We start from the raw sequence: 126,797 nt of genomic DNA on the forward strand, positions 1-126,797 counted from the left end.
GGTTAGCATGGGGAGCTAGCTGCGTTATGCTGCGTTCACGATAACTCGGAACTCTGAGTGTCCTGGTTGAAAACTCCCGAGTTCCTTCTTTAAAGCCATAGATATAATATACTATTACTGACTATATGCTTCAAAGCGTTGGAGAATCACCGAGCCAGAGTAACTAAAAACATATTGAACCGGGACAAACTTTGAATTCAAAGTGCTTTACGTAGCTAAGGCATTAAAACAGTAACTTACACGGGCATAAAACAATTAAAACGAGCCTTTTAGTGTAGTTTGGCATTTAAAATACATTTTAATCGATGACAACTGATTCTTAGATAAGTCGGGGTAGATGTTTTTGTTTTCTCCGACTTTTCCGAGTGGCAGTTCCGACATGAGTTGGCGTTCAAAAGCACTTTTCCCAAGAAGGAGGTCGGAAAAATCCCTGAGTTCCGAGTTGACTCGAACGCAGCATTAGCACAGGGAGCTAGCTGCGTTAGCACGGGGGGGCTAGCTGCGTTAGCCCGGCTGATAACTCCTAACTTTAGCTTCGGCAGCTTTAAAAACGTTCACACAAAGTGACAGACAACGGCTGTGTTTATTAACGGGCCACCTCACCGTGTTGTGTTCGCCGTTATTACTAAAATATGAACTGTTAACGGCCAACGGTCACCTGAGAGAAGCATTAGCTCATTACCGTTGGGCTACTCAGGTTAGTTAGCTTGTTTTGCTAATTTTGTAAACGTTTGTTTTAGTTGTTGCGGGTTGTGTTGTTTTTTACATAACAACCCACCGTCGTGCTAACGGATATCTTAATCACATAAACTGTTGTTGTATTTCAATAATTGATTAAATTGATTTAAGGTGAGACACTACAGGTGATTGGGTAAGACAAAATAAACTGAAACTGATATAACCATGAAACTCATCAGGTTTATTGCACTTTTTGTAAAAAATGTACGTTTAGATACGTAAATGAGGCAATATCTGAATAAATATGCGCTGATTTGCATGCATTTCCAGAACATAGCCTAAATCTGGACACTGGATAAAGCCACTTAAACAATCTATGTTATTGTTCACATATTCAGAGTCAGTCTCTTTTTTATCACTCTGTAGATGAGAAAATACTGTCACCAGCCCTATAAAATCAAATGGCTCCATGTTTTTAGTAATAAAATGTTGTATAAATCAGGCTGTGAATGACATATCAACAATCCCCTCTGTAGAAGCATTCAGAATATAGAGAGGGATTAAACTGGAAGGTTTGGTGTCTGTAAGTGCTGCTGAAGTGGAGATTTCTAGCTCAAGAGTCTGAATATGAAAAACTCTTTCTGAGAAAACAACCTTATAGATTTGTATATGGAGCCCAGATCATTGTTCAGTAGAGAGAGAGAGCTTTACAACGATACCTGACATGACATGACATGGGTCAGGGCTAACTTGTGGTGAATTTAGGAGAAATCAACAGACGGAAGAGACAAAATGAAGTAAAATAAAAACTTTAACGTGGATTTTCTACCATTTCTTTTCCACTTTTCTGAAAGAAGACTTGCAAAAATAACCCCAAATCTCAAAAGTGACCAGTGCACGGGTAAAAACAGTTTTTGCCTGTAGTGTCTCGCCTCAAAAATCCTCTTTAAACAACATTAAAATGTGCCAGTTATATGAATGATGAACAGGTCAGCGCTGATTACAGTGTTAACACTCTGACTCTGTCTGTTATTGTGTTGGTGTTACCACCATAGATAAATATGGTGGCTTCATGATGTTTAAATAACTTCACACATTTCTGTAGTTGTGAAAGCAGAACTGGTGAAGTGTGATGAATCTGTTACCATAACACACTCGCCTCATATGTAATCTGGTTTTTTACACACTGAACATATTAAATCTTCTATCAGTGGAGGGATTTATTTATCAATAACTCGTCTCTCCCTCTATATAAACAGTTTACACCTTATCTGTTTCTCTTTTACTTGAAGTTTGTGAGATGGAAACTCTCCTGAGATAAGATCAGCAGCAGTTCTGCACCACATGCTGTGAATCTAGGGCAGATAGGGCAGTTGTGTTGTGTTTCTGTCCGGTAGTTGTCATTTTTGTCATGTTTTCTTGTGTTGTGTGTGTGTGTGTGTGTGTGTGTGTGTGTAGACAGAGTTAAAGAGACGTTGCTTCAGTTCTGAGTTGTTGTTTTGTCTTTTTCTCCCTAGGACACTTCCTGTAATTCTTGTGGTGTGGGGCCAGTTTTTCAGCCGTCGCTGTCGTCTTGTGTTATTTTCACTTGAATGTGGAATTGAAATGAAAACTAGTCGGTGAGTGTTGTTTTTTTTATTTTGTTTTATAAAGAACTGGTGACTATATGTAGAACTGAACTGTGATGATTAACTGGCCGACTTCCTCATTCCCTCATTCCCTCATAGCTCACATGGTTGTTGAGTGACAGCAGAGGAGGAGGAAGGAAGTAGGAAAGAAGTTGTTGTTGTTGTACACAGTGTTAGTTAAAGGGACAACCAGGAGTTTTGTTAAAGCAAAGTGTTTCCACATTACATTTATGAGCCTCCGCACCGTGAAATTCTTTGACCGGAGCAAGACAGACTCATGTTTTCATTCATCAAGAATTAAAGTCAGAGGTTGGAAGACGATCACATACCGTCGTAGTTCCCACCATAAACGGAGATTCATACGGCGGCGTTATTCTCATGACTCGCCACGAAACCGAAAGTAAAGAAACGCTGGTCGGCTCGCCCAGCATTTCCACCACCACTAATAATAACAAAATAACCATAGAGACAAAACCATAGATTTATCTAAAATGGACCATTAACAAGTGGTAACGGAGATTCATCCACATTAATATCAGACTTTTTTATTGTCGCAGAATTTTTCGTTCTGCCGGCAGAGAAACTCTGGGTTGTCCCTTTAACACACAGACCTGAGGAAGAAGAGGAGGAGGAGGAGGAGCGTCCAGTCTGTCTGCAGCCTTTTCCTTTGTGTTGGGGGTAGAGCTGCAACAACTAATCAATTAATCGAACAATAGTCGATTATTAAATTAATTGTCAACTATCTTGATGATCTAATAATCAGTTTGAGTCGTTTTTTAAAGAATAAAGCTCCAGATTCTCTGATTGCAGCTTCTTCAATGTGAATATTTCTGGTTTCTTTGTTCCTTTATGACAATAAACTGAGTCTCTCTTTGGTTTGTGGACAAAACAAGACATTTGAGGACGATGTCGTCTGGTGGTTTGAGAAACACTGACTGATGTTTTTAAACATTTTATTGACCAAATAACTAATAGATTAGTCGTTTAAATAATCGACAGACTAATCAATAATGAAGATAATCGTTAGTTGCAGCCCTAGTTGGGTGGTGGTGGTGGGGGGTACATCAGCTGATTCCTTCCTCCTCTTTAGGGCTGGGTAAAAAAATTGATTTAATCGATTTTATTTAAATTTTGTAATATCGATTCACAGGGCATGAGATCGATTTTTTCTTTCTAATTTCAAAATTGCCCTTTTGAGACTTGGGACAGTTTTATTTACAGTTCAAGTTTAAACTGTCAAATTTACAAGTTTGCACTTAAAAGCTGTTGTTTATGGTGTTTTGTAACAGAGTTGAGCCATTTTCATTTTTTTAAGAGGAGGTTGAATCGATTCTAATGAAATCGAATCGAATTGAATCGATTTAGGACCTTAGGAATCGAAATCGAATCGATTCAGGAAATTGGCCACAATACCCAGCCCTACTCTTCCTCCTCTTCCTCCTCTTCCTCCTCAGACTCAGAGTCACAGTGATGAAGCAGAACGACGCTGACACAAGCGTTTGTCCTGTAGTCGGTGTAATTACATTTAACTGCAGTGAATCAGTCATTTGATTTCAACACTGAGCGTCGACTTTAAAAGTTTCTTCTACTAACATTTATTTAAAATAAACTGTCTGTCATCTCTGAACCGGGAGGAGATGTTGTCTCCTCTTTTCAAGCTGCTTATTTTTAGAGTATTTGAAGTTATTTTGGAGCCGTGATGATGACACAGACGTTCTGCTCTCGGGGAATTTGACCCATTTTTAATATGAACTGATTTTTAGGTTTATTTAGTTTATTTGATCCAGGGAGTTTAAGTGTCGGAGTGAGGAAGTGATGCAGTGTGTTAAAAACTACTAGAGGGATGCACAACAACTTTAGGTTCAGATAATTACACGAAAAAATCTGATTAATGACACGTTTTAGAGTCAGTTCTAATCAGCCAACGCTCATTTTCACTCCCTTTTCCCCTTGAACCAATAACACATGTTGATTATTGAAGAAGAGTCATAACTGTTGTTGTTTTTGTTGTGATGTCAGTTATATTATTGTGTTAAGTCAGAGGCAGGGCGATAATGTCACATTCATCTTTACTTACTACATCTCGGCCTTTGTTAAAGGGACATTGTGTAACTTCTCCTGTTATCTATTCATGAAGATCGATTATTGGGTTTTTCAGACTGTGTTTTCATTAAGCGTTACACTGATATGATGCTGCATTCACCTGCAGTCGGGCAGACGGCCGTCGCTAACAAACCAGATGTCGTTTTAGTCACAGAAGTCCAGAGAAAGACGGTAAAACAATACCACATCGCCATGACAACATATTGTCACGTGTATTGTTTTGCCTCGTGCTGATGGACCACTTGTTTACATAGAGGCTTGTTTATGCCGTTACGTGCAGCGGCTGTCGTCCGTCTGCCGTCTGCCCAATTTCACCTGAATGCAACATGAAAAATATACAACCACAACGCTAGATGGAGGAATTCCTACACAATGTTCCTTTAACTTTAAAGGTGTAGTACAGAAATGGCCGTTTGTCCTGTTTGTCGCGCCGAGTTGTCACGAGCTGCAACACGAGTTTACCCGAGTAAGGAAAACAAATTTGATTGGTCGTTATCGAGCGGGCGGGCGTGTACAGGCTGACGTATAATCCGTGCGCCTGCATTATCCAATGTGGAAAAAAAATACACACTTTCATCCTGGATTTACTCAAAAATAGAATTTTGCACAAAGTTTGGCCTCCATCGTCTGATAGATGAGTTAATACACTAATTTTATGACCCAGAGTGAATTCAATTTTCTTTTCTGTACACCTTTAAAAATATTATCGGTTATCAGTGATAAGATAAGAGTTATTGTGTCTCCCATGATGAGGCCTCTGTGTGTGTTTATATCCACACACTTGTTGTTGTGTTATTGCACATGTATGTTGAGCCACATCCAGGTTTCTTCACTGTGCTGCTGCAGAAAGGCTGCTTCTCTGTGTGTGTCTGTGTCACACTGTTGTTCTCCTCTCCAGTCATGAGGGGACACACAACATTTATTTTTATTTATTTTATTTAAAGGTTTATTTGGAATGGGACCTCACATATTCATGAACATACAAAAAAAAACAATTAATTGCTGTAAATATGTCGGATTTAGCTGGAAGCTAATTTCCATCCGATAGATGTTAATACCCCCCCCCCCCGGTTTAAAGTTGACTCTCTGTTGTAGTTGTTGTTGTAGTTGTTGTAGCTGCAGGAGTCAGACTCACAGTCTCCTGCATCATGACTTTGCCTCCAGGAGGAGGAGGAGGAAAAACAACCAAATAAACTAGAAAATAACACAATCTGCAAAACATGAAACATTTTCCTTCCAGACAGAAGAAACTAAATCATTTATAGTTGATGATAATCACTCATTCATCTGTGTTGAGTCGATGACGCGATGCAACGCTGTGTGTTTGCTGTGGAACTGGACGGACACTTCTTCTCTTCTTAGACTCTTCACTCTGTTTACAGTTTTTCTCGATGGCTAAGACACATTTCTGAAAAGCTGCTCTCTCTCCTTTTCTCTAAACTGTGAACACAAACCCCCAATTTTCAAGCTACATTCACAAAACCTCAGACTCTTCTTGCAAAACCAAACTTTCACCTCAAAACAGTTCAATCTGGTGCCCAAAACTGAACTCTGTTGTCAAATCAAAATTAAAAACACTACTGAGCAGCCACTAAACACTACATAGACAAATAGAAAACACAAAGCTCAGCACATGAAGCTGTAGAAATGCATGTTTATTGTTCACTGTAGCTAAATGCATGTTGCAAAACAAAAAACCTGTGCATTTAGCCCATGTATGCAGTAAGCCTACGTAAAAATAAAGTACAAAAATATAGAAATGAGAAGTGCATTACTCAGCTGCAGCATCATTTATCTGTACCGGATCAGGCCACAGGACTTCATCCTGAACTAGCTCATATAGTATGTACTGTATATATGTTCCCTCACATCATTGGACACAAGTGTGATCAGTTTTGAGTTGTTGTGTTCAACCGGTGAAACTTGTGCTTTAGTTGTGTTTGACTTTTGCCACCTGTGCTCAGCATTATGCAACACAGGTGCATCACAATGAAAATGTGTTGATAAGTTGTTAAAGTCTAAACAGGTGAAAAGTGCTGATGGTTTTACCAAAAGAGACTGATTCAATCAGTGGGTTCAGGCATCTGAGCACTTGGTTCAGACAACAGGGTTTAGTGTTTTAGCAATTGAGAAAAACTGTAAAACCACACAGCTCGTTGGGGTTTCCACATTATCAGCTTTATATTTTATTTTAATTAACTTTTTATTCATTTTCTTTTAGTAACATACACATATCCGCCAGCTGGGCAACATAACATGAGGAGGGGAGGAGCAGAGTCAACATTAGCACATCATACATAAAAACATAAAGATGCTGCTGGGAAACAGGGGAAATGTTTCCTATTAAAGGGTTTGACCTTTATCTTCTCCTTCTATATGAAATCTGGTCTCACAGTCGACATTATCAGCTTTTTAAATCCAAATATAATGAGACAACAACGTACATAAATGATTATACAGCAGCAGGCCTTGTCCTTCAGATGTTTTTACACCAGTAGGAATTATAAAGACAGCAGCTGGTCAGTGTTTTCTCTCTGTTATATGAGGTTATATATGTAATACAAGGTGGTTTAATCTGATTTTGTACAGTTCCAGTTACCTGAAAGCCTCATGGCCACACATACAGCAGTTTATCAGCGGCTGTTTGACTATTTTCTTTGATTAATTGTTTTATTAATGAAACAGCAGGGTCCAAACCCCAAATATATTAAATTAATAAATGGTTTATGACAAAGAAATGTATGAAATCTCATTGTAGAAGCTGGAGTTGGAGATGGTTTGAGATTATTTTACAGAAACTAGATGAATTAATCAAAAAGTCTTAATGATGATTCATTTCAGCTTCATCATTATGTAGGATGTAGGTGTTATCTAATTTGTGAATTAATTCTTTGTAACAAGGGGTAGACGAGACAATCTAAGTTTGCTTCTTTCTGCCCCCTTTCATTCAAGAGTTACAGTATTGTCATTATTTTTTATGAGTTTTATTTTATTTTTAGTTTTTATGCTCGATAAATGAATGAAATATCTGAACTAAACTGTGAACCTGTAGGAGAAACAAAGGTCTTAGGGTCTGTTGAGATGATTTTATCAATCCTACCTAATAGTTTAATGAATAGTCAAACCCATATGATCATATAGGGATGTCAAACTCAATTTAGTTCAGGGGCCACAAACAGCACAATTTAATCTCAAGTGGGCCGGACCAGTAAAATAATAGCATAATAACCTTTAAAAATTGAAAATTTCCTCTGTTTTAGTATGTTTACAGTTACTGAACTATCCTTTTACAAAACATATTATGAACCACCTGAGATTTCTTGATAAAAATATGTGTAATTTCAAATTTTCACACTTGACAAACTCATCCTGAGGGCCAGATTGGACCGTCTGCAGGGCCGGTTCTGGCCCACGGGCCGCATGTTTGACACCCTTGGTATAAAGTATTTGCAGTGTTGCTGTCGATGTCGTTTCTCCTGTTTGACTCGGTGTGTTGTTGTTTTGTTTGTTAACCCTTGAAGCCGCCGAGCTTCGTTTCATGAGCGTAAACAAGAAACCTCCCAGAGTGTCGACGGCGTTCGACCTAGATTCAGTTCCTCAGGAGAGTTTTACAGCAGCAGATATGAGAGGATATCAGAGAGTTTATGATGTTCATGGATCATAACTGAGTCCTGCTCTTCTCTCTCTGTGTCTCTGCAGGAAGTGAAGGCGACTCGAGGCCTCGTGTTTTACATCCCATCATGGACAGTTTCTTCAAGGCAGCCGTGTGCGACCTGGACAAACTGCTGGACGACTTCGAGCTCAGTTCAGGTCAGAGCTCGGCCCCTAATCGATCACTCTGATTGGTTCTGTATTCATGGTTCATCTGGTTATTGATTAATTAATCTGTGATTCATGTGTCTGAGCTTTAACCTGTTCAAAACAATTCAAAAACAAAAACCTTTCTTGACCTGACACAACAATTATCAAAGTAGTTAGTAGTAATTTCTTTGTGTCAATGAACTAATCAAGGATAAGTTTGACTGATTGTTTCACCTCAGTTTGATAATTTCAGTCATTTAGTTTACATATGTTTTTTTGTCTCTAAATGTTCCACAAATGTTTATAAAAGGAAATGGAAATTTGGAGATTTTCTTGGTTGTTCAATAGTCGTCATTTAGGGCCATAATCACAGATAATATATATATATATATATAATTAACTAATCAACGATAAGTTTGACAGATTGTTTCACCTCAGTTTGATCATTTAGTTTGCATCAGTTTCTGTCCCTTTTATTTTTGCAAAGATGTTTTAAAGGGACAACGAGGAGTTTTGGAAGTGTTTTTCACTACACATACTGTACGTGGCCGTACGAGGCTGACAATTCAAATTCTGTAAGTCTCTCTGATATTTTGAGCGCATGGTGAGAAACAGAACAAGTTTGTCGGAAAAAATCATGTGTGTAGAGTGTAAATTGTGGCTGGGCCGAGTGTGGAAAGAGAAAACGTTTTTCTGGCATCTCTCCCACTCTAACCGATGATGTCACCCACTCTGACACGAACATTCTGTCCAATACACACCCATTATAATCTCATAATTTCTCCAAAAATGATCATGGTCATTGATCAGGGATTGATCAAAAACTATATGACCTATCAAAACGTGGAGTAATACGACAATACACAAGACTTGTGTCTACTGTTTAAAGTTTAAATGGAGTCTCTAGGTGAAAGTATGCCTGAGCATTAGACGTTTGTTAAACTCCAATGATTGGTCTTTTTCGCTCTTTTTTTTCCGCCCGTCCCATTGACTTACATGCAAAATTTTGAGCAGTTTTTCGCGACGTAATTCGTGAACTGTTGAGGAAAGTAATAGCATACCGATCCCGATCAAGACGCACATTTTGATATATAATTTGTAGCGACTAGTAGCGATCGAAAATCTCTCCCGGGCACTGGCCACTGGCCATTGCACCGGGCCCTAATAACTATAAAGACAAAACTATATATTCATCTAAATGGGCCCATTAACAAGTGGTAAAGTAGATTCATCCACATTGATATGAGACTGTTTTAGAACCAAATACAAACTTGTTGTCTCTTTAAGAAACTAAATCAAAATGTTGGAGTTGTTGTGTAATTTAAAAGTGAAAACACATCTGTCTGATCTGGATGACCTGTTGTTTCCATGGTTACAGAGGAACTGGACTCCTCGTCCGTCTTCCTGAAGCCGTCCGTCTTCCCCGTCTCGTCCCTGGACTCTCAGTCGTCCCCCGTCCCCCCGAGTCTCCCCGACCTCAACTCCCTCCACTACGGCTCCTCTGGCTCCACAGACAGAGACAGAGAGGTCAAAGGTCAGCAGCAGCAGCAGCCGCTCACCGGCGTCGACCTGCTCTCCTCCGTCGGCCGAGGCGGTGGCGCCGCGACTCGGAGCTCCGCCCCTCGCTGCCCCGACCGCGCTCTGAAGCCGCTCTGCGACCTGGTGAACGACACCGGCTCGGCCGCGCTGCTGCGGGCCGACGGCCACGACGCCTTCAGGGAGCTGGACGCCGTGGAGCAGCAGATGGAGCAGCAGATGGAGCAGCAGGTCAGTAAGACAGGGTTCTTACGGATCCGTAAAAAGTCTTAACTCATTGAGTGCCGCGCTCCTTTCCAAAGTTTTAGTCAAGTGTACCGGCAATTTAGACCATTTTTGACTTTTTATGTAGAGCCATAGTGTATTCTATATTATTGCCACCAACACATACTGTAGCTCAATTGAAAGGTGAAACTTTATCCTTCAAATGGCCACAAACCGTTTGTTTCTACGAGCCTCCGTTCCTGAGAAAAGTCAAGCTAAACATGGCTGGGTTTCACCAAAATCCCTCCTTTTTTTCTAGAAAAGGAGATAGAGCGTCTTTTATGAAAGCTGCTCTGTTTGTGTCTGTCGCTCTTCTGACACTCGCATTTCTGGATCAAAGGGCTCGTATAAGATAAATATACACAACAATTGTTGTTCTATTCACAAAACCACCATCGGGGGCGGGGGGGGCGCCACTAAACAACAATAACACAGACGCACCGTGCCGTGTCACAGCCTCTCGCCGCGGAACGTGAGGCTCTGCCGGCCACAGCGGCTCGGGAACACCGGTCCCGCCGGTGGTCGCGGTCCGTCTGTGGTACGGGTCGGTGGTGCCGGTCTGCTTTGGCCCAGAGACCATCAGATTTTACCGCGGGAGGACTTTGGGGAGGACACGGTGTTGCTCCAGATGAAGACCGGGCGGGACAGTGGGCTGAGAGCTTCCTGGTTCAGCTCCCAGCTGCTGCAGCCTCGCGGGTGAGAGCGGAGCAGCAGCGGAGCAGCTGCGCTGCATCTGCATGCAGAACTCCGTTTGCAGAAGCTGAGTTATGATAAAAACTTCCAGATCATGAGCTGTCATGTGACTTTGATCGTCATCTATTTCAGTTCTCCTCGTCGTAGAGTCCCCAAATTTACATATAATGTGTATTAAAGTGTCTATTTTCATAATTTAAAAAAAAAGCAAAAAACGAAAAATCTCGTTTTTGGCACTCAACGCATGGGAACGAAAAACGAGAAATTACGTGGTTGGCACTCAATGAGTTAAAAGGCATTGAATTCATTCATCTAAAAACAAGGCCTTAATTGGCATTAAAATGTCTTAAATCAATTTTTCAAAAGTCTTAAAAATGTTAAGTGGTATTTTATGGTTGTAATTAGTCTCAAATCTCAAAATAATTGGTAACATTTCGACATAGAGAAGTTAGTGGCGGCCGTCAACGCTAAATCTCTCACCGCCACCAGCTCCAGAGTCAGTGTTTTTTTTTTCAGACTTTTTATGCATTTATTTTGAAAGGACAGCTGGAAAGAGACACAATCCAATGTTCATGCAGCAGTCACTTTACCTTGGAAGTGGGTAAAATTGTCCCTAACCCTATGTAATTGATGTGGTGTTTTTTTTTTCTTTTTTTCTGCATTTGTGTTTATTATGAAGTCGGTCTTAAATTTCATTTCAAGTGGCTTTAAAAAAGTCTTAAATTTAACTTGGCTTAAGCTGTAGGAATCCTGGTAAGACCAATTATATTGTGTTTAATTCTAATAAAAATGCATCAGAAGCAGATCACTTAAACATCTTAAAATAAGTGATGAAGAATTACACGATCTCCTTATATGGCTATTCATGGGCGGAGATCTATGCTAATTGCTGATCACCGGGGGCGTGCTGTTAATTTACGATGGGTGGTCATTCATGATCTTTTAGTTTTAGTAGAGTGAGCTTTTATGTGCAAATCTACACACAGATTTACTAACGTTTCATGAATGAGACCCAATGTACGTGTTGTATGCGTGTGTGTGTGAATAAACAAAGCTTCACCATCAGCAGGAGGATCAGCAGGAGGAGGTGCAGCAGGAGGAGCAGAAGGAGGCGCTGCTGGTGGACTTCGACAGCCCCGTCCTCCTCACAGAGACCAGAGACCGGCTCAGTCTGGACTCTGGAGCTGCTGCGTTCTCGTCCTCGCTCAGTCTCAGTCTGCTGGACGTCATCCTGCCTGCTGCCGTGGAGACCGGCGCCCACGCTGCTGTTGCCCACGGCGACTCGCCGCCGCCGCCGAGGACCAACGAGCCGGTAGAGCAGAACGGTGTCGACCGGAGGGAGCCGGAGGAAACGGAGAGCAGAGAGGAGGCGCCAGACGCTCCAGGTTAAAAACATTTCTCTTTTCATGCGATTACAGCTGAGCTCTTTTTTAAAAACTTTAAAGGGATAGTTCACTCATTATCTCCTCCCCCTCATGTGGACTAAGGGCTGGGAGAAGTTTCAGAGTCCTCCGTGGCTTCTCTGAGTTACAGGGGGTCTCGGCGTAGCAGTGCATGTCCATATAACGGTTGCAAATGGATACCAACTGTCTTCGTAACAAAAAGACACACCAAAAAACATCCAAATACCTCCATGCTGCTCGTATGTAATGTCCCTCTGGTATTGAAGCCCCGACATGAGAAATTGTCCCGAAAAAAATTAAATAAGTCTGTATTTCAAGCTTGTTTGTAGCGGAACCTCCTCTTGCTGGTCCGTCCAAATTTGACGAACCAGGAAGAGGAGCTTCGAGAAGCTTGAAATATAGACTTATTTAATTTTTTTCGGGACAATTTCGCATTTCGGGGCTTCAATACAAGACGGACAGTAGGTCAACCTACAGACCCCGGATGTTGATAACAGCTAACCCCGGACTCAGAGGGGAATAGCACTAGCCTATCAGAACTAAATATTGGTGAAATGAAGGAGTTTCTCTGCAGATAATGTGTTATTTAGAGGCTGCATTCTGCTGCCCTGTAGACTCCATTATACGGATATACGCGCCTCTCGGCTGGAGCTCATTTCATCACAACCACTTGTAATGACACCACAGTTATCTGGGGGAGGAAATGATCGGATTTTATGATAGAAATAAGGTCCAGGTTGTAAAAAACGGTAATTATCCTTTAAATGTTTAGTCTTTATGTAAAGCACATTGAGTTGCCTTGGTATGAAATGCGCTGCTATATAAATATAAATAAAGATGCCTTGCTTTGCTTTGCCTTGCTCCTGCAGGAGTCGACCCCCCGCTGGGTTTGTCCTGTCTCCCCATCGCCGTGTCCATGTGTGGAGCTCTGGTCCAACCTCGGAGCTCAGAGGAGGAGGAGGAACTAGAACTAGGACTAAAACCAGAACCAGGACCAGATCAGAGCCAAGAGGCCGACGTGTGTGAGAGAACAGAGGCCGACTCGCTGTCAGCGCTGCAGCAGGAGAAGGAGGAGTCAGGGGAGCGGCCGACACCAGAGGGACAGAACCAGGTCTGTGCTCCTCCTCCTGCTCCTCCTGCTCCTCCTGCTCCTCCTCCTGCTCCTCCTGCTGCTCCTCCTGCAGACCGCAGCCCCGTGGATCGGGCAGCAGAGTTTGGGTTTGAGTATCTCCCGGAGAGCGACCAGGCGGAGCTGCTGGTGACGGACGAGGAGCTGGACGCGTTCCTGCAGGCGCACAGCAGCAGCAGCAGCAGCGAGGCCGAGCAGCTGCACCACGCCGTCTGCTCCTCCTCCTCCCCTCCCCCCTGCGCCTCCTCTCAGCCTCCTCCTTACAGAGAGCCGGCGGCGGCGCTGCTGGAGAACGGGCCGGTGGAGGAGGAGGAGGAGGAGGAGGAGGAGGAGCTGGGGGCGTCGGCTGCTCCAGAGAGCGACAGGACCATGTGTTTAACCGCCGCTGAGGAGGAGCAGCAGCAGGAGGAGGTGCAGGAGGAGCAGGAGGTGCAGCAGGAGAACCAGTCGACCGGCAGCAGCTCAGAGCAGCAGGTATCTAATATCTATTTATTCCTACAGGTTTTATTATAACACTGATTTTTAATAACTGGATGACTTACTTATTTATTATTATCTTGTGTGAGTATACATGCGTGTCATTGAGGTTGTCCTTTTTAGCTTGTTAAATGCTGCGTTCAAGACAACTCGGAGGTCGGAATTCCCAACTCGGAAATTTCCGACATCATGGCGTTCACGCTGCAGGAACTCTGAAGAAAAAAAAAAACCATGGCTACCTGAAGGAAGTTTGTCGTATTGTGTTTCATAGCTGAACAGTAAAAATCAATGCAGCAGTAAATGATGTTTATTGTGGAGGCAATAACACACAAAAATATGCATTAACAAGGTATCCGCGGAGTCTTGAAAAGTATTAAACGGTGATAAATCAATTGTGGGAAAATTAAGACCCGTAAAAAGTATTAAAAAGTCTTTTCACGACTTTATAAAGTCTTAAATTTTGAGGGTATTTTTTCTGAATTAGCTGTCCAAGAGTTTGAGTCCTAAAAAACATTGTGAAAGTGTGTGAATTTATTCATTTTATCAAAAAACAAAGATGAACCGGTACACAAAAAAGAAAAGAAGATTGTTGTTTTTGTTTTTTGAGAGTGGAGCAATTTTTTATTTTTATTTTTTGATAAACTTTGCCTTTGATTTCTTATCCCAGCCTATTTTGAATTCTGTTGTATCATAGTTGTCTAAAGTCTTTATCACAAACTAAAACTGTTACGTTAAAGCTTCAGTTGGTAACAATTATTCAGTCATATTTGCTGGAATTGTCACTATATTCTGATGGTCAGACATTAAATGAGTAATTTAGGACAAAATCCAACTCCTCTGGCTCCACCTACAGCCTGTAATCGTATTTGCCAAAATCCACCGCGCCCGACGATTCTCCACCAGTCAGGTAGAGGGAGCAGGAGGAGCAGCCAATCGCCGCTCCTACACGTCGTGCTATGGATACGGTACATCTTTTTTTTTTTTTTTTTTTTCTCTGTGGGTGCGTTCATGGCTACTTTGTGTGTGTCTGTGTGTGTGTGGGGCGCTTGGCAGAGGTTCATAAAGGGACCTGACGGAGTATTGTCTTGAAATTTCCGACCAAGTCGCGGAGTTTACTTTCACTTTCGTCAACTTACCAACTGGAGCTTTAAGTGTCACTGTTGTGATGTAAATGGTTACAGTTTGAAGTGGTGGTGAGTTGTTAAAGCAGATATCAGTGGAATGTTTTTGTTAATATAAGTCCTAAATAGTCCTATTTTCCGTCAGCAATCACTTACATGAAGTATTTCAGCCTAAACACGAGTCTCTCCGTCACTCTGCTCTGCTGTAACCCGAGGAGAAAATTTTCCTTGTGGGATACAAGTGTTATCCAATGAGGGGAGAGAACGGCATGAAGGGCTGTGTGTGCAGCCAAGGGATGCGCGTGAATGTGGTGACGTAGCACGAGGACCAATTGATGCCTGACAAGGGCGGGGGCTGCTAACTCATGGTGCGTTCAAGGAAACTCGTACTTTGTGTTTTTCCTTCCTGTGAAGTCATACCAGTTCGATCTGGTACGAGTTCACGGGTCGGAAGTTACGAGTGGCCGTTATAGGGAACTTTCACAGACAACAGGACGGTAAAAACACGAGCTACGGGTTACCTGGAACGCTACCAAGTCGTAGTTGTGACTTGAAGCTGTAACTTACGGTTTCAAAAGCCTGCCTTGAACACAGCATTAGCCGAAACGGCCGTGCCACTGATATCTGCTTTAAAAATATTGAGAAGGTATTGAAAAAATCTTAAAAAGGTTTTAGAATTAACTTCAAGATTCCTGTGTATATACCCTGATTAAAACCTCAACAAATAACTTCAAATGTCTAAATTCTAACTGTTTAAGACGAGGGCCGCCATGTTTTGATGTTGTCGTGACGTCAAGTCAGAAAGTCGGAGCTCTGATATGATACCCGAGTTTCCCACCTGTAATTTCCGAGTTCCAACGTCGTTCAATTCATTTTTTACAACTCAGAGCTCATTTTTTTCCAACTTCCGAGTTGTCTTGAACGCAGCATTAATCTGTTTTAGCCCTGGAATGGATGTGGCACCACAAATTTCTTTGCACTTGTCTGTTGCAATGACAATAAAGGCTATTTGATTTGATTGATTTGAGCAGCCGTCGTACGGGGGGGCCAGACCCAAACAGCTGCAGATGGCCAGACCTGCTCCAGCTGGGGAGGAGGAGGAGGGAGGAGTAGGAGCAGGAGGAGGAGCAGAGGAGGGGGCTGAAGACTCCAGTCCTCCTGCTCCCCAGAGCCTGACGGAGGAGCAGCAGGAGTTCAGCGGCGGCTACGAGGAGCTGTCAGAGCCTCCTCCTTACCCCGGGGAGGAGGAGTCGCCCACCGAAGGAGCCAGGACAGTGAGCTGGAGGAGGGAGGGAGGAGGAGCAGAGCAGGAGCAGGAGCAGCAGGAGGAGCTGGGGAGCAGGCAGCCGGCCTGGGTCCCAGACTGTGAAGCCCCCACCTGCATGAACTGCTGCCAGAGGTTCACCTTCACCAGGAGGAGGCACCACTGTCGAGCCTGTGGGAAGGTCAGTTCACTTCACACCAGCAGACAATGGGTTAACTCCCTTATTATCACTAGTAGGGGTATTTCAGTACTCTTTATTAACTATGATGTGTTTTCATTACTTTATTAGTCTGACAAACGACACAAAACCTCAACTTACTCAGTTTATTCACTTTTAGAATCATTTTTCTCTGTTACAAACTCCTGAATAACAAGAAAAATCGACATAAAATGAGATATACATAGATAAATCTGATATTATTACTAAAATAAGATGTGTGTTCAGAGTCTGATTTAACTCTCTAATTATAACTCGTATGATTATTTCATTATTTTTTATATACCATGATGTGTTAGCCTAAAGACATGTTTTTATTACTTAATTAGTCTGACAAACAACACAAAACCTCAACTTATTTACATTCAGAATCATTTTTTCTTTGTTACAAACTCCAGAGATAAAGATAGATAAATATAATATTATTACTAAAATAAAAGCACAGAAAAACAGAATAAAATAGAATAAGAATGAAGAAAAAGGGGACTGTGTTCAGTCTGATTTAATTATCTAGTTATAATTCTTATGATTATTTTATTATTTTTATTGACTATAATGTTTTTACAACCTGATGACATGTTTTTATTACTTCATGTTTCTGACAAACAACACAAAACCTCATCTTAGTCAGTTTGTTATTATAGAAGACAAAGGTGACGACCATGTTGACATTTCAGCTCCATGATCAGATTTATTGGTGATTCGTTTTTCTGTCAATTAACCAACTGGTTCTAGCTCTAAAACGCCAGTAACAAAAACAAACTTTAAGAGGTTAAATATCTTTATATGTTTCTTTGACGGCTGTAAATCACAGATTAGATTTACTGTACATACATTAATGTGTTTGAAGTTTCTCCTAAATGTGAATGAACTGAATCTTAAAGCAGATAACAGCGGCACGGCCGTTTCGGCTAATGCTGTGTTCAAGGCAGGCTTTTGAAACCGTAAGTTACAGCTTCAAGTCACAACTACGACTTGGTAGCGTTCCAGGTAACCCGTAGCTCGTGTTTTTTACCGTCCTGTTGTCTGTGAAAGTTCCCTATAACGGCCACTCGTAACTTCCGACCCGTGAACTCGTACCAGATCGAACTGGTATGACTTCACAGGAAGGAAAAACACAAAGTACGAGTTTCCTTGAACGCACCATGAGTTAGCAGCCCCCGCCCTTGTCAGGCATCAATTGGTCCTCGTGCTACGTCACCACATTCACGCGCATCCCTTGGCTGCACACACAGCCCTTCATGCCGTTCTCTCCCCTCATTGGATAACACTTGTATCCCACAAGGAAAATTTTCTCCTCGGGTTACAGCAGAGCAGAGTGACGGAGAGACTCGTGTTTAGGCTGAAATACTTCATGTAAGTGATTGCTGACGGAAAATAGGACTATTTAGGACTTATATTAACAAAAACATTCCACTGATATCTGCTTTAATAACAACATAAAACAGTGAAAATGACCAATAATCCAAAACCCTACAACCGCCTGGTTTCACCTCGTATTTGAGCATCTGTTAATAAGGATTATTTGACCTTTTGGTTGAAGAAAAAACACTTTATTGTTCAGTGTGAGTTGATGGAGGATGATCTAACCAGCGAACATCATGAGCTCGTTTTCCCTCCTCACTGTAAACACTACATCTGTATTAATGTCATCGTTGTGGTCGTGGTCGTCCTGCCTGAGGTGAAGCTTCTTCTCATGAACGGTCGCTGTGTTTTTCAGAGATGGTTAAGTAAAACAGATTATATCCCAGGACCAAATATAGCTGTGTGGATTCCTGTTCGTGGTAGGGAAGAGAGAGCGTGAGTCAGCAGCGCTTCTTCCTCCTGCAGCAGCTCCTCTAGTCTGTAGCTCTGCACTGAGCCGTGTGACCTAAAGCTGCGGCTTAGTCCTTTAAGGGCCAGTGATTAAAAGCAGCATTAGAGCAGAGGAGGACGCTGCAGGTAAATGGGTTATTGTTGTTCCCTGTGACAGCCACATGGAGAAGAAACACACTGAGACAGATGATGCTGTTTCCTCTCCTCCCTCAGGTCTACTGCGCCGTGTGCTGCAACAGGAAGTGTAAACTCAAGTACCTGGAGAAGGAGGCTCGGGTCTGCGTCGTCTGCTTCGACACCATTCACAGAGGTAAGGACCGAACTTTCACTTTCACTACATTTACATTTACATTTATACAGAGACACATGCAGAAGTTTAAAAGACGAAGATGAAACGATCTCCAAAAGACATAAAGTTACATTCCCTTTACATTCATTCCCTTTACATTTTAAACTATATAGTTTTAGTTTTATTTTCATCTTTTTTTTTTTTTTTTTCAAGCATGTGTTTATTAGTTTTGTTTGCAAATTACAGTAAATCAAACAGGACATTCTAACAAGCAAGAAACAAAGCAAACTTTTTCTCCCTATTTTCCCTCCCTTCCCTTCTTCCCCTCACTAAATAATTAAAACATTAAACCTACAAAAACAAGATGAAAATAAAGCAAAAAGGATGGAATAATAATAATAATAAATAAGTAAATAAATAAATAAAAATAGACAAATACTGATAACAGTTATATGATATTTTCATCTTTTACATTTTTATTTCATTTTATTAGTTTGTTCCAGTCTTGGGGTTTGAAAGGATGCAGGATGAGGGGAACTTATAACAAACAAAACACTAACATTAGATGAAATAGGCAAGGCAAGGCAAAGCAAGGCAATTTTATTAGTATAGCCCGTTTTTACAAACAGTTTGTCTCAAAGGGCTTTACATGGCATCATAACAACATCCTCTGTCCTTAGACCCTCACATCCACTGAGGAAAAACTCCATAGAAAACCCTTTTAACGGGGAAAAATTACCATAATAATGAACCAGCGAACCAGTTTACAGCAATATACAAATCAAAAATCCATAACAATTCCTTTTTATTACATGTTTTTATATTGTTTCCCAATTTTTTTTGCTTATACATCAATCAATCAAGACTTTATTATTAGACTCCACAATCCTCACTTTACTTTTCACTTTACTTTTCCACATCCTCTTGAACTGAAAAATACTTAGTTAAAATACTGTTAATAAGGAATTACATAACAGCCACCACAGAAACATTTGTTGTAACTTTGCAGTCTTTGCAATTCGGTGTTGAAATTAAACTAATAAATGCTTTGTTTCCCTTTTTCACTCTAAAACTGTAGAAAACTAAAATAATACACTGATATTGATTCAAATATTGAAATTAAAGAGTGTTTCATGTTTAACTTTATGTCTTTTGGAGATCTTTTCATCTTCCACTTGATGAACTGAAGAGACCAAATCCAAACACAGGTTCAGTTTTCTCAGAGTGAACATACCGGTACTTCACTCTCTGTTATTTTGCTTCGTGCCCAGATGTTTGTGTACCTGCCTCCTCTGTAAACACACACAGAGTTGACTCCTCCTCCTTGTTTGTCCTCATAAAAGGAGTTTACGGGCGAGTAAACAGGAGAAACAAACACAGAGGATCAGTCCGACAGGTTCAGTCGCTGTTTGGCTGGAGACACACTGACACACTGACAACAACATGTGCTACAGTCATAAACATCAACAACAGTGTGAAGCTGCACTGATCAATATTCACTTTGCTTTATGATGGATTCTCATTAACACTGGTCCAGTGGTGGTGATGTTCACACAACAACCAGCTACATCTCAATAGATTAGAATATCATGGAAAAATATGTAGTAATAGTATATAGATGGACAAACTTTTCAGAAGGACAACATTTCCATAAAAATGTTTTTTTAATTGGTCTTTTTGTAAAATTCACATTTTTTGAGATACTAAATTTTAGGTTTTCATTAAGCCATAATTATTTCAAATAAAAGAAATTGCATACATAGTTTCATTCTGTGTGTAATGGATCAATAAAATGTATTGGTTTCACTCATTCTGAATTGAATTACTGACAAACTGATAACGTTTTACATGATATTCAAATTTATTGAGATGCACCTGTACAACAGACACAGTAGTTCACCTACAAAGTTCAATCTCAGTCTCAATCACACAGGAAAATATAAAAGAAAACAAGCACAAGAACTGATATGGAGGAGCTGTAATCACATGAAGTTACGTGTGTGTGTTTATAAACATGTTAACGAGCTCCAGGTGGATTGTTTATGAACCTTAATGAGCTCTGGCCTGCGGCTCAGAGGTTACCACGGCAACTTGAGGTGGTTGCCATGACGATAGGGGCCTCCCAGGCTGAGACAGACAGAAACGTGGAGAAAAAGAGCGATTTTCTGCCTCTGCACTGATCTCACATTTGGGCTGATTCTGACAAAACGGTAACTCCTATCAGAACAAAACACAGACCGTGGTCATCGTAAGGACTTCCTGAACGATTTGGTGTGATTTTGGTGTTTCTACAGTAAATATTTTGGAGACACTTGCGAGTTTAAAACAGGGGTCCGTTCTGCTTCTCTCAGAAAATCTTTGTATTGGAGTCAATGAGGAGCAGAGACAGACGTGGCCGCACTCAGAGGCTGATAATTCAAATTCTGTAAGTCTCTCTGATATTTTGAGCACATGGTGAGAGACAGAACATGTTTGTCTACAACTGTGGAAAAAATCATGTGTGTAGAGTGTAAATTGTGTCCGGGAGGAGTGTGGAAAGAGAAAAGTTTCAGAAGATTTCAGACAATCTCATAATTTCTCCAAAAATGATCATGGTCATTGAACAGCGATTGATCACAAACTATATGACCTATCAAAACGTGGATTCATAAACCAATACACAAGACCTGTGTCTACTGTTTAAAGTTTAAATGGAGTCTCTAGGTGAAAGTATGCCTGAGCAGTAGACGTTTGAAAAACTCCAATGATTGGTCTTTTTCGCTCTTTTTTTTCCGCCCGTCCCATTGACTTACATGCAAAATTGTGTCGTGAAAATAAGTGGGAGGAGCCACAGATACAGGATCATGATTGGTTCAGACTCTCATCAGCTGTTCTCATTACCTCATTATATACAACTGATGATGGGATGTTTGTTGTTGTTATTGTTGGGTCTTCATGTCCCGTCTTCCATCTTGAGAATATGGTTTGTTGTCCAGGGCGTCTCCGTAGCAACAGTGAACAACAGTGCTGCTGTGACACATTTTACCTTTTTATCCAAAAGAACAGAAGCAGCTGGTGTGATTTGTGTTTTTGTGTTTTTCTCTCCGTTGGCCTGAGACCGAGCAGCTCCACTTCGCTTTAATGTTAATTAATTAAACTCCTTTTTTCTGATGCTTTTACTGGAACCAACTCTGAGAGCCGGCGATTAATCAATGTTTTCTTTAATGTGGCTTCAATCCTCAGAAGTGGCTGAGAGAAACTGGCTCCAGACGCTGTGATATAATTCACATCATTCACTCTGTCCTGTTCTGTTGCTGTGTTACAGACAGTTTTCATTTTTTATTCCTATAAAACTCAAAAGAAGGAGAGTATGTGGCTGTGCACACTTGGATCAGATGCAAGTTTCAGTGTCTTTAATAGACGTTTATCAGGGTTAGATTATAGATTCTCTCCTTTTTTACTTATTTGTGGTTTTCTGGCCCCTTGGCACACGCTGGTGTGGTAAAAACTAACTTCTCTGTTTCAGTTTTGCTTCTGTTTCTCTGACTGAAGACTGTAGTTATCATGTCAACCAGCTCTCGTCCAGAGGAAGTGTCTGCTCAGTCAGACGTCGTGTTGTTAAAACCTCCTCTGATACGAACGTCGTCTACACAGCCGTGACAAAACGTACAGACTTCTCCTGTTGTCATGATAAACGTCACACCAGCCACGTTTACACTTTTATAATCATTCTGATCAGATATTCCAACTTCATGTTTGTGTTTTAGCGGTTTATGATTTTTTTTGTGAAATGACAAGCTAGACTAAAACATGACTTTAAACGACTGCCTTCCACTGATTGGCCAGAGTGACGTCCGATACAAGAATAAAACCCGCTAATTAAAAACACAGCGGCAGCAACAACCACTGATCTTGTTCTGAGTAGGGCTGCCCCTTTGGTCGACCACAAAATCATTAGCCGACCAAGATTTCATCGGTCGATTGGTCGCAGGGAAAAAAACAACAACATTTGGAGCCGTGTCTTGTCAAAATGAAGTCAAAATCAATATGATTGCACTATTATGAAAGGCTATAGGGCTTTTAATTTGAAGGGCAAGATACAGGACGTCGTGACACGCACTCGCTGTAAGTTTTTTTTTTTGTTGTTGTTTTTTTTACACGGCACAGCAGGTCTCTCTTTTTCTTTCTTTTTTTTTGTCAAAAGCGACTTTTTCCGAGCCCCGGCCCCGTGTCAAAGCTCTCACCGGCGGTCAGTCACAACAGATCTATGATCCACGCCACTACCCTCCTCATCTACTGTGTTTATTGGTGATAAACGGGCATACTGCCTGTAATAACGGTGAAACCAGACCGGCTTGTTGAATCTCCGACCCAACACGGCCGGATTCACGTTCGGTCGATTAGTCGACTAATCGCCATAAATGACGACTAACTGGTCGACCAAGAAAATCTTTGGTGCCGTAAATCGCTTTGTCCGTGGTCCGACCCGACCGCTGACTCCTGGTTTCACTATGCCTCCTCCTTCTCTTTCTTTCTTTCTTTTCTTCTTTCTTTCTCTCTCTCAATTTCAATTTCAATTTCAATAACGGTTACACAATATTGCCAAAGCGTTACAACAACAATAGAACAAGAATACATCAATAAATAAATAAACCCTCTCTTTCTCTCTGCTCTTCTCTCTCTGTGAACGTCTCTTTACATTTTAAACTCTTTTCAGTTTTAAAAAGATCTGCAGACTGAGTCGTGTGTGTCTGTGTCTGTCTGTGTGTTTGTGTGTGTCTGTGTGTGTGTGTGTTGTGTTGTTTCTCCTTGTGAACGGCTCGGCGAGGCTCCTCTATAGTTAAAGTAAAGACTGCAGCGTGGTCACGGAGGGGGAGGGAGGGAGGGAGAGAGGGACGGATGGAGAGGGAGGAGAGGTACAGCAGGACACTGGCATTTGTCCTTGGTTGTTGTGTGTGTGTGTGTGTGTGTGTGTGTGTGTGTGTGTGTGTGTGTGTGTGTGTGTGTGTGTGTGTGTGTGTGTGTGTGTGTGTGTGTGTGTGTGTGTGTGTGTGTGTGCGTGCGATAGGGGAGCTGGCGAACGCAGCAGCAGCAGACATGTGATGCTCACACTCGCTCTAAATTAAGACAGAAGAGGAGGAAGAGGAAGGAGGTAGAGGAGATCCACTTCTCCTCTCTCCCTCCTTCTCTCTGCTCTCCTGCGCTGCACACACACACACAGACACACACACACACACACACACACACACACAGAGCAGGCTGAAGCTAACGGGCTAGCAGGCTAACAACAGACGGAGCGAGGTGAGCAGCGAGGATGATGATTGGATGGTTGAGAGGGACGAGGTAAGAGCTGAACCACTCGTCTATATCGGACTGATCATTCTGCTGTTGTTAAGGTTGTTGTGTTGTGGTTGTGTTGCGTCCTGCTGGTTTGTTGTTATGGTGTGTCTGTGTGTGTGTCTGTGTGTGTCTGTGTGTGTGTGTGTGTGTGTGTGTGTGTGTGTGTGTATTTATCTGAGACGTACGGTAGAAACCAGGTCACTGATGTATTATTCTGACTTTTTTGTACTTGAAGTGGTTTTGCCTCCAGCTGCGCTCGACTCTTTGTGCCGTGTCATCCCTTTCCTCCCAGAACAAGGTGAACCAGCTGTGTGTGTGACTGTGTGTGTGTGACTTAAAAACACACTTTTAGATCTAATTTTAAAGGGATAGTTCAACATTTTTGGCAAATTGTCCCATCGCCATAATCCCTATAGTCATAGCAGTAGGTTTGTTACCTTTAAAGCAGAAGTAAGGTGAATATTTGTGTTAATCTAAGTCTTAAATAGTTGTATCTTCCGACAGCAATCACTTCTATAGAGTGTTTGGTCTGAAACACGGGTCTGTCAGTCACTCTGCTCTGCTCTGAGCCCAGGAGAAAACTTTTCTCGTATCCTACAACCTTTATCCAATGAGGAGAGAGAACGGCATAAAGGGGCAGTCCTCTCTGTGTGTGCAGCCAAGGGATGCGCCTGAATGTGGTGACGTAGGGACGAGGACCAATAGATCCATGACGAGGGCGGGGGCTGCTAACTCCATCGGCTGACAAGACGTTATGGTGCGTTCAAGGAAACTCGTAACACGGTAAAACGACCGGATCGCTTACTTCTGCTTTAATTGTCGGTGCAAGCTGTTTTTAGAACGGCGGAGCAGAGCCGTGAGCTGCTCAGAGCTACGCTACGGAGGCTCATTATGGGATTTCTTGGTTTCAAACTCATCATCAAACTCATCAAATACACAATCCAACAACTCCACAACGCTCTGGTGGACAAGTTTTGTATAGTAGCTTGTATTCTGTGTATTTTACTACTTTTATGTTATGTGTAAGGACGACAGATGGAAATACGCTGGGAGCTAAATCTGGTGCAACCATCTTTTCATTTTTTTCCCCTTTAAATGATTAATGTAATTGCACATTGTCCCTTATTAAACTAATAAACTAAACTAAACTAAGTTGTGAGCTGCACATTCACCACGCTATGAGATAATAACACAACGTTACCACACAGAGTTGTTTTAGAAACTCTTATGTTCCCCCTAACCATGGAAGTGTTTGTCAGTATGTTTTATATCGTCATAGTCGTCTTTTTGTTGTCTACATTATTATGTTGTCTATATTATTATGTGTACTGTCACTGTACTGTTTTTATGTTATGGAACTCCGGACGGAAATTAGCATTGCTGCTATAATCCGGCACATTTACATGTTTTTATGTTCATTAATGTGCACTGTCCCATCCAAATAAACACATAAAGTAAATTCATGTAAAACCACTGATGGTCGTTGCCTTCAGGGACAGTTTTTCATCATCAGTCTCTGTATTTCCCTCTACAACAACTCTGTGTGGTAACGTTGTGTTATTATCTCATAGCGTGGTGAATGTGCAGCTCACAACTTGCGTTGTGGAGTTGTTGGATTGTGTATTTGATGAGTTTGATGAGTTTGAAACCAAGAAATCCCATAATGAGCCTCCGTAGCGTAGCTCTGAGCAGCTCACGGCTCTGCTCCGCCGTTCTAAAAACAGCTTGCACCGACAATTAAAGGTAACGAACCTACTGCTAAGACTATAGGGATTATGATAATGGGCCAATTTGACTAAATGTTGAACTATCCCTTTAACCCTTTTCTCCATGAACAGAGTGTGTGTGGTTTTCCTCCTTCTCTTCCTAGTGTAGTTGTAGTTGTAGTTGTAGTTGTTGTCGTCAGTAGCAACCGGATCAATAGCGTCTATGATGCTGAATCGATCCGATGCAGACGAGAGACGAGAGCTGCATCAGCGTTGATGTCAGTGACCGGAAGGAAAGAGAAGGAGAGAGACTTCCAGTCCGATCCAGCTCCTCTGGAATCATAAATATAACTCACACATCCACTGGTTATAGTGTTTAAAGGGACAACGAGGAGTTTCTATCTGGTTATAAAAAGTCTGATATTAATGTGGATGAATCTCCGTTACCACTTGTTAATGGTCCATTTTAGATAAATCTATGGTTTTGTCTCTATGGTTATTTTGTTATTATTAGTGGTGGTGGAAATGCTGGGCGAGCCGACCAGCGTTTCTTTACTTTCGGTTTCGTGGCGAGTCATGAGAATAACGCCGCCGTATGAATCTCCGTTTATGGTGGGAACTACGACGGTATGTGATCGTCTTCCAACCTCTGACTTTAATTCTTGATGAATGAAAACATGAGTCTGTCTTGCACCGGTCAAAGAATTTCACGGTGCGGAGGCTCATAAATGTAGTGTGGAAACACTTCGCTTTAACAAAACTCCTCGTTGTCCCTTTAAGGAGGAACTGCAGGATTTCCACCTTAAAACTCTGCTCCATTCGTCCCTTAGTGAAGCAGCTTCAGAGGAACAGAGTTCATCACTGGTTCCAGGGAAAATCAGCTCTGTGGCTAAAACATTAATAATAATCTTACTCTTCCTCCTTTTCCCCATCCTCTTCCTCCTCCAACTCCTCTTCCTCTTCCTCCTCCTCCCTCTCCTCCTCCTACTCCTTGTCCCCATCCTCTTCATCTTTCTACTCCTCCTCCTCCTCATCTTCTTCTTGTTCCTCTTCCCTCTCCTCCTCCTCCTCTTCCGTCTCCCCTTTCTACTCCTCTTCCCCCCTCCCACTACTACTCCTCTCTCTACTCATCACCCCCTCTCTCCTCCTCCCCTCCCCTCTCCTCCTCCCCTCCCCTCTCCTCCTCCTCTCCCCTCTCCTCCTCCTCCTCCTCCTCCTCCTCCCCTCCCCAGCTCCTTCCATCCAGCCTAAACAGAGTTAATTAGTCTAGTGAGTCTTGACTGATGCAGAGTGAAAACACCCGATCAGCTGTTTCCTGCTGATTAAACAGCTCAGACCTTCAACAACAAGAACAACAACAACAGACATTTAAACATTAAACACATGTTTGGAGAATAGAAGGAGGATATTATGGTCTGTAACTGTTCTGTAGCAGCATCTGTCCCACTGAGCTGCTGCAGGGAGCAACTTCCACCACTAGAGGGAAGGAAACGAGTTTTAACAGGAGCTCAGATCAGTTTATTAAGTTGTTAACTGTGTGTGTGTGTGTGTGTGTGTGTGTGTGTGTGTGTGTGTGTGTGTGTGTGTGTGTGTGTGTGTGTGTGTGTGTGTGTGTGTGTGTGTGTGTGTGTGTGTGTGTGTGTGTGTGTGTGTGTGTCTGTGTGTGTGTCTGTGTGTGTGTGTGTGTGTCTGTGTGTGTGTGTGTGTGTGTGTGTATTTCAGTGAAGTCACAACTAATCATCAATAGTTTATGATAATTAAAGTCTATTTCCTTAGATTCAGATGTTATAACAGCTGTGTGAACCCTCATTGAGCCTCCACATCGTCATCTGTAGCAGCAAAGGATGCTGGGAGTTGTAGTTTCACCCTGAGACATGATGTCATCAGACCGGGGGTTAACCCTAACCTTTCAGCCCCCCCCGCCCCCCCCCTAGACAACAGAGTCTAGACTGTGACCCCCCCTCCCTCCCTGGAGGTCACGTGACCACAGAGCAGCTGGGACCAGATGTTCTGGTGGAGAAACATCTGCAGATCTGTGGCTCTAAAACTAAAATAAATAATAACTGAGGGTCTTTGAACGTCTCCTGAGCTGCTGCCTCTTTCTTTCTGTCTGTCTGTCTTTCTTTCTTTCTTTCTTTCTTTCTTTCTTTCTTTCTTTCTTTCTTTTCTTTTTTTCTTTCTTTCTTTCTGTCTTTCTTTTTGTCTATTTCTTTCTGTCGTTCTTTCTTTTCTTTCTTTCTGTCTTTCTTTTTGTCTATTTCTTTCTGTCGTTCTTTCTTTTCTTTCTTTCTGTCTTTCTTTCTTTTCTCTCTTTCTGTCTTTCTTTCTTTCTTTCTTTGTTTTCTTTCTGTCTTTCTTTGTTTTCTTTCTTTCTGTCTTTCTTTTTGTCTTTCTATCTTTCTTTTTGTCTTGCCTTCTGTTTTCTTTCTTTCTTTCTCTCTTTGTTTTCTTTCTTTCTTTCTTTCTTTCTTTCTCTCTTTCTGTCTTTCATTCTTCCTTCTTTATTTGAATATGTGACAAACAAAGTAACAATGATAAACAAAAAAAGAAATAAAAGTGGTCATCTAACCACAAACAACATGGTATGTGTATATATATATCAGGGTTCTTACGGGTCCTTAAAAACTCTTAAAAGGCATTGAATTCATTCATCTAAAACCAAGGCCTTAATTGGCATTAAAATGTCTTCAATCAATTTTTCAAACGTCTTAAGTAAGTAAGTGGGATTTTATGGTTGTAATTAGTCTCATATCTCAAAATAATTGGTAACATTCTGACATAGAGAAGTTAGTGGCGGCCGTCAACGCTAAATCAGTCAGTGTTTTTTTTTTTTTCGGACTTTTTATGCATTTATTTTGAAAGGACAGCTGGAAAGAGACACAATCCAATGTTCATGTAGCAGTCACTTTACCTTGGAAGTGGGTCAAATTGTCCCTATAACTCTATGTAATTGATGTGGTGGTTTTTTTCCTTCTTTTTCTTTCTTCTTGTTTATTATGAAGTCAGTCTTAAATTTAATTTCAAGTGCCTTTAAAAAAGTCTTAAAAGTCTTAAATTTAACTTGGCTTAAGCTGTAGGAATCCTGATATATATTTCATATTCAAAAGGAGTGGGTAGAAGTATGAACTAAAACCGTCCTGAGCGACCAGCTGCCTCCTCCTCCTCCTCCTCCTCCTCCTCCTCCTCCTCCTCCTTCGAGCGCTGCCTGGGCCTGATGTTTGAGTGGATTAACGGTGGTGAACGCTCCTCCTGCTCCTCTAACGACCTAACGACCTGTATCTCCTTGTAGCCCAGGCCCTGGAGCGGATGATGAGTCCTACAGGTCCCAGTCCAAACCCCAACGTCCCGTCTGAGTACTGCAGCACCATCCCCCCCCTGCAGCAGGCTCGCGCTGCCGGCACTCTAAACTCACCTCCACCCACCGTCATGGTGCCCACGTCCGTTCTCAAACACCCAAACAACGACAGTATGGCCACTCTTACCTACTGAACAACACAGTCTCTACTACCTTGTTGTCTGTCCTCTCTGAGCTGCTGGACAAAGACGTTGTGTCCTCTGTCTCTCTCCTCTCTCTCTGTGTTCTTCTCTTCTCTCCTCTTCTCCTCTCTCAGGTTGTCCGCGCGGCGAGCAGCAGAAGCGCGTGTGGTTCGCCGACGGCATCCTCCCCAACGGAGAGGTGGCCGACACCACCAAGCTGTCGGTGCCGAGCCGCCGCAGCTCCCAGGAGTTCAGCAGCAGCAGCAGCAGCAGCAGCGGTGTCGGGCCGGACCAGAACACGGTGAGACACTGTCCTCGTTAAGCAGCTCGTTAAGCAGCTCGTTAAGCAGAGTTAAAGGACAAAGGACTGGGAAACTCAACCTTTATGAAAAAACAGAGTGGACACGCACATCACAACGCACAGTACTCGCAACTCTGCAGGACTACGAGTGTCAATTTATTGTAGTGACGTACGTTTGGAGCAGTGTAGCTCTTCGTCAGACAGTAGGATAGCTATCAGAGGCCATCTTATATATACTACTAGTCACATGACTTCATCAGGAGAAGATGGCATGCAGCTGTTACAGGTGTCAGAATTAACAGAAAAAACTGAAGACAGCCGTAATTCTATTACATTACGGCCTCTTGTGGCCTGAGGTAAAATACTTTTATATAGTGTTTTGATTGTGTGACACAATGTACATTTATTTATATGCACAGAGAATATCAAGGTCAGGGTATTGAGGCTGCTTGCTGTCTTCTGTTTTTTTCTGTTAAATCTGACACCTGTAACAGCTGCATGCTATCTTCTCCTGATGAAGTCATGTGACTAGTAGTATTTAAGATGGCCTCTGATAGCTATCCTACTGTCTGACGAAGAGCTACACTGCTCCAAACGTACGTCACTACAATAAATTGACACTCGTAGTCCTGCAGAGTTGCGAGTACTTCACTTTTTTCTATTAAACTCAACCTTTCTGTCTGTCTTTCTTTTTTCTGTCTTTCTTTCTGTCTGTCTTTCTTTTTTCTGTCTTTCTTTCTGTTTGTCTTTCTTTCTCTCTTTGTCTTTGTTTTTGTCTTTCTTTCTTTCTTTTTGTCTTTCTTTCTTTCTCTTTCTGTCTGTCTGTCTTTCCGTCCATCCATCTGTCTCTCTGTCTGTCTGTCTTTCTTTCTTTCTTTCTTTCTTTGAATACCCCCTAATTACAATACTGCCTTTTCTCTTTTCAGCTTCCTGGTTATTATCATAATTTATTATATTTCTTCTATTTCTATTTAGTTATAAGTTCATGTACATACTTATTATTATATTCAACATACACATAAATGCCTATGCCTGCTACATACTTTTATGCCATCAGAGACAACAACAACACTAAATTACCAAAGTAAGAAATAACTGAAAAAAATAAACAATAAGAAATTTAAAAAAAAAAAAATTGAAAATGACAAACAAGAAAAGAAAACATCTGGTGTTTGTCAGTCAACGATGCATTGTTGCATCTTCATCCATTTTATCCATCATAAATAGTCCATCTCACCTAAATCTATTAAATTGCACTACATTTCTTGTTTCTGTTTTTGTCTTATAATGGTGTCATGTTCATTGTCTTTCTTTGTAGTTTTTATGTTTCTGTTGGATACATGTGTTTGTTGTATGTGTTTTTTCCTCTGTTGTGAATTATGTTGTTATGTCCTTTGTGTTCATTTTAATGGCTTTTAACACCTTGCCAGGGGAGGGCTACAGTCGGAAACTAGCCGTTGGCTAACACTGGCACCTTTACATTTTATTATGTTCATTAATGTGCACTGTCCTCCTTAAATAAATAAATAAAATAAACCTGGGGCTCTAGTTTCTAATATTTTATCTAATACATTAAAAAGAAAATCTTCAGATTCATTGTTAGAAACTAGAGCTGCAGGTTGAATTTACCTGGAATAGTCCTTTAAGTAAAAAGTGTGATGACAACAGAGTAGACCCACGGTGACCCTCTCCCTCTCCCTCGGCTTCTTCCAGCTGGGCCCAGCGGGGTCGGAGCTCGGCGTGGGGGGAGGAGGAGCCTCTTCCCCCGAGGCCGGCGTGGAGCTGCAGCGCCCCCCGGTGTCCGGGCCGTGGGACTACGCCCTGCTGGCCGGACTGGGCTCGGCGGTGAAGAGACTTCCCAGTCTGCTGCCCGACAACGAGGACGAGCTGCCGCCGCTGCTCATCACCACCGGAGAGGACGACGGAGGAGCAGGTCAGAGTCCTGGCTGCTGTCCCATATATAAAACTTTATATTAAAATATAAGATGTTTTACAGTTTAATATGAAAGACACTAAACTGAAAACCTTCAACTTGTTCAGCATCAGAGGAGTTAAAGACCTGCAGCCCAGTCTGAATCTACAGCTGTGTCTGTTTATTCAGATCCACGTTAGTTTCTGCTGTTCTTCCTGAGGTCTACGCAAATTATATAGTGACAATAATCAATCCTATCCACTTTATTTATACAGCACATATCCAAAACATAAAGGTTTACCAAAGTGCTGCACAGTGATTTACATACAAGACATACACACACAAAATAGTTAAGAAAAATGTAATGAGGAATAAAAATAAAGATTAAAAAAAGAAGAAATAATCTAAAACAGGGTATCCGCGGGGTCTTGAAAAGTATTAAAAGGTGATAAATCAATTTTGGGAAAATTAAGACCCTTAAAAAGTATTAAAAAGTCTTTTCACGACTTTATAAAGTCTTAAATTTTGAAGGAATCCAAGTAGGGAAATGGCACTCGGATGCCGCCCAAGTCGAGCGAGTACTCGAGTACTCGGATATCGGCTACAGCCCTACTAGAAACAAAATCAAACGAGCTGAGGCACATGTCATGACTGTCATGATTGTAGTTTTTGTTTTTGGGAGTTGAGCAATATTTCTTTTTTGATAAACTTTTCCTTTGATTTATTATCCCAGCCTATTCTGTTGTAACTGGTCTAGAGTCTTAATCACAAACTAAAACTGTTCAGTTAAAAGTGTCACTGATGTAAATGGTTACAGCTTGAAGTGGCGGTGAGGTATTAAAAAATACTGATAATGTCTTGGAAAAGTCTTAAAATGGTATTTAAATTAACTTCAAGATTCCTGTATATACCCTGTAAAAAGAATAAAAAGGAATTAATAAATTTAAAAAAGTAAATAAATAAAAGAAGCAGAGTTAAAAATACAATAAAATGAGAATAACTCTCTTAAAAGCCAAAGAATAAAAGTAAGTTCTAAGACGTGATTTAAAAGTAGGTAGGGTGGGGGACATTTTTATTTCTAATGGGAGCTCGTTCCACAGGAAAATACACATTCACACCTGACAACTAAACAACACAGACATTGACAACACATGCATGTTTTAAAAGTAAAACAACTGGCAGGATAACTCTGACAGAACACAATTTAATTTATTTGTTTATTTGTATCGAGACTCTGCATCTTCATGAACATACAAAATGTAAATATGCCAGATTTAGCTCTAAAGCTAATTTCCATCTGCAAGGACAAAACGAAGCACAACATGGTACAAATACCATAATATATCTCACAGTAGCTTCAGTCAGAAGGAGCAACAAGGAGTAGTACAATATTAAAATGCTTTTAATGGACAGTGTCGTAAAGTGCTGTTGAGATTCATTAAAGTGCATCTGTCATAAAGTGCTGGTTTTAAAGTGCATGGAGTAAAGTGCCCACTATTTTTAGTTTTCTGAAATAAGAGAACAACCCATAATGTTCACAGAGCTGGTCATCACTAAGCCGACGCCGTGTTTCCAGCTGTTTTTTAACTGATACATATGTTGAGTTTTTATGACCAGCGGTGATGTATTACATGTTGAGCAACCACAGATTGATAAAAACACAAGAGTAGGCCTATATCATCTTATAGACATTTATATTTATATATTTCTTATAGATATAAATATTCATATAATATATAATATACACATGTAAGCTGTCACATTAAATCAGAGAAAGAAACTGTCTTATTGTTTCTAAGAAGTGAGACTCCAGTTTTTCATTGTTCTTAACTGTTTGTCTCTTTATTCTGAAGCACTAAGAACAAAGATCATGTGATGTCAACCACACGTGTTTTTAAAAAGTCAGAATATAAATGTGTTTTGGGAAACTCTGTGTGATTATTAATACATCATCTAGTGATGAGTTGAGGTCCCTGCCTCCATAAAAACTAGACCAACACTACTCAATGTTTAATTTGTCACAGACATGACAGAAATCAGAAAAATAAAACATACAGAAGGTAGTGAAAATGATAAAAGATGCTGCAGAAACTGCAGATGAAGGAGTAAAAATGTCTCATTGATGCGACTAAGATCATAAAACTCCTTCTGATTGTTGCCTTTATCTGATCTGACTCAGGTTTATATCAGACTGCTGCTGTTTCTCTTCATGTTTGTCGTTATAAAGTTAGTAAAGTGTAACTCTGCTGCTGTTTCTGTTAATGTTTGTCGTTATAAAGTTAGTAAAGTGTAACTCTGCTGCTGTGTGTGTTCCGTGTGCAGACGTGCTGGTGGAGGAAAGCCCCGCCCCCTGTCAGATCCTGCACCTACTGGAGGAGGGAGGACCGCGACCTCTGACCTTCGTCCTCAACGCCAACCTGCTCATCAACGTCAAACTGGTCACATGTGAGTTCACAGCACCACAGAGGACGACGTGTCACACACACACACACACACACACATACACACACACTGAGCCGTCCTCTAACTCTGTGTGTGTTTTGATTTTATTTGATTAAGATCCCCATTAGCTGCTACACCTGGTAGCAGCTACTCTTCCTGGGGTTCATTAAAATCCACATAAAATAATCAAACACACATGAAATAAGATTAAACTTCCAAATAATATGAAAAGCGGCATAGTACAACAATAATTATAAAGATGATACAAGATGAACAAGTTTAACAAAATCAGTTATGACAAGACATAAACTCTAAAATAACCTTAGACAGACTGGAAATCAAGCAAATAAAAATCTATGCTATCTGCCTGTCAGGCATTGTCTTTTAATTTGAAACAGTATCGTCTTAAATCCAAACTTTTAATGTCTTTAAATGTTTTTTGTCCAGTTTATTATCATATGAAATGAGAGCTGACATTTTATCTTGAAGATTTACTTTCAGGTTAAATAAATTATAAACTATTTCCAGATTTAAAGGGACAACGAGGAGTTTTGTTAAAGTGAAGTGTTTCCTCACTACATTTATGAGCCTCCGCACCGTGAAATTCTTTGACCGGTGCAAGACAGACTCATGTTTTCATTCATCAAGAATTAAAGTCAGAGGTTGGAAGACGATCACATACCGTCGTAGTTCCCACCATAAACGGAGATTCATACGGCGGCGTTATTCTCATGACTCGCCACGAAACCGAAAGTAAAGAAATGCTGGTCGGCTCGACCAGCATTTCCACCACCACTAATAATAACAAAATAACCATAGAGACAAAACCATAGATTTATCTAAAATGGACCATTAACAAGTGGTAACGGAGATTCATCCACATTAATATCAGACTTTTTATAACCAGATAGAAACTCCTCGTTGTCCCTTTAAGATATTTTTTAAAAACAGTAACCGTATCGATACTTCTAGCATTATCAGGTAGTTTATTCCAACAATATATGATATGGCTCTATATAGGACTGTTTTTTGCATTGAGCTTGTGTGTGTGTGTGTGTGTGTGTGTGTGTGTGTGTGTAGACGCGGGCCGTCAGTGCTGGTGTCTGGGCTCCAACGGGCTTCAGGCTGTGGGTCAGAGGGAGCTGGTGTTCCTGCTGGAGTGTTTACCGGAGGAGAAGACGCTGCCCAGAGACCTGTTCAGCCTCTACCTCAGCATCTACCACGACGCACACAGAGGTACACAACAACTACACAACTACACAACACAGACACAACATCTACCACGACACACACAGAGGTACACAACTATAACAACAACACAACATCATCACGTGTTTCTAATGTGAACGTTGGGAACGATGAACACTGACGAACAGCGATGCCGTGTCCAGGACGCTCTACGACAGAAAGTCTAGCATGTTAAGAGTTTTTTTAATTTCTTCTCCTAGTCTGAATCTCCTACGACGTGACCCGTGATGTCGACCAATAGGACGACAGAGCTCTGACTCATTGTTTACACTAGGGGTCGACCGATAGGGTTAGTTCAGGGTCGATACCGACACCAATTATCAGTAATCAAGAAAACATTTGCTGTAAAAATGAAAATATTGGTGTCAGAATATAGAATAGCATCCCTGGGATTAGACTGAACACAGTAAACTGCTTGTTTCTTTTTTGTCCACTGTGGAAATCTGTTATAAAAAAGACCTTAAAGGGATAGTTCAACATTTTGGCAAAGTGGCCCACTGCCATAATCCCTATAGTCATAGCAGTAGGTTTGTTACCTTTAATTGTCGGTGCAAGTTGTTTTTAGAACGGCGGAGCAGAGCCGTGAGCTGCTCAGATCTACGCTACGGAGGCTCATTATGGGATTTCTCGGTTTCACCTCATCAAACTCATCAAATACACAATCCAACAACTCCACAACGCTCTGGTGGACAAGTTGTGAGCTGCACATTCACCACGCTATGAGATAATAACACAACGTTACCACACAGAGTTGTTGTAGAGGGAAATACAGAGACTGTTGATGAAAAACTGTCCCTGAAGGCAACGTGCATCAGTGGTTTTGCATGAATTTCCCTCTAAAACAACTCTGTGTGGTAACGTTGTGTTATTATCTCATAGCGTGGTGAATTAGAGATTAGATTACATTAGAGCCAAAGGAGTGCGTTTTATATAAATACATTTATTTTATTGGTTATCGGTAAAAACAGCCAATAACAATTAATTGAAAAAATGCAGAATATCGACACAATGAAGCTCCGTCAGCTGCTTCGTGGTTTGCCCCAACCTAGTCTGGACCCGGCCTTAGGCACCAAGGGGCGACTCAGTGTGCTTTACATAAAAACAAAACTTAGAAACGGGGAAAAAACATAGAAACCTACAATTTTTAAAGATAAAATAAAACCCCAAATAGTAAAAATTGGAAACATTAAATATACAATTAAAAAAAAACAGAATAAATGCTGAAGTCCCATGATGCTGTGATGCTTTAGGGAAGTTTGTGGAGGAGCTGGACAACGTGACGTTCACCAGCAGCTTCCTGGGCAGCAAGGACCACGCGGGGATGTTGTTCTTCTCCCCCAGCTGTCAACCTCTGGACGGCCTCACGCTGCCCCCCCCGCCCTTCCTGCTGGGGCTGCTCATCCAGAAGCTGGAGGTCCCCTGGGCCAAGGTGTTCCCTCTGAGGCTGCTGCTGCGGCTCGGAGCGCACTACAGCGGTGGGTAACACTCAACACGGTCCTGAAGCTAAAACTAATTATCTATGTGCATGACACCGGTCAGTAACACTCAATGATTATAGTTACTTATTATAATAATTATTACTATCTTAACGCTGCTGACGAGAAGAGATGGAGAGACTGAAGCCTCATGTCATTTAAATCTGACAATAGTTTATAATTTATTCAACCTGAAAGTAAATCTTCTAGATAAAATGTCAGATCTCATTTCATATGATAATAAAATGGACAAAAACTATTTAAAGACATTAAAAGTTTGGTTTTAAGACGTTACTGTTTCAAATAAACCTTTCAGGGTTCTTACGGATCCTTCAAAAGTCTTAAAAGGCATTGAATTCATTAATCTAAAAACAAGGCTTTAATTGGCATTAAAATGTCTTAAATCAATTTTTCAAAGGTCTTAAAAATGTTAACACTTGGTAAGTGGTATTTTATGGTTGTAATTAGTCTCAAATCTCAAAATAATTGGTGACATTCCGACATAGAGAAGTTAGTGGCGGCCTCTCACCGGACTTATTATGCATTTATTTTGATTTTTTTAAGGACAGCTGCGGAAAACTTGTGCGAGTTTGTAGTTTTCACCAAAGTCCGTACTTTTAATGGAAACACACAGAACTCTTTTAATGCGCATCATTTCCCAGTTATTTGAATCACTTTGGATAGAAACAAACAGTACCGACGAGCAAACGTGTCCTTTTTAGTTCATCATCTCCTCTCCACAACTACACAGCTGTTAAATGATGTCACTCACTCACTCATAGCCCCCCCCCTAATCATTCATGCAGCAGTCACTTTACCTTGGATCACATAGGAAAGTGGGTAAAATTGTCCCTAACTCTATGTAATATATGTGGTGAGGTTTTTTTTTGTTTGTTTTTTCTGCATTTGTGTTTATTGTGAAGTCGGTCTTAAATTTTATTTCAAGTGGCTTTAAAAACGTCTTAAAAAGTCTTAAATTTAACTTGGCTTAAGCTGTAGGAACCCTGCTTTTGTAATGAACATTTTGTCACATGTCAAAGATGAAATGAACCAGAATCAGAAATAATTAATTATTTCCCCTATGGAAAAACTTTATTTATCACTTCGGCTTCATTTAATATATTCAAATATAATAGAATACAAAATAATATAACACCCTGTTATACAAAATAAATATACCCAATAATAAACAATATATACATAGTTAATATCTCCTAACCCTAACCCCATGTGAAAACATTCTGTGTATTAATTGAACTCTCTTCTCCTCCTCAGTTTATCCGACGCCGTTGACCAGCGTCCGTTTCCGTGACTCAGTTTATCGAGAGACGGGACACACCATCATGAACCTACTGGCTGTGAGTCACCATGACAACTACTACATTTACAAATTCACAAAGACATGAAGGATAGAAACTGAGTGGATTTATATCTAATTTAACTTTAACTTCTAATCTACACTGATTCAAACACATGTGAAAGAGTCTTTTCTGTTGTTACCTCTACAAACTTTTACACAACATCAGGATGAAAACTTTTCTTAATCCCTCTGGCACCACTTTTATTTTTAAAGACTGTTTTAATGAACTTCCTGTTGATCATCCAGTTGAATCAGGTTGTTTCCCACATGGACAGAGACAGATTTGAGAAAACAGTTTACACCCTGGAGGATTTAGTAACTGTGTATCATTCATTGAGGAAAACATGAGTGATCAGGCAAAACAGATTTCTCTTATTTTTAATGGGATTCAAATTAAACTGTTGAGACATCCCAAAATAACACAATCATTTAAAATGAAAAAGAAAAGATCATCAGAGAGTCTGACCAACAGATGTTTGATGGCACCAGACCGTGGCTCGGTATCAACAAAACGCCTCAATTTCCACTTTTATGAGGCTTGAACTCTGCTGATTGGCTTTCTCACATCTCTGGATATCTGTTTATCTCCTTTTTCTGTTTTATAAGAGCCCAGAATCTCAGTGATAACTTCTTGTCTTGAAAAAGAAAAAAGGAAACTTATTATTTCATACGGACATAATGAACTTTCATAGTATAGAATCTCATTGACTTTTTATACACAGACACTAATTACAAGCATTTAAACCGGTCTGTGTCAGTCTGTGTGTTTATTATCAGGATAAAACTTTGAGGGTATGTAAACTTTTGATCAGGGCCATTTAGCTGTTTAGCATTTTTAATTAGGATTCAAAAAGATCAAACACAGTTGTGTGATAATAAATGGCTTCGCCCAGCCACTAACTCTGAATAAAAAAAAGTTTTGTTGCATTATCAATTACATTTTCTGACATGTAGCTGGTATTTCACAAATTCAGCTGTGTTGATGAGGACGATCAGAGACACTCGACCACGTTCTACCTGTTTTTATTCATATCGTTGACGTTTCCCAGCAGTTTACTGCAGCGCTGCACCGAGCTCAGTCTGAATAATAGAAGATGTTTATTTTTACAAACCTTCTCCAGCAGGATGACTTTAGACTTTAGACTTTAGACTTTAGACTTTAGAGTTTAGAGTTTAGAGTTTTAACAGAGTGTGTTGTGACGTAGTTGTTTCTCCTGTTCAGGACCTGAGGAACTACCAGTACAGCCTGTCGGTGGTGGAGGGGCTGAGGATCCACATGGAGATGGGCCACAGCTTCATCGACATCCCCAAGAGCAGCTTCAACGACGTCAGTGCCTCTCTTCACTCTGTCTGTGTGTGTGTGTGTTTTTTATTTTGTTATATTTGTTAGGATCCCCGTTAGCTGCGCTCTACACCAGGGGTTCTCAACTAGTCTCACTCTGGGCTCCACATCTTCCCATGGTCATTAAGTCGCGACCCACTTTTATAGAATTCAAACCAATTTTTTTTTTTAAAGCCTTTAAAAACTCATTTAGCTCTTTATTGAGCAAAGTGCATTTCAGAGCACATGAATGAAACTGAGGAGTTACCATGACAACTGCATGTACGGAAGTGAATAAAAAAATATCAAACTGCACAAAATGGAGACCAACAAAACGAAATATTTGACTTCTAATGCATCTCTGCATTCAGAGCATGTTCACTAAAGTGAATAAATATCAAACTGCACAAAATAAAGACCCACAAAACAAAACAAGGGATTTTCACTGCATTCAGGCCACATTAATAAGAAAGTGAGGAGGAGCATTACAACTGCATGTGTTCACTTTCAAAATAAGTTATTTTTCAAAATAAAAGACATGTCCAACATCAGATGTGCATTAAATATTATTTACTTTTTTGACCAGCTGTCCGCGACCCATCCAGAACGGGTCTAGACCCACTTTTAGGTCCCGACCCACCAGTTGAGAACCACTGGTCTAGAACAGCGCTGGTCTTCCTGAGGTCCACATTTACAACCAGTACATTTAAACATACATCTACAATCACAACACGAAAAAGACAAGACAAGTCAACAAAAACTTATATTAAATTAAATCTGCACAATCGGATTGTCATCTACATCAAAGAACGTATGTAAGATACTCCAGTGTACAGTGGTTATAAAATTAGATTAAAATAACATAACATAAAATAAAAGGGTAAAACAAATGAAAATGACAACAAGAAACCCTACGACCCTACATAAAAACCTTTGTGTGTATGTTTGTGTGCATGTGTTACAGTATGTGTGCGTATGTTATTTTACAGATATGAAGTTCCAAGATATTTTTTACTTGCTTTTTGAATGTTAGTTAGTTTGTGTGTGAGTTTAGTTATCGGCCGTGGTAAAGGAGGAGTCTCATGCTTTCACTATCTATCACTATTCTGTTGTGTGCTTCAAAAAGTTGGTGTTTGGTTTGGGAAGTTTTGGTTGTGTTGCCTGTCTGGTGGCGTATGTATATGAATCAATCATGAATCATTTTCGCTGATTGTATTAGTATAAAGGTGTTTTAAACTGTAATGTTTTCCATATTGAGACAAGTAATGCAGCATCGACTCTGTCCTCAACTTTTAACCCTTGTAGACAGGAATGCATGTTGCTGATACTCTACTCTGATTTATTCAGATCTTTTTGGGTAGCTCTTGCCCATACTATCTGATAGTAGTCCAGATGTGAGAGTACAATGTTATTTAAAACAATTTTTGCCGTATTTGCTGTGAGGTATTTCCTACATGGCCTCACCACTGCCAGTGACTTACCCATTTTATGTACAACAGTGTCGATGTGTTTTGACCAAGAGAGTTTTATTATCAAGAAAGATGCCCAGGAGCTTAGTTTCCTCAACTTGCTGTATAGATGTTTTGTTTATAATAAGGTTTAGTTCTCCTGAGAGGATGGTTTGAGCCAAATATAGGGATGTCACGATTACTTGATTTCACAATTAATCGCGGTATTAAACGCCACAATTATTTAATCGTAAAGGTTCCTAAATACCGTCACTTCCCAAAATAGATTATGTCGGAACCATATCGGCAGATGAGCTCCAAAATAAAGGTGAATGCACCGATACTGGTCCATTTATTTAACGTAACATTGAATTGGTAGGAATTTAAATGTTAGTGTGTCATTTGTATTTAAAAAAACACACAAAATAAAACAAAAAACGATTAAAATAAACATAACATTTGGTATAGATGACAATTTATGACCTGAATATTTCAAATACTTCCCCTGGGGATTAAGAATTGGTCATATATTAATAGATACTTGAAATATTTTGTGTAAACAATGAGTAATGTAATTATATTTTGACTATCTTTGATTTTACACATTCATAGTGTTGAATGTGAAATTAATTAATGCAGAATAATCGTGATGATCGTAAAACCGTGATTATTTCTCTGACAATAATCGTACCAAGAAAATGTATGATCGTGACATCACTAGCCAAATATAATGCACTTTGTGTGTGTGTGTGTCAGCGTCCTCACTGTGTTTCCTGTGTGTGTGTGTGTGTGTGTGTGTGTGTGTGTGTGTGTGTGTGTGTGTGTGTGTGTGTGTGTGTTTGCTTCACAGATGCAGAAGGTGGTGAACTCGGCCAACGAGCACGTGATCAGCATCGGAGCGCGGTTCAGCTCCGAGGCCGACTCCCACCTGGTCTGTTTCCAGAACGAGGAGGGAAACTACCAGACGCAGGCCAACAGCAAGCCGGGCAAGACACGCACAGGTAGCAGCTCCACTTCCTGTCCCTTTCACAATAAGAGAGGCTGGAGGAGGAGAGCAGCTCCACTTCCTGTCCCTGTCACAATAAGAGAGGCTGGAGGAGGAGAGCAGCTCCACTTCCTGTCCCTGTCACAATAAGAGAGGCTGGAGGAGGAGAGCAGCTCCACTTCCTGTCCCTGTCACAATAAGAGAGGCTGGAGGAGGAGAGCAGCTCCACTTCCTGTCCCTGTCACAATAAGAGAGGCTGGAGGAGGAGAGCAGCTCCACTTCCTGTCCCTGTCACAATAAGAGAGGCTGGAGGAGGAGAGCAGCTCCACTTCCTGTCCCTGTCACAATAAGAGAGGCTGGAGGAGGAGAGCAGCTCCACTTCCTGTCCCTGTCACAATAAGAGAGGCTGGAGGAGGAGAGCAGCTCCACTTCCTGTCCCTGTCACAATAAGAGAGGCTGGAGGAGGAGAGCAGCTCCACTTCCTGTCCCTGTCACAATAAGAGAGGCTGGAGGAGGAGAGCAGCTCCACTTCCTGTCCCTGTCACAATAAGAGAGGCTGGAGGAGGAGAGCAGCTCCACTTCCTGTCCCTGTCACAATAAGAGAGGCTGGAGGAGGAGAGCAGCTCCACTTCCTGTCCCTGTCACAATAAAGCTGCACTTCCTGTCCCTGTCACAATAAGAGAGGCTGGAGGATCATCGATGGCTTTGTTTAGTTTATTTAGACCCCCATTAGCTGTTGCCACGCAGCAGCCAGCTATTCTTCCTGGGGTCTTTTCATCTTAAAAAATGACAAATACAAACCATTAACACACAATACATTAATACATAAAAACTAAAATACATACAGAAAACACATACTCAATACATACACATACAAAACAAAACATCCAAGACAAACACTTAACATATATTACCCGCTCCTACATTGAATCACTACACAACAAGGATGCCAAGACTCATGATGGTTTATTGAACTCTGTGTGTGTGTGTGTGTGTGTGTTGTGTTCAGTGACCGGCGCCAGCTTCGTGGTGTTCAACGGGGCCCTGAAGGCCTCGTCAGGCTTCATCGCCAAGTCCAGCATCGTAGAAGGTAAAACACTCCTAGTCTCTGACCATGTTGAGCGTTAGGGTTATAATAAAATGAATAAATAAAATAATTTATCACATTGTGACATCAGCTTCCAGAGCTCAATTTGACTTTTTCAGAGCATGAATGTGTTAGCAGCTGGAAATGTCCTGGTAAATGATTCAGAGCAGTTGCTCCCAGGGGTCCTTCAGAGGGTTCAGGGGGTCCCCAACCTTTTCTCAAAATTAGCCAGTTTTTTCTAGAATTTTTACTTCTTTTTTTTAATAATTTTTTTTTAACCTTTTTTTTTTTGAGACATTTTACCACTTTTTTCTAGAATTTTTACTTAAATTTTTTTTACCAGTTTTTTTCTAGAATTTTTAAAACTTAAAAAAAACAAATGTTCAAATTTTTCAAATAAATTTTAAAAAAATATCTAGAAAAAATGGTAAAAAAAATTTCTCTAAAAAAAATGTTGAAATCTTTCAATTAGGGAAATTTTACAAAAAAAGGGTTAGGGTTAGGGGGTTAGTTTTTAAACTTTCTTTTTAAGAAATTTCTTAGCCTGCCAAGCCAGACTATATCATTAACATGTCTACCGGTAGACCTCGGCTCAGTCCAGGGGGCGGGATGAAGGCTGTCTTTCAAACTGCCTCTGCACCAATAGGGTAGCGCTACGACCAATCAGAGCAAAGAGCAGGATGACGTTAGCCTGACGAGCCAATTAAAATGTATGTCATCATGGCGTTAAGCCGCCCAACGACTCTCTAAACAGATAGAGCGCTGTGATTGGTCAACACAAACGGTGTTGGAGACTCAAAAAGTTCCTATGGCTCGTTTCTAGACCTACCTACGGAGCAAAGAGATCTGCTGCTGCTGCTAGGGGGCAGAGAGATTTATAGGCTGGTTCAATGTACAAAACAAGGTTAAACTGTGGAAAACAACACTTCTCCTCAGCATGAATGTGTTGGTGTTTGGTGTGATAACTAATGTCTGTTAGACTGACGCAGCTGGAAATGTCCTGGGAACTGATTTAGAGCAGCGATTCTCGAAGTGAGGTTTTTGTGTGTTTTCAATACATTTAATTTTTTTTTTTTTTTTTTTTTTTTTAGAAATTTTACCACTTTTTTGGAGAATTTTTAAAACTTTATTTGAAAAAAATGTATTTCTATTTTTTTTCTCTTATTTTTAAAGAAATTTTACAATTTTTTTTCCTAGAAATGTTTAAACTTTCTTTTTGAGAAGGTTAACACTTTTTTCCAGAAATGGGGGTTTGTGTCTAACTTGTGTCAGTTTAGGTCCTTGATCATCTGACCCGAGTCTCTGATCTATGTTAAACGTGACTGGACTGTTGATGGACCGGACTGACGGGTGTGTGTGTGTGTGTGTGTCTCTGTGTGTGTGTGTGTGTGTGTGTGTAGACGGGCTGATGATCCAGATTCCCCCGGAGACGATGGAGTCTCTGCGCTCGGCGCTCCGCGACCAGACGGACTTCCACATCCCCTGTGGGAAGAACGACGGAGGAGAGAGCAGAGAGAACGTCACGGTCCGCTGGGTCGACTGGAGCGCGCCGGTCAACACGGGGTAACACACACACTCACACACACACACACACACACTCTCACAGACACACACAGACACTCACACACTGTTTACACACTGTTGTGCAATCTACACACACACACTCTGGTCCAGCTGCTCGTATTCACTCTGAATGTTGCTCTTCAGTTTAGTTTAGTTTAGTTTAGTTTAGTTTAGTTGATCTGTTCTCTGATGTGAACGTGCGACACACAGATTTTCACAATAAAAGCCTCCCAACACTCTGACAGCACGGTGGTAAAAACAAACCGACCTTATGTCATGTTCAGTGTGTCTGAAGCCGAATCACACTCCTGTTTAACAACTACATTTATCATCTTTTTTATCTTTTTATTAGGGCTGGGACTCGATTAAAAAAATTAATTGAATTAATCAGAGGCTTTGTAATTAATTAATCGCATTTTAATCGCATATAAATATTTGACCTGAGAACAGTGAGAAGCTTTTTTTTTTACCTAGGATTTTAGTACCATTGAATGACTGAATACATAAGCTTAAGCATTCAAGGTGGTACTTAACCAAGACCAACAGACTAGGGATGCAAATTATCGACTCATTCATTAATGGATATTTGATACATACAGATTAAATGGTCTTTCCTTCCAATACACTATGATGATTACTGTAGTATTTAACTAGGCTACTTAAATCACAGTAGCATAAACTGACGTGTTGAACTCAGCCTGATGTAAACATTAATAAAAACTCAGTAACCAATCACACAGCAGCTCCATGTTGTCCCTGTGTGATGTTCAGGGACAGGTCAGGACTATCCCTTTTTTTAACGCGTTAATTTTTGTGTAATTAATTAATCGTAATTAATGCGTTAAAGTCCCGGCCCTACTTTTTATGTTTTTTAATATATTGATGTGTGAGGACCAACTGTTGTATTTTTCTGTCTTGTGTTTTAAGACTGTGTGACTGAGGCCTGTCAGGGTTTTATTTTGAAACATTAGCAGGAAGTGTTCAGGTGAACTGAGTTATTAATGCAGCTGGAAAAAGAAAGTGCAGAAGTAAATAATGAATGAAAACATGAACATAACAACAAGGACAAGAGACTGCAGTGTTTAACTGATCGTCTTTAATAGTTTAACAGACTTTTATTGCGTAAAGCAGCTTTTCATTGGAGCTAGTGTTGCTTTCGTCAACGGAAATTATGACGAAGTATCATCGTCAACGAACCTTTATCACGAGACGAAACGTAAACGGTGGTCATGTGACGATAACCATAATAAAATCTATAATGCAATATTGTTGATGAATAAAAACGAGATGAAATGTGGTTTACAAAACAAAAGCTCTGCTAAAATGTCTCTTCATTTTCGTTAAGCAAAACGAGACGAGACGAAATAACGTTATAATATTTAGGCGCGCTATTATTGGAGTATGACTAGCGTGTATGTGTTTGTGTGTGTGAGGGAGAGTGTAAAGTGGGTTTCTCCAAAATATCTGCTAAATATAGTGTGTGGGAACTGAAAATAAATATATGTCAAGCAGAGCTGAGCATCCTCCATGTCTATAATGGATGTATTCTTGAGTCTATAAGGTAACAACAATATAAAAATAAATATATACATTAAAATCATTGACTAAAACTAGACTAAAATATCATCAGTTTTCGTCGACTAAAACTAGACGAAAATAGTCATGGGTTATTCTGACTAAAATAAGACTAAAATGTTCAGGGTTTTAGTCGACAAAAAGGATCATGAATGTGACTAAAACTAATGAAAACTAAAATGACGGTTTGGCACAAAGACTAGACTGAAACTAAAATGAAAACAGGCTGCCAAAAACAACACTAATTGGAGCTTTAAAAGTGTTTAATGTGTTTTTCTCCTTTAACGTTGCTGTGCAGTAAAACTAGTGGAGTGGATGGACGGCCGCTGGACGGCGTGCGCAGTGTGAGGATGCAGCAGGACACCGAGTTCGAGTCCGACGGTCGAACCATCAGCTGCACCGAGGTCAGTTCATCTGGTTCTGGTCCAATAATCCAAACTAAACTGCTGCAGTCGGGTTAAAATAATCCTGTTAACTCTGGTTTCAGATAATCTGAATCACAGTTTTAAAGGTTGATTTGTTTAATCTGGTAATTTACAGTCACAGCATCATGCTTTTATTTTGAAATGAAGTCAAACAGCAGCTTCTGGTCTGAGCAGCTCAAGTTTAATCTGAGTTTAATACATTTAAATGTTTCATGTTGAGCTTTTCTGTTTTTCTCCGATTCAGTTTTGTTGTTTTAATAAATGTATAAAGTTCTGAACCCATAACAGACCATAACTATTAGATTAGATGTACAGTATTTAACTCTTGCTAGCAGCGTTACCAGCAGCACCACTGGAAAAGGGCAGAACTTTACATTTAAAATTAAAAAAAAGAAAGAAAACTTGACAATAAATATTAAAAATGTGAAAACATTAGTATAAAAACTTAAAGGGATAGTTCACCCAAAATTGAAATGTCCCTCATGACTAAGGCCTGGGAGAAGTTTCAGAGTCCTCCGTGGCTTCTCTGAGTTACAGGGGGTCTCGGCGTAGCAGTGCATGTCCATATGACGGTTGCAAATGGATACCAACTGTCTTCGTAACAAAAAGACACACCAGAAAACATCCAAATACCTCCATGCTGCTCGTATGTAATGTCCCTCTGGTATTGAAGCCCCGAAATGCGAATTTGTCCCGAAAAAAATTAAATAAGTCTATATTTCAAGCTTGTTTTGTAGCGGAAGCTTCTCGAAGCTCCTCTTCCCGGTTCGTCCAAATCTCGCGAGATTTGCGCCGGCGTCCGTGCGATTGGAACAATTTCTCATGTTGGGGCTTCAATACAAGACGGACATTACATACGAGCAGCATGGAGGTATCTGGATGTTTTTTGGTGTGTCTTTTTGTTACGAAGACAGTTGGTATCCATTGACAACCGTCATATGGACATGCACTGCTACGCCGAGACCCCCTGTAACTCAGAGAAGCCACGGAGGACTCTGAAACTTCTCCCAGCCCTTAGTCCACATGAGGGGGGGGAGATAAGGAGGGAGAAGTTCAATTTTGAGTGAACTATTCCTCCTACATTTAAAATATTAAAAAAAATTGAAATAAAACTTGACAATAAATATTTAAAATGTGTTTAATAACGTACCGTCTCTAAATGACCTCCCTGTTGTCATGGTAACAGGTGTTCTACCAGCTGCAGAGCCCCGGCTGCAGCCTGAGCTCGGTGCTGTCGTCCTGCAGCGTCTTCCAGAAGGAGATGGCCTTGGCCACCTGCAGCGCTCTGACTCCTCACCTCTCGGTGCTCGCCGCCGCCGGCATCAACTCCTTCTGGCTGCGCGTCTCCACACAGACAGACATGGTACTGCTCCTCCTCTTACTCCTCCTTCTCCTCTTACTCCTCCTCCTCCTCTTACTAGAGTGTGTCCTGTCCAGCTGTGTTGACTCTGATTAACCTTTTTTTTTCTTTTAGAAATTTGACTCTTTTCTTTTTTAAAGAAATTTTACTTTAAAAAGTTTAAAAAATGTATTGAAAAAAAGAAGTAAAAATTCTAAAAAAAAAAAAAAAAGAAAAGTGTTTAGATTTTTCAAATTAAGTTTTAAAAATTCTAGAAAAAAGTGGTAAAATTTCTCTTTAAAAAAAAGTTAAAAATGTATTGAAAAAAAAGCAGTACAAATTCTAAAAAAAAGAAAAAAGGTACAAATTCTTTAAAAAAAAAAAAAGGAAAAAATCTAAAAAAAAATTTGAGAAAAAGTTGGGGAGCCCCTTGAAAAACATATATATATTGAAATTTTTAAAATAAAGTTTTAAAATTTTTTGAAATTTTTAAAATAAAGTTTTTAACAGTTTTTTTCTAGAACTTTTAAAAACTTTTATTGAGACCTTTTTTTCTAGACTTTTATTTTATTTTTATTTTTTTTTAGAAATTTTACCACTTTTTTCTAGAATTCTTAAAACTTGATTTGAACATTTCAACATTTTTTTTTCAAGGGTCTCCACAACTTTTTCTCAAAATTAACCAGTTTTTTTTTTGTTTTAGAATTTTTACTTCTTTTTTTCAATACATTTTTTAAAACTTTTTTTAAGAGAAATTTTACCAAATTTTTTCTAGACTTTTTTTTTTTTAGAAATGTTACCACTTTTTTCTAGAATTTTTAAAAAATTCTACTTTTTTTTTTTTTTTAGAGAGAAATTTTACCTTTTTTTTTCTAAATTTTTAAACTTTCTTTTTGAGAAAGGTTACCACTTTTTCCCAGAAATTTCGCAAAATCAATGGCCCTGTGTCGTGTGTGTGTGTGTGCAGGTGGAGTACCAGGCGGGCTCGTCCGGCCGCCTGCTCCCTCAGCGCTACATGAACGAGCTGGACGGAGCTCTGATCCCCGTCATCCACGGGGGCAGCGCCAGCGTCCCGGCAACGGCCATGGACCTGGAGTTCCTCTTCTACATCACACACACTCACTGACACACACACTGACACACACACACACACACACACACTAAGGGAGGGAGCGCCCGTCGCTGGCGGCTGACGCTCGTGCACGGTCGGACGTCACCATGGAAACGCCGGCATGTTCACCACAGCTGCTTTAACGACTCGAAGCCAAAACACTAAACAAGGAACAGACCAAAAAAACACACAAACACAAATAAAACAACTGAGACTCTGACGGCGCCTCCTCTAACTCCTCTTCCTCCTCCTCCTCTCCTCCTCTTCCTCTTCTCTCCTCCTCCTCCTCCTCCTCTAACTCCTCCTCCTCCTCTAACTCCTCCTCCTCCTCCTCCTCCTCCTCCTGAGGTTTGACTCCTCTAGAGCTGTAAAAGAGAGTAGTGACAGCATTGGTCCAATGGCAGCGCCTCCTGGTGGAGGAATATGGGTTTTACTAAAGAACTGACATCTCTGCATTGTTGGTGAATGAGCAGTGTGGTGTTTTCAATAATTTAAGGACATTTATAGATCACCCACGTTAATAGCATCATTGAGGATCCTTTACAGATAAACATTAACACATAGGAGAGTAAAAAAACAAACAACCAAAAACCAATTTTCTACATTAAAGGGATAGTAGCATTTTTTTAAAGTGTGGTTGTATGATCTCCAAATAGCCCCTAAGTACTTTAATTGCAGTAGAAGACTCTCTGCACTCCTCCCGTTAGCAACGCCAGCCCATAATAGCCCTGCCCAGAGATTTACAACATACAGTGTTGTGAACAGACCCAAAGAAACGGCCTATTTTCACGGCCTAAAAGAGGTTTTACCTGAAAAAAAATACACAGTTCCATTGTTCACTATAATATAATTTTTTCCAGCCCTTCAAAGTGCAGGAAAAACACAGTTTTTATTTGGACCTAACCAACTCACGTATCCCTCCGCCCAGGGTTAGCGCCCGCCGATCAGCAGTTGGTTAGGTCCAAATAAAAACTGTGTTTTTCCTGCACTTTGAAGGGCTGGAAAAAATTATATTATAGTGAACAATGGAACTGTGTATTTTTTTTCAACCCCAACAACCAACAACCCCACTTTTAAAAAAAATGCTACTATCCCTTTAATGTTTCAATCTACATTTTGTAATAAACTAATTATAAGTATAATGTGATATGACCAAGACACCTAAAAACAAAAACACGGCCGTTTTGTTTTCATCAATTTACCAGCAAGTGGGCAACACACATACATTGGAGTGAATGGGTTTTCTGGGCGCTGTTGCAATACCCATATCCTGCCACTAGGGGCACAAAACCCTTAAACCCTTAAACCCTTAAACCCTTAGACCCTTAAACCTTTAAACCCTTAAACCTTTAAACCCTTACCACGGGAGTCAATGGAGGTGTCCTTACTCTCTTTTACAGCTCTAGACTCCTCCTCCTCCTCATCTCTTTTCTACCAGACTGAATGTGATTGGCTCGTGTCAGCGGCGGCGGCGGCGGGCGATGAGGTCACTTCCTGTCCGTGTTCAGCTCAGATACCAATGATCTTCTTCATGTCAGTGTTTCAGAAAGTCTCTGTTCCAATGATCAGAATTTGCACATTTTCATGTCTGTTGAAGCTTTTTGAAAACTCATCTCACTGTTTTTAATTCAGAATATTTAGAAATGATAAGAATATGCAGCTTTTTAATCAAACACTTTGGGAAATATGAGTTGTTGTGTCTATTATTATTATTATTATTATTATTATTCACTTTGTTACCGAGAGTTAAAGGAGAAGACTCTTTATACTTAGCTTAGCTTAGCATAATGACTGTAAACGGAGGGAAACTGCTAGCCTAGCTCTGTCCAAAGGCAACTAAACTCAACTCAAACTCTAACCCTTGGATGCAGGCTAGCAGTTTCCCTTCGTTTGCAGTCATTGTGCTAAGCTAAGCTAACGGACTGGTCTCTTAGGTGTTTTAGCAGCCGAGTGTCCTCAGCGTCCGTCCTCCCATTCCCTGAAATGTAAATCTCCATGACGACGGCCGGTTTCCTCATCAGAACAGACATGTTTGATTATAAAAGACAGAAGAAGCGTCGGACAGGATGAACTGTACGCAGAGAGATTGTTTCTGGTTTTGTTTTTTAAATATTGAAGAATTATTTTTGGAATCATTGGTATAAAAGTAAAAAAAAAAAGAAAAAAATAAATAATACGGGACTATTTTTGATAGGATGTAGCTCCACCTTCATTTTGCAGTTTGTGTAGCAAAGTTCCTGCAAAACAAAAGAAAAGAAAACACTAGAAAAAAAGAGTCAAACAGGTAAAAGTGGAAAATCAAATATCTAATCCCAGAATGCAACATTTAAAGTGCTTTAGTTTGAGATGAATGTATAAAGATGTAAATATATACATATACATATATATATATTAAAAAAAACCAACTGAATAAAAGCAGCAGATGTGCACCAGATGTCCGATCTGAGCTGCTCGTTAAAACATCCACAGACTCTTTATTGTTTTAACTTTTCTGCATCTTAACAAGTGAATGTGGCTCAAACGCAACTCATGAACTTTAACGTTTATTTAACTCAGAACGAACGAAGAAACCGACAGAACTGGAAAGAATCTGTGTTTTTTAGTTTTATTTTTCAGTTCACAACAGAACACACACGTTGTTTTCTCTGGACTTTGGTCTCTGGGAACAGAAACGACTCAGTTTAGACAAAAGCAGATTGATTTTTCTAGAGGGTTTTTTCTTTTTTTTTTCTTTTTTCATATCCTGTGTCGAACTTTGGAAGGTAAATAATTCTTCAGATGCAAAACAAGTTTCCAGTTTGTCAGAATGAGACGTCCTTTTTCTGCTCTATGATTGTTTTTAATGTGTTGTTACATGTAAATCATCTATTTATTCATCAGCAGCAGCTTTTATTTTGGTTGAACCTGGTATCTGGGTCCTAATCGGTTTCTGAAGAGCTTCTGTATTAAAAGAATAAAATGAGTTTTATGAAAAAAAAGAAAGAAGTCTTCTTTAATCTCTCTGTTTAACTTAATTCAGCCTGAAGTGTTTTTTTATTCTAAACTTAGAAGTCCTGTAAGTTGTTCAGTAGTTGTGAGTTGATTTTAGAGCATTTGTGTCTCTAATTTTCCCACAGTTAAAAGTTAAACCTACCTAGTTTAACTTAAAGGGATAGTTCAACATTTAGTCAAACTGGCCCATTGCCATAATCCCTACAGTCATAGCAGTAGGTTCGTTACCTTTAATTGTCGGTGCAAGCTGTTTTTAGAACGGCGGAGCAGAGCCGTGAGCTGCTCAGAGCTACACTACGGAGGCTCATTATGGGATTTCTTGGTTTCAAACTCATCATCAAACTCATCAAATACACAATCCAACAACTCCACAACGCTCTGGTGGACAAGTTGTGAGCTGCACATTCACCACGCTATGAGATAATAACACAACGTTACCACACAGAGTTGTTGGAGAGGGAAATTTATGCAAAACCTCTGATGCACGTTGCCTTCAGGGACAGTTTTTCATCATCAGTCTCTGTATTTCCCTCTAAAACAACTCTGTGTGGTAACGTTGTGTTATTATCTCATAGCGTGGTGAATGTGCAGCTCACAACTTGTCCACCAGAGCGTTGTGGAGCTGTTGGATTGTGTATTTGATGAGTTTGATGATGAGTTTGAAACCAAGAAATCCCATAATGAGCCTCCGTAGCGTAGCTCTGAGCAGCTCACGGCTCTGCTCCGCCGTTCTAAAAAACAGCTTGCACCGACAATTAAAGGTAATGAACCTACTGCTATGACTATAGGGGTTATGGTGATGGGCCAGTCTGACAAAATGTTGAACTATCCCTTTAACACTGAGCTGAAACTGTGGCTTAGTACCTAACAAGACAAACTGCAGTTTAATCTAAACTAAACTGTAGTTTAACCTAAGATAAACTCAGATAGAAATCTCTCCAGAATTTGTATAAACCAGTTCAACACAAACTTATTTTGTTATTACAGAAACTAATTTAACTCGAAATGAAACAAACATTCACACATTGTCCTGAAACTCTGGGATGTTTCACTGAGTTTAGTTTCTTGTGTTTAGATCTGTTGGGACATGAACATCTGTCCACACCTGTTAAACACTGTGATAGAAAAGGATTTATAAGGTTTGTGTTGCTGGTTTTGTCTGATTCACACAGGATGACACAGTGTGTGTGTGTCGCAATACACAGCCTGCAGCTGTAGGGTGAAAGTCCACCTGTGTGTGTGTGAAGGGGGCGTGGCCTGTCCTACTCTACCTGTGTGTTTCCCTCCACTGCAGCTCATTCACACACTGCCTCCATCAGAGCAACACACACACAGACACACACTCGGCTGAGAGATGAGCGGACGAGTCGGAGACCTGAGCCCCAAACAGGCCGAGTGTTTATCTGAGGTAAGAAATCAATAATCAATAATCAACACTGGGCCGATAGCAGCCAACAACAGTCTGTGGTGTTTGTGTTTGTGTTGAGCTTCTGTTGCTGTGAGTCTCTGCTCCTATGGCAACGTCTCCTCAGTGCACTGCAAAAACTCAACATCTTACCAAGAATATTTGTCTTATTTCTAGTCAAAACAAATCTCATTCTACTTAAAATAAGACTCATCACATTAAAAAGCAGCTTGTTTTTAGACACTTTTTACTTCTTTCAAGCAGATTTTCACTTGAAATAAGTAGAAAAATCTGAAAGCGGGTTTTTTGTGTTTGTAATAAGAAAGAAAAACTTGCTCCACTATCAGATTTTTCTACTTATTTCAAGTGAAAATCTGCTTGAAAGAAGTAAAAAGTGTCTAAAAACAAGCTGCTTTTTAATGTGATGAGTCTGATTTTAAGTGGAAAGAGGTTAGTTTTGACTAAAATTTAGACATTTTGACAAGAAATAAGACAAATATTCTTGGAAAGATTTTGAGTTTTTGCAGTGTTGGTGTGTTTGTGTCTCTGTGGTGGTGGAGAACACATTTCATATTTATACATTTGCATTTATTAATATCCACTTTACTACGTTTATATCTTTATGATAAAATACAACATGTTAAACAGACGTCAAGTGAATCCACTGCGTCTTAATGTTTTAATATCTATGATAATATTCATTAAAATACTATTCACAACTTTAGAGCTGCTGCTACTCTTTATTTTAACAATTTTGTGGAAAAAATTATTATTATTATTATTATTAATTGAATTAAAATGTTTTCTAATTCCACAACCAGCAATAATAAAATGTTCCTTAAACAGCAATAAGAATCTAGAAGTTGTGTTGGTTTTATTGAATGCAGGACTTTAATTCTCTTATTTTAGTAGTGTTTAGTAGAATTAGAATTAGTATTAGTCCTAGTATTATTAGTATTTGTTCCATCAGTGAGTAATTACACAATATTTACTCTGTAGACAGAATAACATCATATTAGACCTTGTTGTTATCTGAGGTGAATAACGTGCCCAGTTTATGTTCCAGTTGTTTTCAGCTATAAAATTAAAATCTGGTCCAAATACAATGAAAGATGTAAAAACATGAAACAGTTTGTTTGCCCAGAATATTAAGATATTCAGTTTATTATTATTAAGTGAAACTTTAGAGAGCAGTAACTCTTTATACCTGAGGTTTAATGATCAGGAAACTTGTTTGGTTAAAAATCTTTAAATTCACAACTGAAACTGAAACTGAGATGTGAAACGGCGGCGTCGTGTCACCGAGCTGAAAGATCTGACTACGACGTGTTTATCACCGTTAAAACTGTCAGATTCAGTTTTATACAGATTAAATAAACAGTTAAACTTTACAACATGTTTATTACTGAGCTTTAAAGGAGCTGTTTGGTTCTGTTTGGTTCTGACAGAGCTAGGCTAGGCTAACAGTTTCCCTCCGTTTCCTGTCTTTATGCTAAGCTAAACTACGCTAAGCTACACTACCCAGCCACTGGTTGTAGCTTCATTCTTTACAGTGCAGAAACAAAACAGAACAGAGAATCAGAAACAAAAAGAAAGAAATTAAATGAATCAATCACAGATAAAAAATATGAATAAATAAAAAGTTTATTTTATTTATAATTTATTAATCTTCTCTCTCCAGTTTCGGGGCCGGATCGAGGACGTCCTCGCCGACCTGCCGGCGCAACACGACCACTACCTGCTGCGCTGGCTCAGAGGTGACACACACACACACACACACACACACACACACAGTCCGTCCAGGTACAAGGTGACTTCTTTAATCCTCCTGCTGCCATGGCAACAGATGACACAAGAAGACAACACGAAACGCCTCAGTGCTGATTTCTCCTACGGTCACTGAACATCTCACTCAGCCTTTTTACCTGAGATTCAGGACTTTGAACGCACCACGAGACGAACCTGTTGCTCTAAGAGCGTTTCTGTTGTTTAGATTTGAGTTTATTCTCTTATTACAGAGAAATAAACATGTTTTAATAGCTTTACTAATTCACCACAGATGGGAAGTAACTGAGTACTTTTACTCAGGTAATATTTGTACTTTATACCTCCACTGCATTTAACAGGTACATGGAGGATTTTACCTAACAGATGTTAGTCAAGATTCAATATAAAAACATCTCATCCAATAGCTAAAGCAGAGGTTTAACTCCACTGTCTGTAATCTGTTACATGTGTTTACTCTAGTTACTCTTCAGATTAAGATTTAGGCCTAATATTTAAAATAAAATATGAAATGCAGCACGGTGTTAGAGGTCAGACCAGTGACCTGCAGCTCCCACAGAGATAACTAGAGTCCAGTCTGGGAAACTTTAAAGCAGAACTATGCAGCTCGGCCGGAAATAGCTCGCTCCTTCGTTGGTTTCTCTTTTTTTCCCTCTCCGGAGCTCCCCCACAGTTCTGGTAGGCACATGTCACTGTCGTAAAAAAAATAAAAAAAACTCGCCGCCGCCACCTCCTCCACCCCCCCTACACGTGCTTGTGTTTACTGCTGTTTGCTAAGCCCTGCTAACACCGAGCTAACGCTAACACGGCGCTAATGCTAACACGGAGCTAATGCTAACACCGAGCTAACGCTAACACGGCGCTAATGCTAACACGGAGCTAATGCTAACACGGAGCTAACGCTAATACAGCCACACACAGGCACAAAGACACAGACATACACACACAGGAATAAAGGTTCCAAAACGCGAAGGTGTGTGTGTGTGTGTCATGATGTATTACATTATCTTATAAAAGACCCATGGTGTGTGTATCTGTGTTAGCATTAGCTCCCCGTTAGCCACAAGCTGAACTTCATCAGTAAACATTTCATGTTTCCATGGTTTCCTCCGACTTTCCGAACTCAAACCAATCACGATTCGTGACATGCATGACGTCATATGCGTTCTTATCTCGTACTGCCGTAAAGCAGTTTCTCGTGATACTTCTATCCATTGACGAGATTTGTAACACCGAGACGGACGACTGATCTTGCAAGTGCGGTTTTCAGCCAGTGGGGGGGGTGAGCGCATTGGCCTAGACCCCATTCACTTCATAACAGGTCACTCAACCATCACAGTGACTCTGAGCCACAATAATTACAGCCCAAATCCTGCATAGTTCTGCTTTAATGATAAAGGACAATTATAAAAAAAAAAAGTAAAGATTACACTGCAAAAACTCTACATCTTTCCAAGAATATTTGTCTTATTTCTTGTCAAAATGTCTCATTTCTAGTCCAAACTAAACTCTTTCCACTTAAAATAAGACTCATCACATTAAAAGCAGCTTGTTTTTAGACACTTTTGACTTCTTTCAAGCAGATTTTCACTTGAAATAAGTAGAAAAATCTGACAGTGGAGCAAGTTTTTTGTGTTTAAAAAATGTGTGAGTTTTGTTTTAATTCTCCTCTGTCCCAGTCATCGAGCTACAACGCTTTTATTTTGACACTTTAGACACTTTAAGTTTACAGTATTTAGACTTGAACCTGTTGTATGGCGTCGACTCGACCACTTCCTGTCAGTGACCGGGAGAAACCAGCTCATTGACGCTCAACACTTCACTCTCTCCTGAAACAAACAGAACAAAGGCTGTTGATTGGCTGCCACTGTTCAACACGGTTGAGTCGCCCGAGGCCACACACACACACACACACACACAGACTCACACAAACCTGTTCCTGTGTTTTCACGCGACGCTGCAGCCGGTTTCACTGCAGGTCAGGAGGACAAGGACGAAGACATACCTGAGCTGAGCCTCTGGTACACTGCAAAAACTCCAAATCTTTCCAAGAATATTTGTCTTAAATGTCTCATTTCTAGTCAAAACTAATCTCTTTCCACTTAAAATAAGACTCATCACCTAAAAATGAACTTGTTTTTAGATCATTTTCACTTGTTTCAAACTCATTTTCACTTGAAATAAGTAGAAAAATCTGCCAGTGAAAGCAAGTTTTTTGTGCTTGTAATAAGAAAGAAAAACTTGCTCCACTATCAGATTTTTCTACTTATTTCAAGTGAAAATCTGCGTGAAAGAAGTAAAAAGTGTCTAATAAGTCACTTATTTTAAGTATAATTAGATTTATTTTGACTAGAAATGACATTTTGACTAGAAATAAGACAAATATTCTTGGTAAGATTTTGAGTTTTTGCAGTGTATCGACACCTGTCAGAGTCCTGAAGTCTGAATCTGAAACACGACGCCTCTGTTTTAATGTTTTACACAAACAACTTCATTTTTCTCTCTTCTCTAAAAATCACTATACAGGATTGTCTCTTGGACTTTTCTCTCATCTTTGGGAATGTTGATCATTTTATCACTTTAATCTGAAATACGACCCTGATTAGACTCTTTAAAGGTGTAGTACAGAAATGGCCGTTTGTCCTGTTTGTCGCGCCGAGTTTCAACGAGCTGCAACACGAGTTTACCCGAGTAAGGAAAACGAATTTGATTGGTCGTTATCGAGCGGGCGGGATATTCAATGTTTGGGGCGAGACCGAGCTCGGTGTGTGTGTGTGTGTCTCAAAAAATAGAATTTTGCGCAAAGTTTGGCCTAGTAAACTACATTATTTCCCTCTAAACGTGGTTGAGTAAAGGTGTAATCCACCTTTAAAGTCCCTGAAACCTGCAGCTCTGACTCATGTGAGCAGTTATGTGTAAATAGAGTCTCTACCTCCTTTATTCTGCTGAATCATCTCTTCTGTTGTTGTGATAAACTGAGCTCTGGTTGTCGTTGTCACATTATCCCCGTGTGTAGTAGATTACTCTAGGTTGTGTATCAGCTGTTGTTGCCTCAGGACTCTGAACCTGTCAGATATTTGTCGTTTTCTCCCTCGGCCTTCATAGAAACAGTGTGTGAACATCTGGCTCAGTTCACCTCAGTGATACTGGAAATGTCAGAATATATAATTAGCATCATTAAGAGAACGAGGTGTGTCTTTAAAAACCACTGGGAGTGATTCACAAGGTGCTAATGGTCTGAGAAAGTGACACACACACACACACACACACACACACACATTAAAGGTGAAGTGTGAAGTTCACTGTCTCACTAATAGACTGTTGATCATGATGCTAAAATACCGAGACTACACTGGGAATGACGCAGCATGCCAACAGCCAGCTAACAGCCAGCTAACAGCCAGCTAACATTAATTAGCTATAAACTGGAACATCAGGCTAAAGTTAGAAACCATAGACTGTAAAAAGAATGGACGTAGCGTCCGTGACGTCACCCATTGGTTTGGGGGAGTCTGTTTTGTGTCTCTACTACGGGGGTTTGAACCGCGCCATGTTGGATTCTACTTGCCATATTTGGAGCGGTGCGGCCGTTGGCCGGCCGAGGGCCCGCCCACTGGCCTCGAAGCAGCGGTCTCCGGACCTGTCACTCAACGGTTCTGCGCCCTAATTGGCCAGAACTTTAAACCTAATAACAGTAAAACGGTAGAGTTTTAAAAAAATTCACCCCCCTCAGAGTGTGTGCGGGGGTAGAAACTATCAGTTGAGACCAAAAAAATGAAATGTACCAGGCTGTAAATATGTTTTTTTAAGCTGTAAAATCGGCTATTTTAACATGGGGCTCAATTGGAGTTGCTCCCTTCTGGAGCCAGCCCCCAGCGACAGCCCAGGGGATGCAGTTTGTTGAACGCGGAAGTGAGCTTCACTTCTCAGACCGACAACTGCCCCCTTGTTAGAAACTAGCAAACATCTGGACTGTAACCAAAGAGTTAGCTAAACTATAAAACTATGAAAGTAGAAGTTATTGCTAAGGATTAGTCAGCTAAACAAGAACTTCACGGTAAAATCAACTGTAACCTATGAGAAAGCTGCTTACGACCTTTTAACTTAACAGAAGTCAGGAACTTTTTAACACTAGTTTCACTATAACCGGTATATAGAGTAGCCTATATTGTTATAGCTAAAGCTAGAAACAGCTGCCAAAATTAACTAAATCAAAAGCCAAAGACTAACTAACACTAACACTAACACTAATTAACTTAAGCTGTCAGAACCTAACATTAATTTGCTTATAAACTTTCTAACATTAGTTAGCCTATCTTAAAAGTTAGCCTATAAACTAGCAGCTAAAATCGGTTAACAAAGATAAACCGTCTTTGACTTAACTGCAACCTCAGTATTAGACACATAGCTGCTAACACTAGCTTCACTTTAACGCAAAAACCTGAAACTTAGTTTTCTTTAACTGTAGCTTATGAACTAGCTAACATTAGTTCATCTTAAAAGTAGGCCTAACTGTAAAATTAACTAAACTAAAGCCAGAAACTAGCTAACATTCATCAGTAGAAACTTAAATAAATTGACGTAAGGAGAAATAATGGTTTAAGTGACTTTAAAGCAGATATCATCGGCACGGCCGTTTCGGCTAATGCTGTGTTCAAGGCAGGCTTTTGAAACCGTAAGTTACAGCTTCAAGTCACAACTACGACTTGGTAGCGTTCCAGGTAACCCGTAGCTCGTGTTTTTACCGTCCTGTTGTCTGTGAAAGTTCCCTATAACGGCCACTCGTAACTTCCGACCCGTGAACTCGTACCAGATCGAACTGGTATGACTTCACAGGAAGGAAAAACACAAAGTACGAGTTTCCTTGAACGCACCATGAGTTAGCAGCCCCCGCCCTTGTCAGGCATCAATTGGTCCTCGTGCTACGTCACCACATTCACGCGCATCCCTTGGCTGCACACACAGCCCTTCATGCCGTTCTCTCCCCTCATTGGATAACACTTGTATCCCACAAGGAAAATTTTCTCCTCGGGTTACAGCAGAGCAGAGTGACGGAGAGACTCGTGTTTAGGCTGAAATACTTCATGTAAGTGATTGCTGACGGAAAATAGGACTATTTAGGACTTATATTAACAAAAACATTCCACTGATATCTGCTTTAAGATTTGTCAACAAACAGACTGAACATGTGCTGGAGGATTAAAACTCTTCTGTTGTTTTTAATGATGCATCATTTGGGAGCTTGTTTTTCTCCTCATGAATCCAAACAACATCCAGCTCCTCATCCCTCCTTCATGCTGCGTCTGTTTTTCCACTGAACCCGTTTGTTTGATTTTGACTCTTAATGTGCAGAAATGTAAATTCATATTAATGAGCACTGAGCAGCTCCACAAACAGAGAGAGAAAACAGTGGGTCTGACTCAGTCCAAACTGGTAACAGCTGCCAAAACTCACAATAACCACATTCCCTGAATATTTAGAGGCAGAGAGCGACAGCTGAGCTCTGATACCAGTTCACTGCTTTATCAGTGTTTAGGTTTAAACATTAGTGGAGCAGCTGGTGGTCGTAGCCACACACATAAACTCACTGTAAAGCTGTTTGATCTGATAATTGATGGATGTTCCAGTCGACTCCTGGTTAATCAGTAATGTCCTTCCTCCTCCTCCTCCTCCTCTTTCTGCTCCTCTTTCTCCTCCTCTTTCTCCTCCTCCTTCGACCCCACGGCCTGAAAAACACCGTGTTTGTTCAGTAAATCAGCAAATGTTTGTTTTACGCTGCACAAAATTAGACTCAAGTGAAGCTGCACAGATTTAAATTAATTTACTTTCAGTGTCGTTAGATAGATAGATAGATAGATAGATAGATAGATAGATAGATAGATAGATAGATAGATAGATAGATAGATAGATAGATAGATAGATAGATAGATAGGTAGATACACTGCAAAAACTCAAATATCTTACCAAGAATATTTGTCTTATTTCTAGTCAAAACAGATCTCATTATAAGACTCATCACATTAAAAGCAGCTTGTTTTTTGACACTTTTTACTTCTTTCAAGCAGATTTTCACTTAAAATAAGTAGAAAAATCTGATAGTGGAGCAAGTTTTTCTTTCTTATTACAAACACAAAAACTTGCTTTCACTGGCAGATTTTTCTACTTATTTCAAGTTAAAATTAGTTTGAAACAAGTGAAAATGATCTAAAAACAAGTTAATTTTTAGGTGATGAGTCTTATTTTAAGTGGAAAGAGATTAGTTTTGACTAGAAATGAGACATTTTGACAAGAAATAAGACAAATATTCTTGGAAAGATTTTGAGTTTTTGCAGTGTAGATAGATAGATAGACAGATAGACAGATAGACAGATAGACAGATAGATAGATAGATAGATAGATAGATAGATAGATAGATAGATAGATAGATAGATAGATAGATAGATAGAAAACTTTATTGATCCCCAAGGGGAAACTACTTTGCCACCAGTAAAAACACATCTACATCCACTTGACAAACAATACAAACATAGGCTACCATTGCACAAAAACAGCTGTAGCCTATCGACATGATTAGGACAGAGTAGCTACTCAAAAACTGGGAAAGATAAATAAATAAATATATAAATATAGGCTACACCTCCAGAAGGTAAAAAAATGAATCGATGTATGGAGGAAAAAATATCAAAAATGACTTTTACATTGACACACATGACCATGACTGCACTATTTTAATCATTAATTCATTCATGAAAAATATTCTATTCATTTTATTTTGAAAAGTCTTTGAGCAGGATGTTGTTGCTCTATATTTGATGTGTTTGGTTGATGGATGTGTTGACTCTTGACTGGACCAGAGTTCAGAGTACCGATCGATGCCGGTATTGATCGATGACCTTGACCAGTTCAGTTCCCTCTCTGGGCTGAAAACAGGACGAAACCTGTTGAACCAGGTCACAGTTTCTATTGTGTCATTATCAAAGTTCAACTGTTACACACAACTAACAACGACCAGAGGAAACCGTCTTCACGTTATTGAGATTAATCAATTGGGTTTTTTTGTCTTTTGCAGCTCGAAGCTTCAACGTTCAGAAAGCCGAGGCCATGATCAGGAAGGTGAGCAACAACACAACGTTTAAAGGGAAATCCTATAATTAAACTTTAATTATGTTTATTTGACGACTAAAGTTACTAATGAGTCTTTCAGCTGAGGTTTTATTTGACATAACCACCCTGTTAAAGGTTAAACCGGTGTTTACCAGCCTGTCCGTTTACATAAAGACCCTCACATTGATCTGGTGGTGACGGACTACGGTGGCCCTGAGGGCTCAACACGCAACAAGCACTAATAAAATGCGGTGAAACTCTTTAATTTAAGGAATATAATTTACAAGAAAGTCCCCGAGCCATTAAGTTAACATTTTGCTTTTATTGTATTACAAGTTAGTATTTAGTATTTATTTATTTGCACCATAATAACAGGCAATTACAAAAAACTGAAATGAAACAAGAATAGTAAGTGCAGGAGAGGTTAAAAACCCTGTATGGGCTTATAAAAAGCTCCTCCCCAAGAAATATACACACATTCAGAAGATAAATCAACAACAACAACAATAGGAGAAAGCAACAACAAATAACAACAAAAAAGAAAGCAATACGAGTGAGTGTATGAGCATGTAAAGAGATAATGATCCAATGACAAATATACTGGAAAAGAAACTATTAGGAACTTTGATTTAACAGGTTTAAGCTTTCAGTCTGAACTTTAAAGTGTTGAGGGATGAAGATAATTTAACTACATGAAGATGAGAATTCCAAAGTATGGAGCCTCTGTAAGCAAAAGAAAACTGAGTGTGTGTAGTGCGGCAAAAAGGGGGATGATTAATCAGTGTGTCTTGTGTTATAAGAATGGAGCTGAGAGTTAAATGTAAAGAATTCATGAAAGGATTTGGGCAGCAAAAAGTAAATGTCTATTTTTAAGTTTTATGTTGGTGAACACTTTTATTTTGGTGAATTTGGTGATTTCTGCATCCGCTGCAGACAGGAACCTGAATGCAGACAGAATTCAGAGTTAACTTATAGCATCCTGCAAGTGTGTCTCAGCCTGGTGCATCACTCTTTATTGTCCCCTGGAAACACTGAACCCCTCAGTGAGGAATAAGGTCAAATAAGAAGAGATTATAGTCTTTACTCATGTCCACAACTTTAATAAGAATGGGATTAAATATGAAAAGTGCTTGTAAAATAACATTACACACACTGTAGTAAAGATGAAGTCTCTGTGTCTCTGTGTGTCTGTGCAGCATGTGGAGTTCAGGAAGCAGATGAAGGTCGACTCCATCGTATCAGAGTGGAAACCTCCGGAGGTGAAACACACTCTTTACTGACGTACACACACAGCTCTTTCACAATGTTTCTTAAAGCGTCTCTACATGTGTGACAGTCGTTCTTCTCTTTTCTTTTTTAACACCAACACAAACACAACTCATTCTCCTTAATGAGACACTGATGAGGTCGTCACCTGAACCACATCTGGTTTTATAGGAAGATTATAAATAAAAACCACTGCTGGGATTAAACATCGACATTATCCCACTAAAACTGGTTTATAAACTTACTATTATTATTATTCAAGGTCTGAAAAGACTTGATATTTCTGTTATTTAGACTAGTTTAGTCATTTTCAGCCAATAAAAGCTCTAAATGACAATATTTTTATTCTAACTTTGGGAGAAATGTTGTCAGTAGTTGATAGAATAACACCAAATTTTCTTAATTTAATTTTACTCAAACACCTATAAATAGTAAAACCAGAGAAACTGATGTCACAGGATTTTGTGTGTTAATATTATATCGATACAGACAGACACCAAGTATTGATATTAAATGATATCGTCTGCACCGTTTATCAAACATGAAGGAGAAAAACTATTTATTGTATTTATTTGTTTAATTTTCTGTTGGAAAAAATAATATAGTATTATAAATAAAATATTATGAAGTTATTTTTATAAGAATAGAATAGAATAGAATAGATGCTTTATTGTCATTCCAGTACTGTATACACAGTGTGCGTAGAACGAAATCTCGTTTCACTGACTCTTGTTAAAGGGATAGTTCACCCAAAATTCAAATTTCATGCATGTCCATATGACAGTTGAGAACGGAGCTCACTTTTCTTCATCCAAAAAGACCAAAAAACATCCAGATACCTCCATAGTGCTCGTCTGTAATGTCCCGTCTGTAAAAAAAAATTAAATAAGTCTATATTTTAAGGTTGTTTGTAGCGGAAGCTCCCAGTGTTGCTCTGCCGGAATCTCGCGCGATTGCGGAGCTGTGAAATGGGTGTCAAACAACCTTAAAATATAGACTTATTTAATTTTTTTCGATAATGAATTTGAATTTTGGGTGAACTATCCCTTTAATAATGTTTATGAGTATGATACTTTAGGCCTAAAATGACACACGTCTTTCAAAAATGTATAAAAAAGGTGCTTTTATTGTGAAAGGACAGCTCTGCAGCTCGGTCGAAGCTTTTATTCTGAAGGCGTGCAGCTGTGTCAAGGCTTTTATTTTGAAGGCGCGTGTGTGTGTTGCTAAGGTGATCGACCGGTACGTTTCCGGGGGGATGTGCGGCTACGACCGCGAGGGAAGTCCCATCTGGTACGACGTGATTGGCCCGCTGGACCCCAAAGGCCTGTTGCTATCGGCAACCAAACAGGACTTCATCAGGACCAAGATCAGACACACGGAGCTGCTGCGCATGGAGTGTCAGAGGCAGACGGAGAAGGTACGGACTGCTCCTTTACTCCTCTTCCTCCTCTCTCCTCCTCTCCTCCTCCTCTCCTCCTCCTCTCCTCCTCTTCACCTCCTCCTCCTCCTCTTCACCTCCTCCTCTCCTCCTCTTCACCTCCTCCTCTCCTCCTCCTCTCCTCCTCCTCTTCTCCTCCTCTCCTCCTCCTCTTCTCCTCCTCTCCTCCTCTCCTCCTCTTCACCTCCTCCTCTCTCCTCCTCTCCTCCTCCTCTCCTCCTCTTCACCTCCTCCTCTCTCCTCCTCACCTCCTCCTCTCTCCTCCTCTCCTCCTCCTCTTCTCCTCCTCTTCTCCTCCTCTCCTCCTCCTCACCTCCTCCTCTCCTCCTCTCCTCCTCCTCTCCTCCTCCTCTCCTCCTCTTCACCTCCTCCTCTCTCCTCCTCTCCTCCTCCTCTCCTCCTCCTCACCTCCTCCTCTCCTCCTCTCCTCCTCCTCTCCTCCTCCTCTTCTCCTCCTCTCCTCCTCCTCTTCTCCTCCTCTCCTCCTCTCCTCCTCTTCACCTCCTCCTCTCTCCTCCTCTCCTCCTCCTCTCCTCCTCCTCTCCTCCTCTTCACCTCCTCCTCTCTCCTCCTCTCCTCCTCTTCACCTCCTCCTCTCCTCCTCTCCTCCTCCTCTCCTCCTCCTCTCCTCCTCTTCACCTCCTCCTCTTCTCCTCCTCTCCTCCTCCTCTTCTCCTCCTCTCCTCCTCCTCTCCTCCTCCTCTCCTCCTCCTCTTCTCCTCCTCTCCTCCTCCTCTTCTCCTCCTCTCCTCCTCTCTCCTCCTCTCCTCCTCCTCTTCTCCTCCTCTCCTCCTCCTCTTCTCCTCCTCTCCTCCTCCTCACCTCCTCCTCTCTCCTCCTCTCCTCCTCCTCTTCTCCTCCTCTCCTCCTCCTCTCCTCCTCCCCCTCCTCCTCCTCACCTCCTCCTCCTCTCCTCCTCCTCTTCACCTCCTCCTCTCTCCTCCTCTCCTCTCTCAGTTGGAGAGGAACATTGAGTCCGTGACTCTGATCTCAGACTGTGAAGGTTTGGGGCTGAAGCACATCTGGAAACCGGCCATCGAGCTCTACGGGGAGGTGAGACCGCGCCTCCTTTCTTTTTAATAGAAAAATCTGGTAAAATTTCCCAAAAAAAAAAAAAAACTGGTAAAATTTCTCAAAGAAATTCTAGGACAAGTGGTAAAATAAAAAAATAAAAAAAGTCAAACAATAATAATAAAAAATGTGGTAAAATTTCTAAAAATAAAAAAAAAATAAAAAAAAAGGGGGGGCAAACAATAATTCAAAAAGGGGTAAAAATTCTTTTAAAAAAAAGTAAAAAGTAGAACAGAAAAACTGAGAAGAAACTGGTAAAAATTTCTCAGAGAAATTCTAGGAAAAAGTGGTAAAATTTCCAGAAAAACTTACTTTAGTTAGATAGTACTGGGTATACTGAAATATTTATATTATTAGTATATATAATATATTTAAGCTATATATCCCTCCAGTCCGTGGTCTCTGCTCATTCTACCACTGTAAGGGCCGTTGTTCCCCCTTAGAGTGGTAGAATGAGCAGAGACCACAGACTGGAGTGATATATAGCTTTTATAAAACGGTTACCAATAATGACAATATGAAAGAGGACATGTAGTTTTCTGTTCCCAGCTGTCCAGACGTTAGCTCCAAGTAGCTCTGTCACTGCTCAGTCCCCTCTACCATTGTTAACCCTCTGGAGGTCAAAGTTCACCTTCAACATGTCAATTACACTACTTTACTACATTTTTAACATCCTAAAAACATCAGCTGTCTTGGGCTACGGACTGCAACAGTCCGTTGTCATGGATACATGACAACAACTTCCATTCATACCAGTCATACGTGCCTGAGGCGGAGTGATAGCCTACGCTGTGATAAGGCTTTAGAATAGTAGCCGTGGTAACTGCTCATTATACCACGGTTAACAACCAATCAGATCGCAGGATTTCACCTTTACGTTTTATAAACGTAGTATACCTGAGTATCACATAGACTACACCACTGGTATATACAGTATATATATATATATATGTATATATATATAAACGACTGCTTTAACCTGATTCTCCTCCTCCAGATTCTCACCATGTTTGAGGAGAATTATCCAGAAGGACTGAAGAGAGTCTTTCTCATCAAAGGTACTGAGCTGCGTGTGTGTGTTGTGTACTTCCTCTGTGTGTGTGTTGTTACTGTAACTCTATGTGTGTGTGTGTGTGTGTGTGTGTGTGTGTGTGTGTGTGTTGTTAACTCTGTGTGTGTGTGTGTTGTTAACTCTGTGTGTGTGTGTGTGTGTGTGTGTGTGTGCAGCTCCCAGGATGTTCCCGGTGGCCTACAACCTGATCAAACACTTCCTGTGTGAGGAGACGCGGCGGAAGATCATCGTCCTGGGAAGTAAGAAGATATTGGGAGGCCGTTTAGGGTTAGGTTAGGTTTAGGGATGTGGAACTAAATATTATTCCTAAATGTGAGCATGTGATTAATTGTGCATATGGGTTATAGGGCCTAGATCCACAATCTGTCACTACAGGCACATCACCTGCTGCTCATAAATATTATTCATCATTCGCCCTGATTTTATTTTGAAAATTGGGACAGGAAGTAGTGGGTTTTGACCGGTGTAATCACATGCTCACAGATTTAGGAATAATATTTAGTTGGACATCCCTAAACCTATGGAGAGAGAAGCAGCTGTCCAAGATGGCGGTGCCTTCCTGTTACATTGAAACAACTTCCGGGCGCACTGAGATTTTACACACACACACACACACACACACACACACACACACATTAAAGGTGAAGTGTATAAGTTCACTGTCTCACTTATAGAGATAATAGACTGTTGATCATGATGACGTTTCACATCGGCTAAAATACCGAGACTACACTGGGAATGACGCAGCATGCTAACAGACAGCTAACATTAGCTAAACTGGAACAACAGGCTAAAGTTAGAAACTAGCAAACATCAGACTGCAACCAAAGTTAGCTGAACTATAAAACTATGAAAGTAGAAGTTATTGCTAAGGATTAGTCAGCTAAACAAGAACTTCACGGTAAAGTTAAGACAGCAGCTAAAATCAGTTTGTTTAACTGTAATCTATGAGAAACTAGCTGCTAACGATAGCTACAGAAGTCAGGAACTTTTTAACACTAGTTTCACTATAACCGGTAGGCTATAGGCTATATTGCTATAACATTAAGCTAAAGCTAGAGACTAGCTGCCAAATTTAACTAAATCAAAAGCCAAAGACTAGCTAATATCTGATATTAATATCTAACACTAATTAACTTCAGCTGTCAGAACCTAACATTACTTTGCTTATAAACTTTCTAACATTAGTTAGCCTATCTTAAAAGTTAGCTAGCAGTTAAAATCGGTTAACAAAGATAAACCGTCTTATTAACTGCAACCTCAGTATTAGACACTAGCTGCTAACACTAGCTTCACTTTAACGCAAAAACCTGAAACTTAGTTAGTTTTCTTTAACTGTAGCTTATGAACTAGCTAACAGTAGCCTATATCCCGCTGTGTGAGAAGGTGGTAGGGTGTGGACATTTTCAGTGCGTGTCTGCACATCATGTCAATGTAGCTATGTGCAAGTATTTCAATGTGTGCACATTGTCAATGTGTGTGCACGTTTTCAGTGTGTATGTGCACATATTTCAATGTTTTCACCCTAAACGGCATCCCATAAGAAGAAGATTAGAAGAAGTGAACGTTCAGAGAGGAAACGATAAATCTCAACCTCTTCCTCTCCTCCTCCTTCTTCTCCTCCTCCTCCTCCTCCTCCTCCTCCTCCTCCTCTCTTGTCTCCGTCTCCTAGGTAACTGGCAGGAAGTGCTGCGGTCGCACATCGAGCCGGAGCAGCTTCCTGTCGCCTACGGAGGAACGCTGACCGACGACGACGGGGACGGACGCTGCAGAACCAAGGTAGTAAGAGTACAAATACATTTACTCTGTTACAAGTACAAGTAGCTCAGTCCACATGTTACTGCCGTAAGAGTAAAAAAGTACTTGCTTCTAAAGGGATAGTTCAACATTTAGTCAAATTGGCCCATTGCCATAATCCCTATAGTCATAGCAGTAGGTTCGTTACCTTTAATTGTCGGTGCAAGCTGTTTTTAGAACGGCGGAGCAGAGCCGTGAGCTGCTCAGAGCTACGCTACGGAGGCTCATTATGGGATTTTCTTTGGTTTCAAACTCATCAAACTCATCAAATACACAATCCAACAACTCCACAACGCTCTGGTGGACAAGTTGTGAGCTGCACATTCACCACGCTATGAGATAATAACACAACGTTACCACACAGAGTTGTTTTAGAGGGAAATACAGAGACTGTTGATGAAAAACTGTCCCTGAAGGCAACACACATCAGAGGTTTTGCATGAATTTCCCTCTAAAATAACTCTGTGTGGTAACGTTGTGTTATTATCTCATAGCGTGGTGAATGTGCAGCTCACAACTTGTCCACCAGAGCGTTGTGGAGTTGTTGGATTGTGTATTTGATGAGTTTGAGTTCTAAAAATAGCTTGCATCAACAATCAAAGGTAACGAACCTACTGCTATGACTATAGGGATTATGGCAATGGGCCAATGTTGAACTATCCCTTTAAAGGTACTTAAAGGACAATTCCGGGCGAATTCAACTCTGGGGTGTATTTTCATATCATTTTAGGTCTAAAAGAAGGAATCTGAAGATTTTCAGTTTAATGGCTCCTGTTTTGCAGTAGTTGCATCTGTCCCCGCGTCGCCACGGCAGCAATGAATGGGAGTGGATGTAAGTTCTGCTGTTTAGCCTGTTTACATCCCTCAAAGCCGCAATTTTTTTCCACAGACAGCGTCAGATGGAGACTCAAACATGCACCGAGAAGTTTATTTACTTCAAGCAAGCCGACATGTTTGTAAAAGTCGATCTAATTCAAAGTCTCCCGGAGTCTCGCGCGAGCCCGAAGTTGCAGTGCTGGTGTATTCAGGTGCAGTAGGAGCTACCGCTTGTGTCATAAACACAGGAATATCAACTCTTGACTTGCTTCAAGTGTACATTTTTTTCCACAGACAGCGTCAGGTGGCTACTCAAACATGCGCCGAGAAGTTTTTTTTACTTGAAGCAAGTAAAGAGTTGATATTCCTGTGTTTATGACACAAACGGTAGCTTTTCCCACTGCACCTGAACACACCGAGCACGGCAACTGGGTCTCGCGCGAGACTCCGGGAGACTTTGAATTAGATCTAGTTTTACAAACATGTCGGCTTGCTTGAAGTAAATAAACTTCTCGGTGCATGTTTGAGTCTCCATCTGACGCTGTCTGTGGAAAAAAATTGCGGCTTTGAGGGCTGGAAACAGCCTAAACAGCAGAACTTACATCCACTCCCATTCATTGCTGCCGTGGCGACGCGGGGACAGATGCAACTACCGCAAAACAGGAGACATTAAACTGAAAATCTTCAGATTCATTCTTTTAGACCTAAAATGATATGAAAATACACCCCAGAGTTGAATTCGCCCGGAATTGTCCTTTAAGTATCCAAGAGTACATGCTTTTAGTCAAAGTCAGAGTCAGAGTAAATGTCTTATTCTTGACTCTAATAGTTTGTAAATGAATGTAAGGAGCTTTTAACTCTTGTTAGTGAGAATGAACTCTTTGCTGCTCAGCTGCACTGATGTGCTGCTTTTAGGGGTTAGGGTTTCCTTCACAGACAAACACAGCTTGTGTCCAATAGGATTTTAGAAAAAGACCTGAAAGTAACCAGTACTTTTCAGCCGAACTACTAATTAACTCCAGTAAAAGTACTAATATTTGTCTTGGAAATGTATTCAAGTAAGAGTAATAATGCTGCGTTCATAACAACTCGGAGGTCCGACATCATTGCGTTCACGCTGCAGGAACTCGGAAGAAAAAAAACCTGGATACCTGAAGGAAGTTTGTCGTATTGTGGCTCGTAGCTGAATAGTAAAAACCAATGCAGCAGTAAATGATGTTTATTCTGGAGGAGAGGAGACGCTGCAGATGAGTGCACATATAATGTTACAGCCTTGATAACAGTTAAACCTTATTTCTGTCACATATGAGGAAACACAATTTCACACCATACAACAATCACAGCTTAATATAAACGTATTTCATATAGGCTACTGCAATAGTACACAAAAATGTGCATTCAGACCTCAACAAATAACTTAAAATGTCTAAATTCTAACCGTTTAAGACGAGGGCATGACGCCATGTTTTGATGTTGTCGTGACGTCAAGTCAGAAAGTCGGAGCTCTGATATCCCTGCCTTGGGACTGCGGCTGAAATTTAGCAGTTGTGCTAAGTCCGGCACATTTACACTGATGCTTAATGCATCAGTGTTGATGAATGTGCACTGTCCCAATTCAATGAATAAAGAAATGAAATGAAATGAAATATGATACCCGAGTTTCTGACCTGTAATTTCTGAGTTCGACGCCGTTCAATTCATTTTTTACAACTCGGAGCTCATTTTTTTCCCGACTTCCGACTTGTTTTGAACGCAGCATTAGTACCAAAGAAATCTAATACTCAAGTAAAGTACAAATCCTCTGGATATGTAGCTACAAGTACAGTACTCAAGTAAATTTACTCCGTTACTGTCCACCACTGATGATGATGATGATGATGACGCGGTTTCAGATCAAATATGGCGGCGTGGTTCCCCGGTCGTTCTACGTGCAGGACTCTGTGAAGGTTCAGTACGACCACAGTGTGACCGTCAGCAGAGGCTCTGACTTCCAGCTGGAGACTGATGTCACCGCAGCAGGAAGCCTGCTCAGGTAAACTACTACAGGTCGGTGTCAGCCAATCAGAAGAGAGGAGGAGGCTCTGAGTCTCTCTTCTGATTGGATGACTGTTTTCTAAAGTGATCCAATAATAAAAACAGAGCAGATTTCAGAATAAAACACTCAGAGAAACTAAAAATCCTGCAAGTTGTTGTTGTTGGATGGTGGGTCCAGGTGGTGAGGGGGCGGGGCTTTGTTGTGACATCACAAAGTGACAGGAAGTCCTGACGGCTGGTTTTAAGGCTCAGTTTCTGAATACATAGCTTTAACACAACATCTACCTTTATACTGTATGGAGCTTTAACACAACATCTACCTTTATACTGTATGGAGCTTTAACACAAACATCTACCTTTATTCTGAAGGAGCTTTAACACTAACATCTACCTTTATTCTGAAGGAGCTTTAACACTAACATCTACCTTTATACTGTATGGAGCTTTAACACAAACATCTACCTTTATACTGTATGGAGCTTTAACACAAACATCTACCTTTATACTGTATGGAGCTTTAACACAAACATCTACCTTTATACTGAAGGAGCTTTAATACAAACATCTACCTTTATACTGTATGGAGCTTTAACACTAACATCTACCTTTATACTGTATGGAGCTTTAACACAAACATCTACCTTTATACTGTATGGAGCTTTAACACTAACATCTACCTTTATACTGTATGGAGCTTTAATACAAACATCTACCTTTATACTGTATGGAGCTTTAACACAAACATCTACCTTTATACTGAAGGAGCTTTAACACAAACATCTACCTTTATTTTGAAGGAGCTTTAACACAAACATCTACCTTTATTTTGAAGGAGCTTTAACACAAACATCTACCTTTATACTGAAGGAGCTTTAACACAAACATCTACCTTTATTCTGAAGGAGCTTTAACACTAACATCTACCTTTATTCTGAAGGAGCTTTAACACTAACATCTACCTTTATACTGTATGGAGCTTTAACACAAACATCTGCCTTTATTCTGAAGGAGCTTTAACACAAACATCTACCTTTATTTTGAAGGAGCTTTAACACAAACATCAACCTTTATTTAGAATAGAATACTATAGAATAGTGTTGATCGTTATATTGTAAATAACTTAGTATAGGGTATATATGGTATATATTTAATTTTGGGGATAGTTTATATATATATACTATATATTTATATAAGGATATGTATGTAGTATATTTTTATATTTGGAATTATATATTTATACAGATATTTATGATATGTATTTAGGGTATATATTTATATAGGTGTATTATATTATTTAGGATTGAGATAATTATTATGTGTGTATATATATGGTATATATTTATATAGGTATTATGTAGTAGTAGTTACAAACTGAAGAAGAGTTAAAAAGGGGTGGGAAATTAAAAAGTTGAACAATATGCTGTGTTTTGCTATGTCTTGGCTCTATTTTTATTTCTTATTTATTTTTTATTTCTCTTTATTTTGTACGTACAAATAGTTATATATATATTTTTTTATACATGTTCGAAAATGAAAAATTCATTCATTCATTCATATTTTGAAGGAGCTTTAACACAAACATCTACCTTTATACTGAAGGAGCTTTAACGCAAACATCTACCTTTATTCTGAAGGAGCTTTAATACAAACATCTACCTTTATTTAGAATAGAATACAATAGAATAGTGTTGATCGTTATATTGTAAATAACTTAGTATAGGGTATATATGGTATATATTTAATTTTGGGGATAGTTTATATATATATGTATATACTATATATTTATATAAGGATATGTATGTAGTATATTTTTATATTTGGAATTATATATTTATACAGATATTTATGATATGTATTTAGGGTATATATATAGGTGTATTATATTATTTAGCATTGAGATAATTATTATGTGTATATATATGGTATATATTTATATAGGTATTATGTAGTAGTTACAAACTGAAGAATAGTTAAAAAGGGGTGGGAAATTAAAAAGTTGAACAATATGCTGTGTTTTGCTATGTCTTGGCTCTATTTTTATTTCTTATTTATTTTTTATTTCTCTTTATTTTGTATGTACAAATAGTTACATATATTTTTTTTATACATGTTCGAAAATAAAAATTCATTCATTCATTCATATTTTGAAGGAGCTTTAACACAAACATCTACCTTTATTCTGAAGGAGCTTTAACACAAACATCTACCTTTATTCTGAAGGAGCTTTAACGCAAACATCTACCTTTATTCTGAAGGAGCTTTAATACAAACATCTACCTTTATTCTGAAGGAGCTTTAACACAAACATCTACCTTTATTCTGAAGGAGCTTTAACACAAACATCTACCTTTATTCTGAAGGAGCTTTAATACAAACATCTACCTTTATTCTGAAGGAGCTTTAACACAAACATCTACCTTTATACTGAAGGAGCTTTAACACAAACATCTACCTTTATACTGAAGGAGCTTTAATACAAACATCTACCTTTATTCTGAAGGAGCTTTAACACAAACATCTACCTTTATACTGAAGGAGCTTTAACACAAACATCTACCTTTATACTGAAGGAGCTTTAACACAAACATCTACCTTTATACTGAAGGAGCTTTAACACAAACATCTACCTTTATACTGAAGGAGCTTTAACACAAACATCTACCTTTATTTTGAAGGAGCTTTAATTACTAATATAGAGCCTGTAAACCACTCTGCTGACCTCTGACCTCTGACCTCTGACCTTTGACCAGGTGGCAGTTTTGCAGCGACGGCGCCGACATCGGCTTCGGCGTGTGGCGGCGGAGCGGCGACGACACGCTGCAGCTGCTGCCCAGTCAGCGCTACAACGCTCACCTGGTGCCCGAGGACGGCTGCCTCACCTGCCCCGAGCCGGGAGTCTGTGAGTCGCCTCGTAGCCGTGTAGCTGCCGCCATGACATCACTTCCTGTTTCCTCACACACACATCTGACATCACTGGTGTAAAGCTTCAACTTAGAAAGAAAGATATAAAACCCAGGGGGCAAAACAAAACAACAGACAGGGAGCGTTGTAAAAGGTTTGACAGCAGAAATGATCTATAGGAAGTTGAAGGATTAAAACCTGGGTGGACAACCTGGTCAACTAGCTGCTGGAAAGCTACAGGGGCCAAAACCCCTTTCTGGGGTCATTCTGCTGGAGAAATGATGTAAATGCAAATATTTAGGTACTACAATGGCATAAATAGTCATACAACTATAAAATTTGGCAGAGAGTATCTTGACACATAGGGGGAGGCATGAAAAAAAGATTCTGGGGTTTGTTGCAACTCAATTTTAAGATATCACCCTCAACATCCCAAAAAAGACACACAAAAAAAGTACTGTTCGCCTGACAAATTCTCATGAAAATTATTATTTTTCAGCACTTTATGGAGAATATCTATGCCTAACATGTATATAGAAAACTTCCTTAATTCATAAGCTTCCATGTGAGTCCAAGATAACCTTTCTATCTCCAAAGCCCCACTTGCTGTGGCCAACGGTCTTCTCTATCTATCTGTTCACTTTGGGGAGACCAGAAATACAATGGTTTCTGATCAGGCCAGTTAACATGGAGTTTTTCACAATAGGTGTTGCATTGTTTGGAGACAGCCTGTAGCTTTCCAGTAGCTAGTAGAAAGGCTATCTGGGACTCAAATGGAAGCTTATGAATTAAGGAAGTTTTCTATATACATGTTAGGCATAGATATTCTCCATAAAGTGCTGAAAAATAATAATTTTCATGAGAATTTGTCAGGCGAACAGTACTTTTTTTTCCGTCTTTTTTGGGATGTTGAGGGTGATATCTTAAAATCCAGTTGCAACAAACCCCAGAATCTTTTTTTCCTGCCTCCCCCTTTGTGTCAAGATACTCTCTGCCAAATGTTATAGTTGTATGACTATTTATGCCATTGTAGTACCTGAATATTTGCATTTACATCATTTCATCAGCAAAATGACCCCAGAAAGGGGTTTTGGCCCCTGTAGCTTTCCAGCAGCTAGTTGACCAGGTTGTCCACCCAGGTTTTAATCCTTCAACTTCCTACAGATCATTTCTGCTGTCAAACCTTTTACAACGCTCCGTGTCTGTTTTTCAAAAAACTGGGATTTTGCCCCCTGGGTATAAAGTTCAAGGCTTTATTTGTCATTGCCGCAGCATGTAAACAAACCATGAGGGGAAACTGAATATTGTTTTCTCTGCATATAAGACACATAACATTAAAAATAAATAAAAAAATCAACAGTATTTTAAAACATACAAGTTATTAAAAGTGCTTAAAACACAGTCAGTGCAAAAAAAAAGAAAGAAAAAAAGCATATGTGCAACACATCGGATACATTTGGCAGGATGTATTCCTCCATTAGTGCAAAAGGTGCATATGTTATACGTGTCTATGTGTCCATGTACCGTGTATAATTCTCCTATGTGATAAGAAAAGCAAGGAACATTTTTTTGTTGAATCTTTTAATTCTATTCGGAAATTACTACATTCACAAATTCCTCAAAAAGACCAAAGGAGGTTAAAATAGAAATCTGACACTACATTCAAACATTACATGGTATGAAAAACATTAGACATTTATAAAAACATCTGTATGATTATTTGAAACGATAACCCCTATTTTTTTTTTGTTCATTTCAGTTGTGTAAATCGATTTTTTGATTTGATTTTGATTTATTTATTAGCACATGAGAAAATATATACACAAAACAGCATGAACAAAAACCCTAAGGGCTTGTCAAGTGGTCCTCCTAGAGACAAACATTGGTAACACTTTACAATAAGGGTCCCTTAATTAACGTTAGTTAGTACATTATTAAGCATTAATTAACTATTTACAGATATATTATCAATCATTATTATGTATTACTTAGGATTAGGAAACACATTAATGAATGTAGCCTGTTAGTAAGCACTTAATTAATGTCAAAGTTAGTTAATTAATTATTAAGTAATAATAAAAGTTGAATAATGTAATTAGTTATCATTATGTATGCATTACTCAGCATTAATTAACACATTAGTTTATATAAATGCTTAAAGCAGAAGTAAGTGATATATTTGTGTTAATCTAAGTCTTAAATAGTTGTATCTTCCGACAGCAATCACTTCTATAGAGTGTTTGGTCTGAAACACGGGTCTGTCAGTCACTCTGCTCTGCTCTGAGCCGAGGAGAAAACTTTCCTTGTATCCTACAACCTTTATCCAATGAGGAGAGAGAACGGCATAAAGGGGCAGTCCTCTCTGTGTGTGCAGCCAAGGGATGCGCCTGAATGTGGTGACGTAGGGACGAGGACCAATAGATCCATGACGAGGGCGGGGGCTGCTAACTCCGTCGGCTGACAAGACGTTATGGTGCGTTCAAGGAAACTCGTAACTCGTGTTTTTCCGACCTGTGAAGTGGTACCAGTTCGATCTGGTACGAGTTCACGGGTCAGAAGTTACGAGTGGCCGTTATAGTGACTTTCACAGGTAAAACAGGTCGGAAAAACACGAGTGGGTTGCCTGGAACGCTACAAAGTCGTAAGTCGTGACTTGAAGCTGTAATTTACGGTTTCAAAAACCTGCCTGGAACGCAGCATTAGCCAAAACCACCGGATCGCTTACTTCTGCTTTAATAATGTACTAACTAACGTTAATTAAGGGACCCTTATTGTAAAGTGTTACTGAAACATCTAACATAAAACAAGATTTACAATAATGTTAAAGTGTAATATAGATGTATATATTTAGTTTGACTTTTTGTTTCTTCGGTGTGTACATAAAAAAAGAAGAGGAGTGTGAGTGTGAGGATGATGTGTAACCATGGTAATATAATACATCCCTGTGTCTTGTGTGTAACGGTGTAACGGTGTCGTCCATGTTGGTGCAGACGTGCTGTGTTTCGACAACAGCTACAGTTTCCTTCAGTCCAAGAGAGTGAGCTACAAGGTGGAGGTGCTGCCCCCTGCTGACGGAGCCCTGCACAGCCAGCGTAACCATGGAGACCGGAGGCTGCAGTGACCCCTGACCCCTGACCCCTGACCTGTTACCTGGGGGTCAAACCGGTCACAGCTGGATTAACCCTTCACTTCTCCCTCTGTATTAGTTTGTAATTATTACACACGACTCTGACTGACAGTTACACATGTGACCACCACCGTGTTTTAAAGGGATAGTTCAACATTTTGTCAAATTGGCCCATTGCCATAATCCCTATAGTCATAGCAGTAGGATCGTTACCTTTAATTGTCGGTGCAAGCTGTTTTTAGAACGGCGGAGCAGAGCCGTGAGCTGCTCAGAGCTACGCTACGGAGGCTCATTATGGGATTTCTTGGTTTCCCTCATCATCAAACTCATCAAATACACAATCCAACAACTCCACAACGCTCTGGTGGACAAGTTGTGAGCTGCACATTCACCACGCTATGAGATAATAACACAACGTTACCACACAGAGTTGTTTTAGAGGGAAATACAGAGACTGTTGATGAAAAACTGTCCCTGAAGGCAACGCGCATCAGAGGTTTTACATGAATTTCCCTCTAAAACAACTCTGTGTGGTAACGTTGTGTTATTATCTCATAGCGTGGTGAATGTGCAGCTCACAACTTGTCCACCAGAGCGTTGTGGAGTTGTTGGATTGTGTATTTGATGAGTTTGATGATGAGGGAAACCAAGAAATCCCATAATGAGCCTCCGTAGCGTAGCTCTGAGCAGCTCACGGCTCTGCTCCGCCGTTCTAAAAACAGCTTGCACCGACAATTAAAGGTAACGAACCTACTGCTATGACTATAGGGATTATGGCAATGGGACAATTTGACAAAATGTTGAACTATCTCTTTAATGATAATGATAATCATGATAGTTATTATAATAACAATTTTATCTTATCTTATCTTATTTTTACAAAATGATGCAAAACTGAATAATTATTTTTTAATTTATGGAACCTTTTTTTGTAGTTTTTAGTTTTAATGTTTGTATGTAATAAAGTAATAAAGGCAATAATGTAATAAAGACACACACAACAAAAGCTGTTGTTTTTATTCTGATTAACACAAAGATATCACACAGACCTGTGATCTGTATTTTACACAATATTAAAGATGAATCATTATTTTCATTATAGATTTATTGGTTGATTATTTATTTTATTTTATATTTGGTCCATAAACTCAGAAAACACTACAATTTAAAATGTGTTATTTAATTTTTTTTTAACCCTGAGTCATCAATACTATATTATATCATTTTGTGTAAATACAACAATATAGAGACAATATATGGACATGTCAAGTACAAATACCTAAAACTTTGTACTGGATATGTTTGTCCAGGCTGGATACACCAGATATCCAGCCATGAAAACAGAAAACACTACAGTTTAAAAGGTATTTATTGTTAATTAATGATCATTAACCCTGAGTCATCAATACACTGGCAGGAAAACAACATTTATATTATATCAATGTGTTTAAATATAACAATATATGGACAAGTCAAGTGCAAATTCTTCTCATTGGGGTACTCATGTTAGGCTACTTATATGAGTATTTATATGAGTTGTGTCTTTTGCTGCATCATTTTCACCAGATTTACATTGTAAATCAGAGTGAAGTCTACAGTTTGACCAGTAGGTGGCGCTATGAGCCAGGACACGGAGCTGCTGCTGCTGCTGCTGGAGGCTGCCTTACATAACACTTAGTCACTGACTGGTTGGACTTTATAATTAACAAAGATGCTTAATTAGGTTTAAAAAGCAGTTTCTTTATCATCAGAAAAACGTAAATCTGTCAACACAGTGACGTCATGGGTTTACACTGAAACAGGAAGTGTGTTTATGTGACACAGCTCTGATTTAAATCACAGTCAATGCATTTTTACTGCACAGACAGTTCATATTATTATAAAATTATATTCATATATTATTATTAGTGATTAATGTTATTATTATTATTATTATTACTATTATTATAATTCCAGAGCAGATGCAGCTGCAGAGTGTCTGCATGCAGCAGCAGCATCAGCACCGGGCTCTGAGCCAGAGGGATGCTGCAGGATGGGGGCGGGGGCGGGGGGAGGGGTGTGTGTGTGTGTGTGTGTGTGTGTGTGGGGGGGGGTTATGGTGGTGGGGGTGTGGGGGTGCTGCTCAGATGCCATGTGCGTTTACATAACAGCAGCTGACTCTGGATGCAAACAGCAGCAGCAGCATCAGCAGAAACAGCAGCAGCAGCAGCAGCGTCATCCGCCGCATGTTGCTGCATTGACCTGAGTCAGGGAGAAGAACAATATAAACCATAATAATATTGTTATAATTTACGAAGGAGTATTAGGGCCAGCCAAAAAAAAAAAATTCTGGCAAAAAAGAAAAAGAAAATCCATCAGAAAAAAAAATGTGGCAAAAAAAAATCCATCAGAAAAAAAGTCTGCCAAAAAAAATAAAAAATAATCCATCAGAAAAAAAATGTGGCAAAAAAAAATCTATCAAAAAAAAATGTGGCAAAAAAAAAAAAAAAAAATCCATCGGGAAAAAAATGTGGCAAAAAAAAAGGGCCAGGTATAAAAATAAATAAATTGAGGAAATATCAAAGTACTATAGTCAGTGGCCATGGCTGCCTCTACTTCAGAATCAGCCTCAGTAATAAGGATTTTCTCTCTCTATTGGCTCATCAACACGGTGTGGTCATAAGGACGTTGAAGACACTGAAACTTCTAAAACTTCAGGAGGATAAACCACTCAAACCTGGGGGGGGTGGGTAGGCCTATGTTGGGGGGGGTGGGGGGTAGGCCTATGTTGGGGGGGGGTGGGGGGGGGGGGGGGGGTAGGCCTATGTTGGGGGGGGGGGGTAGGCCTATGTTGTATCACAAGATACAATAAGACAATTGATCAAGTTGATTTACAGTTGCACCACTTCAGAAAACCACCTTCACACTCCGGCTGCTGTCACTGAGCTGCCAGTCGCTGCACTAAGTTAGTTATGGTGCTGTGGTCACTTTTTATACCTGGATTTTGATTTTTTTTTGCCACATTTTTTTTTTCGATAGATTTTTTTTTGGCCACATTTTTTTTTTCAATGGATTTTTTTTTGCCACATTTTTTTTTTCTGATGGATTTTTTTTTTGGCCACTTTTTTTTTTTGATAGATTTTTTTTTTTTGGCCACATTTTTTTTTCGATGGATTTTTTTTTGCCACATTTTTTTTCCCGATGGATTTTTTTTTTTTTGCCACATTTTTTTTTTGCCACATTTTTTTTTGCCACATTTTTTCTTCGATGGATTTTTTTTTCAATGTTTTTTTTTTTTTTTGCCACATTTTTTCTTCGATGGATTTTTTTTTTGCCACATTTTTTTTTTTGCCACATTTTTTTTTCCGATGGATTTTTTTTCGATGGATTTTTTTTTGCCACATTTTTTTTTCGATGGATTTTTTTTCCGATGGATTTTTTTTTGCCACTTTTTTTTTTGCTAGATTTTATTTTATTTTTTGCTGGCTTTGCTGGCCCTAATACGTTATAATGATGGTATTGATGATAATAAGGCTGATGATAAAAAGACTGACATTTTTTTTTCGATGGATTTATTTTTTCGATGGATTTATTTTTCTGATGGATTTTTTCTGCCACATTTTTTTTTTCGATGGATTTTTTTTTTTTTTTTTACCGGATTTTTTTTCTTTTTCTTTGCTGGCCCTAATACTACTTAATAATAATGATGGTATTGATGATAATAAGGCTGTGGAGGAGGGGGGGGGGGTGACGCATCATATGTTGAGCTGCTGCAGTGCATCATCAGAAATAAACATGAAAACAACAGATTGTGTGTTAGAGGAGGAGGAGGAGGAGGGAGGGGTGTGTTTGTTTATTAGCTGTACCTGTCCCTGTCCGGTAGGCGGTGATGAGGGGGGTGGGGGGAGGGGGGGAGGAGCTGCTCGGACATGAGTAAATGACGTCAGCTCGCAGGTCGCCGAGCAGTGAAACAAACATGGCGACAGAATGGAGCGGGCAGCAGGGTTACATCCTCACTCTGGTCATCTGCCTCTGGAGCGAGGCCACCGGCACCGCCACCGGGACCGGGACCGGGACCGGGAGGAGCTCCTCAGGAGGAGCAGGAGCAGGAGCAGCAGCAGGAGGAAGAGGAGGCGCAGGAGGAGGAGGAGGAGGAGGAGGAGGAGGAGGGGGGAGTCAGCTGCTCGGCATGCGGCTGGAGCGCAGCGACAAACCCAGCAGCACCACGGAGGACGGAGTCATCCAGCTGACCGAGGACAGCTCCGTCACGCTGCGCTTCTACGGGCTGCGGCTGCACCAGGCCGCCTGGACCCAGGTCCGCTTCACAGAGCTGTCTGAGGGAGCAGGAGGAGCAGGAGGAGGAGGAGGAGGAGGAGAGGAGGTGCAGCAGCAGCAGGAGGAGCAGGATGCGGCGGCGCACGGCAGCGGGATGTTGCTGCTGGACGCACCTGACAGGGACCGGGACAGGACCCCCAGGGACCGGGACAGGACCCCCAGGGACCGGGACAGGACCTGTGTGGACTTCACCAAGGACATCAGCATCGACTCCTTCATGAACGTGACCAACCGCGGCGGCACGTCGGGGCTGCTCCGCGTGCACGTGAAGCCGCTGCGTAAGAGCGAGCCGCAGAAGGAGTACGCGGTGTGCACGCGGACCGGGGGGGGGGATGAGGAGCGGTGGGAGGCGCTGGGGGGGGGCGGCCGGGGCAGCAGCGACGGCCGGCTGCTGGTGCTGGAGGAGAAGAAGTCCCTGCTGCCGGTGTGGTTCCAGGCCATCCTGATCTCCTTCCTGCTGGTCCTGTCCGGGATGTTCAGCGGCCTGAACCTGGGCCTGATGGCGCTCGACCCCATGGAGCTGCGCATCGTGCAGAGCTGCGGCACCGACACCGAGAAGAAGTACGCGCGCAAGATCGAGCCCATCCGCAGCAAGGGCAACTACCTGCTCTGCTCCCTGCTGCTAGGTAGGGGGGGGGGGTTATTTTAAAAGTATCCTCAAAATATAAAAGATAGTTCACCCAAAATTCAAATGTCCCTCATTATCTCCCCCCCCTCATGTGGACTAAGGGCTGGGAGAAGTTTCAGAGTTACAGGGGGTCTCGGTGCAGCACTGCATGTCCATATGACGGTTGAGAACGGAGCTCACTTTTCTTCATCCAAATTAAAAAGACACACCAAAAAACATCCAGATACCTCCACAGTGCTCGTCTGTAAGGGGTCATTCCTATGTTCCCACATTTCTAACTTTTGTTGTCACTGAAAATTAGGCCCTATTCCCACAGCCCTTTGGTCCCACCATTGGTTGGGTTTAGGCAATGAAGAAAAGAGTTGGTTAAGTTTAGTAAAAAGACCAGGTAGAGGCTAGACAGGCCAGATAGATAGAGTCCAGATAGATAGAGAGAGTCCAGAGGGAACATAGGGCCTCATTTTGAGAAAAATCTTAGAACTGTGGGAACATAGGGCTGTGGGAACACAGGCATGGACCCGTCTGTAATGTCCGTCTTGTATTGAAGCCCCGACATGAGAAATTGTTCCAAAAAAAATTAAATAAGTTTATCTACTAAGCTTGTTTGTAGCAGAAGCTCCCAGTGTCTCAGTTCACTGCTCTTCCTGTGTCACCGGCGGAACAATTTCTCATGTCGGGGCTTCAATACCAGAGGGACATTACATACGAGCAGCATGGAGGTATTTGGATGTTTGTTGGTGTGTCTTTTTGTTACGAAGAAAAGTGCAGCAGTCCGCGCAGCAGTGCATGTCCATATAATGGTTGCTAATGGATACCAACTTTCTTCGTCCAAAAAGACACACCAAAAAACATCCAAATACCTCCATGCTGCTCGTATGTAATGTCCCTCTGGTATTGAAGCCCCGACATGAGAAATTGTTCCGCCGGTGACACAGGAAGAGCAGTGAACTGAGACACTGGGAGCTTCCTCTACAAACAAGCTTAAAATATAGACTTATTTAATTTTTTTCGGAACAATTTCTCATGTCGGGGCTTCAATACCAGAGGGACATTACAGACAAGCAGCATGGAGGTATCTGGATGTTTTTTGGTGTGTCTTTTTGGACAAAGAAAGTTGGTATCAACAAAATGTGTAATATAAAACATTGTTCTGTGGTAAACAGGAAACACATCTAATAGAAATAACAAAGAGTCCATAGGAAGTTCCACTGCCAACATTTTTTCCAGTTCTTCTTTGACATTTTTCCTAAATGTTTGTACTTTGGGGCTGTAGGAAGTGGTTTGTTGGATAAATGTCCTTCAGTATTTTAACTGTGATCTCTTGTGTTTCCTAGGCAACGTGCTGGTGAACACCACGCTGACCATCCTGCTGGACGACCTGACGGGCTCGGGGCTGGGGGCCGTGGTGGCCTCCACCGTGGGCATCGTGATCTTCGGGGAGATCGTCCCCCAGGCGCTGTGCTCGCGCCACGGCCTGGCGGTGGGGGCCAACACCATCATGGTGACCAAGCTGTTCATGCTGCTCACCTTCCCCCTGTCCTTCCCCGTCAGCAAGCTGCTGGACGTGCTGCTGGGCCAGGAGATCGGCACCGTGTACAACCGGGAGAAGCTGGTGGGGATGCTGAAGGTGACCGAGCCCTACAACGACCTGGTGAAGGAGGAGCTCAACATGATCCAGGCAAGCACACAACTACCAGATACATATATATATTATATAGTATATATTAGGGACAGTGGCGTAGCTGGGCTGTATTCCACATGGGTTTTGAGGTCCAAGGGGCCCACACATTGCACACACAAATAGAGGACAGAAAAAAAGCCCCCCCCCCCCAAATTGTTTTTTTTTTAATCATATTTTAGATGAGTGTCCTTCAGAATGATGCTGCTAAAGCTCAAAACCTCTATCAAATGATTGTACAATGTATGAACATTATCTCTGCAGTGGTTGATTCTGATAAAGTGTGCTGTTACTGTTGTAGTGAATGTGAGCTGGAAAGACTGAAATGTTGTTGTTGCTACAACTTTAAATAAAGTTGAAAAAAAACAACAACAAAAAAAACAACAAAGGTTCGGCCGCTCCTAAAGCCCGTCCAGACCGACTTAGATGTAGCTAACACCTGTCAAAGTTCCGTTCAAACTGGAAATATTGTGGATTTACCTTACAGTCTATGGCAGGGGTGCTCACACTTTTTCAGCCTGAGAGCTACTTTTCAAGTGACCAAGTCAAAATGATCTACAACATTATAGGACGAATCTCCTTGTTGTTTACAACTACTTCCGGGTAGAAAACCAGCATTCGAACAATAGTGACGGACGAGAGTTTCGCTATATATATCTAATTTTTCATGTCACTATATCGCCGTTTAGACTAATCTGATGTTTGTAAAGTCTATAAAACCAATGATTGGACAAACATTACTATTTACGTGTGCACATTTTTGTAATTAGTCATGGTTATCAGAGATTAGCCGGGCTAACGGTTAGCTACCTGTTTAACTTTAATAACTCAGTGACTCAATAAACGCTCCATGAACAAATATTTTCTCCAGCGGATATCTGAGTTCAACATGACTGAGCTAACTGGAGTAGTTTCATGTCGTGTCCCACAACGGGAGGGTTTTAACAGCTGACGTCCTGCTGTTAGCTTAGCTACCGCTGTTAGCTTAGCTACCGCCGTTAGCTTAGCTACCGTTAGCTTAGCTACTGCTGTTAGCTTAGCTACCGTTAGCTTAGCTACCGTTAGCTGTCCCTGTCAGCTGAGCCACTGATGCTTTCTAGATACTGTGATTCCCCCAAACTGAATAAATACAACACATAGCAACACAAAACACACACACAGAAATAGTAATGTTTCTTCAATCATTTCAGATTTGTCTAAACGGTGATAGGGCGTGAAAAATATGATATATAGCTAAACTCTCGTTCGTTACTATTGATCTCATTCACATTACAGCTGGTTTTCTACCCGGAAGTAGAATGTAAACAACAAGGAGATTCGGTCTATTAATGATTCACGTTTATTTATATAGCCTAGTATATGGACATACGTAACACTTCATATACAATATGTCGGTGTAGCCTACCTTTCATAACTGCATGAATCCATATGGCACAATACATGTCCATACATTTTTGGTCATCCAGTCGTTTGTCGGACTATGCTAGGATGTCATAATTACTTGCTTTCACAATTAATCGCGGTATTAAACGACACAATTCATTTATCGCAAAGGTTCCTAAAATACCGTCACTTTCCAAGAAAGATTATGTCGGTACCATCTCGACAGATGTGCGCCAAAGTAAAGGTGAATGCACAGATACTGGCCCAGTTACCTAATGTAACATTGAATAGGTACGAATTTAAAAGTTTGCATGTCATTTGTAATAAAAAAAACCCAACTAAAAAAAACAACGATTAAAATAAACCTTAACATTTGGTATAGATGACAATTAATTCCCCTGAGGAATATAATTGGTCCTTTATTAATAGATACTTAATAAATAATTAGCATTGTAATTAGTTAGACTATATTTGATTTTACACATTCATAGTGTTGTGAAATTAATTAATGCATTATAATCGTGATAATCGTAAGACCGTGATTATTTCTCTGACAATAATCGTACCAAGAAAATCTATAATCGTGACATCCCTAGTGTATATACTGTATATTAAAGGTATAATACGTAGGAATTCCCCCCATCTAGCGGTGCGGTTGCATATCTGAACGTATTCTTGATGTTGCGTTTACGTGAAATGGGGCAGACGTCAGACAGACAACAGACGCTGCATGTAACAGGATAAACAGGCCTCTATGGGTTTTTGTTTTGAAAGCAGTGATTATTTTGTAGTTTTGCAGCTTTATCTGTCTCATTTGTTTTCTATACAATTTTAAAGTGAAAACAAACCTGTTTTTTCTCTTCTTTTTTTATGTATCAGCTATAAAATCTTGTTTAATTATAATGGATTAGTAAGTCAATCCAAAGTTAAGGCTGATTTACATTCATCAAAACAGATTTCTGTCATTTAAACACCTCAGACTTGAAGTTTAAAGGTATAATATGTAGGAATTCCCCTCATCTAGCGTTGCGGTTGCATATCTGAACGTATTCTTGATGTTGCATTCACGTGAAATTGGGCAGACGGCAGACGGACGACAGCCGCTGCACGTAACGGCATAAACAAGCCTCTATGTAAACAAGTGGTCCGTCAGCACGAGGCTAAACAATACACGTGACAATATGTTGTCACGGCGATGTGGTATTGTTTTACCGTCTTTCTCTGGACTTCTGTGACTAAAATGACTAAACTCTGGTTTGTTAGCGACGGCCGTCTGCCCGACTGCAGGTGAATGCAGCATCAGTGTAACGCTATGAACGGCTCATTCAGAGCTGAAAGGAACACTTCACTTTGTTGATGGAGGGATTACTGATTAATGAAAAACAGACTGAAGAACCAAATAATACATTTTCATGAAGAGATAACAGGAGAAGTTACGCCGGGTTCACACCGGACGCTGATTTCTCCGCGGCGGTCGCAAGCGCTTCAGCTGTTGTTTACTCACATTCAGAGCTGTTTTTTACGTCATGGATAAGTAAATAACCTCATATAATTATAGCACCGTGTGCTGTGGGTCACACAACTCCCTGTACTTCTCCACTTCCAAGATTAATTTCACGTCGTCCTTCACTTGACAACAACTTGTCTCTGCCTCCCTCTCTCTCTCTCTTTCCCTGTTTGTTTGTGTGTTTTGACCCCCCCCCCCCTCCCCCCTACAGCCAGCCCACTCCGTGTCTCCCTTTCGTGTGTGTGTGTTTTCATCTCTATCGCTCTCTGTTGAGAGTCTGCCAAATATAAATACGATCGCATTTGTCAATCGCTGTATTTTATTTTGAAAAGTGACCGGATTCTCTCGTTGTCTCATGTGTGACTTCCTGCCAAGATTGACGCGATCGCTCGCGCACAAAATAGAACAGACGCCGAAATGATCGCTGCAGGGCGAGCGATCGCGGCGCTTTGCGGCGCGTCGCGTCCGGTCTGAACTGTCCACAAGTTTCTGAACGTCATCTATGGGCAAACCCGGAAGACGGTTTTGCCGGTTTGGTGGAATTGTCGTTTCCGTTTCCATGGTTTTCAGTCGTTGTCATAGTTGCGGTAAACGCATGGATCTATTAACGCTGGCTTTTAACACAGATGTCAATTTGTGTGATATCCACTGTTAAAAGCTGCTGTGATGATCCATGCGTTTTACAGATTTTCATTGGGAAAAAAAAAAAAAAAAAATCCATGCATTTACCGCGACTACCGAAACCATGGAAACGTAAACATAACATTCCACCGGAAGAGCAAAACCGGCAAAACAGGCTACGTTGTTGACGTTCGGAAAAAGGTGGATATCATCGGTTAACAAGGGCGCCGAAAGGAAGCGGTCTCCGTTCCGCAGCTGTGAACCCGGCGTTACACAATGTCCCTTTAAAAAATAAAAAAGTATCCCATGTGTTAGTGAATTTACCGTACATATACAGTATATATATATCTATAAAGAGAGCTGTTGACTCCATGGTTACGGCCTGTATCCAGGGAGCCTTGGAGCTGCGGACCAAGACGGTGGAGGATGTGATGACGCCTCTGGGGAACTGCTACATGATCCAGGCGGACGCCGTCCTGGACTTCAACACCATGTCAGAGATCATGGAGAGCGGCTACACGCGCATCCCCGTCTACGACGACGAGCGCTCCAACATCGTGGACATCCTCTACGTCAAGGACCTGGCCTTCGTCGACCCCGACGACAGCACCACGCTCAAGACCATCACCAAGTTCTACAACCACCCGGTCCACTTCGTCTTCCACGACACCAAGCTGGACGCCATGTTGGAGGAGTTCAAGAAAGGTAACGAACAACTGACCCTTTATTCAGTTTACAGGGCTGCAGCTACGACTTATTCAGTCCATTATTCAGTTTACAGGGCTGCAACTACGACTTATTATCCATTATTCAGTTTACAGGGCTGCAGCTACGACTTATTCAGTCCATTATTCAGTTTACAGGGCTGCAACTACGACTTATTCAGTCCATTATTCAGTTTACAGGGCTGCAGCTAGGACTTATTTAACCCATTATTCAGTTTACAGGGCTGCAGCTACGACTTATTCAATCCATTATTCAGTTTACAGGGCTGCAGCTACGACTTATTTAATCCTTTATTCAGTTTACAGGGCTGCAGCTACGACTTATTCAATCCATTATTCAGCTTACAGGGCTGCAGCTACGACTTATTTAATCCTTTATTCAGTTTACAGGGCTGCAGCTACGACTTATTCAATCCATTATTCAGCTTACAGGGCTGCAGCTACGACTTATTTAATCCTTTATTCAGTTTACAGGGCTGCAGCTACGACTTATTCAGTCCATTATTCAGTTTACAGGGCTGCAGCTACGACTTATTCAGTCCATTATTCAGTTTACAGGGCTGCAGCTACGACTTATTCAGTCCATTATTCAGCTTACAGGGCTGCAGCTAGGACTTATTCAGTCCATTATTCAGTTTACAGGGCTGCAGCTACGACTTATTTAACCCATTATTCAGCTACAGGGCTGCAACTACGATTTATTTAATCCCTTATTCAGTTTACAGGGCTGCAGCTACAACTTATTTAACACATTATTCAGCTTACAGGGCTGCAGCTACGACTTATTATCCATTATTCAGCTTACAGGGCTGCAACTAGGACTTATTCAGTCCATTATTCAGCTTACAGGGCAACTTATACAATCCATTATAGTTGTTTCTTCAATAAAACATCTCAAACCACCAGACGACATCGTCCTCAAATGTCTTGTTTTGTCCACAAACCAAAGAGAGACTCAGTTTATTGTCATAAAGGAACAAAGAAACCAGAAATATTCACATTGAAGAAGCTGGAATCAGAGAATCTGGAGCTTTTATTCTTTAAAAAAACGACTCAAACTGATTATTAGATTATCAGAATAGTTGACGATTAATTCGCTAGAGCTGCAACGATTAATCGATTAATCGCACAAGAACTGATTATTAAATTTATCGTCAACTATTCTGATAATCTAATAATCAGTTTGAGTCGTTTTTTAAAGACAAAAGCTCCAGATTCTCTGATTGCAGCTTCTTCAATGTGAATATTTCTGGTTTCTTTGTTCCTTTATGACAATAAACTGAGTCTCTCTTTGGTTTGTGGACAAAACAAGACATTTGAGGACGACGTCTGGTGGTTTGAGAAACACTGGTTGATGTTTTATTGAACAAATAACTAATCGATTAATCGTTTAAATAATCGGCAGATTAATTGATAATGATAATAATCGGTAGTTGCAGCCCTATGCGTGTGTGCAGCAGCAGCTGCAGCAACCAACTGCTGCTGTTTGTATTGTTGCAGCTGCAGCCATCACTACACACACACACAGACTGACTGACACACTACACATGAACACAGACACACACATCCCCCGTCTGAGCTGATCAGCTTTATTGATCAGTGGAACATCACAGTCCAACAACAGGAAGCAGAGAGAAGCTCAGTGCAGCCAACGGCTCCTCTCCTCTCCTCTCCTCTTTCCTTCCAACCTTTCCTCCTCTCCTCTCCTCTCCTCTCCTCTTTCCTTCCAACCTTTCCTCCTCTCCTCTCCTCTCCTCTCCTCTCCTCTCCTCTTTCCTTCCAACCTTTCCTCCTCTCCTCTCCTCTCCTCTCCTCTCCTCTCCCTTTTTGTTTTGCAAGAGGAGAAGATGAGAGACGACAGGGTGAAAGAAGAGAGGATGAGGGAGGGGGGGATGAACTGGGAAGAAAAAAGAAGAAGGAAGGAAAAGGGGATGAAATGGATGTGGGGAGGGAAGGAGGAGGGTGAAAGAAAGGGAAGGAGAGAAGTGCTACAGTAAATGCAGGTTTTTTGTTTTGCAACATGCCTTTATCTACAGTGAACGATAAACATTTATTTCTCCAGCTTCATGTGCTGAGCTTTGTGTTTTCTATTTGTCTATGTAGTGTTTAGTGACTGGCTCAGTAGTGGTTTTAATTTTGATTTGACAACATAGTTCAGTTTTGAGCACCAGATTGAACTGTTTTGAGGTGAAAGTTTGGTTTTGTAAGAAGAGTCTGAGGTTTTGTAGCTTGAAAATTGGGGGTTTGTGTTCACAGTTTAGAGAAAAGAAGCTTTCAGGAAATGTGTCTTAGCAATCGAGAAAAACTGTAAAAACAACTGAAATGATCATTTAACTTTTGGGTCAGATGAACTGTCTGAAGGTTTCACTGGGATCATAGAAACAATCATCATCATCATCATCATCATGGGGTGAAAGAATAATCTTCCTCATTGTGGTGTAATCCTGCAGCAGAGGAACTGATCGGTCCAATCAGCAGCTTAGTAATGTTTGATGTGATGAAAATCTGTGCGTTCAGGTGCACAGGATTAGTGTGGGAAATCTCAGCGCTGCCATCCACACCTGATCATGGACACACACACACACACACACACCTGCAGGGAATTACAGCTGATTGTAATGAAGGTGTGTGTGTGTGTGTGTGAAGCGGTCACACAGCTGGATGGAGCAGGAGAGGATTATTACTGAGGCAGATCCAGATGTTGACATGTGATCTGATCAGTCCATCTATCGATCGATCAATCAAGAAGTTACGTTCGTCCGTCACTGACTGACTGAGTGATGAAGTTTCCTTATTGGCTCGTTGCTCCTTCATATTGATCAGTTTCTGTCAGGAGGCGTTTTTTTGAATTGATTGAAATTCTTTATTCAGTCGCATCACACAATAACATTATCGACACAAAACATTATCGACAAAATAGTGACTGAAAAGGCCACAGGCAGAAGCATGATGCTGATATTAATGCCTGTCCTACATACCAAATTAAGCTACCCAGCATTTTTACCATATTAAACATAAAACACAAACATAAAACAACAACTAACAAACAAACAAGCTAATGAACAAACTAAACTAAACCAGAGGAAAAAACAAACAAACAAACAAACAAACAACAAAAAAACGGAACCAATAAGGTTACCAGTATTTAAATATATTGTAGTAAATACATTTTTAAATAGCAGAGAAAAAACAAAAACAAAACAAAAAAATAAAGCTACTCAACATTGTTACAATATGAAAAACAAACAAACAAACAAACAAACAAGCAAGAAAACAAACAAACATAAAAGCTCACTCAGCTGAACTCAGCGTTCACTGACTTGTTCTTCTTTAAAGGGATAATAACACAACATTACCACACAGAGTTGTTTTAGAGGGAAATACATGTAAAACCACTGATGCACGTTGCCTTCAGGGACAGTTTTTCATCAACAGTCTCTGTATTTCCCTCTAAAACAACTCTGTGTGGTAACGTTGTGTTATTATCTCATAGCGTGGTGAATGTGCAGCTCACAACTTGTCCACCAGAGCGTTGTGGAGTTGTTGGATTGTGTATTTGATGAGGGAGGTGTGTGTGTGTGTGTGTGTGCAGCTACAGCCCAGAGGAAACTGACATGATGAATCATCATCATCATCATCGCTGTGGCTGTGTTAAAGCTCCTCACTCAGATCACCTTCTCTTCTCTGTGTTGACGGAGTTTCTGAGTCTGAACAGTTCAGATAACAGAAGATGTTCAAAATCAGATCAGTTAAAGGGAGAGTTCAACATTTAGTCAGATCCTCCTCTCACCATAACCCCTATAGTCATAGCAGTAGGTTCATCCCCTTTAATTATCGGTGCATGTTGTTTTGAGATCGGCGGGGCAGAGACGTGAGCTGCTCAGTGAACACAATGGAGATGAACGGTACAGGTCGCCTGTCCCTCATCAAACTCATCAAATACACAATCCAACAACTCCACAACGCTCTGGTGGACAAGTTGTGAGCTGCACATTCACCACGCTATGAGATAATAACACAACGTTACCACACAGAGTTGTTTTAGAGGGAAATACAGCCGGAACTACATTCCAGACACGGCTGGGCGGAGGGATTTCAGAAGAGAAAGTAGTTCAGAGTATTTGCTTCATATACTATGTTATTATCTCATAGCGTGGTGAATGTGCAGCTCACAACTTGTCCACCAGAGCGTTGTGGAGTTGTTGGATTGTGTATTTGATGAGTTTGATGAAGGACAGGGGACCTGGACCGTTCACTGAGCAGCTCACGTCTCTGCCCCGCCCTTCTCAAAACAACATGCACCGATAATTAAAGGTGTGATGAACCTACTGCTGTGACTATAGGGGTTATGGTGAGAGGAGGATCTGACTAAATGTTGAACTGTCCCTTTAAGTTAAAGCAGAAGTAAGCGATCGATCCGGTGGTTTTGTCTAACTTCCTGTCAGCCGATGGAGTTAGCAGCCCCCGCCCTCGTCATGGATCTATTGGCCCTCGTCCCTACGTCACCACATTCAGGCGCATCCCTTGGCTGCACACACAGAGAGGACTGCCCCTTTATGCCGTTCTCTCTCCTCATTGGATAAAGGTTGTAGGATACAAGGAAAGTTTTCTCCTGGGCTCAGAGCAGAGCAGAGTGACTGACAGACCCGTGTTTCAGACCAAACACTCTATAGAAGTGATTGCTGTCGGAAGATACAACTATTTAAGACTTAGATTAACACAAACATTCACCTGACTTCTGCTTTAAGATTCATTACATACAAATGTAGTTAAGGTTTTTGTGTAGGCCTACAAATACATGTTTTTAGCAACTGCAACATTACAGAATAGAGACTCCTCCTGCACAGACAGAATGTTGAACGGTGCAACAACAACGTGTCGGCGCTGTGACCTTCAGACAGAAACCTCTCCTGATGGCGCTGCAGAAACTCAGAGCACGAGGCCTTGAAACGTCTGGGTCCATCAGCGTCACTCTGAAACGCTTGTGCTCGTGTTTACAGAGATTCACTGGTCCAGAGTCAGAGGCTCAGAGACTCTGTGACCTCACAGAGTCACGTCAGACTCAGGTGCTGCCAGACGGTTTCCTCTGTGTCAGAGCGCCGAGCCGGGAGGAGATTAATCTGCTTCTCTCTCCTCCTCCTCTCGTCTATATTGAGGCGTCAGTGTCAGTGTGTCCTCGCAGCAGGACAGTAGGGTGGAGTGAGTATAGTTGAGACATGTGTACAGTTGAAACAGCCTTAATATCTTGCCAGCACTGCAAGGCTGAGCCACCATTTTTACTCAGCAAATGCATATTAGCATCCTCTTTGGTTGTGGGAAATTTGAAGAGTTTTAGCATCTCCAGTCCAAAGATATCAGCAAAATACTTTTTACTAGGGTCAGAATTTCACTTTACCGTGTCCCTTCCACAACGAATAGCTTATTATCCTTTTGTGACCATCAAACATAACTTACATCATTGCAAACGTTATTTTGTGCCCTAAAAACTCACATATTTCATGCTATCCTAGCATGTAGGGTCACTGCACAATCTAGAGAAATACACAAAGTGGTCAGCGGGGTACGTATGGGGTATGGTTGAGGTTGAGACGGGACCATGGTAAAAATGCACCTCATGTTTATGACCTGATTGTGGAAAAAATAAACAAATAATAAATTATATTCTTCAATAATAACTTAGTAGACAAACAAATTAAACAGCATATGAAAATTCACTTAGGCCTATTTTCAGTGTATAGTTTTTTTGCAATAGCTGTTCAAAAATGGAAAATCAAAAAGTGTCTTAAACGTACTCGGTCTACCCTAAACCCACAGCCTGAGTGACGCTGCACTGCTGCTGCTGAAGATGTTTTCTTTCTTTTTTTCAATTCTGTTTTTATTGTGATTTTCATGGTTCATTTCATGTTCATTCACATATCAATTCACCAATCTCATCCATTCATCTGTAACAACTGAATCGCACAGTACGGTAATACATCCACGATTCCACTGACAATACAGATAGGGATGACGATTGGTCCTCCCTCAATCACACAAAAGATGAAATTAATAAGATACAAAAATTGAGAACTTTACTCCTTTAGGCTTAGAACAAGAATGCTGGGGTGCACATCTGTTATAATAGAGAAAAAAATTAAAATACTGATGCATAACGGTTGAAACGGAAAAACATAGATGAAAAAAGGAAATGATATAGGCTAAGACCTAGTAGCCTACTAGACAAACGATGGACGAACCGGATAGGCTATCTAATCCATCTTTCCCATCTTTTCAAAACCAGACCCTGTTTTAGTCTTATAGCAAAAGTAATTCTTTCCTTTTTAAAAAATGTTATAAATGATCCTTCCTTGTTATAGCCTAGCTTCTAGAAGCGGCACTTAGAATCTGAAATAAGTAGCCTATTTGTCATTATGAGATGAGACATTTTCTGATGGTAAAACTCCTAAATATAATGATAGAAACTCAAAAGTAATGTCTCTGTCTGTCATGCTGAAGATGTTTTCATGTGTCTGAAGGGCAGCTAGCGGCTGAAGTTGAGGAGGCAGCAGCTGCAGCGAAGCCCCCAGCCCCCCCCCCCCCTCCCTCACTCCCTCTGTGTGTTTGATGCTGCCCTACTTTCCTGGCAGTTTAGTTGGTTCCTTCACAGTTTGGAGAATCAAATCCTAAAATGTTGAATTGACAGTAAAAGCAGCGGATGAACTGACAGATGAGCTCTCTGCAGCTGGTTATAATTAGGCTAGCAGCTGGTTATGAGTGTTAGCAGTTGGTTAAAAGTGTTAGCAGTTGGTTGCATTAGCAGTTGGTTATGAGTGTTAGCAAAACTGCTTGAACACTCATAACCAACTTTGTTTATGATCTATTAGCGGTTGGTTAGCAGTTGGTTGCATTAGCAGTTGGTTATGAGTGTTAGCAAAACCATAACCAACTGCTAATAGATCATACTTTGGTTATGATCTATTAGCAGTTGGTTAGCAGTTGCGAGTGCTAGCAGTTGGTTAAATGTTAGCAGTTGGTTGAGTGTTAAAGCAGATATCAGTGGAATGTTTTTGTTAATATAAGTCCTAAATAGTCCTATTTTCCGTCAGCAATCACTTACATGAAGTATTTCAGCCTAAACACGAGTCTCTCCGTCACTCTGCTCTGCTGTAACCCGAGGAGAAAGTTTTCCTTGTGGGATACAAGTGTTATCCAATGAGGGGAGAGAACGGCATGAAGGGCTGTGTGTGCAGCCAAGGGATGCGCGTGAATGTGGTGACGTAGCACGAGGACCAATTGATGCCTGACAAGGGCGGGGGCTGCTAACTCATGGTGCGTTCAAGGAAACTCGTACTTTGTGTTTTTCCTTCCTGTGAAGTCATACCAGTTCGATCTGGTACGAGTTCACGGGTCGGAAGTTACGAGTGGCCGTTATAGGGAACTTTCACAGACAACAGGACGGTAAAAACACGAGCTACGGGTTACCTGGAACGCTACCAAGTCGTAGTTGTGACTTGAAGCTGTAACTTACGGTTTCAAAAGCCTGCCTTGAACACAGCATTAGCCGAAACGGCCGTGCCACTGATATCTGCTTTAACAGTTTGTTACGTAAGTTGAGAGTTTTGGTCATGGCGGTTAGCAGTTGGTTAAAGTGTAAGAAGTTGGTTATGAGTTACTAGCAGTTGGTTATGAGTACGCAGTTGACCTGGCGGTTAGCAGTTGGTTATGAGCATTAGCAGTTGGTTAAAAGTGTAAGAAGTTGGTTATGAGTTACTAGCAGTTGGTTATGAGTAGCCTAGGCTACCTATTAGCAGTTGACCTGGCGGTTAGCAGTTGGTTAACTTATGAGCATTAGCAGTTGGTTATGAGCATTAGCAGTTGGTTATGAGCGTTAGCAGTTGGTTATAAGTGTTAGCAGTTGGTTATGAGCGTTAGCAGTTGGTTATGAGCATTAGCAGTTGGTTATGAGCGTTAGCAGTTGGTTATAAGTGTTAGCAGTTGGTTATGAGCGTTAGCAGTTGGTTATAAGTGTTAGCAGTTGGTTATAAGTGTTACCAGTTGGTTATGAGCGTTAGCAGTTGGTTATGAGCGTTAGCAGTTGGTTATGAGCATTAGCAGTTGGTTATAAGTGTTAGCAGTTGGTTATGAGCGTTAGCAGTTGGTTATGAGCATTAGCAGTTGGTTAAAAGTGTTAGCAGTTGGTTATGAGCGTTAGCAGTTGGTTATGAGCATTAGCAGTTGGTTATAAGTGTTAGCAGTTGGTTATGAGCGTTAGCAGTTGGTTATGAGCATTAGCAGTTGGTTATGAGCGTTAGCAGTTGGTTATGAGCATTAGCAGTTGGTTATGAGCGTTAGCAGTTGGTTATGAGCATTAGCAGTTGGTTATGAGCGTTAGCAGTGTTAGCAGTTGGTATATGAGCGTTAACGTTAGCAGTTGGTTAAAAATAACTAGCAGTTGGTTAAGGGTTAGCAGTTGGTTTAAGTGTAAGAAGTTGGTTATGAGCGTTAGCATTAGCAGTGTTAGTTAGTGTTTTTGTTAGTGTATTTGGTAGTGTCAAAGACGGTTTATAAACCAAGACCTTTCATGACGAGTCAGCTTCCTGTATGCATGTCACGTGTGCTTCTGCACGGCCACGCCCCTTTAGAGAGACCAGAGGCAGTTTGGAGTGTATTGATTCCTATGGGACAATTTAATGTGAACACCGATTATGATCGGGCCTTTCTCCCCACGGTCACTGAAGCAAATTTTGGACTCATTTTTCACAAGCCACATCTCTTCTGAACAGTTTGACACCAAAATGGTAATTTTCAGACGGAGAGATCCGGAGAAAATCCACTTTGTTCCAGACCTGTCTCTGTCTCTACGACACACTCTCGCGAGATTTGGCACAGATCTCCTAGGCAACGTCAAACAAACGGCCGCGAACTCCCGTGAAAATGATTTAAATTATTTTTGGCATGCTAAATATTACTGTTAGTAGTGTAAATATTTAATGTTATCATAAGAAAATATAAATATCTCACTTTCATCTACCTAAAAATTGTATAAATCCACACACACGTTCACAGACGAGGTGGGGTGACGGTTGGCCACGCCCACTTAGAGAGACAGGAAGTGAAACCATTTCTATCATTGGAGCAGCCGCTCATGGAGTATCTTTCCATTTATTGAATATCTTTGGTAGTGTTACACACAGGAAGCAGAAAACCCTTCAAAATAAAACGCTCTAGGAAGATTCAGAGATGTAAATCAAATATGAATGTGTTAATAATGTAATTTCATTATAATATAATAATCTAAGATGACTGATCCAGGCTCATGAGTGTAATTAGTCACCCCCCCCCCCCCCCCTCCAGTTGGTTCCTTCACAGTTTGGAGAATCAAATCCGAAAATTTTGAATCGACAGTAAAAGCAGTGGATGAGCTGACAGATGATCTCTGTCTCTCTCTGTCTCTATTTTTATCTCTGTCTGTCTGTGTCTCTCCAGGTAAATCCCACCTGGCCATCGTCCAGAAGGTGAACAACGAGGGCGAGGGCGACCCGTTCTACGAGGTGCTGGGATTGGTCACGCTGGAGGACGTCATCGAGGAGATCATCAAGTCAGAGATCCTGGACGAGTCCGATCTTTACAGTGAGTCAGCAATGACACAGACACACACACACTGCACCTCATCGTTTTTACTTGTATTTTCCTATATTTATGTAAAGATAATTAGTTACAAATTGTATACTGCATATATGTATTGATTTATTTGGCAAATTGGTGCAATTAGCTATTAACACTTCTTGTTCTGTTCTGATGCATGTTTTTGATCAGGTTTGACTCATAATAAAATATTGAAACAAGAAATTAAAACTCCAGACTAAACATGGACCCCGAGGGGGATAATAATATATACACATAGTTCATATTAATAATGTGCATTCAGGACTCCACAATAACATTTTTTACAAAGAGCACAGTGGCCACTAACTTAGAATTTGTGCAATTGAGTGCAAGTAGAAAATTTAGGGGCGCACACTATAAATTGACTTAGCAAATATTCACATTTCCTTTTCATTCATGATCCTCACACCTGTAATGATTCTTTGAGTTGCCCCTTTCACATTTCATCAGTGTTAGTACAGTTGGTACATTTTTTTTAAGACTTTATTATGTAAAGCAGCAGCTAGTTAGCGTAGCTTAGCATAAAGACTGTAAACAGGTGGAAACAGCTAGCGTGGCTCCTCTACAGCTCATCATGATGCATGATCATGATGCATCTAATAAATAACACCCCCCCCCCCCAGCCGACAACAGGAACAGGAAGAAGGTCGATCCCAACAAAAGCAAGCGGGACTTCTCTGCCTTCAAACACGAAGGCGAAAGCAAGGTGAAGATCTCTCCTCAGCTCATGTTGGCAGCTCATCGCTTCCTGGCCACAGGTGAGTGATCGCCACGGTGACGCCTTGCTGCTGCTGTGACGTTTCTGTAGCAATTAGTTTAGTTTATTTCGGACATGTTAAAAGAAATAAAACATAATGCAGAAATGGACAGACATAACAAATAAAAACTTTGCAAAGACAACATATGAACAAAATAAAATAAAATAATTGAAAATAAAGATAATTTGATTTTTTTGGGGTTTGTTTGTTTGTTTTTTCATATCCGAAAAGGAGTGGGAAGAAGTAAAACTTATTTACTCCCACCCCTTATTCATAAATTATCTATCAAGTTATCTAATCATTATAGTCTATACAATAAATTAATTTCTGAGTTTATTTAACTGGATTTATTCTAATATATTATTATATTTATATACATATAGATTTATTCTAACATGATTACTAATCTTTATCTCTCTATATAGTCATATACATATACAAACATATACAAACACATTCATACATACAAAGACTTGGTCTTGGTTTTTAAATAAACAGAGATTTTTCCTCCATTTATTTGTTGTTTAATTGAATTAATTTAAAAACAGAACCAATATTCAGATATACTGTATGTTTATTGAGATTTTATACAATAAGTTGATAAATGGATAAATAAACAGTCTTGTTGCTGTCCCCCCCTCTCTTTCCAGAGGTGAGTCTGTTCAGCCCGTTCCAGATCACAGAGAAAGTTTTACTGAGGATCCTCAAACACCCCGACGTCATCCAGGAAATCAAGTTCAACGACAACGACAAGCGCTCGCCGCTGCACTTCCTGTACCAGAGGGGTAAACCCGTGGACTACTTTGTCCTCATCCTGCAGGTAAACACACACACACACACACACGATGCTGGTTGGACATATAACTCATGTATTTGAAGTAATATATAGTATGGGTCCCCAGTATTAAGAAACTGCCGGATGCTAACTTATTGGACAATTAGCATAATTGACATAATTAGCACAAATTAGCATAATTGTTATGGGCAATATTTCAACAAATGCTTGGCTGATCTGGGTAATATTAGTGTGGTTTTAGGGGTTATTGATGATGCTGAATCCATTTCTGACATTTTCAAAATCCAAAATGGCTGTCTAAACCGGAAGTGACCAGATTTTAACCGCCAGTGGGCCGATTTTGATGGATTTTAAGCCAAATCCTAAATTTTAGAGGATGCTGGTTGGACATATAACTCATGTATTTGAAGTAATAGATAGTATGGGTCCTCAGCATTCAGAACACACACACACACACACACACACACACACACACACACACACACACACACACACACACCTCCTCCAGTTTTTATTTGAATCCTGACTCTGATTGATCATTGGTAATTAGGCTCCAACATGGCCGCCGCCGCCGCCGGTGTTTGAGGGTCATAATGAGGCTGATTGGTTGAGGCTGGTCGACCTGGTTACCACGGTGACAAACACAGGTTCAGTCCATAGACTGTAAAAAGAAGGTTTAGTCCAGGTCACTGCGTCAGTCTGGAGGAGCATTAACGGACCGGCCACAGCCACTGAGCACGGTGACCTCTGACCTCTTAAGACTCACCTGACTTAGGGTAATTAAAGACAAAACAACATGGACGCCTTCGCTCTGTAAATAGCTACACAGTCACATCCTGTAACTGTAACTGATAGCTGGGTTAGCAGTGTGTTGGCGGCTATCCTGTTAGCAATTAGTTAGGAGCTAAGCAGTGTCAGCAGTTGGTTATTTGTCAGCAGTTGGTAATGAATGTTAGCAGTTGGTTTACGGTGCGTTCACACCAAACGCGATGGACGCGATGCCATCGCCCGTAACGCGAGCATCGCGTCGCTTGACACATTTGTCACATTTGTCACCATCGCTTCATCGCTTCATCGCGCTATGATGCAACCCACCTCCCGCTATTTTCTTTCTCTCCTCAACCACGGCTGAGAAATATTAATAAATATAAATACATATGAAATATTCACAAGGAGGAAGCTGTAGGTCCTCTGAGCCTCTGCAGGCATTATCTTTTTTTATTACGACCGCGGTAAAAGTACGACGTCGTGTCATAAAGCTCCGGGAAACGGCCATGGATGTATATTATTGATCTGAGGAAAACACACACAGCCCCTGGGTTGTTTTTTTTTTTTTTACACAGCCACAGTTCTTCTCTGAAGGAGGGTCTGGTGAGAGACTACAGCCACAGTGATCTTCTCCACCATGTTTTGAAATGTGTGTCTGCAGCTGTGTCGGTGACGTGGTTGAATATCAACACTGATTGGATGTCGCGGCACAGCGTCACGCGATGTCACTTGAAAAGTTCAAATTTTTCAACTTCAAGCGATGGACGTGATGATGCGATGGCCGCGATGGACGCGTCATCACTTCATCGCGTCGCTCGTATCGCCCGATGCGCCATTGCATGTCATCGCGCCATTTACATTGACTTTTAATGGAAAGTTGTGGCGTTCATCGCGTCCATCGCGTTTGGTGTGAACGCACCGTTAGAGTGTTAACAGTTGGTTATGAATGTTGTTGTAGTGCAGTTGTTATGGATGTTAGCAGTTGGTTCAGTTGGTTATAAGCAGTTCATTAAGTGTTAGCAGTTATTGGTTGAATATTATCAGTTGGGTTTGAGTGGTAGCAGTTGGTTATAAGTGCTGTTATGAGTGTTAGCTGTTGGAAGTAGTTGGTTATTCGTGTTATTGGTCGAATGTTAGCAGTTGGTTATGAGTGTTAGCAGTTATGAGTGCAGTTGGTTAAAAGCAGTTGGTTAAAAGTGTTAGCAGTTGGTTATAAGCAGTTCATTATAAGTGTTAGCAGTTATTGGTTGAATATTAGCAGTTGGTTTTTAGTGGTAGCAGTTGGTTATGTTAGCAGTTATGGATGTTAGCAGTTCATTATTAGTGTTAGCATTAGTTGAATGTTAGTTGAGTGTTAGCAGTTGGTTATGAGTGTTAGCAGTTGGTTAAAGTGTAAGAAGTTGGTTATGAGTGTTAGCAGTTGGTTATGAGCGTTAGCAGTTGGTTAGCAGTTGGTTATGAGCGTTAGCAGTTGGTTAGCAGTTGGTTATAAGTGTTAGCAGTTGGTTATGAGCGTTAGCAGTTGGTTATAAGTGTTAGCAGTTGGTTATGAGCGTTAGCAGTTGGTTATAAGTGTTAGCAGTTGGTTATGAGCGTTAGCAGTTGGTTAGCAGTTGGTTATGAGTGTTAGCAGTTGGTTATGAGCATTAGCAGTTGGTTATGAGCGTTAGCAGTTGGTTATAAGTGTTAGCAGTTGGTTATGAGCGTTAGCAGTTGGTTAGCAGTTGGTTATAAGTGTTAGCAGTTGGTTATGAGCGTTAGCAGTTGGTTATAAGTGTTAGCAGTTGGTTATGAGCGTTAGCAGTTGGTTATAAGTGTTAGCAGTTGGTTATGAGCGTTAGCAGTTGGTTATAAGTGTTAGCAGTTGGTTATGAGCGTTAGCAGTTGGTTATGAGTGTTAGCAGTTGGTTATGAGCGTTAGCAGTTGGTTAGCAGTTGGTTATGAGTGTTAGCAGTTGGTTATGAGCGTTAGTAGTTGGTTAGCATTAGCAGTGTTAGGAGTATTTGGTAGTCTGAGATTAGTGTTAGTGTTACACACAGGAAGCAGAAACCCCTTCAAAATAAAAATGCCCTTGGAAGATTCAGATATGTAAATCTAATATATGAATGTGTTAATAATGTAATTTCATTATAATATAATAATCTAAAATGACTGATGCAGGCTCATGAGTGTAGTTAGTCCCTCTAGTTATCAGCAGGGGGTCGGCCCCTCCTCACGCTGCTCGACCTCCACTAATACATCCTCTTACATAAGACTGAGACAAGTCCAGGGGATTGAAGGGTTAAGGAGGATGGAAGAGGAGGAAAGCAGATGGGGGTGGGGGGGGGGGGGGACATGCATATGGAGTTTAGTTTAGTTTATTAAGATCCCCAGTAGCTTTTGCGAGGCAGCAGCTATTCTTCCTTTACCTGGGGTCTTTCATTTACATAAGTGATAGGCCTACAAACCATCAAAAACAACACATAGCCTACAGTACTTAATACATAAAAACAAAAATACATACAGAAAACACACTTAATACATTACACATACAAACAAAACATCCAAGACGAACACCAGACATTACCAGCTCAACATTTACTATGAATCCTGTCACACAAGGATGCCAAGACCCAATTTACAGATTTATAGGCTACTAATGGTCAAAAATTATGATCCAAATAATAATCTCTTAGTTTCATTTTAAAACAAACCATGTTTCTTTGTTGTATAACATAATTCTAAAGGGCATTCCACTCCTTCATAGCTCTAGGTATAATAGGCTACTGTACATTGATTGTACAAGTGTCCTGGGTAAAATACAATAACCTCCAGCAGCATGTGGAGTTGAGAGAGAGAGAGAGAGATGTAAAGAAAAGAGAGGAGTTAGAGGACGAGTGTGAGAGATGGAGGGAGGAGAGGAGGAGAGGAGGAGGAGAGGCTGTCACTCAGTAAATCCCTCCTCTGCACCAGGAAGAGGAGAACAAAGAGGCAGGGAGGGAGGACGCTCAACACACACACACATGAACACACACTTCTTCAAAACAAGCTTTATTTTTAGAGCACGTTTCAAACTCAGGATGAAAAGAGTGGATCAATTAAAACCAGAATAAAACCGATCACATGAGATCACATTTTTTTTTAAATTATTATTTATTTTAATGTTTATTTAACAGGGACGATACATACACAACATTGCCACAAAAAATGGAAAATGCAATGCATACAAGACAAGATGTGCAATCTTTGTCCCTGGTCAGGCTTTAGAATAGGATCAAATATACTGAATACAATAAATGCAATAATACAAATACAGTGAATATAGGTTCCATGAATACATAAACACAGCTGCAGAATTCAGATTAAACAATTACACAAGTTACATTTAGCATCAAACATGAATAAAGTGCTGTATTGACAGTGACTTGAGAAGTTAACGAGGTTTGATCAATCATGGTTGTTGATGCTTGTGTGAATGAATGAATGAATTTTTTTTTTATTTTGGTGTTATGCCACCACTGTGGTCCATCCCATATGGGATTACAAGACACATTTAATGACAAATACAAGAAAACAAAGACTAGACAGTCCTTCCTGTTGGTGTTACCTATACCACACAGGTGTGACACATAAATAAACAGTTTCAGATTACGTTCAGTACTCAACTATATGTCGCTCTTCGTCCCTTTGCCCAAGCCTTTTCAAGAAATAAAGAAAATGCAAATATATTCAACTGAAAAAGATGTTTCAGCTTCTCAGCATCATCTAACCACACAAATTTGTTATTTGGATCTACCTTACTAAACAGTTTTTGAAGAGTTCATTTGCAAAAGCAGATAACTCGAATCTTCATTTTTTATTTTTTATTTACATAAGGTGATATCAGTCAAACCAAAGTTGAGTGACTTTGAGATGTAACAAAACAGACATATCTCAAAAAAAATAAAGTTTTATTGAAAACAACACTATGCAAAGAATAATTACAAAGCAGTAGAACACAAAATGCATTTCAATTTCATTCTCCACCTCTTGGACGTCACAGAAATTACAAACTCTATCGTCTTCTGCTGTGCCGACACATCTACCTGTTTGAATATAAAGACCAAGTATACAGCTCTGTGTGTGTGTGTGTGTGTGTGTGTGTGTGTGTGTGTGTGTGTGTGTGTGTGTGTGTGTGTGTGTGTGTCAGAGTGTGTGTGTGAGGCTGTTGTTGACACCCGAGGTGTGGTTATAGAGCGACTGCAGACACCCAGGATGCAACCGGAGCTCAGCTGCTCCTCTAACACACCAGACACTGGACCTGTGGCAGAATGCAATATTTATGGGATGTCAAAGTGTTTGTGTTACTGCCATAGGAGACGACACACAACTACACACACACAACTACACACACACACACACAAATGTAATTCTTTTTTTTTTTTAAACATGTTTTTATTTGAAGAAATGAACAATGATCAGATATTCAACATACAACATTTTTCTTATTTTCTTTCCCCCCACTCATCCCCATCGTGCTGCCAATATGAAAAAATAAATTAAATATATAATGAAAATAAACTGGTGAGTGAGAAGCACACCTCAAATGTTATACAAAGAGTTACAGGTATGAAAATATATACAAGGTTAAAATAATACTGTAATACAAAATAAATAAATACATAAAGATAAAGAAAAATAGATGAAATAAAAATAAAAAAGCAAATAAAAACAAATCACTAAGAGAAAAGGTGGATACTCAGACAGTACAAATAGGCTATTTGCCCTTTTTTTTTTTTAATCTTGTGGGAGAACTGCAAGTTTCTCAACACAAATGTAATTCAAATGTAATTTCAGGGCCGAGTGGAGGTGGAAGCTGGAAATGAAAACATGAAGTTTGAAACTGGACCGTTCTCTTATTATGGAGTCATGGCTCTGAGCACACCAGCACTGGGTAAGAGAGGACACACACACACACACACACACACACACACACACACACACACACACACACACACACACACACACACACACACACACACACACACACACAGAATACACACACACACACACACAATGAGCTCTTTCTTTCTTCACCAATGAGACACACTGAGACTGTCGCTGCGTTTTATTTTGAAAGGACGGACGGAGTGATTGATTAGAGTAGGCAGGAAACACTTCATCACTCTACACTGTTCCTTCTGGTGCATGATGGGTAATAAACATGGCCGCCGTCCAGGAGGTGTGAGCAGCTGGTTAAAGGACAATTCTGGTCAAATTCACCTCAGGCTGTATGTTCCTAACATTTTAGGTCTAACAGAAGGAATCTGAAGGTTTTCAGTTTAATGTCTCCTGTTTTGCGGTAGTTATGGTCTGTCCCCGCGTCGCCACGGCAACGATGAATGAATGTGAGCGGATTGAAGTTCTGCTGCTTAGGCTGTTTCCATCCCTCAAAGCCACAGACAGCGTCAGATGGAGACTCAAACATGCAGCCAGAAGTTTATTTACTTCAACAAGCCGACATGTTTGTAAAACTAGATCTAATTCAAAGTCTGGCGGAGTCGAGACCCAAGTTGACGCTCGGTGTGTTCAGGTGCAGTGGGAAGCTCCCGTTTGTGTCAGAAACACAGGAATATCAACTCTTGACTTGTTGAAGTAAATAAACTTCTGGCTGCATGTTTGAGTCTCCATCTGACGCTGTCTGTGGCTTTGAGGGATGGAAACAGCCTACACTGTAAAAACTAAGAATATTTGTCTAATTTCTAGTCAAAACAAATCTAATTCTACTTAAAATAAGACTCATCACATTTAAAAAGCAGCTTGTTTTTAGACACTTTTTACTTCTTTCAAGCAGATTTTCACTTGAAATAAGTAGAAAAATCTGATAGTGGAGCAAGTTTTTCTTCCTTATTACAAACACAAAAAACTTGCTTTCACTGGCAGATTTTTCTACTTATTTCAAGTGAAAATTTGTTTGAAACAAGTGAAAATGATCTAAAAACAAGTTCATTTTTAGGTGATGAGTCTTATTTTAAGTGGAAAGAGTTTAGTTTTGACTAAAATTGAGACATTTTGACTAGAAATAAGACAAATATTCTTGGAAAGATTTAGAGTTTTTGCAGTGAACACATCAACTCTGGACTTGCTTGAAGTAAATAAACTTCTGGCTGCATGTTTGAGTCTCCATCTGACGCTGTCTGTGGCTTTGAGGGATGGAAACAGCCTAAGCAGCAGAACTTCAATCCGCTCCCATTCATTCATCGTTGCCGTGGCGACGCGGGGACAGACACAACTACCGCAAAACAGGAGCAACTAAACTGAACATCTTCAGATTCCTTCTGTTAGACCTGAAATGTTAGGAACATACAGCCTGAGGTGAATTTGCCCGGAATTGTCCTTTAATTTGAGTAATTTTAAGGTGTGTGTGTGTGTGTGTGTGTGTGTGTGTGTGTGTGTGTGTGGCGCCTCCTGGTGGCTCAGAGTCCTACTTCTTCTCCTCTGTCGACCTGTTTCTCTTCTTTTTCCTCTTCTCTGTGCTTCATGTGCACATTCTGCAGCTCAGTGTGTGTGTGTGTGTGTGTGTGTGTGTGTGTGTGTGTGTGTGTGTGTGTGTGTGTGTGTGTGTGTGTGTGCGTCCATGTCTCATCGTCATGGAGACGCCTGTGTCTCCAGCTCAGCGTCCTGTTGGACCAACGTCTCATGTTACAGACTTGACCGTAAACTTTCCTCATAACTCACTGAAACATTTTCTGCTGTTTACACATAAATGAGAATAGAAGTTTATTTTGCCTTTACTTACAACTACAATGTTAATAAACTACTAAATTCAGATTTACTGGAGTTGTAACTGGTTAAAGTTCAATAAAACTTTATGAATCCTACAAAGTATCAGAAATACATCAGAACTAATACTAATAATGATATAAAAGACAGAAAATATTCCACCTTAAAAGTGTCAAGTCGCTTCAATTAGGGACTCAAATACAGTAAACATCCTTTCATTCATCTAGTCCTATATTCTATTATATTACAGTATATTATACTATATTCTATTCTATTATATTACATTATATTCTATTCTATTCTATTCTATTCTATTCTATTCTATTACAGTTTATTATACTATACTATATATATATATATATTTTATTTATTTATTTATTTTTATTTAACCTTTATTTAACCAGGCGAGCAAATTAAGAACAAAATTCTTATTTTTAAGTGCAGCCTGAAGGGGAAGGGGGAGGGGAGTGCTAAAAGTGAAAACAAGGTTAATAAATATTATATTATATTATATTACAATATATTCTATTCTATTCTATTACAGTATATTATATTATACTATATTATATTATATTATATTATATTATATTACAGTATATTATATTATATTATACTATATTATATTATATTATATTATATTATATATTATATTCTATTACAGTATATTCTATTCTATTCTATTATATTATGTTACAGTATATTATATTATATTGTGTTATTATATGATATTATGGTCTGTGACGGTGGACCGGTGTAATAACAGCAGCAGGACTGATGATGGCGCTAATTCTCCACGTTGACGTTTGTAAACACTGATCAGCTGATCGGTTCTTCCTCTCCATGAAGAGGAGGAGGAAGAGGAGGAGGAGAAGGAGGGATGTATCTACTCAAATAAACCTCTCTCTCCCCCCTCTCTCTCTCTGCCCCCCCCCCTCCCCCTCTCAGCTGTCACCCCCCCTCTCTCCCCCTCGGTGGCCTCCCCCCCTCCACGACGCCTCTCTCTAAAGAGGTTTTCTCTCTTCTCTCGTTTCCCAGGTAACGACACTCGCATGGGTCAGAGGATGGGGGGGGGGGGGGGGGGGGGGGAGAGGGGTGAGGGGGGGGGTCGGTCCTCTTTTTAATCTGATCTCATTCACATTTCCTCCATCATCCTCAGAGCCCTGATCCAGCAGGTACAGACACACACAGAGGTCAGAGGTCAGGAGCTCCTTAAGGTGGACTGCTGAACGTCTTAGCAGCTCGTTAGCAGCTCGTTAGCAGCTCGTTAGCAGCTCGTTAGCCTCAGGTCTTTCCACAGACCAGGATATTTACTGATTAGATTAGATTCTTGTTGTACAGAACATACGGACCGGTAACCCTTTAACCTTTAATTTACAGGCTGTTATTACTTAATAATGTCAGAAATAGTCTATTAATAACTAGAGATGCACCGATCCGATACCCAGATTGGATATCGGCTCCGATATTGACTAATTAGCTGGATCGGATATCGGATGAATGAGGCCGATCCAGTCATTTCTTTTTTATTAATATCATACACAGCAATACAGTTACAGCGATCTAGTGTTATTTATTTCTTTTAGCTGTAATGTACAATTTGTTATTTGTTAATAAATAATATTAAGTACATTTATATCTGTTAATTTGTTACCTTTTTTTTAACAAGGCTAAATGTTTCTGTCAAGCCTGATGCCTTCACTCACATGGCGAGGTATACTACTACGGTTCATTTATTCAACAGTAGTATCGGATCGGTATCGGCCGATATGCTCAGCTCAGCCTCGTATCGGATTGGATCGGAAAAAACTGGATCGGTGCATCTCTATTAATAACGGTCAGTTTCATAGTGACGTCATCAGTTGAATTTCAGTTCAAGTCATTAACAGTAAATAAATCTTTATAAAGACAAACATTCGAGCTTCTTTCTCTGAAAATCTCCTTTACTTCATTTGATCTAAAAAAAAAAAAGAGAAAGTAGTTGGAAATTTGCGTCGTTGTGTATTTGCTGTTTCCATTTAAAAAGCCTGTAAAGACCTGACAGGCTGCAGGATACAGTTTATGCTCTTCTGTTGCCTGGTTTAAGTTTTACTTTGTCTACAAATTAAAACGAAGCAGCAAAAAGGTAAAAACTGGTGGTGACCCTTCAGTTTACAGGCCGTTATTTGGTGATAATGTCAAGAAATATCCTAGAAATAACGGTCAGTTTCATAGTAACGTCATGTTTTTCATGCTTTGAATTTTTTGGGGAAAGGCCAAAGTGTTTCTCCACCAAGTTGTTAGAATTGATCGATATTTCTGGGATATTTCTACGCAATCAATTGTTATTTCTTCAATCGACATTACTATGAAATTGACCGTTATTTCTAGACGTTATGACGCAATTAATTGTTATTTCTTGGCTATTATGACATTATTGCATATTGACATTATCACATAATAACGGCCTGTAAATTAAAGGTTTACTGAACATACAGCCACATTAGCTGCAGGTGTTTTTACCTGAGAGCTGGTGGATCTTGCTGGACGGGGCTCTCGATCTTAATTTCTTTTTTTCTTTAACCTTGTCACTCTCACCCCCCCCCTCAACCACTGATCTACGGTCAGATCTTAGCCACGCCTCCTGTGATGTCACACTGACCGCAGAGCTTCGGTTAAAGGAATAGTTTCAGGAGAAGAAGGAAAAACACTTTAATAATAATAATAATAAACCATGAAGCTACAGTTAGCTTAGCTTAGCTTAGCTTAGCTTAGCATCTGAGCTCTAATCAACACAACTTTGTTTGTTTATTTGTGAGAAAACAAACAAGCTGTAAAGTGTCGATTAGAGAACAGCGAACTCAAACTATTCCTTTTTGGCCCAGATGGTTTTCTGTAGACGTCGTTTCCTTCCTCTCACTCCGAGCACAGGGATGCTGCCCCGCCCCCTTCATGACATCACCGAACACCAGCCAATCAGAGCGCTTCCTCGGCCTCGTTACGCTCACTAACGTCATCTCTGCCTCTCACTCACCACATCACCGTGTCTGTGTGTGATGTCAGCTGTTTCTCCTCTTCACCGACTCATCGTCTCGTTTTCACTTCATCACTTCATCGTTCTTGATGTTTTCTGCTTTTGTAAATGTTTAAAGGATAATTTCCGTTTTTTACAACTTGGACCTTATTTCTAGCATAAAATACGATCATTTTACTCCCCCAGATAACTTTGGTGTCATTTGGAGTTGTTTTGACTAAATTAGCCCCAGTGGAGCGGCGCGTATATCCGTATAATGCGAGAACACGGGGCAGCGCAATGCAGCCTCTAAATAACACATTATCTGCTGTGAAACTCGTTCATTTCGGCAATATTTTGTTATGATACACTAGTGGTATTCCCCTCCGAGCCCGTGGTGGCATGTTATCAACATCCGGCGCCTACTAACCTCTTATCTGGATGATGTCATCTCCGACCGCTGCCCGGCGCGGCTAACTTGCTACGGCTAATGCTACGGTTGGTTTCTGCGTGTTTCTGACTTGTCAGAACAAAATGAGCAGCTGGATGAAGTTCAGCTTCCACAGGCTTCCTCTCCTCAACCTGGACTCACTAAAGCTCCGGCTAGTTGAGATAAAAATGGACCTGAATGTCGAAGCAGAATGATTATTATCAGAATGAGCCGCGCGGCGCTCAGAGATGACATCATCCAGGTCAGAGGTCAGTAGGTCAACCTACAGACCCCGGATGTTGATAACAGCTAACCCCGGACTCAGAGGGGAATAGCACTAGCCTATCACAACTAAATATTGGTGAAATGAAGGAGTTTCTCTGCAGATAATGTGTTATTTAGAGGCTGCATTGCGCTGCCCCGTGTTCTCGCATTATACGGATATACGCGCCGCTCCACTGGGGCTAATTTCGTCAAAACGACTCCAAATGACACCAAAGTTATCTGGGTGAGTAAAATGATCGTATTTTATGCTAGAAATAAGGTCCAGGTTGTAAAAAACGGAAATTATCCTTTAAATGTTTAAATGTTTATATGTGTGTGTGTGTGATCTCTTCTTCTTCCTCTCCTGTTGTCGTTGCCTCCTCCTCCTCTTCCTCACTCTGCTCTCCATCCATCCCAGAGTTCCGCTCTCCGTCCCACGGTGGGAACCTGAACCGCTCGGCGTCGCTGAGCTGCACGGAGCGCGCTCCGGAGAGCGGCTCGGTCGGCGGCAGCATCACTCAGATCCCCGGAACGCCGTTCCAGTACATCCCAGACTTCTGCGTCCGCGCCCTCACAGACCTGCAGTTTGTCAAGGTGAGGTTTGTTTATGCTTTTACTTTGAAGGTCTGTATTCTACTCTTTTATTTTGAAGGTTTAATCCATAGACCAGAGCGGCATTTTGATGCAAATGAGAATGACTGATGCATCCTGGGTAATTTAGGGGCAGCACCCGGCATTTTTAAATTGCACTCAGTGGCTTTTTGTGTTTTGATGGAGCGTAGACTAAACTAACAATCAATTTGAATGTTTAATTTTGTGTTTCTTTTGTAGCACTATGTCTCATAATTATTTTGACTCCCTCTTTGAAACCCACCGTTCACGCTGTCTTGAAAAACTACAATGAATGAATCTAGCGGTATGCTCCTTTAGCCTCCCACAGTGATCAATGACTCCACACAGTGGCCAGAAATGTCTGAATGAATCTACGGTATGCTCCTTTAGCCTCCCACAGTGATCAATGACTCCACACAGTGGCCAGAAATGTCTGACCCAGACATCTACACGTATTTGGTGGAATCACCGGGAGGTTTTGGCTCAGTGTTGTCTGTAAACAGCCTGTTAATAGACAACTTTTTGTTACTTAGTTTGTCAAGAAGCCAGTTAGGCTGAACTTTTCAATGGAGGGATGCCGGGCGCTGCCCCTAAATTACCCAGGATGCATCAGTCATTCTCATTTGCATAAAAATGCCGCTCTGGTCTATGAGAAGATGTTAAAAACCATCTCAGTGTAGTTTTCCATCTCCTCTCTCTCTCAGCTTCTCTCTGGAGCTCTAGTAACAACAGGTCGGTGTCAGCCAATCAGAAGAGAGGAGGAGGCTCTGAGTCTCTCTTCTGATTGGCTTACTGTTTTCTAAAGTGATCCAATAAAAAACAGAGCAGATTTCAGATTAAAACACTCGGAGAAACCTGTAAAGTTGTTGGATGGTGGGTCCAGGTGGTGAGGGGGCGGGGCTTTGTTGTGACATCACAAAGTGACAGGAAGTCCTGGTTCTGAATAAATAGCTTTAATACAAACATCTACCTTTATTTTGAAGGAGCTTTAAAGTGATACGCCAACATTATTTTTTTTCGTGTCTTGCCTCACTCCCGAGTCCATGACCAGCAGATAGACACCATCCTTTCGACTGTGCGTGCAGTAACAAGGGAGATAGAGCCGTATCGCCGTAATTAGCTTAGCTCAAACGCTGGAAGTGTATGGGTAGTGTTAGCCTGCCTCCACCTAAAGTCGCTAATTAGCTTAGCTCAAACACTGGAAGTGTATGGGTAGTGTTAGCCTGCCTCCACCTAAAGTCGCTAATTAGCTTAGCTCAAACACTGGAAGTGTATAGGTAGTGTTAGCCTGCCTCCACCTAAAGTCGCTAATTAGCTTAGCTCAAACACTGGAAGTGTATAGGTAGTGTTAGCCTGCCTCCACCTAAAGTCGCTAATTAGCTTAGCTCAAACACTGGAAGTGTATGGGTAGTGTTAGCCTGCCTCCTACCTAAAGTCATCAGAGAAACTCTTCAGCAACTCTAAACGGAAACCGGCGGGCCGATCTTCGTCTCAGAGCGACAAAACTCTCCGGTAAGGCATCTTGAGCGGTCAAATGCCGCTAACGGGGCGAGATCGGTCAAAACGGAGGGTTCAAGCAAAGACGCTTTATTTTGGTTCAAGCTAGCTACATCGAGGGTAGGTTAGCTTCCTATTTCAAAGTAAAAGCACAAATTCTATCCTCATGGTTTTCTGTATGTAAAGGGCAATAGGTGTTTTATTTTGTGAAAGTAACCGGAAGTGCGTTGGTCACAACGGCTAGCTTGAGCAAAGACGGTTTATAAACCAAGACCTTTCATGACGAGTCAGCTTCCTGTATGCATGTCACGTGGGCTTCTGCACGGCCACGCCCCTTTAGAGAGACCAGAGGCAGTTTGGAGTGCATTGATTCCTATGGGACAATTTAATGTGAACACCGATTATGGTCTGTCCTTTCTCCCCACGGTCACTGAAGCAAATTTTGGACTCATTTTTCACAAGCCACATCTCTTCTGAACAGTTTGACACTAAAATGGTAATTTTCAGACGGAGAGATCCGGAGAAAATCCACTTTGTTCAAGACCTGTCTCTGTCTCTACGACACACTCTCGCGAGATTTGGCACAGATCTCCTAGGCAACGTCAAACAAACGGCCGCGAACTCCCGTGAAAATGATTTAAATTATTTTTGGCATGCTAAATATTACTGTTAGTAGTGTAAATATTTAATGTTATCATAAGAAAATATAAATATCTCACTTTCATCTACCTAAAAATTGTATAAATCCACACACACGTTCACAGACGAGGTGGTGACGGTTGGCCACGCCCACTTAGAGAGACAGGAAGTGTATACCATTTCATATCATTGGAGCAGCCGCTCATGGAGTATCTTTCCATTTATTGAATATCTTTGGCTTGAGTAGCGCCGAATTCGTCCGAACAAAATAGTAAACAGCTGGTATTTAGACAAATTAACGACACACTGCTGATCTAAACGGCTACTTTCTCACCTAAACATGTTTGAAATGTGGATAAAGTGAAATATTTACAGAGTTTAGAGCTAAAATGAAACCAGCTTCTGACTGCTGATTTCAGCTCGGGTAGGAGGCAGGCTAACACTACCCATACACTTCCAGTGTTTGAGCTAAGCTAATTAGCGACTTTAGGTGGAGGCAGGCTAACACTACCCATACACTTCCAGTGTTTGAGCTAAGCTAATTAGCGACTTTAGGTGGAGGCAGGCTAACACTACCTATACACTTCCAGTGTTTGAGCTAAGCTAATTAGCGACTTTAAGTGGAGGCAGGCTAACACTACCCATACACTTCCAGTGTTTGAGCTAAGCTAATTAGCGACTTTAAGTGGAGGCAGGCTAATACTACCTATACACTTCCAGTGTTTGAGCTAAGTTAATTAGCGACTTTAGGTGGAGGCAGGCTAACACTACCTATACACTTCCAGTGTTTGAGCTAAGCTAATTAGCGACTTTAGGTGGAGGCAGGCTAACACTACCTATACACTTCCAGCGTTTGAGCTAAACTATTTAGCGACTTTAGGTAGGAGGCAGGCTAATACTACCTATACACTTCCAGCGTTTGAGCTAAACTATTTAGCGACTTTAGGTAGGAGGCAGGCTAATACTACCTATACACTTCCAGTGTTTGAGCTAAGCTAATTAGCGACTTTAGGTGGAGGCAGGCTAACACTACCCATACACTTCCAGTGTTTGAGCTAAGCTAATTAGCGACTTTAGGTGGAGGCAGGCTAACACTACCCATACACTTCCAGTGTTGGAGCTAAGCTAATTACGGCGATACGGCTCTATCTCCCTTGTTACTGCACGCACAGTTGAAAGGATGGTGTCTATCTGCTTTATTTTGAAGGAGCTTTAACACTAACCTCTACCTTTATTTTGAAGGAGCTTTAACACTAACATGTACCTTTATTTTGAAGGAGCTTTAACACTAACATGTACCTTTATTTTGAAGGTGACCCGTGCTCAGTACCAGAACGGCCTGCTGGCGTCCAGACTCGACAGCTCTCCTCAGTCTCCTGACGGCAGCCACGGCCGCTTGGACACGTCCGTCTCTCTGCCGCCGCCCGTGACCCCCCCGGGGACGCGCACGCCGCTGCCGCTGGCCACGCCCCCCTTTAGGCGCCCGCCGCCGCCGTCGTCCAGCGTGCAGCCGCCGCCGCCGCCGCCGAGCAGCCGCACGGCGCTGGGCCACGCTACCACCGCTACTTCCTCCTCCTCCTCCTCGTCCTCCAGCCGGCGGCCGAGCCAGTCGCTGCCTCAGGCCACGCCCCCCCCCAGCAACCACACCACCACGGCCCCCCCCCCCCTCCTCTATGAGCGTGGCGCCCTGCTCCCTCACCCCCCACTCCGCTCTGAAGCCGCTGCAGCCGCCGCCGCCGCCGCAGCCAGAGAACGGGCCGGGGGAAACCACGTCTCTGCTCAGCGGCGAGCAGCAGCAGAACTGTGTTGGCTCCGCCCCCCGCCGGCCCGGCCACGCCCACACACACACACACCCCCAACACGTCCACGCCATCAGCCACGCACACACGGAGAGCACCATCTGACACCATCTGACACCGGCGTGCGGCGCCACTTCCTTCTTCCTGTTTGCTCGTCGTCTCAGAGGTGTCACTGCCCGATTTGTGACGGCTTCGTACGGCAACTCCACTTGGACAAACTTAGTTGAATTGACTTACTGTACGTTCACACCAAAAGCTTCCAAAGCGTCAAAAACGCCGGAAGTCAATTCATTTTCAATGAGCGCCGGCGACACTGAGCGTCCAAAGCGTCAACAGGCGTCGCCGCGCTTCCAAAGCTTCCAAAGCATTAATCTTGTAAAACAAGAAGAGATGCTTTGAGCCAGGTTATAGCAACAATTGCTAATTTCCGCCTGTAGAGCAGAGATGGTTTATCTTTTTATTTAATTATTATTAGTAATGTAAACTGAGGGTTGGTTGTGGTGGTTTGGATCTTGATGCTCAGAAAACAGGAACAGAGGCGACTTTTAATGTTTACTCTCGTCTTTTCTCGCCGGCCTCATCACCATGACAACCACAAACAATCACAACTACCACAACACTCACTGAATAAACGAGTCTGCCGCGGCTGTCTTATGACGGACGTCCGCGGTCGGCTACAACATGTCAGTTAAACAGAAAAAATAAATCATTTTCACAGTACCATATTTTAAATGTACAGAACTTTAAGCAGACTTCCGCTTGTACGCAGATCGGGCAGCGCCCTGATGAAGTTTGTCCAAGTGGAGTTGCCGTAGACAGCTGTCCAAGATTGCGGCCGTTTTGTCACAAATCGGGTAGTGACAAGAGGGAAACTGAGGATCCTCCATGTTTTATAACAGATCCTCCTCCTGCATGACCCCCCACCCCGACCCCGACCCCCCCATTTAAAAGACCTAGAGTAGAAACACAGAGAACAGGAAACACTAGTGAGTTAGACATGTAGTAGACAGGGTTGTGTGTGTGTGTGTTTTGTCTGTTAATAGATTCACACAGATCACAACAACACACAGTTTATAACAGATCTCAAGTCAGTTCACTGAGTTTGATTTCATTTATTTGTCAAATTTTAAAAACTAATAGACTTCAGCAGTTTAAAGGGATAGTTCAACATTTTGAACACAATGCTCTGGTGGACAAGTTGTGAGCTGCACATTCACCACGCTATGAGATAATAACACAACGTTACCACACAGAGTTGTTGTAGAGGGACCACTTGCGTGGTCGTGAGAAATAAAGTAAAGTAAAGTAAAGGAAATTCATGCAAAACCGCTGATGCACGTTGCCTTCAGGGACAGTTTTGAATGTGGCAGTGAATGTGCAGCTCACAACTTGTCCACCAGAGCGTTGTGGAGTTGTTGGATTGTGTATTTGATGAGTTTGATGATGAGGGAAACCAAGAAATCCCATAATGAGCCTCCGTAGCGTAGCTCTGAGCAGCTCACGGCTCTGCTCCGCCGTTCTAAAAACAGCTTGCACCGACAATTAAAGGTATCGAACCTACTGCTGTGACTATAGGGATTATGGCAATGGGCCAATTTGACAAAATGTTGAACTATCCCTTCAACAACACATCAAAAACAACAGAAGCGTTCAATGTTTTATTGAGGAAACAAACGATTTATTGATGAAGTTTAAACTGTGTGAATGTGCCGGTGATCGGTGTTATGTGACCTTCAGTCTCCGGTGACACATTCCCTCCTGGTGCGTTCAGGATCAGAGCTTTACTCCTCATCCTGCTCCTCTGCTCCTCTGCTCCTCAGCTCTTCAGCTCTTCAGCTCTTCACTTTCACTTCTACTTTTCCAAAGAGACAAACTGGAGCTGGAGCTCAGAGTCGGACTGTGTCGAGTTGATCTGTGTGTTTGTGTGTGTTTTGTCTGAGTCGGTTCATCCAGCAGCAAACGGACCGGTCGCACACGTGGTGTCGCACGTTTTCACCCATTTAATGATTGAAACTGTTCCTGACTGTTCTCACAGACCTCGCTGCACATATAAACTAAACATTTCCCCTGAAGTGGTATAAAAACCATTTATTTTTATCTGTTTCAAGATGAAATAATGAATTTACATTTTCAAAACCATCTCAGTCAAATCCTCAATTTAAACAAATAAAAATGAAATAAAGACTTGGAGTAGAAAACATTTAGATTTATGGAAGATTGGGGCTTTAAATGAAAAGAAAGACAAATTAATTGTGATGTATAATGATATAAGACTAAAAATGGAATAGCATTTTTAACCTAGTATCAAAAGCTTTATTAATTTATCAATTCATTGACTGACTGATTAAAGGCAGTCTTTAATTATTGAATTGGCACATTACAGACTCCATAAAAGAACCAATAACTGCCTGTAAAGTGAACTGAAGGTGTGTGATGTGAACAGTCAGCACAAACATTAATTATACACAGTTTTCAATCAATGGGTTAAAACCTGCACAGACACCGGTCTGGTCCTTTAAAGGTGGACGTCTCTCTGTCCAGGAAATATGCTTTAAATTATTTAATTTATATGAGGGATCTTGAATTTAAAATATTTATTTTGCATATTGTTAATTTATATGTATTTGTTGTTTTATATTTTATAGATGATATTTATTTTTAGTTTTCTCTGGTTGTTGAAAACTCTGCGACACGAACTGCACAGACTCTTTATTACAAACAGTTTGTGCTGAATATTCCTCACTGTGACCGGAGCTCGGCCCGAGCTCGGCCCAACGCCGGCTCGCGCTCAAAGCTTCACAACGACGAGACACGAGCAGCGAGAGCGACCGAACCGGCCCTGAAGGTCGTAGCAGATGTCAGAAACTCCTCTGGACTTTTTATTTTTATTTGTTTTGATCAGTTTCCACTGAGTTAACGCACGTGACACGAAAACCAGATTCAGTTCAGCAGCATCTGCTGTGCAGGTTTTTACCCAGAGGGTTTCTGCACTAGACCACTTGTTGTTAACACGTCTGATAATTCACTCTGGACTGTTTTGACTCTAACGAGCTGCCGTAGCCTGGACCTGAGTCAGACCCCTCAGTGTTTGGTTTGATATAATGACATTTTCTGGAGTTACATGAGAAAATTGAACCCAACCACTGACTCATTCTGTAGCTCCAGACAGCACACTGTTAGCTTAGCTTAGCACCAGAACTGAAAACAGTAGCAAACTGCTGTGTTTACCTGTAGCTCCCTGGTTTTATGCTAAGCTAAGCTATAGTGCTCCAATGTCCCATAAAACCCACAGAGGAGCTGATCAGGGGACGCAGCCCTGAGTCCAAACGGTCCAACTGTTTTTGTTCTGTTTACTGGTTCCTTTTTGTAAACAACATGACTGACCACCACTGTAGCTACACACTGGACTGATGTAAACACACGGCTACAGGAAGCCTGAGGGGTCAACCTTAAAGGAGGAGTTTGACATTTTGGGAAATGAGCTGAGTTGCATGAAAAGATTGATACCACCTTTGTAGTTAGCTTAGCTTAGCTTAGCTTAGCTCAACTCAACTTTTTTTTTTAATCCTCTAAAGCTCTGGAAAGCTCGACTCGGCGACAAAAGAAAGTTCCCAAAGTGTCAAACAATTCCTCACAAGAATAATAATTAAGCTAACCACGGGCTAACAGTGACTCAATAGAGGGCTAACTGTGAGCTAACAGGGAGCAGTGAGCTAAAAATGACAGAATATGAAGCTAACTATAAGCCAATAGGGAGCTAACAATGAGTTAACAGGTAGTGGTAAGCTAACACTGACTTAATATGAAGCTAAATATAAGCTAACAGTGACTCAATAGGGAGCTAGCCTAACAGTGACTTAACATGAAGCTAATTGTGAGCTAACAGTGACTTAACATGAAGCTAACTGTGAGCTAAGACAAACCTAATAGGAAGCTAACTATAAACTAACAGGGAGTGGTGAGCAAACACTGACTTAACAGGAAGCTAACATGAGTTAAAATCGACCTAATAGGAAGCTAACTATAAGCTAATGGGGAGCTAACTATGAGCTAACAGGTAGTGGTGAGCTAACACTGACTTAACAGGAAGCTAACATGAGTTAAAGTCGACCTAATAGGAAGATAACTATAAGCTAATGGGGAGCTAACTATGAGCTAACAGGTAGTGGTGAGCTAACACTGACTTGATACGAATAACACAAAGCTAACTGTGAGCTAAGAAGGAGCTAACTATAAGCTAACAGAGAGCTAACTATGAGCTAATAGGTAGTGGTGAGCTAACACTGACTTGATACAAATAACACAAAGCTAACTGTGAGCTAAGAAGGGGCTAACTATAAGCTAATGGGGAGCTAACTATGAGCTAGTAGGTAGTGGTTAGCTAACACTGACTTGATACGAATAACACGAAGCTAACTGTGAGCTAAGAAGGAGCTAACTATAAGCTAACAGAGAGCTATATGAGCTAATAGGTAGTGGTGAGCTAACACTGACTTGATACGAATAACACGAAGCTAACTGTGAGCTAAGAAGGAGCTAATTTTAAGCTAACAGGGAGCTAACTCATCCTGAACAAACCTACAGCACAAAGTTGAGACAACAAACATTCCACATCACAGTTTTCCACAACACTTCCATATATTGTAGCCTGTGTGTGTGACTTTCCAAACCAGGGATTGATTCACACACACGTCACCACCATGTGATGAACATTTTAACATGTGTGTGTCTGTGTGTGTGTGTGAGCGACGCTGCAGGTGGTCGTGTTCCTGCGGACCGAAGATGATAAAGAGATTACCGTGACGACGCCTCGCTCTCCGCTGGGCGTCGGTCTGAGCCGAGACGTTAACGCTGCTAGCATGTACCTAATAATCTACCTATTTTATTTTTTCCTATGTAATGCAGTGACCCCCCCCCCCAACCCAACCCCCTAAACCTAAAAAAAGATTTTAAAGTGACTGTAAAGATAAATTATTTTGTTGACGACATAGTGGAAGATATTTATTTGAAAAGATACAAGTGAAGTTGAACTTGTTGTATAAGCTAGCACTGATTTGAAAACACTTTAAACCTGTGAGTTATGTAGCATAAAGTCTGAGAACGTGAATATTCCAAAGCATTTCTTCTTTTTCTGGGAGGATTAAGGTGAATGAGTCGATGAAGGCGGGGTTATAACACACCTGGTGGAGCCTATTGACCAATCAGCTGTGTCGGGGGCGGCGGCCTCCAGAGGCTTCGTCTCGGGTTTTTGATTGCGTCACATTGGTGCAACTAAACTGTCACATTTTCAAATTCATCTTTGTTTTTCTGAATCAAATGGGGTCAAATATCCCATGATTCATTGCATGCGAATTTAGCCACAATCCAACACTTTAAATTTAGAGAATATTTAAAAGTGTAAACCTTCATAAACAATCGTTAGCTTTAGAGAGGGGAAACAAAGTAGGCTTAAACACTGCAAAAACTCAAAATCTTTCCAAGAATATTTGTCTTATTTCTTGTCAAAATGTCTCATTTCTAGTCAAAACTAATCTCTTTCCACTTAAAATTAGACTCATCGCCTAAAAATTAACTTGTTTTAAGATCATTTTCATTTGTTTTATGGTGTTTTTCACTTGAAATAAGTAATAAACTTGCTCCACTATCAGATTTTTCTACTTATTTCAAGTGAAAATCTGCTTGAAAGAAGTAAAAAGTGTCTAAAAACAAGCTACTTTTTAAATGTGACAATTCTTATTTTAAGTAGCCTATAATAATGAGACTTGTTTTGACTAGAAATTACATTTTTGACTAGAAATAAGACAAATATTCTTGGTAAGATTTTGAGTTTTTGCAGTGAAGAAATGGAGTGGAACGCACTGTAAAATGACCTTTGCGGTCTACTACGGTGGCTGTGAAGGTCCAAACCTTCGTAGACGAGCTCCTCTGCAGGGCGTCGCCCCCCCGAGCTCGGACACAGCAGTCGAGCGGTGTGTAAAGTTTTCTAAAGGTCTTGGTCTTGAGGAGATCTGGTTTCAATACTTGATTATTTATACGTTTGGTTGCAGACATGTTGTTGTATATTGAATTAATTTGTGCTTTAAGAAAAAAAAAGAAAAAACGACCACAGAGAAACCACAGAGACAAGATGGCCGCTCTGTGAAAACCATAGACCACCCAGCCGAGCCAGAGCCTTAGAGACGGAGGAGGAAGCTGCTTCATCACCGTGTAGCAGCTGGTCGGCTGTGGCTACTTCCTGTAGTGGTGTTTATTGTCAGCATTGTATGTGTTGTTGCTGTTTGTTGGTTTGTTGGTTGCACCTGAGGGTGTGGTTCTGTGAAACGGGCTTCCAGCTGTGACACGCAGCTTTTTACTTTTTATTTCATTTTATTTTTATTTATTTAATTCTAGTGGGTTTACTTTTACCCAGAATTCACTGTGTTCACTTCTCTCTGATTGCTGTTTGTGTTGTAATAATACTGTAAATACTCTGTACCTGAGACATGATGGACCAGAGAGACAAAGACAGATGTTTAAAAAAAGAAAAGAAAAGAAAGAAAAAAGAAAGAAGAAGCTCTATTTATAAACAAGTTGGTTTGGTTTTTATTTTGTTTCTCTTTTATTTCCTTCGCTCAGCAATAAACGCTGCACAGACTCGACCTCACAGCTTCACCACCTCCTCCTCCTCTTCCTCCTGTGAAGTCTTCCCTCCTCTTCGTTCCCATCCTTCTCCCCCTCTTTTCCTGTCTTCCACTCTATCTCCCCCCTTTTTTCTTCCTCCCACGTTTCCTCCTCCTTTCCTTCTTCAATCAACTTCCCTTTGTTTTCATCCTTTCCTCTAATCTCAGCTCCTTTTCAAGTATTGAAATTCCTTTCAATCCTTTGACGGCCGATGTGTTTAAAGGGATAGTTCACCCAAAATTGAAATTTCACTCATTATCTCCTCCCCCTCATGTGGACTAAGGGCTGGGAGAAGTTTCAGAGTCCTCCGTGGCTTCTCTGAGTTACACCCTGCAAAAACTCAAAATCTTTCCATGAATATTTGTCTTATTTCTTGTCAAAATGTCTCATTTCTAGTCAAAACTAATCTCTTTCCACTTAAAATAAGACTCATCACCTAAAAATTAACTTGTTTTTAGATCATTTTCACTTGTTTCAAACAAATTTTCACTTGAAAAATCTGCCAGTGAAAGCAAGTTTTTTTTGTGCTTGTAATAAGAAAGAAAAACTTGCTTCACTATCAGATTTTGAGTTTTTGCAAAACAGGGGGTCTCGGCGTAGCAGTGCATGTCCATATGACGGTTGCAAATGGATACCAACTGTCTTCGTAACAAAAAGACACCAAAAAACATCCAAATACCTCCATGCTGCTCGTATGTAATGTCCGTCTTGTATTGAAGCCCTGAAATGCGAAATTGTCCTGAAAAAAATTAAATAAGTCTATATTTCAAGCTTGTTTTGTAGCGGAAGCTTCTCGAAGCTCCTCTTCATGGTTCGTCAGACATTACATACGAGCAGCATGGAGGTATCTGGATGTTTTTTGGTGTGTCTTTTTGTTACGAAGACAGTTGGTATCCATTTGCAACCGTCATATGGACATGCACTGCTACGCCGAGACCCCCTGTAACTCAGAGAAGCCACGGAGGAAACTTCAATTTTGGGTGAACTATCCCTTTAATCCCTTCTTATTGCTCAGTCCTGGTTGTTTCTGGAGGAGGTGGAGGGGGGGGGGGGGGGGGGGGGGAGTCAGGACTTATCAGCCATTCCTGTCATGTTGTTTTTGTGTGATGATTAGACGTGTGTGTGTGTGTGAAGGTTAAATATTTCCTGGTGTGTGTGTGGATCATTCACAGGCCACTTCATTCATTCATTCATTCATTCATTCATTCATTCATTCATTTGTCTTGTTTAGGATTTTCTGTCTTTCTTTGCACTTGAAGGAGGGACGAGAGAGTGAATCAGTATTTTTTCAGGTTTTGAGACATTGAGACGAAACGTCGAGGACCCGGTGGACATGATGAAGATAGATAGATAGATACTCCTGGGTTACCATGACAACGGCACATCCCTGTGGGGGTTCACGCGGTTTTAAAATGCAACATGTTTGTTTGACTTTTGGTTGATGTGTTTTGTGAGCGGAGGTGAGGCGGAGTGAAGTGAAGTGACTGTGTAACTCAAAGCAATGTGTACATAATATTTTATATAACTCCTGTACGGCGTTTGAAGAAATCTACGAGGTGAATAAACCTGAGATATATTTCTCTACTGAACATCCGTGTCAACTCCACTTTGTTTCACATTAACTCATGTGACAAATGTTTAGAGGAACTCAGAGGAAGCTGCTTATTGTGTCTGTCAGGACCCGACGCACTGATGCAAACACCTCACAATATTATTATTACATTATTATTATCATGAGGAAAAGAAGCAGGAAACACACACTTGTGCATCTTAATATATCACATTGTTATAATACCCTTAGCAAAAAGTACTATAGTATAGTAGCTACTAATTTAATACTTCTTTGGACTAAATTGGAACATTTAGTTTATAAAATTATACTTTGTAGGTAATTTTAAGTTTACAAAAGTACATTTTCAAGTATACAACAAGTAGGGTGAATATGGGTAAACTGGGACACTTTCTGAAAATCTACCTTCAACATCCTTTTTGATTATGAACCAAATGTCTTAGCCCATCATATGATACCATTCTAAATAGCTTAAGATCTCTCCTATACTATGTAGAAGAAAAAACAAAGAAACATTAAACACTGGATGAATGACCCTTCACCCAAAAAAAATTTACCCAAAACCAAAATTTTGAGGCACTATTGGTAAAGTGGGACACCATATATTGGCAAACTGGGACACCTCCATTTCTATTTAAACACAATAATATAAACAACAACAATTAATTTCTAATGAATAGAAATATTAACGTTTTTATTAAAAATACAATTTTATTTTAAAATCTTTATTTTCCTTGTCCCTGTTCTGCTCTTTTCTGCCATTGGATTCTGAAATAGGATTAGGCCAATTAGCATTAGCCTACTAGCTAGCTAGGATAGGCTAGCTAAGCATCACAAGCATCATTTTCATTGTAGCCACCTTGATTTATGCAATTTAAGTAAATTTGTTTATATATCTAGCTAGCCATAGCTAAATTTATGGGGGATGAATAAAAGTGGAACTTATTTCTACCTTTAGAATGACTTAAATGATTGTCCCAGTTTGCCAATAACACTCTGTCCCACTTTACCAATAGCACATTGGTAGACTGGGACAGTAGCAAAATGCCACTTTAAAAAAAATGTAAGACTCACATGGATGTGATTTTTAAAAATTATGAATCACCATTACACCCCCTAACAAAATATATCACAATTACAAACTATCCACCAGTTTGCTTATTTCTAGAACACTAACATCTTTCAGCTAAGAACGCTATGTCATTTTAGCTACCACCCTGTTTCACTGTGGAGGTAGTTGAATATGGTGAGCCACGCCCCTGGAAGTGATGTCATGGACACAGAACCACTCTTTTTTAATCTCATACATACCTATGATTAGCTCAATGATGATTTTTAGTAATAGAAGTATACACATGTAAAGATAAACATGATTAAGCTTAACTGTCCCACTTTACCCATATTCACCCTACATTAGTCCAGGCAAAATAACGTTTTCCGACAGACTAATTGTCACAGAATGTTTTTCACCATCCATCATTTCTATGAGGTGTCCAGAACAACATACTAAAAGTCCTAAGAAATCCTAGTTGGGGAAATATGTTTAATTCTCATCATTATTTACTGTGTAAAGTCTATGGTGCCGACAACAATACACGCCAATGGGGCTATTTTTTCCCTTTACTGCTATCACAATGAAACTTTACACAATGAAAGTATCCATGAAATGTAACATTTTTTGTATTACAAGTTTCTTTGAAAATGAATTTGAATATGCAAATGAGCCTTACACTAATCAAATATGTCCAAAATACACCCAAATAGGCTTCTTTTTTTCCTTTACTCCTACCACAATGAAACTTTACACAATGGAAATAGACATTAAAAGTAACATTTTTTGTATTACAAGTTTCTTGGAAAATGAATTTGAATATGCAAAAGAGCAATACACTAATGGAATATGCCCAAAATACACCCGAATAGGCTTATTTTCTTCCTTTACTCCTACCACAATCACACTTCACACAATAAAAGTATACATGAAAAGTAACATCACACTTTAATAAACTACTTTCTGCTAAGGGTAATCATGTCAGTGAGATGTATGAGGTCACTGGTTATAAAAAGATGTGTGAACTAGATTCAGGACAATAATATGACATGATTCTCAATCTGAGGAGCAAAACACAGATGTCAAAGTATTTTATATATGATCACTAACTCTGTTCAACTTTACAAGTCTGTTTTCTACTTTTGACGTTTTCTGTTATAGTGTAAGAGGCCACTTCACTGCCACTATGGAGAGTAGGAAATGTTATAACTATAATTCAAAAATAGAAAAATAGAGTCTACTCTGCACACAATAGAATATGCTCCCGAATATTTAATATGAATATCACCACATCTCTGATTCACTCCTCATTGTGGATAATAATAATAATAATAACTTGTATTTGTGTATTTGTGTAGCACATTTCATACAATTATTGCAGCTCAAAGTGCTTCACAATAACAGAAGGAACATTAAAAGAACATAACCTGTTGTCTTGATTGTCTCATAACTACAGTAGTTTAATCACAGTGAGTCAGTATAGAAAGCAATGGGCTGGTGAAAACTATGAACATTTAGGATTTACATTTAAATGTGATACTGAGATTTATGTTTAATGTACAAAGATTAACATAAAAACCATGAAACAACAACATTTTCTTCCTGTCTATCTATCTATCTATCTATCTATCTATCTATCTATCTATCTATCTATCTATCTATCTATCTATCTATCTAACATTCTATCTATCTAACATTCTCTATCTATCTATCTATCTATCTATCTATCTATCTATCTATCTATCTATCTATCTATCTATCTATCTATCTATCTATCTATCTATCTATCTATCTATCTATCTATCTATCTATCTATCTATCTAACATTCTATCTATCTAACATTCTCTATCTATCTATCTATCTATCTATCTATCTATCTATCTATCTATCTATCTATCTATCTATCTATCTATCTATCTATCTATCTATCTATCTATCTATCTATCTTATTTTACAGGTTTCCATGTTGTGTGGTTGGTGTGTGTGTGTGTGTGTGTGTCTGCGGACTCTTGGTGAATGTTCATGAGCTCGTGTTGTTCTCACGGTGATGAATGACTTGTTATGATGAAATCCAACAGAGGTGGGCGGGGCCTGCGCCTTGTTTTCTCCTGTTCTCATTGGCTGGGAGGAAGGGGGCGGGGCTTAAAAAACAAAAAAAGCAAAACAAACCGAAAACATTCAGATTCCCGCCCCGGAATGGACGGCGGCTCCCCGCCCCGCGCCTGCCTGTCTGGAGCCAAAATGGCGGCTCACATGTCCCAGTTGCACCGTTCTGTGTCGTTTTTTTTTTTTTTTTGAGCAATTGAAAACACAAACTCTCAAAGAGGATAGTATTATTAATAATAAATAATAATACAGATGATAATGAGTATAAAAGTGAGAAAACATAATAGGCGGGTAC

The 126,797-nt window shown here is 40.6% G+C and overlaps 3 protein-coding genes across 3 annotated transcripts; all 3 read left to right on the forward strand.

The window, feature by feature from the left end:
• The first annotated feature begins 447 nt into the window (after positions 1-447).
• On the forward strand, positions 448-48,734 carry zfyve16 (zinc finger, FYVE domain containing 16). The gene is made up of 22 exons (XM_085794277.1): positions 448-697; positions 2,196-2,297; positions 8,109-8,219; positions 9,589-9,977; positions 11,758-12,088; positions 12,976-13,709; positions 15,865-16,278; positions 18,343-18,439; positions 28,733-28,909; positions 29,055-29,221; positions 30,935-31,154; positions 33,456-33,578; positions 34,656-34,811; positions 36,074-36,298; positions 37,574-37,656; positions 38,881-38,985; positions 41,278-41,428; positions 42,422-42,502; positions 43,900-44,062; positions 45,936-46,041; positions 47,249-47,425; positions 48,369-48,734. Exons 3-22 carry the CDS (start codon positions 8,150-8,152, stop codon positions 48,525-48,527), a joined length of 4,128 nt encoding a protein of 1,375 aa, XP_085650403.1. The 5' UTR covers positions 448-697; positions 2,196-2,297; positions 8,109-8,149; the 3' UTR covers positions 48,528-48,734.
• Positions 48,735-52,800: 4,066 nt separating this feature from the next.
• On the forward strand, positions 52,801-77,396 carry sec14l7 (SEC14-like lipid binding 7). The gene is made up of 12 exons (XM_085792539.1): positions 52,801-52,911; positions 54,590-54,665; positions 61,763-61,806; positions 62,994-63,056; positions 64,292-64,480; positions 65,459-65,554; positions 66,570-66,630; positions 66,800-66,883; positions 68,317-68,423; positions 71,150-71,289; positions 74,042-74,190; positions 77,183-77,396. Exons 1-12 carry the CDS (start codon positions 52,858-52,860, stop codon positions 77,311-77,313), a joined length of 1,194 nt encoding a protein of 397 aa, XP_085648665.1. The 5' UTR covers positions 52,801-52,857; the 3' UTR covers positions 77,314-77,396.
• Positions 77,397-81,215: 3,819 nt separating this feature from the next.
• Positions 81,216-115,234, forward strand: cnnm4a (cyclin and CBS domain divalent metal cation transport mediator 4a). Its single transcript, XM_085792540.1, is given in 11 exon segments — positions 81,216-82,259; positions 83,596-83,939; positions 87,843-88,155; positions 97,641-97,784; positions 98,444-98,578; positions 99,229-99,398; positions 104,959-105,055; positions 107,830-107,919; positions 110,986-111,161; positions 114,628-114,980; positions 114,982-115,234. Coding segments are annotated over 11 exon segments (3,084 nt in total). The 5' UTR covers positions 81,216-81,235; the 3' UTR covers positions 115,220-115,234.
• Positions 115,235-126,797: the final 11,563 nt, after the last annotated feature.

The sequence above is a fragment of the Trachurus japonicus genome, chromosome 12 (genome assembly GCF_045865225.1).
Source record: "Trachurus japonicus isolate A0001 chromosome 12, Traja_1.0".
Taxonomy (NCBI): Eukaryota; Metazoa; Chordata; class Actinopteri; order Carangiformes; family Carangidae; genus Trachurus; species Trachurus japonicus.

What these genes read in the sequence shown, in the direction of transcription:
- zfyve16 (XM_085794277.1), top strand. Translation starts at nt 8,150, where the DNA reads ATGGACAGTTTCTTCAAGGCAGCCGTGTGCGACCTGGACAAACTGCTG. An exon ending in ACTGTCGAGCCTGTGGGAAG is followed by an intron (nt 16,279 to 18,342) that starts GTCAGTTCACTT and finishes CTCCTCCCTCAG; the next exon opens with GTCTACTGCGCCGTGTGCTG. An exon ending in GCTCGGAGCGCACTACAGCG is followed by an intron (nt 36,299 to 37,573) that starts GTGGGTAACACT and finishes TCTCCTCCTCAG; the next exon opens with TTTATCCGACGCCGTTGACC.
- sec14l7 (XM_085792539.1), top strand. Translation starts at nt 52,858, where the DNA reads ATGAGCGGACGAGTCGGAGACCTGAGCCCCAAACAGGCCGAGTGTTTA. An exon ending in AGGCCGAGTGTTTATCTGAG is followed by an intron (nt 52,912 to 54,589) that starts GTAAGAAATCAA and finishes TTCTCTCTCCAG; the next exon opens with TTTCGGGGCCGGATCGAGGA. An exon ending in CCATCGAGCTCTACGGGGAG is followed by an intron (nt 65,555 to 66,569) that starts GTGAGACCGCGC and finishes CTCCTCCTCCAG; the next exon opens with ATTCTCACCATGTTTGAGGA.